We start from the raw sequence: 126,752 nt of genomic DNA, 5'->3' as shown, positions 1-126,752 counted from the left end.
TTTGCTTATCAAGTTGATTTTGATTTTTCGGTTGCTATTGTGTAGAGAGAGTAGAAATTATTTTCTAGAATGACGTTTATAAAGAATAAGTTGCGAGATAGAATTGGTGATCAACCTTTGAATGATTGTTTGGTGACATTCATTGAGAAATAAATGTTTCTACAAGTCTCTGATGATGATATAGCCCATCGCTTTGAAGAAATGAAAGACTCGTAGAAAAATAAATTAGATGTTATGTATAGTTATTGGTTTATTTTTGTATTAAAATACACGAGTTCAAAATTGAATAATATTTCAAATATTATTTTACCACTATGTTCTATTTTTTTAGTATTATGTAATTATTTATCATACGACTCGTACCCCCAGATGACAAATCCTGGATCCGCCACTACTGCACGACCTCACGCATTTCACCGCCACTGCCACCATCTTCCTTATCCTCGCATCCCTAGGCACCGGAACCCTAGATCGTACACGTTCATGAGTTTCCCCTTTCTTATCAGCGGAATTACCCAATCCGCCACCAACGGCGACGAATTCACCATATCCGGCTCTGACGGTCTGGAGAGATAATCGGAGGCGGCGAGGCCAGGTTGGGGGTGGGGATCGGGTGGAGGACGTTGTACATAGTGTCGTTGCTCATGAATTCGACGAAGAGGCAGCAGATGTGGGAGTTGGTGGAGAAGCCGAGGAGGTTGACGAGGGAGGGGCTGTAGAGGAATGAGAGGATGTCGATCTCTTTTTTTAGGATGCATACACAGTGTTTCGCTTATTTTAATTATGTAGTAAAAAGTTCATCTCCTGCAAATTTAATAAATTTATAGATTTATTTAATGAAGCGTTTTACTCAATATAATTTAATCAAAAGAAGATAATATTACTATTGTTTCATACTTATATCTTAAAAATCGTGTTTCTAATTTGTAGTATGAAATACTATGACTGATGAGAGAATGAGAAATTATTGGTTTCTGATTTTTAAAAAAGAGAGCATAATTTTATTGCAAGAATATGGTTTGAAATATTCCCAACATAAATAACAATCTCAAGTTCAGTAGTTTTCTAGGCCTAAGCAACACTTAAGTAACGGCCCATTTGGAGAATCAGAAAGTAAAATATAAGCCTGTTATTTTATTCCATTCACCAAGCCCAATATCAAAAGAAAAACAAACTACTACTGTTATGAGATACTGTATTATATAGTGTACTAAGCAAATGGAAATATTAGTTAAGTTTTTTAGTTGAAAAGGAAAGGTAATTAATGACGATTTACTTTTTTTTATATGAAACTGTGACATATTTTATGTGATAACAAAAAAGAAAAACTTTGGTTAATTGTATTATTAATAGAGATAAGATTTGGTTAAATGTATTAATGATGATTTACTTTTTTTCAAAAATAACATTTTAACATATTTTATGAGACAACAAAAAGTGAAAAATGTGACATTAGCTATCAATTATAATCAATTATAATACATGTATTATTTAGTCATTTTAGTGTACTAAGCAAATGGAAATATTAGTTAAGTTTTTTAGTTGAAAAGGAAAGGTAATTAATGACGATTTACTTTTTTTTATATGAAACTGTGACATATTTTATGTGATAACAAAAAAGAAAAACTGTGGTTAATTGTATTATTAATAGAGATAAGATTTGGTTAAATGTATTAATGATGATTTACTTTTTTTCAAAAATAACATTTTAACATATTTTATGAGACAACAAACAAAAAGGGAAAAATGTGACATTAGCTATCAATTATAATCAATTATAATACATAATGAGAATGATTCCACCTATATGGAGGAGTACTAAATAGCACAAATAAATACCAATAGAAATAGTATTTACATTCATCTTGTACAGATGAATACTTACATTAATCTCATACAGATGAATCTCACAAAATTTTAAGTTATAGTACTAATGTTTTATGTATTAAGATATTTATAAAAAAAAAATAATCAACTGTATTAAATAGGGAAAAAAAGAAAAGTATTATTTCAAATATAAACGGACAAATGAACCCTAAACCCTAAACCTCAAGCCCTTTTTTATATGATTATTTCTAAAAAATAAAATACTTCTTCTATCCCACTATAAGAGTCATATTTTTTCATTTTGGTCCATTCTATAAAAAGAGTCACATTTTGTTTTTATCAATAACAAATAGTATGACTATTATTGTAGGACGGAGAGAGTATTAAAAGTCTCATTCTTGACGTCATGTGTTTTAAGAAATGTTAAAAAAATGGATCGAAAAAAATTAGTGGAATATGAGTCTCATTTGTAAAGTTATACTCCTATTAGTTTTAAATGAAATGAGAATGAAATGAGCTAATTAAATGTGATATCTTATTGCCATTTATAATAAAAGTAAATCCGAATTTATATTCACGGACCGAGTAAAATGAAAAAATGATAGTACTTTTATTTGCGGAGGAGTATAATGAAAAAAGGGACTCATATTTACCGAATCAATTGCATCCTACGAACAAGACTAGAAGTCTAGAACAGTCCACGTACGCGCCTGAGACAACAGTACCGTACTCCCAACCCAAATCTACCGCCCTATTAATACTACGTGGCATAACATGATTGGTACACAGAGTTGAAACGGCGTGGAGCTAATACCCGAATTTTACAGTCCCACTCGCATTGTCTCTGCGAGTCGAATCCACTCACCTATTTATATCCAATTCCCAGCCGAAAAAATTCAATCACCATTGCTACGAAACGAATCACTTCTATCAGAAATCGTCCGAACTCGTCCTTTCATTTCCCAGCAGTTGAGGATCGATTATGAAGTTAGGGGAAGCGCGTTGGTTTTGGACGCTGCTCATGGTGGCGGCGGCTGCTGTTCCGGTGGCGCGTGGTGTGTGGTTGGACTTGCCGAACTCGGGATCGAAGTGCATCTCCGAGGAGCTGCACAACAACGCCGTCGTTTTGGCCGATTACTACGCCTTCATCGGAGAGGACTACGATGTCAATGGTACTACTGTGGCTCCGTCTATCACCGTTAAGGTAAATTTACTGTGCTTGCATTTATAATTTAAATAATTGATTTCGATCATCGGACTCGATTTTTGTTGTAATCTGCTGATGTTTAGAATCAAAAAAGTTAAAGGAACAAAAATTGAAGCAGAAGGAGATAGGAAAATGTTGTGAAGGTTTCAATTTAGTTTGGTTTTACAATCGGATTCGTTTATTGTTTGTTTCAGTGAGTGATGAATTCAATTGTTTGTTTGTTTGTTTTGAAGTTTGAGATCAGCACTTTGATTTGCAAATAGTGTCTTTTGCACCTTTACTCTTTTTATTCAGGTTTAAAAAGAGATATGGTTTGGTTATTCTTTACTTGAGGTTGCTGCTTTCTAGTTAGCTGCCAGTGTGATTAATGACTTATACATTGAAATGTGTTATAGTATAACCAATTGAATGAAATTTTTTTTTGGTCTGAAGAATTTGGTGTGGATGTGGATAGTGGATTTGAAATTGTTTAAAATTGTTTTACCTTGAATCGAGACTAAAAATTTGATTTCATTTTTTTTCTCATTTCAATCCGTCCATCCAAACACACACTGATATTTTCTGCCGCGTATGTTTGAGGGTATCCTAGATCGGTACATGGAATAGCTGCTGAATCCTCGTACTATTGTCACGTCTAGCTAGTGATGAATCATAGGGAAAGGGGGCTCTCAGGCGTTGTAATTCGATGAAATCACTAAACTCCGTCCATGCCTGTATTTGTGGAGTGCATTTTTGACCACTTAAAGAGAACACTGTTTCTGCAATAAGAAATTTAAGAGACTTATTATCTGATTAACTGAATTTGCGGGGCATCTAGGTTTCATGTTTAAGTTGCTTATATTAGAACTGAATACTATTGTGCAGAAGAAGCTCAGTTTTGAGAATGTTATCATTCCATTGGCTTTTATGTGGGTGGAAGAGACAATTTGATGATAAAAAATGAAAAAGATTGTTTATGTGTGATTATCTTTCAACCCGGCTTTGTGTAGGTTACATCACCGTATGGGAATGAGATCCATCATAAAGAAAAAGTCGCTCACGGTCAGTTTGCCTTCACGGCAACTGAGGCTGGAAGCTACATAGCATGCTTCTCACTTGATGGTGATCAAGGAGGTAAAAAGGTGACTGTTGGTATCGACTGGAAAACTGGAATTGCTGCCAAAGATTGGGACACTGTCGCGAGGAAGGAAAAGATTGAGGTAACAAGTGGTGATTCAACCATTTTTTTTTCATTCTATATGCTGATGATCTCATTGATGCATCTCTTCTCTCTCAGTGCATATGTTCTTACCTTATCTTAAACTCTAATTGTGGTTTACAAATTATAAAAAATACAGGGGCTTGAACTCGAGTTGAAAAAATTAGAAGCAGCAGTGGAAACTATCCATGATAATTTGATTCGTCTGGTAACCAGGTAAATCCCAATCTGATTACATCTATATGCACTTTTCTCCTGTAATGCCTCAACTTGCTATATCTATTCCCGTCTTTTCCATGCATTCCAATTGAAAGATCATCGTAGCCACATATATACAATTCTTAGTATCGATTACCAGAGATTACGACCCTCTCAAATAATTGAAAATGGAGAGGTCATGATAAGTTTTTGTGGTGCTTTATGATGTAACCCAAATCACTTGTTTTCTACTTTTTGCTCGTGGTGCTGTGGGATTTATCTACTTGATTTGCCATTTCTTATCCATTTCTTTGTGAAACAAACTTGTTGTCTACTTGGGAAGCAAAATATGTGTATCTCAGTCGAATCACACTTTATCTTGAGCTATGTATGACTGCACTATTCTGAATTCGTTATGTGATGGAATCGTTCTATCTCCGAACTAAATAGCATTTGTGGTGGATGCAGGGAGTCAGAGATGAGGGGGGTTAGCGAGATTACTAATGCTAGAGTTGCGTGGTATAGTTTGATGGCCCTCTCCATCTGCATCGTGGCTTCGATTCTCCAGGTGTTGTATCTAAGGCGATACTTCAGGAAGAAGAAGCTCATTTAGACCCTTTACAGCACTAGGTTTTTTCTTCTTACAGAAACCAAATCCCATAACAAGTTTTTCAAGAAATCAGGCAATTATATCATTGATATATACAGCAGAGTGATGTAGTATCCTAATTCGAGTCCCTTTTCATTGACATATTTGTAATTTGCTGGTGTTCGGATACGGGTCCGGATCATGACCTATCCGATGAGCTTAATCGGTCGATTAAATTAAATATGGGATGAAATAGACAAAAGATTGTATACAAAAACCATTCTGAAGGCAAAAATACTGGAGTTTGTGTATTGCTGAAATTATAATAGTTCATGATCGATTTAGTTTAATATTAAGACTTAGAAATATAATTATTGAAACTTAGCTACTGATTAACTCGAAATTTGAAAATTTAGGATTGATACACAAACACACCAGTCAATCCTGACTATCTCTTGAAATTGAAAATTTAGGATTGAGTCCAAAATAAAATTTTTGTCTGAAATCGAGATGTCTGAATATGCTGGGCCCATTGACTATACGAATATATTTTGACGATTTCCAACTAAAACAAGTTAAAAGTGTCTTAATTTACACGAAGCGTGTTAGGGTTTAGCACTTACACCATTAACGTTTTTTTCTTGCATTATCTACACTATAGTCAAGTGGAGTGATAATTGCTAACAAATTAGCCATCAACTAAATCTTAGCCATTAGATTAGAAGATCTAGTGGTTGAAATAATACCACATGAATTATATTTTTAATTAAGAAAATTAATGAATAAAATTAGAAGGTATTAATGTCAATTATGTCTCATTAAAATCATTTTAAAACTTTAAATTTACGTAACTCTCTCGATTTAAAATATTTTTTCGCAAAAAATATATCAAATTAAAGATAATTTTATAAGGATTCCAACGAGATTTCAATTGCATATGTTCTAACGACGTTCGGATGATGAAATTTGATATTTTTTATTTTAGTTTTCATAAATGTTGATAACCAAATTTTTATCAACAAATACATCAAAAAATCTCAATAAAACCATGTAAAAATCTCAATAAATATATGTTGATATTTTCTTGTACTAGTGTTGATATTCTTATGTCATATTGTTGATATTTGTAATACACTATGTTGATATAAAAAAACATTCACGAAAATTATCATATGATAACATAATGACGATATTACCATTTTGTTGATATTTTGTCTACTATTTATTGAGATTCGTAAGATTTAATCTCATCCATTCATTTTAAAATCTAAGAATAGAGATTTGGTCTTAATTTTGGATTAGGGTGCTATAAGCATTAGAATATGACCCCTATAGTCATATATTATTTCGTTATTTTATTTTTTTAATTGCATTCATTAGAACAACTAAAACTACATATAGAAAAATTACAATTTAAATTAGAAATTTATATAATTAGAAAAATAAAAATAATACACATCCTCCAGATGGATCGAAAGAAGTAAGATTATTTATTTTTAAAATTAAAATACATTTTGAAAAAAAATACTACCTTCTACCTCTGTTAAAAAAAAAAAGTTTTAAATATGAAAGACGGGGATTTTGAACACAAAATAGGTAAAGAAATATAAAGATAAAAAGAATTAAGAAAGAGGGTTGTTAGATAGAATAAAGTTCACCTCATTGAATAGAAAAATTTACTATAGATAGATAAAAAACTACTTTTTGTGGATGATCCGATTAAAAGATAATATTATTTTTAATAGACGAATGTAGTAATAAAATTGATTGTCAGTGTATCGGCCCCACTAGCTAGATAAAAATGAGTTGCACGTAAAACGGCCACAAGGGAATGTAGCGATGTACTAATTATTTAAACACACGCGTATAGGTGGACAAAATATTTGAAATCTGAATATCCTATCTGAATCAACTTGAAATTTAAGTTATGATGTTTGTTTGATTATAATCCGGTAGTGCAAGTAATTATAATCTAGAAAACAAGGAAAATAGTGCAATTTTCCATTATTTAAAACTTTTTTTTATATATTCTTTTCTTTTCAGTTTTATGATTCAAATACTAAATTTAATATTAATATCATAAATTACTAACTAATTAAAAAATCTTAAATAATTTTAGAATTATGAATTATATTTAGTAAGAATTATTATTATATTATTTTTAGTGTATTATTATTATTTTAGAATGATAACGTGTTAAATAAAATTTATAATAATTATTATTATGTTATTAATGTTGGATATTTTAGTGTAATTAGATTAACTTGATTGATCGGTTATTGTTATAATGATACATCATTTAAGTATGGAGGTGCGGAGTGCACGCTTATTTGAATTCATTATGATGTTAGGGGCGAAGCTCCTTAATAGATGAACTGGGGTCCGGGGGCAGCGCCCCCGGGTAGCGGGATCCAAGGGGCGGCAGCCCCTGGCGGGGTCCAAGGGGCAGAGCCTTACTCCCCAACACCTAAATTTGGTAGAACTCTGGAACTCTGGGGTCGGAAACCTTTTGAAAATCAGTTATTTTCGGTTGATATTGCCAACGGATGCACTGTTTCGTCCGCAGCTGCACCGGTTCGTCTTCTTCAAAATCTGATCAATTCTTCTGGTTCAAATATCTCGAATACACATATGAATTTTCTGATTTCTATGAATTTTATCCGATCAAATAAATTTGGTAGAACCACCAAAATTGGTTTGATCTGAAAGTAATTATCACGACATTCAGATATCCGTTTTTCTGTTCTATATATTGAATCTCCCTAACAAAGATCAAATCAATAATGTCGAACAAAGAAACGATGAAGGAAGGAGCGAAATGTTTCGCGAAGTTGGATAAGTTTGCTGGCCAGGACTTTAGACGCTGGCAAAAGAAGATGCATTTCATGCTGACAAATCTCAAGGTGGTGTACGTTCTGAGTACTCCCATGCCCGAGGCTGTTGAAAATGAAACTCTGGAACAGACAAAGAGGCGGATGAAGTGGGAGAACGATGACTACATATGTCGTGGTCACATCTTAAACGGTATGTCTGATTCTCTATTTGATGTGTATCAAAATGTTGAGTCTGCTAAGGAATTATGGGATTTCCTCGAAGCCAAATATATGGCAGAAGATGCCTCTAGCAAGAAATTTCTTGTTGGTAACTTTATTAACTATAAAATGGTTGATTCGAGGCCTGTCATGGAACAATACAACGAATTGTTGAGGATATTGGGACAGTTTTTCCAATATGATATGAAAATGGATGAATCCATTTCTGTCTCTAGTATTATTGATAAACTGCCACCTTCTTGGAAGGATTTTAAAAATAATCTGAAACACAAGAAGGAGGAATTGAACTTGGTCGAATTTGGAAGTGATTTCCAGATTGAACAGTCCATACGAGATATGGAAAAGAGTTCTGTTGGTAATACTAAAAACATGGTTGGTTCTTCTGTGAACATGGTGGAAGAGGGTGAATCCTCAAAGGCTGGTAAAGAGAAACGTAAGTTTCAAGGGTATAACAGTAAGGATGGAAATAAGAAGCCTAAACTGACTTGCTGGAAGTGTGGCAAATCTGGGCACTTCAAGAAGGATTGTAAGTCTGGAAAGGGTGGAGGAAAAGGGAAAAACGAGGCTGGTTCAAGTGGATCCAAGGATCCCGAGAAGCAATCGGGTTCGTTTTCTGTACTTAATAATCATTCTGTTGAGAATTATTATGCATCAATAATCTCTGAAGCATTTTATGTGCAGGATGATGATCTGTCATGGTGGATTGATTCGGGTGCAACATGTCATGTGTGCAAGGATCGTCAATGGTTCAAGGATTTTAAACCAATTGAAGATGGATCTTCGTTGAAGATGGGCAACGTTGCAACTGAACCAATTAAGGGAATAGGATCTGTTAGCCTAGTATTTACTTCTGGAAATTCCTTAGTATTAGAAAATGTTGTGTATGTACCTGGTATTCGTAAGAATCTAGTTTCTGGCATTGTATTAAATAATTATGGATATAAACAAGTGTTAGAAAGTGACAAATACATTCTGTCAAGGCATGGTAATTTTATTGGATTTGGTTATCTATGTGGCATGTTTAGGTTGAATCTAGATGTCTTTTTTGTTAATAATTTTGTTTGCATGACCTCTACAAGTATTAGTAATCATGTTAGTAAATCAGAATTGTGGCATGCTAGACTTGGACGTGTACATTATAAGAGATTGAAAGATATGTCGAAAATGAGTTTGATACCAGCATTCGAGTTGAACAATGAAAAGTGTAAAACTTGCATGTTAACTAAAATAACTAGACAACCTTTCAATAAGAATGTCAATAAAGTTACTAAGGTTTTAGAACTTATACATAGTGATTTGTGTGATTTTCATTCAACTCCATCACTTGGTACTAAAAACTATGTAGTTACTTTTATTGATGATGCTACTAGATTTTGTTATGTCTATCTTGTCATTCAAAAGATGAAGCTCTTGATAAATTTAAAATCTTTAAAGAAAGTGTAGAGCTTTATCATGGTGTGAAGATTAAAACTCTTCGCACTGATAGGGGAGGTGAGTATTATGATCCAACGTATTTTGAATCGACTGGTATAGTACATCAAACGACTGCTCCATATACACCACAACAAAATGGTGTAGCTGAAGGAAAGAATAGAACGTTGAAAGAAATGATTAATTCAATGTTGTGTTATTCTGGCCTAAGTGAAGGATTTTGGGGTGAGGCTATGTTAACAGCCTGTTATTTATTGAATAGAGTTCCTAATAAAAGGAACAAGATAACCCCTTATGAACTTTGGCATAAGAAACCACCAAAATTGAGTTATCTCAGAGTTTGGGGTTGTCGAGCAGTGGTAAGACTAACTGACCCTAAAATGAAAACCATAGGTCAAAGAGGTATAGATTGTGTGTTTCTGGGGTATTCAGAAAATTCTGTTTGTTATAGGTTCTATGTCTTAGAACCCAATGACTATGTATCTGTGCACTCTATTATTGAGTCAAGGGATGCTGAATTTGGCAATGAGGATAGATTCACGTCTATACCTAAACCTGGAGGCATGATTGCAAGGTCTAGTAACTCTGATGATGTAACTGGAAAAGTGATGGATACACCTCCTGAGGCTAGGAGAAGTAGTAGGGCAAGAAAAGCTAAGTCTTTTGGAAATGATTTCCAATTGTACTTACTTTAAGGATCAAGATATGAAATTAATTTTCAATATCAATATTGCTTTACTATTGGTAATGATCCAAGGACCTACAAAGAAGCTATGGCTTAAAGAGATTCTGCATTTTGGAAAGAGGCAATCCAAGAGGAGATGGATTCTATAATCCAAAATGGTACTTGGACACTGACTGATTTACCACCTGGTTGTGAAGCTTTAAATAGCAAATGGATATTCAAAACGAAGATGAAGGTGGATGGAAGCATAGACAAATATAAAGCCAGATTGGTTATCCAAGGCTTTAGACAAAAGGAAGGCATTGACTACTTTGATACCTATGCTCCTGTTGCTAGGATTTCCACAATTAGATTATTGTTAGCACTTGCTGCTATACATAATCTTGTAATTTACCAAATGGATGTTAAGACTGCCTTCTTGAATGGTGAATTAAATGAAGAGATTTATATCAAACAACTAGAAGGCTTTGTCATGCCTGGTAATGAACATAAGGTTTGTAAGTTGGTAAAATCTCTTTATGGACTAAAGCAAGCCCCCAAGCAATGGCATCAAAAGTTTGATGACGTGGTGTTGTCGAATGGTTTTGTATTAAACCAAGCAGACAAGTGTGTATATAGCAAATTTGATGCTACTGGTAAAGGGGTTATCATTTGCCTATACGTGGATGACATGTTGATCTTTGGTACTAACCAAGATCAAGTTGATAAAACAAAGGAATTTTTGTCATCTAAGTTTGAAATGAAAGACATGGGGAAGGCTGATGTGATTCTTGGAATTAAGATCACACATGGAGAACAAGGAATTTCCATTTCTCAATCACATTATATTGAGAAAGTGTTGGAAAAGTTCAACTTCAAAGATTGTTCTTCAGTTAAGACTCCTTTTGATCCTAGTGCAAAACTCGTGCCTAATAAAGGAGTTGTTGTGAATCAGCTTGAATATTCAAAGGCTATTGGATCACTAATGTATGCTATGATTAGTACTAGACCTGATATAGCCTTTGCAGTTGGAAAATTGAGTCGATATACTCATAATTCAAGTTTAATCCATTGGCAAGCAATGAATCGAGTATTTAAATACCTAAAAGGAACCATGGATTATAGGTTGACTTATTCTGGATTTCCTTCTATTCTTGAAGGATATTCAGATGCAAGTTGGATTACCAATATGGAAGACCATTCTTCCACAAGTGGTTGAGTATTCCGTCTTGGAGGTGGTGCTATATGTTGGGCATCAAAGAAACAAACTTGTATCACGAATTCAACAATGGAATCGGAGTTTGTGGCATTAGCAGCAGCTGGTAAAGAGGTTGAATGGCTAAGAAATCTAATATATGAAATTCCATTGTGGCCTAAACCGATATCACCTATATCTATCAGATATGATAGTGCAGCTACCTTGGCTAAGACATATAGTCAAGTGTATAATGGAAAGTCAAGACACTTAGGTGTTAGACATAGCATGATTCGTGAACTTATTATAGATGGTGTGATATCTGTGGAGTTTGTAAGAACTCATGATAACTTAGCCGATCATTTAACCAAAGGGTTAAGTAGAGGTCTTGTGCACAAATCGGCTATAGGGATGGGATTAAAGTCCACTACAAATCTCTGATATTAAGATACCCAATTCCCATTTAGTATGACACTAGATGCAGAATTCAATGTGGAAAACTTAATCTTTGGAGATTGGAACACATTTGAAAATCGTCCCAAGGTATGTGTTCGGACCTACAAGTTAAGGAGGTTGAATATATATATTCTTAATAGTTCTTTTGAAAAATTGCAAATGTAGGTGCAAGAATAAAGGAACTACCTATATAAGCATGAAGTTTAGCCGCTTCAAGAAGCTGGGACTTGGTTTCGACATGTTTATGAAGGATAAGGACATAAGCTAGTAAAATATAGTGTCAAGATAGAACATATTCGTATGTAAACTTTTGTGTACATTATCTTCGTGTATTCAATGTGAGTTCTCAGGGTTCAATCCTTAGAGACACCCGGGGTATTCGAATATTTGGAATGTGTAATGTACTAATATGGAATTCAATCGTTACGATATTTCTTTTATGCAAAAGTTTGATTGTTTGAGATGACTTGTTTTAGTTAATCAAGGATTGCACTAAAATAGGGGAAGATTGTTGGATATTTTAGTGTAATTGGATTAACTTGATTGATTGGTTATTGTTATAATGATACATCATTTAAGTATGGAGGTGCGGAGTGCACGCTTATTTAAATTCATTATGATGTTAGGGGCGAAGCTCCTTAATAGATGAACTGGGGTCCGGGGGCAGCGCCCCCGGGTAGCGGGGTCCAAGGGGCGGCAGCCCCTGGCGGGGTCCAAGGGGCAGAGCCTTACTCCCTAACACCTAAATTTGGTAGAACTCTGGAACTCTGGGGTCGGAAACCTTTTGAAAATCAGTTATTTTCGGTTAATATTCCCAACGGATGCACTGTTTCGTCAGCAGCTGCACAGGTTCGTCTTCTTCAAAATCTGATCAATTCTTCTGGTTCAAATATCTCGAATACACATATGAATTTTCTGATTTCTCTGAATTTTATCCGATCAAATAAATTTGGTAGAACCACCGAAATTGATTTGATCTGAAAATGATTATCACGACTTTCAGATATCCGTTTTTCTGTTCTATATATTGAATCTCCCTAACAATTAATTAATGGTAACGTATTAAGAAAATCAGTAATATAATATCAAAATTATAAACCACAAAAATAAAAATAAAAATAAAAACAAAAACATAATGATTATTATTATATTCTTGATAACTTATTAAGTAAATCTTATTATAATTTTAAAAATTATAATAATTATTATATCAATTAAACTTTTAAGTCAAAAATCTTACCAAATTATTGCGTCAATTAGTTAATTTTGTTATTGTGTCAATTGGTTATCCAAAACATGAATAAGAATTATCTTCTGTTCATTTGACTTGTCGCCTCCAATCTTGCAGGTTGCAAGCCGATGTTGCCTCCCTCTTTTGTCTTCACACTGTCTTGCATCATTTGTGTTTGATTTCACTAGCAAGGTAAGCTTGGAAATTGAGTGTCTAGCACTATATTGCACTATATGTGTTTAATTTGGAGGGTGGATAATAATTCCATCAGTGATTTATAAACATACGTAAATTGAGTGTCTTCATATTTTTTATTGGTCGTGTGGCAGTAATCCATATCTCAATTAAGAGTTCATTAAATGGATAATTATCATGCTCTACATTGCATTAAGAGGCGGACGCACGTTGGGGCATGGGTCCCTTGGAACCCCCATCCATTTTTAAATTATATAACTATATAAGTAGGAGTACTTATTTTCAAAAAACATTTAACAAGTTATTTTGTAGCGCAATTGGTTCACTAGTTGCAATATTAACCTTTGATATTGTAGGTTCGAAATTTGTCACTAGCATGTATGTGTTTTTGTGGATTTTGTTGTGTTGTTTGGATTTTCTCATAACTTGGCACCTAAATAAATATATTCATCCATTAATTTATTTGTGGTTATTTTTCTCATAGCTATATTAATTAATTTATATTTTTTTCACATTAGCAGATAATATTTTTTTTTATTTATGTAAATATTGTTATTGTAAGATCACAAAGTAGTGATCATTATATTATAAGAATAAAAATAACTCTTTCATTCCATAAATATGCATGTATATATATCATATAATATTAGTAAATTTAATTTAAAAGTTACAGTACTTTTTATTTAAAAAATCTATATTCTGCAATTATTTCAACGGTGACAGTGATGTCGTATATACTTTATTGTTATTGCTAATTTTAAAATTACTTATCTTTCAGTTCCACAATGTTATGTCGTTATTGTTTTTGGTGTCATTAACGCTAAAACACAACAATTGTTATCATTAATTTGGACCCCAGTATTAAAATCCAAAGTCTGCTATCGATTGTACTAAATGTGAAAAATCTGTAAATTGTGGAAATTGAGTGTTTCCATATTTCTTTTTGATTGTGTGGCAATAATCTGTAAATCTGTATTAATCCCAACATTTGTTGGGTCAAGCATCGTCTATTAAAATATTTGAGTGTTCATGCTTCCCAACAATTTATGGGGCTTTGTATTAATTAGCCTTATAATTATGGTAGATTTGATCTCTGTTGGATGTTTATTGACAATAATTACTCGTGCAAACTGAATTTTAGCCATTAATTAACTAGTACTACTATTGTTTACTATACCTGGGCTATTTAGTCATTTGCATTTTTCGACTATACCATGTAAATCTATAATTGAATTAATTATTGATCTATTATCCTTAAATTTAATTAATCCATGAGCAAATATTGACACTACTCCTCATTTGATGAATGTTTTATTGCTGATCTCCTCCAGATTATTTGATATATATTAGATTTTTCGATTTTAGTACTGATTTATGAATTTATAATATTATATTTTGGATTATCCGGATCAGATTAGACACAATAGTTTGGATTTCAGATTTGAATTTTGGGCAAATTTTCATTAATTTTTGAATCTTCAGATTAGATTGGGATGGACAAAAATTCAACCATATGCCAATGCTTTTATTCATGTTCTATTTTCCTTGATTTTATTCATTATATTATTCCTCTTGGCATAAATATGTACTACTATAATATACAGTATACTCCAACAAAGTACTAATGATTTTTTTGGAATTAAAATGAATTTTCTGATTCAAAGATTCCACAGCAAGTCAACTGATGCTTCTGAAATTCAAAAATATTTTTAATGAGGAAAAACAATAATGGAGGGAAAAATTCCCAGATGTCGCAGGATGCGAAATTACAATTGCACCCCCCACAAACCTATAAATTTAAATGGAAAGCTGCAATAAATGTAATTTGCTGTCTTTACAAATCCCCCAATACTCTTTTAAAAGAATACTGAACCCTCTCTCTCTTTTCTCTCTTTGCAGAAGCTACACAGCATATAGATACAATCAATCTGTACGTATCGACTCGGCTACATTTCTCTGCGTTCACTTCCGCTGCTCTACCGGTGAGATTTGTGATTTTCGGTGTTTTACTCGTACCGTTTTGTTCCAATTGAGAGATGATTGGAGTGTTTTTTTAATTTTAATTTTTTTGATGCAGGAAACAGTGGAAGGATGTCGATTGAGGTGGGGGAAGGGAGCGAAGAAGTTGAAGTTGAGTTGATTGATCTGAACAAAGAGCCGCCGGTGGAGAGGAAAAGGAAAAGGGGGGAAAAGAGTAATTCGAATCATAAGGGGAATGGGGGGGCTGACGGTATACCTAAAAGTAGTAGGGTTTTGAGGTCGCGAACGGTAGCCATGAGTGATGGTGAGAAACAAGTGATTGGTATGGAAATAGTGAAGCTGGATGACAAGGTCGAGGAGGAAGGCCAGGGTGTTGAGTTTTTGGGCATGAGTGAGGCGATTGATGGGAAGAAGAAGGGTAGGAGGGGGAGACCTCGTAAAACGGAAGGTAAGGGTGAGGTTTCGTCGCCGGGTCAGCAGAAGGAGAGGCTGGGGAGGCCTCTGAAGGAGAAAGGTGCAATAGTTGTTTTTCCTTCCGGTAGTCCTGAGGAGAGTGTTAGGCGGCGTGGGAGGCCTCGGAAAGTGGAAACGGAAGCTGTGGCAGCTCCCTCATTGGAAATGGTAACATCTCAACCGGAGAAGGTTGGCAGGAAAAGTAATGGGGGTGGTAGAGGTCGAGGAAGGCCGAGGAAAGCAGAAACTGAACCTGTGGCAGCTTCCTCATTGGATATGACAATAGTCCAATCGAAGAAGGTTGGTAATGGAAGTAATGGGGGTGGTAGAGGTCGAGGAAGGCCGAGGAAAGTAGAAAGTGAAAGTATTGCTTCGTCATTGGATGAGAAACATTTGCAGCCGAAGGTGGTTGATGGCGAGAGTAATGGGGGTGGTAGAGGTCGGAGAAGGCCACGGAAAGTAGAAAGTGAAAGTCAGGCTTCGCCATTGGAGAGGAAATATTTGCTTCGGAACAAGGTCGATGATAGTGGTAATGGGGGTCGTAGAGGTCGAGGAAGGCCATGTATTAAGGAAAAGGGGGAAATGTTACCAAATGTAGAGAATGGGGATGTAGGGTTGAAAATCAAGAAAAAAGGTGTCAAGAGAGGTATAGACCGTAAAGAATCAGGAGATAAGGTTCTGTCGAAGAGGTTAAAGGTTGGTAAGAGTGATTTGAGGAATGGTGTTTTGCAGCAGAAAAAGAAAAAAGAGATAAAAGAAGGTGCTGAAGATAAGGAAACGGGGTTAAGGTATCAGAAGCAATTAATTAGGGATGAAATAGTTGCTATGCTTAAGAAGGCTGGATGGTCTGTTGAATACAGGCAGAGACTTTCCAAAGACTACCAGGATGCAGTCTATGTTGATCGGGATGGGAGAGGTCACTGGTCGGTGACATTGGCTTACAAAAAGCTTAAGGAGAAGATTGATAATGGAACTGCCGATAATATTGATGTTTTGGCATTTACTCCTATCCCAGAGGAGACCTTTAGGATGCTATTCAGAATGACTCAGCCAGGCAAGAAGAAAGGTAAACATAAGAAGAATGCCACAGTAAGGACTATCAGAAGAGCCACTAAGAAGGAGTCATCATCTAAAAGTAAATCAGCAGGTGGGAAGATTAAATCAAGACGGACTTTGTTGGCCCGTAAGCCTAGGAATGGGTCTGATTCTGATGATTATGAGTTATATGATGGAAAACGTACTTTGCTTGCGTGGATGATTGATTTGGGAACCGTACCCCTTGGCGCGAAGGTGGAGTATAAGAGAGGAAGGAGTAAAAGAATGCTAATTGAGGGAAAGATTACGAAGGAGGGAATCTGTTGTAATTGCTGTAATGTAACTCATACAATACGGGGCTTTGAGTCTCATGCAGAAAAGACACCTGGAAAACCATTTCGGAATATATATCTGGATTCAGGGAATTCTCTCCTTCAGTGCTTACTAGATTCCTGGGGAAAACATGTGGAAACTGTTAAGATTGAATTTGTTTGTGTGGATGTGGAAGGGGATGATCCAAATGATGACACATGTGCTGTGTGTGGTGATGGTGGTGACTTGATATGTTGCGATGGTTGTCCATCGACTTTCCATAATAGCTGTTTGCGTATTGAAGTAAGAATGCATGGAACCCTCTTCTCACATTTAGCTTTCCGTCTTTTTTCTTGGCCCTTAACTATTAAATGCGATTCACAATATCTACATTGACAAGTGGCAGCCGAAATTTGATTTTGTACATGCTTTAACAATTTCTGTTCTCAAAATTCTAAAGTTTGTTACTATCCTTATAATCATTAACACCACAAATTTTAAGCAATGTAAAGTTCCTTTAATGATGCTAGGTAGGTATTGAATTGTTCATCTGTGTTGAACTGATGAAATTGGCTGTGATATTTATTGTAATTTTATTTACTCTGACATTAAATGAGTTTACTCTTTAATCTGACCCATTCTAGGAGTTGGATATTATGATTTTTCCTGAATTGAAGTGGTCTAGCACTCATAAGTTCAATTTATGCAGATTCCTTCCGGAGATTGGTACTGTGTCTACTGTTCATGCAAGTTTTGTGGCTCTGCATGTGAAAGTACCTCAACCAGTGATGATGAGCACAATTTATCTTCTGAATTGTTGGCATGCTGTTTGTGTGAGGAAAAATGTAAGCTTAATATGTGCCTCCATGTTACCTAATGGTCTCTGAACTTGTCTATCCTTGTTCACAGCTTATGTAATGGTTTTCCTAAAAGAAAAGCTTATGTAATAGTTACTTCTGAACTGATTATTAACGATTTCTAACTTTTTGCAGTTCACTTGCATTGCACCAAAGAGACGATAGCTGACGATTTGCATGATGAAAATAATTCCTTTTGTGGGAAACAATGCTTAATGGTATTTAATGCTTGCTTTCACAATTTAATTACTTTTGGCTTTCAGAAAATATTTACGTTACTTGTGATATTGGTTCGGAGAATATTTATTTTACTTATTGCTGACATACCTATATGTAATGCCAGGTGTCTGTGATAATTTTCTTAATTAGTATGTGTAACACGCCAAAAGATACTAAGTTTTTCAGTTATTTTTTTACTTTCTGTTTTGTGTCCCAATAGTGACATGATACGATAGAGTAACCACCATCCCTAAACCAAAACCAAGACCCACTGATTTAAATAACCTTTAGCTTTAAGGCATAAATATTTGTCCGGTAACATCTCTAGGCTGTTGAGCCATGGAGGGTGGGGGTTGAGGACTATTAACAGTACGAATTTTTGATGGGCTATGCTAGAATGTTCTTGGAATTGGCATACGGTTCTACCAAAATGGCAACCCAAACTAATTAGAGAAGTGTATTAAATCATCTTTTCAAATTTTTTTTTTTTTCCAAAGAAAAGATACACTACAGGTTTCTCCATTGGTGATGTCCTGATTGCGTTCTGTCCTATGCAAGATTGTCCGGTGATTATCTCTCCCAAGACAGCACTATTCTATCATTATAACATGCTGCTAACATTCCATTAATCTACTAATTATCTTCTAAAGTTGCTTTTAGCAGTTGTGCAGCCAAAATGATAACACTTCAACATCTTTGGCTTAAACTATCAAAGCCCACATGTACTATTAACTCATCATTTAATGCTTGCAACATATGCAATGTCCCTGGTAGCTGTCATTCGTGCCTTTCTTCCTAGAATAGCTAGCCTTTTCGAATTCTTCAGGAGAGGAATATAATGCTACGCATTAGGAATTCTCAACCATTTGTTTTCCATCCATTCGGTTAAGAAACAAATGATAACAAATTACCAGAAAGATGTGGCTAGAATAAAATGAGGCACAATATGAGATTTCATGTTAGGATGGAGAATCGATGCCAAAACCTCTAAAAATAGACAAATGAGAGATGAAATACTCCTTGGCCAAACCATTTAGGGCCCATTTGGTTTCTGGAAGATATGTCAAGATAGGTAAAGCAAGATAAGAAACTTGGGCTTTGTGTCAAGATACACACATAAGGTTTTTTCGTTGTTGTTCGGTAAAGAAAATAATATCTAAGATTGTGTATTATATAACACATGAAATGGCCTAATTACCCTTATTAAAATATATTTATATATTTCCTTTTATGTACATATAGGGATGAAACTATTAATTAAATAAACTAATTTAATAAATTATTGCTTATCAATCATCTAATCACGATTGTAATCGCCCTCTATCAAAGAAATTCTAGGAATTGATGGCAGTATTCTTGGCCATTTGGTATCCCTTCGTTCTTTTACATAAATAAAGTAATTTAGGATTTGAATAAATCAGGACCTGATATTTAATTATGGAGTGAAAGGCGGAGGACAAATGATACAGGGAAAGTGTTTACTAAATGCACAAACCAGAAATATTGCACATGAGATGTATTCTGAATTAACTGAAAGGGCTGACTTTGATAAATAGCCTAGACGTGCATGCCATTTTGTTCAAAAATAAGCCAAAAAGTGAAAAAGTACGTCAAATGTGACTATACAGCATAGAATAGATGCTTTAAATGTCAAGATTTTTGTAGAGACCGCATATGTGAAACCCCCACATAATAAATACCTTTTACGTAGTTCTATCTAAATAATACTAACAACTAAGATTACTAAAGAAATCTGCAGGGAATGATCTCTATCATGATAACATTTATTGTTTAAACATACATTGTTCTTTCTGTGTTAGTAACAACATTATGCTTTCCTTTCTGGCATGTGCACCTAGTGACTTATATTGGACTTTTTGAAAAATAAGATTTCTTTTCAACTAGTTGTCGCTCGTGACTTAGCCGGCCCTTTTATTGATCCTATCTCTAGGTTGATACCATTTATGCACTATCAAGCATTTATGTGCTTTACAGTGCATAAACTTTAAGTGGGTTTCATATGTAGAAGTCACTCATGACACTTACACCTCACATCAGGTATTCATTTTGCTGCTTGAATTGCTACAGCTCCAAATTTTCCAATTAAAATTGGCCCTCTAAAAGTCTGAAATAGTGAAATATTTTTAATTTATGACTCATTTATTAGTTTGCCACTGATATATCTCGCATTCTCATCTACAGATCTTGGACCGGTTACAGGATCTTCTTGGTGTTAGACATGAAATGGGAGAAGAATTTTCCTATACCATTCTTCAGCATCGTGTTATTAATGATGATGCATCACTTTTTGGTAATTCCTTGAAGATAGAAAGCAATTCCAAGTTGGCTGTTGCTTTCTCTGTTATGGATGAATGTTTTGAACCCATCATTGATGACCGAAGTGGAAGCAATATGATTCATAACGTTGTCTACAACTGTGGGTAAGCTTTTCCTACCTCACTTTTTCTCACTTAGGTCTTTACTTGTCAATATATGTTTCGGTATATGGTAATTTGATATACTTTTGATGGTAGTCCACTTCATGAACTTGTTTTAGTTTCACATATACATTACTCTCTTTCTATTCCTTATAAGTGTGCTCATTTTGCCATTATAGTCCGTCCTTAATAATGTGTAAAAACGGGCACTTTCCATTTTTGTAAACTACCGTACCATTAACCCCTTGTATTTTACCCTCACTCTATCAACTTTTTTACGCAAAGGCCAATCATGACCACACATTTACCTAACATTTACAATTAAATACAATATCCCTACAACAATCGTGCGGTCCTCATTCCTCTCATCTATACACTTACCTGTCATTTACTAAACCCGTGTCGAAAAAAGTATGAGCACACTTATAAGGGCGGAAGGAGTATAATCTTTACCTTAAAGTGTTTAAAACTAAGAGCTTACTATTGAATAAGTAGAAGAAAAAGGAAAAGGGCATACAAAGAGAGGGCTAATCAAATTTTCTGTGCTTTGTCATATATTGTTTGAATGAAGAGTTAGAGTGTAACTAAGTTATGCACGAATGTGTTACCTACAAGAGTACAGATTGAAGCCCATAGTTTTGGAGAACAATTGTTGCCTCTTTCCTACTTTAATATGTTTAACTTTCTTTGGTATATTATATGCTAAAATGCAGTCTTTTACTTGTTCTGGTTAACATTGAAAGCAGGCACTGTTCTATTTTAGTTTGATTTCAGATAAACTGCAGATTTCATTCTTCAATCTATGTTCTATTTTTTGTAGGTCCAATATTAGACGGTTGAATTTTGATGGATTTTGTACCATAGTTCTGGAGAAGGGTGATGAAATTATCGCGGCAGCGTCGATAAGGTCAGTGATTTTGATTTTCTATACTATGGTCTGTATGGACCTGTACGTGTTTTATTTACCTTATCTGTCTGATAGACAGTGCTTTAGATGTACCTCGTGAATTAGTAAGTCTAGTATTGGCTGACTAATTCATGAAGGAATTAGCCTTGTGAAAATATATGTTAATCCTGCAAAGCCCATTAGAATCTTACTTGAAGAAGTAGCATTTTTCAGTGACCATCCAATTTCATTCATCTGTTGTTTCTTGCAAAGATTTTTTGTATTGTTTAATGTCTTTCGCCAGTCATCACTCGTCATGGATTCCTGGAATCGGTCAATCTGATGTTATGTACACAGTCCACTTAGTTTTTCTTTTGGTGCCTGTTTAGATCCCTAACTAGTATCTATCTACTGAAAAATGTCTTTATGTGATTTCTGAAAAAACAGGATCCATGGCAAACAGTTAGCTGAGATGCCTTTTATTGGAACTCGATTCAATTACCGGCGTCAAGGGATGTGCAGCAGGCTTTTAACTGCAGTTGATACGGTATGCTTTCTTTCTTTAGAAGATCTCAGTATTTTTTTTCCGTGTAATGCATTATATGCTGTAGTGAAAAATGTCCAAAGTTCCCCCATTATTTCCTTTTTGTGGGTAAATATCCATAAATTTCAACAGCATTAGTTTATTGCACAAATTCTGGGATCTGATGTATTTTTTGGTCTTTCTTTTTGAATTCTACTGCTATCAATAAATCCATCAGCGTTCCCAAAAAATAAAGGCAATTTGCCACCATCGTTGCGCAAATTTGAATCTTCCTTTCTTGTTGGTCTGATATGATCTATTTTCCTGATTATGATTTTTGGTATCATTGTGTACAATCTCGTCAGATTCTGTCCACTCTCGGTGTAGAGAAACTGGTAATACCAGCCATATCTGAACTGAACGAGACATGGACGAAAGTATTTGGCTTTGTCCCCCTTGAAGAATCAGAGAGGCAACAAATGCAGCATATGAGCATGATCGTGTTCCCAGGGGTGGACATGCTGCAGAAACCTGTATCTGGCCAACAGTCCGTTAAACCGGAAAACGAGTCAGCAGGTATTGATCCTTTTTTCTGCTTATATATGTGCGTGCATGTGTGTGCAAATCTGGTTCATGTTTTAGCATAATTTCATGCTGAAGCCACAGCTACCTCTACTGCAGCTGAAGAGAAGCATTGTAACGCCACTGGAGCCGAAGCTGCTGCTTCAGATGAAGATAAGGCTCGGACTGTCGGGGAAGCCACAGCCACCACCTCCACTGCAGCTGAAGAGGAGCAGTGCAAGGACACTGGAGGCGAAACTGCTGCTTCAGATGAAGATGAAGCTCGGGCTGTCGGGGAAGCCACAGCTGCCTCTACTGCAGCTGAAGAGAAGCAGTGCAACGACACTGGAGGCGAAGCTGCTGCTTCAGATGAAGACAGAGCTCGGACTGTCGGGGAAGCTGCTGCCTTGCCCGATCCATCGTTGAGCAAGGAAGGTGACGCCTTTTATGAGTCTATTAACTGCGAATCTCATAATGGGGTCTGTCGCTGCAACCCTGATGAGCCCAAGGAGGAGAGTCTTCCCTCCAAAGCCAATACCGGTATTGACTGCAACGTCGAAGCACCGGAGCCGGCTGATGAGCCCAATGCCTGAGGAGGTGATGGGTTTTTGTTAAATAGGGAGACTGTTGTAAATTGTAGTGACTCTGGTGTTTTGAGGCAGGGGTAGTGAAGCCGGAGCTTACTTTTTTAGAAAATCCCTTAACTAATATAAACCCAATTAAATAGGGGTTTAATTTTCCCAACATTTTAGCCGAGATGTCTAGAGTTAAATTTTGTATAGAACATTAATCACCTGATTATTGAATGTACATCTTTTTGAGGAAGTAGCTTAATCTCGTGCTAACAAAATTGTATATTATACGGGTCGTGAAGGGCACGACACGACAAGTGCAAGATTGTGCATGCACCATTGTTGCACAATAATTGCACAACACGGTCGCGATGTTGCGCAATAATTGCACAACACAATGAGAATGTTGCGCGATAATGACACAACACGAGACAAATATGAAAAAAAAAACTTTTGTGTGTGTGTAATATATTGTTGACATATATAACATTGTCTTTCTTTAAAAATGATGACATAATCTAACTCATTGACGATGACGTTCACATATGATTTTTCGACTGTCATATCACATATATATAATCATACAAACATTCGATGATGTACAATTGCAGATAAATTTAAACTTTATGGTCTTTCCTAATGTTCTTCAAAGTAGTGCAAACCATATTTTGATAAATTTTCTGATTTTTTCGATAATTTATCAATTTAAAAAGGAATAATTGTTATTTAAATCATAAATTTCACGGTTAGTCCCATAAATTTTGAAACTTTAAAATAAAATTATAAATTTACAATTTTTTCCAATCGTTTTGTGATGGTCAAATTTAAAATTGTCTGTGACACCAAAATCACACAGTGCAAGACAAATTATTGTTGTTTCAATTAACTTCCAACATAAAATAACGTTTTTTTTGTTCAAAATAATACTTTAGTTACATCATATGGAGTATGATTGTGTCATATTCATTTCAATTTTAATAATTAGTAGTAATACAATAAATAGTACCATAATAAAATGTTGAATTCGAGTTATATACTATTGGGCTACAGCCCATCCGGCCCATTGCACGATAAGGCGCGGGAAATATAAAACCGGAGGGAAAAGGAAAAGCAAATCCGCGCGGGAACAATTATATCAGCAAATAATATTTGCTTTTACTTTTCCGCCTCGATAAAAACCGATATTTACCTTTTCTACCCAGTTCCACAATACAAATTCATTACAGCAGAACTCTTGGTCAATTCCAATTCTCCTAATTTCGAGCCCTAATTCAGCTATGGAGGGGAAGGGCGCGAAGCGACGATTGGTTCAAGCGACGCTGTTTCCTCACAAGGAGCCTGCAATTAATGCCAGTGAAAACTGCGTCTCCGACAGAGAAGATGCGGTGGTGGAAGAGGAGGAGGAGGATGAGGAGTGGTGTGGCAGTAGCAAAAAGCGGAGGGGAACTAAAAGGAAGGGCAATTCTAAGCTGAAAAAGACGCCCCGAGCTAATGCGAAGAAGGTACCTTTGTAGATTGTATCGATCACATCGTGCATTGTCCTATGTTTGATATTTACTGGTGAAAAAGGGGGATTTTTTGGAGTTTTATTGGTAGGGGATTTTCCTTTGAATTTAGTACTATTTTATAACAATATATGCGTGTGAATGTTTTGATAGGGGGTAGCATATCATATTGGGTGCTCAAATTACGATATATGTGTGGTAAGAAGAATATTTTGCGAATTTGATAGGGAAATTTCCCTTGGAGTTTTAGTTGATAGGGAAATTCCTTGGAAAAAGTCAGTTGATAGGGTTTAATACTTTATAAACATTCAGTTCAGCTATTATTTTTGTCTGAAGTAAGGTCCTATGAAAGAAAGTAGTTGTGGATGACTTTGCTATTCAGTCTAGATGTATTCATGTTTTGGTTTGGAATGTTTTCTCTTAATCTAGCTGGATCATTTATCGAATGAATCTGCTTATGATAGATATGGTTTCTAGTGCGCCCTTTCCCAATGTTTGTGATCCAACATTTTTCCAAGTTTATTTACTTGGAGGCTCTGCATCTGTGTATATGACAAACACAGAACTTCCAAAGGGACCAAAATAAAATGGAGTAGCTGAGTTTGAACAAAAGATAATCTAAACAAGGATATAAGTTGGAGCATGAATGCATGATTGTGGTTATGAATTCATTCACTGGAGGTACTAGGAAAATGCTAAACAGTAACTCTATGGTGACATTGTAGTTTTAACCTAAAAGTCACAAGCATGCATTCTAAGGATTCAGACATTTGATATTATCCCAAAATGTATAATATATAGTACTACCTCTGTCCCTTGCTACTCGCATTATGCTTTTTTGGCCCATCCCAAACTACTTACACTATTTCTATTTTAAGAATTAGGGTATTTAATTTATATTGATTATCTATCTTATGAATGCATTTTTTTTGTGTCTTCTTGACTTTTCAGGAGATAGAAAATGGTAAAGAAACTCCAACAAAACAAGTTAATGCTAGTGACTCCCCAGTTATTCCTAGTAAGTCCATAACCAGCCGCAATTCTCCTGATACTATGTCTTAAATAGGATGAGGATTAGAGAATGCTATTCCTTGCTTAGCCAGTGAGCTATGTCATAGAAAGCTACATTTGAGGATCAATGGAGTACTTATTCCATTGTCATGCTTACATTTTTTTGCAGAGTCGAGTTTTTTTGTGAAGGTCTCTGAGCAGCGTCAGCTGAAAAGGCAGCAAAACCAGCTTGTATCTGCAGACTCCCCTGAAGAAAATGGTGATATCTGTTCAGTCCCCAGCTTTGTTGCAAGTATGTTATTACCATGTGATTTCTGAAAGTTGAACGGGCTCTGATTCATACATAGCTGTTATGTTGTGTTACAGTTGTTCTCTTCCATTTTCCATCTCATCGAGATGCTGCTGGTGGCTTATCTCCAAGATATTTGACATCATGTAGAAGTCTACACTATTTACTAACTTACTATCATTGATATAATTATCCTTAGATGGTAGGACTACTCCTCAAAAGAAGAAGCAGCAATGTAAATCAACCCCGAGGAAGGAAAAGAGTTCAATTGCCAGCAAGAAGATGAAAAGGGGCAAAAGAGAATTACAATTTGATCACATCCAATTTGATCTTCCATCGGATGAACAGCCTCTGCAAAAACTCCCTGATCAAAGATTGGAGGCAAATTTGACAGCAGAGGTATAATAATCTGATAGCCCTCTCCCAGATGTCTGTGTTTTTTCTGTTTAATTTTGTATAGAAGAATGTTTATGTTTCACCAAATGTGTGTATTTGTGGACTTCTCTTGACTATTCAGGAGATGGAAAAAGGCAAAGAAACTCCAACAAAGCAAGTTAATGTTGGTGATCCCCCAGTTGTTCTCAGTAAGTCCACACTCAGCTGCAATTCTCATGATACTTTGTCTTAAATAGGATTAGGAGTAGAGAATGCTACTCCTTCCTTAGCTAGCGAGTCTTGTCATAGAAAGGTACGGTTAAGGATCAATTATGTACTCATGCCATAGTCTTCTTTCATTTGTTTGCAGAGTCGAGTTTCTTTCTGAAGGTCTCTGAGCAGCGTCAGCTGAAAAGGCAGCAAAACCAGCTGGTATCTGCAGACTCCCCTGAAGAAAAGGGCGATATCTGTTCAGTTCCGAGCTCTGTTGCAAGTATGCTATTTCCATGCCAAGTTCAGAAAGTTGAACGGGTTTTATTTCATTCATACACAGTTGTGCTCTTCCATTGTTCCCTCTGCTGGTGGTGGCTTATCTATGAGATATTTAACATAGTAAGAAGAAGATTATACTATTAACTGACTTGCTATCATCTATAAAATTATCCTTAGATTGTACGACTACTCCTCAAAAGCAGAAGCAGCGGGGTAAATCAACCCCAAGGAAGGAAAGGAGGAGTTCAACGCCCAGCAAGAAGATGAGAAGTGGCAAAAGAGAATTACAATTTGATCTTTCACCAGATAAACAGCCTTTGCAAACGCTTCCTGATCTGAGATTGGAGGCAAAATTGACAGCAGAGGTATATTAGCTTAATACTCCCTCCCAGATGTGTGTTTTTGTGTTTAATTTGGTATAGAATGTTTATATTTAACCACAGTTTGAAGGATTATTACATTTCATTATTATACTATTAGAGTTGGTTTCAGAAATTCTCATGTTTGTAGGAAAACACACGCATGTTTTCTGGACGACAAATTCATCCCTTTTTTATGTCAAGGAAAGGGGGGAAAACAAGTCAATCGTTGACTGATCCAGAAAGCAATTGGTCCTCTATTGGGAGAAAGGAAAAAGGTGTTGCTTTCAACCCTATCCATGTATATGAGAATGTTCAGGTATGTTCTCCATTTGTTTTTTTACAACTAGAACAGAGGATGTTCTTCAGCAGTTCTGCTACACATGCAAATGTTTTAAGAGGTGATTTCTTGTGTAAAATTTAAATCTGCACGCAGGACTATCATTCAACATTCAATTGGGGACATTGGATATTTTCTGAAAGAAATGCAACCAGTGAGCTGCAATGCGGAAGCGCACCACTTTATGAAGGATCCATGGCTTCCTTAAATTTTGATAACTCTATGAATGTCCCACTGTTAGCCCCAACATCATTACACCAAAACCATCATCAGTGTTCTGTACCACAAGAACAGGTTTCTATTGTAGATCAGGATTTAAACTTGATGCCAAAATGTTCAGAGGATGTGCCTGCTGGATGTATTGAATCCGTATTGCAGGTAATATTTAGTAGCTATGTTTGACTTGTGGTTTAGCAGTGTTGATCTACATGATGCACTTGATGTACTAGGAATATGTTCTATTCTCAAATCGTGGAACCCCATTCTCTTTTGCCAAATATTTTTGTATGCCGTGTCAAGAGAATGATTACAATATTTTCAGGATCATAAACAGGAAAGTAATGGTTTTGCCAGCAAGATTCACTTAGGTGGGAACTTGGATCGCCAGCTTGAGGAGAAACTTCTCCAGGAAAGGTAATATGTTTAATTTGTTGTTATGTCTTATGGAATGCATTATAGAAAGTATCTGAGGAGGAAAATTTGGTAGAAAACCTTATTTTTAATTTCATTTGAAAAAATAGTTTCAAAACTTGTAGCAAATGTTTGCATTGTGCCACCCGCTTTAGACACCTGAACACCCATAGGAGTTAAGAGTGCATTAACATGGCAGAAATGATTGTGAAATATGTTTTGTTTTGTTACAAACCAGGATCATGTCTCATTATCATGCGAGTCACAACCAGCCTGAGAATTGCCTATGGACGGACAAGTACCAGCCTCTGAATGCCAAGCAGGTTAGTATCCGACACATGATCTCACAAAAAATCCAGTCTGATTCCTAATCTGTTGTATTTTTAATTTTATATTTTCACAGTTAATTACATAATAAGATAAATTCATTATAAATAAAAGTGACTTTCTGAAATATCTCACGTCAACATTCTATGCAATTTGAAGCAAAAGCATACTGCTTAAGTTGTCTATCTCTTTATCTCTATGTCAGAATCCATCTTCTGAACTCATCTGTAAAGAAAAAAGTCGTAAACATGGTTTTCTTGCCAGATTTGTGGTAATCCCGAATCGGTGAACTTTTTACGGGAATGGCTTCATCTTTGGCACACAAGGGGTTCTCTGATCATTAGGGGTTGCACTGACGAAGTTAATTCTACTCCAAAAGATGATGATTTTGATTATCAGCAAACTGATGATGATGGTGAAGAAAGCTTGAAGAATGTTCTTTTAGTTACTGGACCTGTTGGGGTATACACTATTTAATTTTAGCTTTTCTGTTTACAAAATTTTAGTTCTTATAACTGCTTTGAGTTAGGGTTGTTATTGAACGTAGTTGATATGTTGCGTGTACATGTTTGAACTTGAATCTGAAACACTAAGCTTGAGATTGAGTACACTTTGATCAAGCTTAATGTTACGTGCTTGATCTTGATCTGCTTGAAATCGGGATGAACTCAACCTTGATTCAATCATTTATTATACGAGTAGTATAAACCTGCAGTAAATAATTTAAATTATACTTATTATTTGTTGTTTCTTGTAGTTAGGAGTTAGGACATACTATAAGTAAAAACCTAAAATATTTTGAGGACAAATTAGTGAGCTTTGGGATCCTTGTGAGCCAGGTACTGCTGGGCTCAATTTCTATCCCCAGTGATACTTGAAAAAGCTTCAATTCAAACAATAACTTTGAGCTAGTCTCCAAACCAGTCTTGAGTAGCGTGTACTTTGCCCACTCATTGTCGGTTGGCACCCTTACTTTGGAAGAATTCATGCTTCATTTCTATTTTCTTCCATTTTCCCTCTCTTAAGTTGGTATAGTGCTGCGACTAGGGTTATTGAACAAAAATTGATGACTAACTTAGTTAAAGATAGCCTTCCTTTCCGAACTGTGATTACCTTGATGGAGATGTCATACAAAGTCAGTTTAAATTCCATCCATCATACTGTCACATAAAATGTTATCCTTTCAGTCTTAGTTTCTTCATGTTATTGAATAACTAATGCATAAGTTCACCACAAGTCTTAAAGAAAAAACAAAAATGCCCTTGTTGATCTACATTGCTTGCTTTGTCTTGCAGAGTGGGAAATCTGCTGCCATCTATGCTTGTGCCAGAGATCAAGGATTTCAAATTATTGAGGTACTGCTTAATGGAGAGTAAAATTGCTAAGTTTTATTTCATGTGATAATAATACACCTTCCATCCCCCAAAAGTAAAGCATGTTGGTAGAAAATGTGTGGTTTTTTGGTTAACAATATGTGCTTATTTGTGTACTAACTTCTGAAGGGGCATGCTTATTAGTTGAACTTTGTTAATTCTGTTCCACCAGTTTTTACTTTGTTTTAGTGTGGGCACACTCAATGAATGAAAAAACACTTAACTGCAAGCTTATAACATCGTTTCAGAGATTGCCTCCCGTTGTTTCATTGTTTACATGCCTCTAGCCAATATTTATAAATTATGGTGTAGTGTTCATTGTTTTGTCCCATGATTGTTCATGAGTTTATTATGTACTTTAAACCCAAGCTAGCTGACACGTAAACTAATCACTAGATTTACTAGACAATCAAGTATTACTTGAATGTTATTAGGTACCTTAGGTTACCCACTGACCTCTAGAACAATAGGACTTTATGTCATGAAATTCTGTATATGTTTGTATGCTTTGACCATGTTTTATGTATGTGTTAGGCTTAAAAGTTTCAATTATAATTGGATGCTTGTTAAGACCTCGTCTGGTTCATGATATATCTGTTTTGTTTCCCTTTCTCCCTAGATCAATGCATCAGACTGGCGTAGTGGAGCACTAGTGAAGCAAAAGTTCGGGGAGGCTGTTGAATCTCATTGGCTCCAACGGTTTGTCTAAAAATCAATTTTAGATTTCTTATAGTGCCAAGCTTTGAGAAACCACATTTTTCTGCAACTGAGTGAATGAATACATTGTAAGCATAACATGATGTGACAAGAAAAAGTGAAAAACTAGAATCCAATTGATATGGAAAATAGTTACTCTGTTAGGACTCAGGAAGGGTGTCTATACAACATTGCCTTTCAGAAGCTAAGCACAAAGGCAGAAAAGGTAAAAAGGATCGAAGTTGAAGGTCTTAATTATTTTGCTTGGTAGGATATCGCTATAGTACTAAAGTTGGTAACTCGGTATCACATGAGTAGTTAATAGTCTCAGTTTTTATGTGCTTCCGGATGAGCTGACGATCCCTTCATCACGGGGTTAAAACAATGTTAGGAAAATGATTAATTATAGATTAAGTATAAATATGGTTCAAGGTTTCCTTAGTTGCACCCACCTATGTCATTTATGCAGTTCTTACAGGCTGTACTGACTTACATGAATGGATACACAAGTTAAGAAAATCTGAGCAGGTTTCTTCCGTGTCTTCTTTGTGCTTTGACTTCCATCACCATCCAAGTTGGCTAATCAAGGCCTTCCAAATGCATATTTAGAAGTTGCATGCCCAAAATAGAAGCTGTAGTTTGTACATCATTATTGCTTGAGCATAATCAAGGACATGAATTTATAAGTAGAATACTTGTTTTGTTTCAGCACAGTAGAAAATGGAACAAGTACCGAAAAAAAATCCTTATCAAACTTCTTCAGGGCCGTTGACACTGATATGCAATGCTCCAATGATGAAGTAATTGAACTGATACACTTGCCAGATGAGGAGTCGGGGGATGTATATTCATCACCTAAGAAATCAGTCAATAAGAGACCTACTAATTGTCAGAATGAAGTGAAAACCTTGATTCTTTTTGAAGATGTGGATGCTTCGATTTCTGAAGATCATGGCTTTATATCTACTATACAGCAACTTGCAGTGACTGCCAAAAGGCCTATGATATTGACAAGCAATAGTAAGACCTTGTATTAGTAAGTTTCCTTTTCTCGCCTCAAGCTGACTAACATCTGTTCATCAATTATTAGGTGGCAAACCTGCCCTCCCGAAAAGTTTGGACAAGTTGGAGTTAAATTTTTCTCTCCCATCAGTTGAGGAGCTACTTGGACTTGCCAATATGGTATGAATTGCCAGTGATTTTATTATAAAATCCTGTTTTGGTTATCTCTCATTTTTACAGCATTGTGCTGCCATTTTAGATTTGTGCTGCAGAGAAAGCTGAAATTCATCCGTATTTGCTTCAAAGATTTGTCAATCATTGTCGAGGAGACATCCGCAGAACTATACTGCTACTCCAGTTCTGGTGTCAGGGTCAAACTCTTCGGACAGGCAAGTTTCATCAACTTGTTTCTTCTTTGCAATATTAGTCTGAAAAAAACAAAGGAATCAAGTAACCACATGCAGAGTGAACTTGGATTGTCAAACGGCCTCATTTAAACTTGTTTTTTTATCCAGGGAATGATCAGCCAATGACATATTGGCCAGTTCCGTTTGACCTTGATGCTGGACATCACATTTTACCAAAAATAATACTTTGGGCTTGTCCTTCACGGCTCTCGGAGCTGGTGGAGGTAGAGATTGCCAAGTCTTTGGCATTGATAAGGGAAACCGAAAGTGTCATGGGTGAAATTAAGGTTGATGAGGTAAACTATTATAGCTCTGAAGATATACGTATGCGAGAAAATGAACAAGACCCTATTGAGGTGAAGAAGGAGAAGATGTTAAGCTTTCAGTCACTTGATGAAGCAGAATGTGCACCATTTGAGGTTGATCCAGAGCTTTTGGATATCTGTTGCTCTCCAGTCGCATCGACTCAGAAAAATAGCCGGAAAAGGGTTAATACAGTTCTTTCCTCAGATTCTGAAGATGAATTTGCATGTGGAAACATTCCTCTCACTTCAACTGGTGAATTACATGAGATGAAAAACACTTTTCATTGTTTATCCACTGAAATACATCACAACCCAGCTGAGCCAGCCTTTCAATTCAAAGTTGACAATTTGGAAGAAAGTTGTTCTCGGCTTCCACAAATTGTTGATAATTCCCTCGTGGAGGATGCAAGCAGATTACATGACATGTCAATTGTTCCAGAATCGACTTTTGTCCATGAGACTGAGATTATCCAGGAAACAGAGTTATTTTCCACAACTGTAACTTATTGTAATTTTTCCAAAGAAGCAGAATCAAATTGGGCATTCCAAAACCAAGATTCAATGCCCGACCTCAATACTGCTGCTGGTTCTCAGCTGGCTAAATCTTTGCATATATTCCCGAGTGACCTTGAAATGGTAGGAAGCGATTTTGTTGCTGTTACAGCTTCTGGATGTCAAGAAGAGGTTGGGGATTCTCTTTCAAAATCTGAGCCAGATGTTCCTAGAGAGTTTCAACTTTTGGATGAATGTAGTCGAGTGGATATCGTGAGGACAATGAAATCCCTAGGCTGTGCAGTAGCTGATCGGAAAATTGATATCATGAAAGAAACATGGAAAAGCCTTCATAATCAGTCTGGGAATTTCAAAAAGTACGTCACTGCAGAAGAGAGATCTACTTGTCAAGTTTTGAAATTTTCACATGGAATGAGTAATTTGATCTCAGAGGCTGATTTATTACTTAAAGACTGCCATACGTTATTATGTGTAAGTACATTGTCCATTTAGATGCACCTTTTTCTTTACCATTCAGATGTGCATATTGAAATATAGGTTTTTCTACCACAGGATTCTTTGTCGCCATTGATGATTCCTAGTGAAAAAACACATTCCTATAATTATGACGATAATCAATTGGAGATTTCATCAATTCTAGCTCAGCATGGAATGTGCTACTACGCTAAAGAAATTGCTTCGTTACAGTCAACAATGGGATGCCAAAACAATTTGGATTTGGCCTCAGAGATGTTGTCGTCCTCAGCAAACTCAGTTGCATTAGGCAAACTGGCTAGCCAGAACAGGAGAAAGGCCAATAGATCTAGTACAGAAACGACAGAATGCTCTTATATTCTAAAAAGGTATGAGATTAAACTCACTTGATGTCCAATCTCATTCACTTACACTGTTTGTTTTCCTCTTTAGAAGGCGGAATAAAAGTAATTAGCCACAGGCTATTTGTTAGCATAAGATATCTATTCTCGGTGATATAAACCTCGGTCCCTTTTTCCCTTTTTGCTAGTGTTACCTATATCCCACGATGCAACTAATTCCAAACTTATCTTGTTTTGAGAAGCAGTGAATCAGACTTAGCCCTTGACGATATACTTCATACTGCAGTCCCTTCAAGGTCATACCTAGCTGCTAAGGGTAGTGCATTTCATGAATACATCTCAACATTAGGCCAGATTTCAAGATATGAAACCTCTCGTTTGTCCAACTCTGTCGACAATAAGAGAAAGGGAAGAAGGTATGAGCTCTCTGTCAAGCTTCCTCCTGCAATGCTAGAAATTTATTGCTATGCTAGTAACATTATGTTGGTTTTGCACAGAGGTCGTGCCCCTCAGAACTATTTGTGCGGTTCGTTAGCAATGTCATCAGAGGAAATACAGTTGCTGGATCGGCATACCAGCTACGGAGAAGGTCATCGTCTTGCTGGTGATGGAAGTCTCAGATAATAAATCTCAGGCAACATTTATTTGCATAGTTAAAAGCATGCTGATTTCAAAGGGTTCTTGTTGAGGGAGGTTCATTAATTTTCATAACCACAGGAGATTTTGCTAATTGTAGGTGTTTTTTTTGTTTATTTTTTAGTTGGAATTTTAGGCCCAGTTGTAGCATTTTAAAAGGTATAGTGATCTAGCTCTTGTTCAATTAAATACGATGGAAAGTAGCAATAAAGGGTCATATTTATATGACATGCTTAGAAATTTTCTTGATCATTCTTATGCTTAATTGATGTTGGATATTAATTTTAAGTTGATCTATCACACTTTTTGAAGAATCGAGTTATGACCATAAAATTTGTACTACTCCAAATTTCAAAAGAAAGAAATAAAAATTCATATATTTGTTGACCAAAATTATAAAATTGGATAAAATATCCATATACGTTGAGATCCTATAATATAAAGTCACTGTTTAACCAAAAAACATAGAACGCTCTTGCAAGATCATCCTTTATTTTAGTAGTATAATTAAGATAAATTTCCGCTAAAACTCAAGAATTATGTACTGACATGGATTAATAATTTAATGTACTCAAATATGTATCAAAAGCATCAACTTCAACCTTCAATTTTCTTCCTTTTTTCTCTGTCCCCAACTCTTTACTTTTGTAATAGTATTTTCTATGTCCCAACTTAAGTGATGCATTTCATGATGACATAAGAATTTTAAAAGTTTACTCCCTTCGTTTCATAGTGAAGACATTTCTTTTTGCCACGGAGATTAAGAAAAATTATGTTAAATCAGTTAAGTAAATGAAAAATAAATTAGGAAATGAAAAAGATAGAAAAATGAAGAGAGAATAAAGTAAGAGAGAGTAAAGTAAGTGAGAAGAAATGTGTTCACTTTTACTAAAAAGAAAAATGACTCCAATACTATGGAATGTACCAAAATAGCAAAATGACTTAACTACTATGGAACGAGAGATTAGTATTTAGTGAGTTAGAAAGAGAGAATAAAAGTTCAATTTTGTCAAAATAGTAAATGTGCCACTTAGTTTGGAACGAAGAAATACTAATAACTGGTGCCTACTCCATGGTTTATGTTTGGCGAAAGCTTTGAGCTTCCGAAGTTTGGAGGTGGAAATTGATAGTTTCATTGGAGTGTCCATCAATTGTAGATCTATAGTGCAAGGCGTGCGTGACTTGCTTCTAGATTTTGATTTGGTGGTGGTCAACCTGCATAGGGAGGAGAATTTTGCTACGGCTTTTCTATCTCATGGCACTTATAATTTTCATAGAGGAGTTCATACTTTAGAATCCCCTCTCATAGGACTTGGTATTTCGATGTTGCACGATAGACTTAGTATTTTCTTATGCTCGCTAATTTATCTTTGTAATCAGGTGGTAACCTACCTTCTCTCACCGAAAAAAAGTAGAAACTCATCACTATTTGGGAAGAATAAAAAGACTCAAACCGGAAAGAGAGAAATGAGCATGTCAAAAGACATTAGCATTTGCAATAGCTAAGAAGTTAGAAGTGCTTACATACATAGATACATAGCTAGGAAGTAGAAGTTAGAAGTAAACATATCCAAAGTTAGAAGTGCTTAAATAGCTAAGAAGTAAAAGCATAGTTGTATAAAGAGATCAGCACAATTCAGTCTCAAACTTGAGTGAAATCCCCATACTGAAGAGCTCCTGGCAGAGCAGCTTAGCCCCATAAGGCACATTCACTCTCACCACATCTTCCACAGCCTCACAGAATCGACAATAGGGCCCACGAACCCTCCGACCACCAACCACCGTTCGCTGGATCACACCCGCCACATTCTTGCACTTCCTGCATATGTGCATCTGGGACGAACCACTGAGGGTGAACAGCCGCTTGTGCAGGTTGGCTGCTGCACCGTGGGCTATGAGGCAGTCTCTTTCCATCTCACCAAACTTGATACCACCGAAACGCTTCCTGTCAGCCACGGGCTGACGAGTAAGAGGGTGCAGCGGCCCGGTGTTCCTGAACTTCACCTTGTCCTCAGCCATATGGGTGAGACGCTGGTAGAATGTCGGACCCATGAAAATAAGAGTTTCAACTTTTTCACCTGTGCGTCCATCGTACATTCTTTCACCTCCCCATCGGGAATACCCAAGCCTGACAGAATGTCACAGTCATAAGTTGCAGAGTCTAGATACGCTACAGCACTGTAAATGGAACAAGAGGGGCCAAAACAGATCTCATGGGTATGGCAATTCGATATAGAAACCTTTTCTTCAAGTTGTTTGATATGATCCAAGGGAATATATCTTCATACTTCCACTGATTTAGTGAGAGTAGGCTGGGGTGAAAAATAATTAACTTTTTGAACAGTCCTAACTAATAAGCATAACTTTTTCTGCCCTAAGATGATGTATTCAATTATCAATGATGAAACGTAAAAATTAGGAGTCAAATAACATTATATTCACAAGTAAGATGGAAGCCGCTAGTAGTTACACTTTCATTTCCAACACTTGAATTAATCTATTATGAAGTCAAAAAATTAAAAATCTCTAGCATTGATAGATAAATACCTGTGAAGTTGGGACGTTATATCTTCAACAGAAGGAGTGCAAAATGGGGTTGCATATTTTAGTCCACCAGACCACCACCAAGTGCAATCCCTTTGCCTAGGGCAGCCTCCAAAAGTTGTCCAGGCGTTTGTCGAGAAGGAAATGCATGTGGGTTTATCACAATGTCTGGAACTATTCCTTGAACGGTAAAAGGAAAGTTCTCCTGAGACTCCAGAAACCCCAGAACACCTTTCTGCCCGTGCATGCTCGAAAACTTGTCCCCCAGGCATGGAGAGCGAACCTGGAATATCCACAAGTGTACCCAAGAACAAGACATGGGAAAAGGAAGAAAATTAGCATAAGTGCATTACAGATTTGGTCTTCTGTGGGTTCACCTACAAGAATGCATTCTATATATCCCAGTGTAAACAGCACTAGTAGTCCCTTAAAACAGTCACATGCCTCTGAGCATACTTTGATTTTTCGTCATTTCATTGAAGAGGCAAAAAGTGTGTATAGAAATGCGAAATAGGAATACACAGTGTATCATACTACTATCTAGCATTTGAGCATACTTACTCAGCCGTTAAAGTGTATCATACTCTTTAGTCTTAAGCATCTAATTCATGGAGTTACGGAGGCAAGGATAAATTATGTTCCCTAAAGGAGCCTGCTCCTAAAGACAAGCAGTGTCATACAATACGAATCTCAAAGAGTTATTCACTAAAGTAGACTACTCCAAAAACTGTACAAATACATAATCCATAGTATGAAAAGCCAGAGAATCAGCAAAGAGAAGCAAACAAAGAGTATCAAGAAAGAGAAAAAGTCGAGGGAAATCACAGTAACTCAGAGTATGAGACACCACAATCACAAAGAGTGTATTTCAAGTTGACAAGTGCGAACAAGCAGAAACTGTATGTACAGAAGAAATGATGGATTAAGCAAGGACATGGAAGGCAGTTACATTCCTCATATCATAAATAATGAACAGATCTAACGGCATTTTTTGCTTTTCGTGCTTCTTTTTAACATTACATTTTTTAGAGAGAATAGTGAGACTATATTCTGAAATATAAATTTACCTGTCTTAAAGATACAACTGCAAAGTTCTTTCCTTCATCACTGGCTGACAGCACAACCTTTTGAACCATGCCCCTTTCTGTATGCTTGAGCTTGATGCTATGATCGACCCCCGAAGCAGCATACTTGCCGATGATTATGTCACCAGTATGGAGATTTGCTCCAATAAAGGGAAAACCGTCATCATCAAGGCTGTCAACACGCCCAATCTTGCTCTGCATCTTGCCAAAACTAACAAATTCATCAATCTTGGCCCTTTTCCCCACTACTTCTGAATTTTCAACTTCTGCTTTATAACTCCTAACATGTTCAGTTCTGAACATGCCACGCTCTAAAGAAGCACGGTTCATCACAAGAGAGTCTTCTTGATTGTATCCAAGATGGACATTGACAGCCACAATAGCACTCTGTCCGTTGAAGAAATTAGGCCGTGGCATCATCCCCTTGTGGTGTTCAGAGTACCTTGACTTCCCTAGGCAATCTGATAGCATAGTTCGGAAAAGAGGCCTCTGGGGATAGTATAGCTGATGAGAGTTTGTATCAACTCTAATGTTGGGGTTTGTGGTTAAGTAACCTATGGCTTGCTGAGAATGCTTGGCAGATTGGTAAAGAACTCTCCTAGCATGATCATGATTGGCAAAGGGAACTATCCCACAGTTCAAACCTAGTAGGATTGAACTATCAAACTCGCAGTGGGTATACTTCACAGGTGGGTTATCTAACACAGCTGTGAACAGGTAGTCAATTCCCCATGCAGTCTGACAATCTTCCTCCTCCTCTGGTCCTATGAACTCAACTAGGCCATTATCCAGAAGGGACTGAAATAAAAAGTCTCCTTTCAAATCTTTAATCTTCTTTAAGTTCTGGACAACAAACAGAGGGCGCAGTATCCTTCCAGCATCAGCAAATATACGCACTTCATCCTGATGCTGATCTCTTTTGATCTCAATCTACAACAGAAAAAAAGAGAAAAAAAAAGAAATCAGTACACAAGAAATAACATATTACAGCCACATGTCTCAATTTGAAAGGGAATTGCAGCAAAGCTCACGCTAACAGCACTATAAAAGATGTTCCACGTTGAACATTCACCACCCTTAAAGCGATATTATCATTATGTTTTCAGCTTTTACAAAGAGAGAATGTGGATGCTAGATGCTTCAGATTACAAAGAGAGAATGTGGATGCTAGATGCTTCAGATTACAAAGAGAGAATAGTCTCAAGGTAGAACAAGAATGTTCTCATACATATCAAAAGTAGACGAATGTGTATAATAAGAGACGTGCAGATTAGACAACACTACTGATCAAATAGCACGGATGATAAACTTTAGGAATTGTGACTATTTGACGAATTATGTGATGCTAACATGAAAGAAAAAAATATTAACAAATTTAAAAACCATAAGCCAAAGAAAAGCAGCAGCAAGTCTAGACTTATTCTGGGATTCCAGCATGATTAACCTACGTAGTAATGGGACATTATACACTTCAAAATATTCATTCTAGTATCTACCAAGTAAAATGCTAGAAGAAAAGATCATATGAGTTGAAGACAACCTGCTGAGGTACTTCCATTTTGCGGCGCTTGTGTCTCAGCTTAGCAACAAATGACGACGAATCTTTGCACACTCCAACCCAATCTCCATCCAGAAAAACTTTGTGTCTCCCACCGAGCAAACAACAATCATCATCAACCAAATTTTCCATTCCACACTCGAGAAAGTTTTTTACAATGCTTTCTCGTCCCAGCATATTATTACTGACAAGACCCAGGCTGGCCAGATTCTTGACCAGATCACAGTTTTCTCCATCTGGTGTAGAGAGAAAGCAAACCTTACCCCAGTGAGATGGGTGCCTGCAACAGCCAGTTTGACAATCATTGGATACTTATTTTCTTACCCAAAATATACAATGCTGATACCAAGCTCCTTATAATGAAATAAAACAAATCATGAAAACTTACGGGTATCTAGCATCACTAACCCTGCCTGTGTATGAGACCAGCTGCCGAGTTCTTCTCATATCACACACTGCCTGCAAAGAATTTGTTCGCCTCAGATTAGCAACTACACCAGACAGCCTTTCCATTCTCTTGTAAGGGTGCACCCATGCTCCAGTTGAAAAGGCTCTGGAAAGACCATTAGTGATGATCGAGGCATCCAGGTAGTGGTCGATGGACTGCACCTCTCTATCTTTTTCGAGGTCTCTCTGTATGGATTTAACCACTTGCCTCTCTGCATGTTTGATATGTACAGCAAGTTCTCGTTCAAGAAGCTCACCTGCCAACTCCACTCTCTTGTTCCTAAAATCATCTCTGTTGTCAACTTTGCGCCGTCCTCTGTAAGCATCCAGCAGGCACTTGACCATATAAGCAAGAAAAGAAGCTTTCTGCTGCCGACTCCTAAGGTTGGGAAAGAGATAGGTGTCTATTAAAACCTCCAGTGATTCTGTAGGTGGAAACTTATGGCCCTGCATCAGTTTCATGATATGCCCTACTGCATTGCCAGCCTTACAGAAACCTTCAAATTTCTTATCAGCGTCATGTATTGATGGCATGAGTATATTTGCAATTGTAGAGTCCTCCTCAGTGTCAAGACCAATCAGCTTGACCACCTCTCTATCATTTGGAACACCCAAAGCAAAGAACAAGAGCCAAATAGGAACCTCCGTGAAATAAAAGTATACAGTAAGGATCTTGTCACCGGCTTTCAAATGTTCCACTTTTGGAACTAACTTTATATACACTCTTGTCCTTTTCAAGACTGGACGATATGCAATGGTCCAGATAGGATCTTTAGCCACCCACAACCTTTTAAGGCATATTTGCTCCTGGGCAATGAATGTCTACACCAATCGTTGATGACAATTAATCAACTGTTTGAAGCAACTTTAAGCCAACAGAAGACAATGAACTTGGTACAGCTTAAAATGTCAAAGGATTTTTCATAATAAAGTAGTGTAGCAAAATGCCAATATTGATAGCTTATGCCAACAACTTAGACTACTAAGCTTACTAAAATCATTCACATATTAAATTACTAAAAATTAATTTTCCAAGTTAATTAAAATTTTCCATTAGTTGGAACAAGAGACAGAAATAATAAGATTTAGCAACACAAAAATCAGATTGCAATAATTTCTCTCAGTATTCCAATTTTTTACTAGTTAGTAGTACTATGAATTAATGAAACAGTAAGTCTGACCTTCTCAGCCCTTGATAACAAAATAACCTCCATGATCAAATTCACAATCTTTTTTTTCTTTACCATCAGGTTCGGGTCTACTCATCCAGCACAAGTCTGATTTTACCATGACAGGAAGTCTCCCAAAGTTAACTTCAGTCTGATACTCATTCAATATTGTCTTCTCAACAACAATATTTACACCAGTTTTGAATTTGTCACTTCTGGATGGACTTTCTGTATACACCTGAAAGGATGAAATTATTAGAACAACAATATTCATTCAATATTGTCTTCTCAATAACTTCAGTCTGATACTCATTCAATATTGTCTTCTCAACAACAATATTTACACCAGTTTGGAATTTGTCACTTCTGGATGGACTTTCTGAATACACCTGAAAGGATGAAATTATTAGAACAGATTGGAATCTGAAAGAGCAGAAGAGAAACAAAATGAAGGTGGTGTCAGAAATCTACGTATCTGCATGAGTTTGTGGTGCTCCTCCAAGTGGGAAACCTGGGATTAGCTGACAAACTAGTCTAGAATTATTAAATTGGTAAAGCAACTAAGGTTTTTAGAAGAAAGTGTATGAGCATTAAACCAAGAATCTAATTGCTCTGTAAATTAGATAGTTTTAATAGCTTGTCAAATATGCAATCAGATGCTCTAGCAACTATAAAACGCAAAAATAACTATGCATACATTGAAAATATACACAAAAAAAACTATGCATACATTGGAAATATACACAATCTCAAATTATTATACTACAACGAAGAAGAACAGACCATCTATTTACCTGAAGATGAGTCCCAACTTTGATCCTGGATGAATAGGTCATATTTTGAAGATGAGCATGCCTCGGCAAAAGCTCCCAAAACTCTTTAGCACCATCAGTTGATGAAAACTTCTCACCATTCCAGAATGTCGGGTGATCAAGCGTGACTTTTCCAAACCTAAGCGTTGCACGCTTCCACTCACCATCTCCCCTTTTCGTAGGGTCATATCCGGGTTCGATCATAATCTCCCCAACAGAGTCAAAGACTCGTTGAATCCCATGCTTAACAAAATCATTATAAGAGTTTATCTGGTGGCTAATCAAACCAAACTGCTCAAAAAATGGTTATCAAAGCCTTCTTACAGAAACCTTTCAGGAAGCTTTTGTCAAGTTCTTGCAGGGCACAGTCCACCTCATCTTCAGAATCAGAATAGCCGAAGTCTACATCATCATCAAATTCCATCCGTGTCGAACCATTTGAAAACTTCTCGTTTATGGTGCTAGGTCCTGCTTCTTCTGTAAAATCCCACCCATCCATCTGTACCCAAAGTCCAAACTTAATAAATCACACTCAAGTTTTTATGTGCCCTAATTGGTATAAACAGGGAAAACTGTGTTCGTGCTCCATCACTATAGCAAGGTAGTCAAAACACTATGAGCCAAAACGAAACAGCTCCGGATAATGAGGAAAATGCAGTATATTGTGATGTTAATTAACAATTCCAGAACCACAAAAGAGTTGTATTTCAAACAAAATCACGTTAGATCGCACAAACAACCACTCCAGAAAATGTACATAAACCAAAATTCCCCAACAATTCTCACAAACATAAGGTCACATTGACATTTTCCATCATCCGCGTGAAATACAAGCAACGAATCCACATGCATTTCCTTTCTGTAAAACGCACATTCCTAGCACAAATGCGGGAAATATTTCGAGTGGAAACATACAAAATATAAAAAATACTGCGAAATCAAGTAGAATGGGAGAAACCTACCTTGATTCCAGCCTATTTGAACCGATTATTTTCACGATTTTTGGTTCATCCACTTTCATATAAACTCTGCAATTATGTACTCCTCCTCCAGCAGTGTCAGCTTAGAGTTTTAACAACATTTTCTCCTCAGCTAATTCCACTAACAAATTTTAGTCATTTTATTAATTAATATTAAAATATGACTCAATTTTATTTTTTTATTCACTTTTCTTTAATTTTTAAAAAATTTATATTGAGTCGAGGTAGGAAGTAATAGCTTCACATTAGTGAATTTTAAGAGGGTTTATTTGTACAAAAGTTTGAATATTACCTAGTTCAGGATTTATTTATATAAAATTTTGAATATTAACGAGTCACTCCCTATCACAAGTAGTCGTGGAATCCAATGACATCTCACATGATCACAAAAAGCAAAGTTTGATTAGATGACAAGTCACTTTTTATCACAAGTGGTACTGGAATCCAATGACATCTCATGTGATTACGAAAATCAAAATTTGATTAGATAACGAGTCACTATCTATCACAAGTGGTGATGGAAACCAATGACATCTCATATGAAAGTGGTGGAATCTTATGCTCAACAAATAACTTCTACATATTTACCTATATGTTTCAAGAAAAGTACACACAAATCCCCTCACAATTATTGAGCCAACTCTCCCTAAATATGTCATCAATCTTATTGAAGGCAATGAATGGAAAGAAAAAAACTATTGAACAAAATCAGCAACTCGATCAACTAATTAAGGAAATAGCTATTTGGCCAAGAACTTTGTCTTCACAACCTACAACCCAGATGGTTAGAGCTAAGAGGAGATACATTGAAAGGAAACGCGAGAAGGGTCATGATACTATTTTCGAGCAGCACTTTGCCGAAGATCCAATCTATCCTCCAAATTTAATTATGTAATAGTAATAAATATTTTATGTAATAATATTATTATGAAAAAATTATATAATTAAATATATAATAGTGTGGTTTAGGTGGTCATTGATGAAAATAGGTGTGGTTGGTGATTGGATGAATATTCATGATGTAGAAGATGATGTGAAGGAAATAAAAATGTATTAAATATTAAAAAAAAATGGATGATTGGGTTAGGTGGTTGCAGATAAACATGGTCTAAACTATCATTCATTACTCATCATATTTTTATCGTAAATTAGAATTTTTAGACTATTAGTAACAGCTCGGAATTATTTTTAGAAGAGAATGTAAGTTGCTAGACAATCATTCACAACTCGAAATATTCTTATTTGGAATAGTATTATTCACGATTAAAACTACTCTTGGTTGACAATTAAGGATTTGGGTTGTCAATTTACAACTTTTGCAGAAATCAAAGATGTAAAGGCAGGACAAATAGGCTCTTCTCATTACCAAAAAACATGTAGGCTATTAGATTTGTGGTTCTCTTACATTAGCCTTCTCATACAAGAATGAACTTCATCGATCAGCATTGGTTAAAATGAATAAGGCTGTAATATATTTATATATATATATGTATGTATCATATGATCGGTTAAGAGGGGGCTGTAGCCTGTAAGGAAGCATGAGCAAGAGTCACACTTTGCTGTCCAGTTTGTCGCTGACCAACGGGAGCAGCTCCGTTTTGCTCCGTGGAGTGTGAGGCAAGGCGGGCGCTCCCGGGGTTTGGTTCGACAGCATCTGCCTCACGTACCCGTAGAAGGTGCACCCCACGAGCGTCACCCCACATCCAATGGCGTTCATGACGGAGATCGGATTCCGGAAGATGAGCCAAGAACACGTGAACGCAACTGCAACCTGACGTGACAAAGGGGAGTCGGATTTCAAGAATTAACGCGAGGATTTCAAATTTCGATCGATACGCACCTTGAGATTTCCAGCGACGTTGAAGGTCACAGCAGTGGTGGAGTGAATGACGTAAAAAATCGAGAAATTGAGGCAGAAGGCCAGTACTCCAGACCCGAAAATGATGACGAGGGATGAAAAGAGAGAGGGGCACGTGAGGAGCCAGTCCGTGACCCCTGGCCCTTCCAGCACCATGGCCGGTCCAGCCAATATCATAGTTGCGAAAGGAGCCATGTAGTAAACTGTGTTTATGCTGCAGTCGGCTCAAAAACATCAACTTATAATCAGTAGATATCAAACGGAACGAAGCTGTCAAAGCAAGACGTCAAAAGAATTTTCCTAAGACGTCGTGATTATATAAACGAGGAGTCCTTTGAACCGAATATTTTCCTAGAACAAATTCTTTCATCACAAATACTTAGCTCTCTCTTCCCTCCACAAAGTTATCAACAGCAGCGACACAAACTAAATAACTGTTGAAATGAATCTCAATACAGCCGAGAACGATGAGAAAAATATGTTTCTTGGGAGGGAATATGATGCACTAATTAGAAAGGAATACCCTTCTATAAAACACCAGTGAGAAAGTAAGGGAACTTATTCGAGAAACTATTACTTCAAGTCAAAATCAAACTTAGGAAAATGGACGTCGAGGAAGAATAAATCACGAATGCTATTATCTCTAATCTCTTTGTTGTTATTCTTGGTCAGAAACAGTTTATGATGGACATGTAGAGGTGAAGAAGGACTATGATTGTTACCTGTCAAATTTGTACCCGTGCAACAAAGACTCTGCAAGAATGGTTTTTGTGGATGTAGCAATGCAACCAAATAAAGCAGCGCAAAATCCTAGCATGTTAAAACTCAGCTCTGTGACTGACGAGAGTAGAATCCCTCCAACAATCGGAATCAGAGCAGCCCAAATTCGCCAGTCGAAGTGCTTTTTCCAGATTAGCCACTGCAAGATGACTTTCAAAAGCCAAAAAAGTTATTCAGCAATGCCACGCTAATTTTTCAAAAACCACCAGAATTTCATTCAATATAATCTACTCCATCAACGTTCATTCATGTAGGTAAACGGAAATTGTTCGCAAATCATTTGTATGTGACATCCCAGTTTTTCAAGATTGGCTTCTAGCTAACAGTTCTAGACATATCGAGATTGTGATTTGAATTTCATTCAACACTCACCTGTTGTTGCAGGGGTGAACGACTTGATCGTTTGCATGAAGGAAACAGGAATATAGCGAAGGCTCACGTTTCCCAAAACAATGTTTATGCAAAATATAAACGACATGGGAAAAATTCTCCTCCAGCGATCTTCTGGATCAACATGAATAAGAGGCTTAAGTTTCAGCACTTTAATAACCAAGTATGCACCAATTGCCGAAGCAATGAAATGAATACACGATACTGTTAACGGAAACTTGAACTCCAGCTTCTGCAAAGATAAAGGCAGTTAATTTTGCAAGCAACAACATATGAACAAACAACATAGTAAAAAATTCAGCAAATTGACACACCAATCAATATCCAGAATACACACAATTACACTCTACAAACATACACATATAAAAATGAATACGGCATGTAACTAGACTGACGAAAAGTCATCCACATACGATGCATTTCAACAGGGATTTGAGCATAAATTCTCTATGCTGACACTCACACAATGCAATCTAGATACATGTTATTAACATTGAAACAAATAGGCAACCACTACATATTGCACATTCAAATTATGCAACCACATATATGTACAGATGCACATTTATACTAGGCTATTACTAGCAACACTGATATATAGATATATAAACACCCCTATATCCACCAGGCCAAAAAATTCCAACTTTGAAGCTAAAAGGTTCAAACTTCACAGAGCACAAATGCTTCAAAATAAGAGAAAAAAAGGAAGCATTGCAATCAGTATGCACTATTCAAGATACCAAACACACATAATTCTGAGTTTAATCAGCATCACAAGTCTAAAAATGTACCAATTCATTCCACCATTTAGAGTAACTTCCATTCAAAATATTGGAAGAGTGAACACAAAATATTAACATCACAGCAAAAAAACCTCAAGAAATCAAACAACACATCTAAACTCATCACAAACCTGAAAGATCCATTTGTTCATGATGATAACAGTGACATTGAAGCCCCACCATTGAACAATAGCCAGTATAGATCGAATTACACTCCACTGGCACAACCTGCTCTCCTCCATGATATGATCGAATAAAAATTCGATCTTTATCCCGAAAAGATATTCAAAATTCAAGACAAAGAGGCCCAAGAAGCTGAAAACGGAAACCCCAGAATGAAATTCAGTGAGAAAGAATTGAATTTGAGTAGCGGCGCAAGGCTCAATGCAGCCTGCCGGAATTATGCCATTATAAATTCCGAGGAAAAAGGGGAGCTTTTTATGTGTTTGTTTGATAATTTTGCTACCAAAATTTGATTTTGAGAAGGAATTTGAGACGTCTTTGAATGGAATCCATGGAAAATGGACCCCTCTCTCTGTACTTGTAATGGCTTCACACAAATTGTGTTTATGGGAATTCCAACTGTTACGTATTTTTCACAATACTATTAGTTTTATTTAGTTTGTTTGTTTTTTAAAGCAAAGTGCAGTAATTAATTACTACAAAAACTCGATTTAATTACTACTCCTACTATTATTAGGTGGCCAGAATTGAGCTGGCTATTTATTTTCCAAGGTCTTTTGGCTATTTTGAATTTTCCTTTTTAGGGGACGTCAGAATGGAAAATAGATAAAAGTATAATATTCTATTTATATTTGATATACAAATTTTAAGAAATACTACTATTAATAGTAAAAATTTGATAAATATGAATCATATTTTTACAGTAGTTTATTAATAAAATAGGAAAATATTAATTGAAAAAATTGACGAAATATGAATCATATTTTTAGTAGTTTAATATACTAATAAAAACGAATATAATAATTTTATGTAGGGTGAGATTCACTAGTAATTTTTAAATTTAATTAAATGTAGCTTAATCAGTTAATCATAGTAGATAAATAGATGGATGCATTAGCGTGTATGTTAGGGAAATGATAAAATTCACTTTATTGATGTGTTAATGATGAGATGGATACTATTCATTAATAGGAATTGGAATAGCAATTAATTTAGTTAATAAATGAATGATAACACAAAAGTAACGCAATAACAAAATGGATGCATTGAATACTTATTTCCAATTTTACCATTTTGGTGGAGGCCGAATTTGGTCTGACTTTTTTATAATTAAATTTGGTCATATTTTATGCGAATAGTATTTTTTAAACAAATCTTTTTTTGGTAATGACTATTCAAGTTTTTCTGTGAGTAGATCAGTTGCTCTATTTCAGGTCAGAAATCTCCCACTTATAATTGTACAAAATTGTTGCTATTTCTTCTCCCGGAAAATAAATGTATTAATTAATTGGATGGATTTCAGATAACATTAATTAGACACCGATAACCGAAAACATAATCAATTTTCATAATAATTTTACGTAAATAAATAAATTTGGTACCAAATCAGCCTAAGCCCCACATATGAAATAAAATGGCCTATATTATTATTATTATTATTATTATTATTATTATTATTATTATTATTATTATTATTATTATTAAATCAATTGGATAGAAAGAGTAATATATTAATAATTAATTACTATAGAGAAATATAGTTTTGATCGTAGCAAATTGGCAATACCTTTTGAGGTGAGTATTGAATATTTTTCGAATACAAAATAGGTGCATCAAAATAAATAATACAATACTACTGTAAGTCAAGACTTGGGCGAATTACAAATACTAGCAATATATTTATCGTACATCTTCGTGTGTTCCTATTTTCCTGAAAAACAGCATTGATATAAGGTGTCAAAAATGGCATCGCCATAGCTTGTCATGTGCATATAAAGATTGTTTAGGGGGAACTTTATTATACTACTCTTATAATTTATGTGTATTATATCGAGATGATCGATTACAATTTTTGTCCCTATACGTGAAAAGAGATTAACCATTCCATAAGGGGATTATCGATTTTCAAGATTGTATCCCAGATTAAATATGTAGTGTATTTGGTTCATAGGATTAAATTCAACAATTCAGTCTTAGATGGATAATCATAAGATAATTAATCATAACTAACCCATTATAACTAAAATAATCTCATAAACCAATCCTAAATTGTATATTGGTATTAATTTATCTAGGAAACCGAATACTACCAATATTATAGATATATATTTAGTTCCTATATAAGTTTTGTTTATGACAAACAATGCACATATTATTACCATAGGCATATACATAGTACCTCCATCTAAAAAAATCTTCATCAATCGCATGAGTTTTAATACAAATTTGTAAAATAAAAGAGATAGTAAAAGATAAAGAAATAGTTGAAACGTTGATGTGTCTCATCTTATTAAATAGAAAAATCTTACTATAAATTGATAGAAACTAATCTGTACAAAATAATAAAAATGACTACATGAACGAATGTATTACGGAGTACTATATGTTAATTCAACATTCATACAAAATATATATAATGAGTTAAGAGAAAATAAAGTATTAAAAAGGGTAAATATTTTTTATTATTAAAAATGAAATGACTAACATATAGTAGCACGACTGAAAAACTACTACCTCCGTCCCAAGGAAGATGACCCATTTCTTGGGCGACATGAGATTTTATGCAGTTATATTTTGTGTGTTAAGAGGAGAGAGTATAATAAGAGAGAGGGAATAAAGTAGAGATAAATGTGTTTCCATTTTCAGTAATGGGTCATTTTAGTTGGGATAAACAAAAAAAAATAGTGGGTCATCTTCAATGAGACGGAGGGAGTACTACTTATACTTATAATATATAATAGGAGACAAAATAAAGAATTCCAACCTTCCAATGCCCCACAAAAAGTACAATGAATATTCATGGAAGATGCTTGGATACTTCCAAATAACAAATTCACGTTACTAGGGCCAAATAGAATTAAACAAAATCAAAATTCTTGTGCTCCATTCTACACACTGGAAGACAAACACTACAAGAGAGCAATGCCAAAATTCTTGAAATCTCTTATTCCATTTAATAAAATTCAAGGGAAACAAAAAAAATTGTTTAGTTGATAAAATAATTTTCTCTTTTAACCAATAAATAAGAGATTCGAGCCAATGCAAAAACGAGTTAAATAAAAAATAATGACTACATCCATCCAAAAAAAAATCAGTCATTATCTTTTCCATTTTGATTTGTCCAAAATTAGTTCATTTATACCATTAGGCATTAAGACGCATCACTAAACACTACACACTACTAATGGCGTGAATTCCACTTTTAACTAATATTCCTTCAATCATTTTTCTCTTTTTCTCTCTTACTTAATATTTTCGCATTAAAACTCGTGTCATCCTTCCTCTATGAAACTATTTTTAGGACACAAAAAGTGTATTAATCATCTTTAAAAGAGCAACATGCTTCTCATGCTTGTAACTAACTTGTAGCCTTTTCTGAGGCCCAGTAACTAAGTAGTTCTTCCTTTGTCCGTCATTAATAATTCCATTTGGGCAAAACACGAGTTTTAAGAAATACTCCATCAAGGAGCGTGAATGAAAAAAGTTAATTGAATGTGATACTTAGTTACAAAAACTAAGTATCACGTGAGACATGTAATGACGAATATCCCGAAATTGCAAAATGAAACATTTAATGACGAATGAGAGTGTACATAACAACAAACACCTGTATAATTTCCCTTTGGAAAAGTGCCAAACATCATAGTTAGTAGCATGCGTGCATAGTATGCAAAGGTGGCCAATTTAAGAGATGATGTAAAAGTCACATAAGTAAAAGGGGTGGTTTTTGGTGAAGCAGCAAGCAAAGGTTCACACACTTAAGGAAATAAATAAATTATTTCACTACATTATAAAAAGGGTGGTGCACATGTAGCTAAGATATTAATGAGCCAAGCATGTAAGAGAATCAATTCTAACAAACTTGCTGTGACAATTCAATAAAGGCAAACAATGGAAACACTGCACATGGTCAGGATTCAAAGCTTCTTCCAAAATAAGATTTGCTATCAGTTTTTCATCAACAAAAGATTACTATTATTTCAGATCAAAATTCACCTCTAAACAGCAAGTACAGTAACTGAAATGACCACTGTTTCTCGCCTTACTGCCTAAACATAAAAATCAAATATCTATGAGTATGAAGCCAGCATGATACGCGAATTTTGTCATATAATTCCACTATGCACCTAGAAACAAACCTATCACATCAATAATAGATGTCAACAGAGTACGCCGATGCCCAGGAAGAAAGTAAACCAGGGAAGTGGACAAGTACCAGACCTTAGACGCAGTCAAATTCAAAGCATTGTTAATTGTGCTCCTAAGTTGGTGAGAAAGCAACTCAGAGTGGGCAAACTTCACAATCTAGTATTAAATTGATTCTATAAGCCCAGTCCACTAAAAAATGTTGGTAGATAGGCCCATCCAAGCATATACTGAGCAATCAAGCTTAATCTGTAGCAATTTCAATATTTCATACTTTTCTCTTTCCCATAATTTGAGGCCTCAGTAGATTGGTCACTCAACAAGACAGTTGATAAATGTGCAACATGCTTCTCAAGTGTTTTGTGAAATGACAATTATGACATAACCATATAACATCTAACAACTGTGGACATACAAGAAGTTGGTAATGTCACGAGGCAGATTATTGGAGTAGAACACAGGGCAGGATACTTGCAAACTTTTTCTAGTTTCATTCTGGTACCAGTTGATGCTACTTACCACAAAATGCTGGCATTTTTCTCACATCTGGATCCGATGACCTTCTACATAATGAGTCTTTCCTTGGAAGGGTTTCCTTCTTGCGCAGTGTCTCCAGCTGCAATCAAAGAACGAGGTGCATGACTATGAGAGTTTGCATACAAGACCAAGAATACTTCAAAACCATAGTGTAAGAGACATAATGCACTTTTTCCTATCACTCTTTAGTAATTTTAGGACATCATGGCCTCAAAATTAAATTTCAAAAAATAGAAAATTGCTATTGTTCTTTCAAGAATATAACTGAAAGAAAAAAAGCAAGGATATCTCTTGTAGCATAACTTTCTATAATTCCATAATCATACAAGAAGTTTCTTAGGCCAGATTGGGAGTAGAACATGGAGTTTGGTGCAATTAATATGACAAACCAGCCAAACCTTAATGGCCAGTTCGAAAAAGTGAACTAACATCTGAAACCATCTCAAGAGAAACCAGATATTGCATTTGCTATACATTAATGACTGGTGGGCAGAGACTGCCACATACTAATAAGTAATAATACTATACAGGATCACATTCTCTTCTTAACTATGATTAGTACTTTACTATGCATAAAAAAGATGTAAACACATAGAATCAACGGAAGCAAATTATGTTTTTCTTTTCTAATGGTCAGGAAGTAGTTACTTGAACAGCACACATTTTTTTAAAAATTTCCATTTAAACTGATTATATTCTGGAATTCTAGTTTGAGGGCCTTTTGTGTGCCAAAAAGACATAACTGATAACTACGCAACTACCTCGGACACGACTCCGATCACAATAGCCTCCATTTGTTTAAATCAAACTATGAACCTACAAGCACATAACTTTATTTTGTTTAACACATCAATGAGGTTTCAGCTACTCTCTGGACTAGTTTGATCACCGAAGCTAGAAATGCGCATGGAAAACAAATTTCTGCTTAATTCTTCCTCTCTTTTACTAAAGCTACCCAAAACTTAATTGCTGTCCAACTTCAGCTGTCAATTTTTTACAAGAATTTTCTACTGTACTTGGTGACCGGCCCCTTCTCATGCTTGGAAGTGTTTAATCCTACCAAATCAGTGTCTACTTCTACTAAACCATTACCATTGATCTTCGTTGCGGACTGACTAATTGACTATTCTCTTCCCCGACTGAAACACCACTTGTAATACTATTTCCCCCTCGCTGAGAGACAAATTATCGATTGTTTATTGCTTAACACAAAACTGAAAGATACATTTGGTTTACATTAAAACTTTCGTCACTCAACATGATTTTGAAATAGCAATCATAGTAACACAAACTTCCCCTAATTCAAAGAATCTGTTTCGCAATTACCATATGCTATCAAATATCAAATTACATACATATGAAACGAATCATCAACAATTGAGCTTGAATAAACAAAATCAAAATAATGCTCAAGGTACAATAAACCTCCAATTGCGCAACTCACAACACATCGATGCAGCACCAGGCGAAAAAAAAGCGGAGAGTGAAATTACCAGATACGGCGACAGGAGCAACAACATCGCCGTAGATAGCCTGCAGAGTGGAGAGTGGGACGAGAGCCTTCTCCGGATCAGCCTTTGCCTCGGCGTATAGCGTCTGCTTCCATTCCCAAATCGTATTCTTCATCTGACTGTTTGTTTTCACCAACGCCTCGTTCTCCGCCTCGAGCGCCCGGACCGTCTGCGTCTGCTCCCACGACCGCGCCGCCAGAGCGCAGAACACGGCTCCCATAAACGTGTTCACGACGGCGTCGCTGCTGGCCGCCCGATTCAGCGCTCCGATTACTCGATCCATTTCTCTCCGGCGAGGGTTTTGCCTCTTTGCTAAAACCTCTAGCTGATTTATTTCTCTCGGGCCGAGTCCATTAGGCTTTTCAACATTAATTACGGGCCGGGCCCGATTTCCATCGGGCTTCCATATATCGGCCCAACACCGAGGAGCCTATTATTATTGGCGCGAAGGTTTGCAACGAAAATGAAACATTGAAACGCTGTAAAAGCTAAATTAAATTAATATTTTGATATGATTAAAACGAAATTCCAATAACTACCTTTAAATTTTTCTCCTAATATTATTTTCAGTTTTCGGTAATTTTGTAAATTGTATTTTATTTAAATCACTATAATATCCTACCTTCATTTTAATCATATAGATTTAATTGGATTTGTTAAAAGAATTGAGAATGTAATTGCCTCATTGGTAAGGAAAAATATGAAACTTTCTATAATGCCTAAATTTTTTATGATGAATTAATGCTTGAGAGTTAAATAAAAATACATAAGATTTAAAAGTTAATTAGAAAAGTGAATTAAGCTACTATTATAATTGTGGGTGAGGAAAAATTATTATTAAAACATTCTGTATCACAACCCTTTACAGATCCAACCAAATATTGGGAGAGTTTATTCTCAAACAATCGTTTGATTCGCAAAACCTAAAATCGGTTAAATAAGTGAGAGAATCTGATTTGACGCAATCGAATTCACAGAAAATCCGAGGCGAACATTCTGCTGTGAGTTTTTCGTTTCGTTTCAAAATTTCCTTGTTGGTTTTATCTAAAATTATCAGTTTTCTGGAATTTTCAATGTATTTCTGAACTTCAATTGACTGTTATTCGTGATTTAATGCATGAATTTTTTCCCATCGCTATCGTAGTTCAATTATGCTGTGAATGTGGAAAGGTTTCTTTGGGTGGTTTCATTGAATTTCGTGGTTGGTTAATTCATGTAGTTGTATTATCATAAATTCATAACACGGATAATCTATCGCGTTTCTGTTCCTTTGCTGAATGCAATTGGTGGCTTGGCTAATGTTTTTGATACATCAATTGGCAAAGTTCACAAACAGGTTAATTACTAAGCACATGAAAGCCTAAATTTGCTGAAATTGTCTTAGGGATTCTGTCATGATGTTGCACCTTTTAAAGAAAAAGAAAATGTTGAGAAGGTTATACTTGTATTTGGGCGAATGCTGTTAGAAATCGTGAAAATATAGCCTATTGTATGATGAAGTGCGAGTTTGTAAAGTTAAGATAGCTAGCCTAGTGATCTAAAACAGGTTCATATAGTCGATGCAAATACTCATGATATTTGGGTGTTTTGTTGTAATTGCTAATCACCCTTTGCAAAAGTTGCAGTTTGGAGCAAGTTTAGTTCATGCTGAAAATTTTTAGGATGGGAATTTATTGGTTGGATATGTGGTTTGGCAGTTAGAGGGTAGGATGTACTGTGAAGTTTCTTGTATGGTTCATCTATGTTCTGTAGATAAGGGTTTAGCTTGCTGTTGATTAATCGTTTGTGTCGTTGCTTTAACGTACCAGGGGTTAGTGCGCTCTTGTTGCCTCACAGCTGATAAAATGGATGGTAATAGGTTTGGAAAAGGTATGAAAATTGCTTATAATGATGAGAGTTTGTTATTACTTTTTGGTATTGCACCATGGCTCATTTTGAGCTTGTTTTCCCTTCTCTAATTCATTTCACATGGACATAAACGAAATTTCTATTGACAAATAGAAAGCATATGCTGAAGATGCATAATAACCGCTTCCTAGAGCTAGCCTTTTAACTCTTTGTAATAGTTTGAACATTATTGTGGAGTTTCATTAGGTTCCATTTGACTTTAATGGGCCATGTCTTTTTAGACATAATGAAAAAGCCTAGAGAATATGTGGAGTTACCAAACAAGTTCAGGTTCCTCTTAATTTTATTATTCAAGGAACAGATGGCGATTAATTTAATCTAAGTTTCTGATAGTCTGAGATGTAATGACTTCCCATTTCAAGACTGGTATGCCGCATTTCAGAGCCACAAATCTGTAACATTTAAGTCTGGTCTTGTGAGCGAAAGGAATTCAATCTTTTTAGATGTTTCCCTTATCAATTATCTCAATTGCATTTCCAACATTATCAGCTTATGATTCAATTAACATTCTAAAGTAAATACTAACCAACTTGGCACTCTTGCGAAAGTAGGGCCAAGAGAACTTACAGGTGCTCGAGATCTTATAAGTCACTTCAAGTTGTTACCTCATCATGACTTTTTCTGCAAGAATCCACGTCCTGTGTCAGTACTGGACACACACTACCTCTCCAACGTTGTTGGTGACACAGAGATCAGGAAAGGGGAAGGGATGCAATTGGATCAGCTTGTTCAGACTACATTTTCAAGACATAGTTCTGCATGTATAAAGCCATTTAACTTAGATTTACTTGGAGAAGCCTTCCACCTTCAGGAATCAGCACCTGTCAACTTGTCTTCTGTAAGAAATTCATCAAGTAGTTCTTTGATATTTTGCACGTTTTTCTTGAAATTCCCATTACAGTCATTTGTTTGTTCTATTACGACTTTCCAAACTTAGGGCTCAGCTTGAGTTTCTCTATATCTAGAATCATAGCTTAACTTTGATAAATTTTTAGCTAAAATTAGTGATAACAACCATGCTGTTTTTTAGGCCGAGAAGGGAATCCCCACGATTGCTGTAAAATCCAAAACTGAGTCCAAAGTGAAGGACAAGCACAGAAAGCACAAGGACAAACACAAGGAGAAAGATAAAGACCGTAAGAAGCACAAAAGAAGTAAAGAGGAGAAGGAGAAAAAGCGAGAGAAACGCGAAAAGGTTTTTAACTAATGCCACTCCTGCTGCTTTTCTTTGGTAAAAAGTGTAACCCAATCTAACAGTTTATAGATTTACAAGCTAGTCGAATGACTTTCAACTCTTGCTTGCTTTGCACCACCATTCTGTTAAGTGAAGCACGATGTCCTTGAATTCTCCCCTTTTCTTTCATTTACTAATTGAGAAGTGTGAGAGGAAACAGAGATGTCTTATAAGTGGTTACAATCAGTCTTGTCCGAACTGTAATTTGTTTCACTTTTATACCAATCTCAAAGTTTTTCATAAATTGACTCTGATATGTAAATCATGATGGTGAGTTCAGAGAAAGAAGCGAGATGGAGATGATGATACCAGTGGAGTTAAGAAGCACAAGAAAAGTAAGGTAACATGGAGAAGAACAATATTGGTTATAGCTCCTTGATCTTTTTTTTCACCAATGCCTCTTTCTGTTCTCACTTGTTTGAATTATATGCAGCATAAGAGCTCAAAGATTGACGAGGTGGGGGCAAAATGGTTTCCAGCATAAAGGGCTGTCAATAACCTCTCCATGTCTGTACGTTCTGAGGTACAGCTACGAACTTTGCAAAACATTCTATGTTCTCCATTTTCACGGTATTCTATATCTGAGGCTTGAGCTAACTGAAAACCTAGATCTTACACAAATTCGCACAAGGTTTTGTCATTTTGGTGTTACCTGATTGTCTTCCTCGATGCAGAATATCAAGAAAGGTGAATCGTTGTATGAATTTCTTTCAAGAAGATGTCAATTGCTACGAATGATATATATGCACACGCTGGTGAGTGTTGACAACTCATGATGCCTTTCAGTCGAACGTATGAATATCTGCTCGATACAACTACAGTTCTTTGTCACCATTGCTTTTGGAATTAACTTCCAGATTAGTAGTCATTTTCAGTATTATACTAGTATATCTTACAGATGAATGACTTGAATTAGACTTGGCTAAATTTGATTTCCATCTAATTTATCCCATGCTTTAAAAAATTTCATTTCTTGCCCATCTTTAGCAGCTGCAGCGATGATTAATTTATAAAATACTCCTACTCTATTCATTCGGATTAAATGTCACATATTGATTCAACATAAGTTTTCAAAATACTAGTACTATAAAATAATGTGTGGTAAAAAGTTAGTGAAATAATATTTTATGAGTAATAAAATGCGAGTGAAATGAGATAATAGAAGATATGCTTCATTAATTAAAAATAATAAAAATGAAATAAGGCATTTAAAGATGGAAGTAAATTGACACTATATATTTTTTATATAACAAATATTACATTGGTCTTATATACTATATTAAATGAATAATAATTCAATTGTTAAAGTCTATTTTGGTAATCTTAATTTATTTTTCTATTTACAAAAATTGAAGTAACCTATCACGCTATCAATAATTTGACAATGTCTAATAGTACATCATAAGTTACATTACATGTCGTCTTAGTCATGAGATTGATATTAGTGTAGCCAAGTAAATCAAAAATTTAGGGCATCCACAATGGGCAGACTAAGTCTCGCCCTATGTACCGCCACGTTAGCATTTTATCCTCCGCCTCTTCCACCTGCAATGGGGCGGACTATAGCCCGCCCTAAGCCCCGCCCTAAGCATTTTACTTCTATTTTGTATTTATATAATTTATGCAAATATATCAAGCAAAATAAATAAATAAAAACAACACAATTAAGACAAATCCTACATTTACTTAATTAAAAAAAAAAAGTTACAAAATAAGAAATTAAAAAAAAAGTGCACTACATATAAAAAAACCCCGGCTAGTCTAGAGTAGTCCCAACATGCGGTTGTGGCCATCGATCATCCGCTGGATGCCTTCGATTTGAGCCGGGTTGGTCGCATGCATCAGGGCGTTGTGCGCGTCCAACAACGTCCTGTAGTCGGAGAAGGCCACCAAATCCGTGTAGGCATGTGACGCAGCCGAAGTCGACCTCGGGGTCAGGCTTGGGGCCTGGTCAGGCGGCGCCGCAGCGGAGGAGGTCGCCTTGGCCTTGGCCTTGGCAGCCTTGATGCCAAGGGGACGCCGGGACATCGGTGTGCCGGAACTCTTATCCTCAAACATCGGATTGTTGAGGTCCATTGGAGATGCGCCACTTTCGCTGCTTGTATAATCAGTGAAGGTGCGCTTTGACGCCCTCTTCTTCGCCGCCGTTGATTGGGGAATCACACCACCAACTAACTTCTGCTTCTCCTTCAAGAGCGCCCAGGATTGGTAGTGCTTGAACTCGCCGTACAATGACATGTAAGATTGGATTGCTTTGTCGCGCACATCCGTGAGACTCTCGTCGCTGCTCTGCTCCCTCTCGCACTTGTCGTACTCCCCCACGAACAGATTGACCTGCTTCTTTATTTGATTCCAGTGCTTGCGGAGCGACTCCCTTTGGCGCTTGTAGGCGGTCGACGGCTTAGCCTCGTTGTATTTTTCGGCGATGCGCTCCCGATACGCAGTAACCTTCTGGTTGTTGGCGAACACCGGATCCTCTGAAACATCAATCCAACATCTCGTCAAGACGATGGATTCTTCCGGGCTGTAGTTCGTTCTTCCCGGGGCGAACTCTTCACACACCGCCGTTTGCGGCAACTTCTGGGCTCATGCCTTGGTCTGCTTCTTCTTGGTAGCGGAGCCTGACGCGGCGGCAGAGGCGGAGGGATCGGCGGCGGCGGCGGTCGGCCGCGAGCTACTGCGGCGGCGGGTGTGCGGTTAGGAGAAGGCTCCATGTCTGACAGTCCGTACGAGTCCGTGCTGAAGTCGGGATCGTACTGGGCGTTGGTGTCGAATGGTCGGTATTCATTAGGTTCTGTACCCGACCATCGTGCACCACCGAACATCGGACTATTCGGACTTGGATAATCTCCGGGATTCATTTTGTTTAATGTAGAAAATGTAGTGTGAATTTGAGAGTGAAAGGAGTGAAAAATGAAGTGAAAAGTGAAAGGTATATATAGGTTTTGAAAATTAAATAAAATTAAATTAAAAACTGAAAACGCGTCGCCATCGTCCATCACATCGTCCGCGATGCCACAGTGGCGGGCCTTGCAACGGACGATGAGCATCGTCCGCGCTTCGTCCGCGGACGATCGATCGGGCGCGGACGATAGTTAAACCATCGTCCGCGATGCCAAAGTGGCGGATGATGCGACGAACGATGCATCGTCCATCGCATCGTCCGCCCTATTGTGAATGTTCTTAGGTGTGATTTGGTGAACAAATACCTAATTGAAAAAAATCAAGAGGTCATTTTCTATTTGCCATTCTTGCTAATTACACGACAAAAACACCATCGGACTCTAAATGTTACGTGAAAGTTATATTGGCATTATTTATTTTATTTCATACTACATGTTTAGATTATTTTTAATATACTAAAACATATTATTAATGTTATTATTTTTATAAATTGTGAAAATAAAAGCTTGATATCTCTATAATTTTAAATTAAATAAAATAAATAATAATTTAAAATTATTTGTTATATAATTAGTAAATTAATCATGTTAATCCTATGTATTAAAATTGAATTAAATTTCTAAAACGAATCAAATAATGCTAAACATAGACTATATGAGAACACCTTACACGTAAACGAATGATAGCCACATAAAATTAAACGATACAATGATAATTGCTAACTAATTAGCGATCTCAAACTAAGATTAAATCTTAGCCATTAGATTAGAAGATCTAGTGGTTGAAATAATATCACATGGATTATATTTTTAATTAAGAAAATTAATAAAAAAAATTAGAGGATATTAATGTCATTTTTTCTCATTAAAATAATCTTAAAACTTTAAATTTATGTAACTCTCTCGATTTAAATTATTTTTTCGCAAAAAAATTTATCAAATTAAAGATAATTTTATAAGGATTCTAACGAGATCTCAATTGCATATGTTCCGACGATGTTCGGATGATGAAATTTGATATTTTTTATTTTAGTTTTCGTAAATGTTGATAACCAGATTTTTATCAACAAATACATCAAAAATCTTAATAAAACCATGTAAAAATCTCAATAAATGTGTGTTGATATTCTTATGTCATATTGTTGATATTTGTAATACACTATGTTGATATAAAAAAAACATTCACGAAAATTATCATATGATAACATAATGACGATATTACCCTTTTGTTGATATTTTGTCTACTATTTATTAAGATTCGTAAAATTTAATCTCATCCACTCATTTTAAAATCTAAAGGTGGAGATTTGGACTTGATTTTAGATTAGAGTGCTATAAGCATTAGAATATGACACCTATATTAAATTATAAGGAGACGTTGAGCTATACTTTTCCTTTGCGGGATAAATGGAGTACTCTACTGGAGTATTTTTCAGGCGGTTGGGTTCTAAAAACTGTGAAGAAAGGTCAAAGGAGTATATAAAAAGTGAAATGATGTATGAATGAGTATTTTTTATATATTAATATTAATAAAAATATGAATAAAAAATTAATTATTTAGTTATAATGTGTATTTACTATAACAGTATAATTTATTAATTATACTGTAACAATAAAATGAAATAAATAATTATGAACAGATAAAATACTCCCTCCACTATGCTCAAAATGTCCACATTCTTGAATAGTTAGAGATTTGAGGTAAAGTGTTGAGTATGATAAAACAAAGTGAAAAAATCTGGATAAATATTTTAAAAAAGAGAGAGGAAAAAGGAATTTACGTCGAAATATGAAAAATGGGCATGATTAGTGGGACAAATTAAAATGGAAATGTGAACATTTTAAATGGAGGGATAACAAATACTCCTCCGTTTCTTCATAATTGAGTCATTTTTCTATTTTGGGAAGTTCCTTCATAGTTGAGTCATTTACATATATGGTAACTTATTTCTCTTTCTTACTTTATTCTCTCTTATTTTTTCTCTCTACTTTATTCACTTTATACTTTATTCTCTCTACCTTTTCATCTCTCTTACCTTTTTATCTATTTATTTAACACATCCAACATTTCATTCTGAAACTCCGTGCCGAAAAGTTCCGCCTCAACTATGAAGAAATGGAGGGAGTAAGATAAGTACAAGTAAGTACTTATTCTATCCCATTAATAATGAAACGTTTTCCTTTTTGAGTTGTCCCATTAAAAATAAAACGCTTCTTAAAAATAGAAATCATATTATTTATATTTTTCTTTCTCTTTTACTTTATCCCCTCTTCTTTAACTTACAAAACAATGCTACATAAAATCATACGCCGAAAAATAAATGTTTTATACTCCCTCCGTCCCACTTTAGGAGTCCCGGTTTACTACTTTGGGGTGTCCCACTTTAGGAGTCCCGGTTAGAATATTCCTTAATTGGTAATAGGCCCCACATTCCACTCACATTTTTCCACTCACATTTTATTATAAAATTAATATATAGAAATAGGACCCACATTCCACTATTTTTTTTCACCAACTTTTTTTTATATTTCTTAAAACTCATGTCGAACTCAACCGAGACTCTTAAAATGGGAGGAAGGAAGTATTTATTTGGACGGGGGCGTATGTATTAACGTTTGCAGGGACAGTGGGAATATTTTGTAACTCGAAATAATTTGAATATGAAAACTTGCTAGGCACTTTGGTTCGCAATTCGATTATAAACTACACACTTCTATGAGGTAGTAGAATAAATTAAAAAGGTTGTATCCCACAACTGCAATATATTTTATTAATTTAAATAATATTTATTGAATTAAAATAATTGAGTCTTTAATTTGTTATAGTTTGAAAAAGTTTTTTTTGTCGTCGTACGAATTTTAAGAAATTAGCGTCTGACTTTGTGAAAAAAATAAGGAAATGAGTTAGTAATCATATATTGATTTTTATAATAGACGTTGACTATAATGAATTAGATGAATAGTGGATCTCCTTACCTAATATAAAAAATAAATAAATGAGACTTTAAATAACGGACATCTCAAAATAGCAAAATATGATATTATTTTAAAGACGGAGGGAATATTAAATTAGGTGCATGTGATACACTTTGCAATATTATATTGGTCCCTAATATCATAAGACTTTCAAAAAATTGGGTTCCCACAAACTTTCAATTTGACAAATAATATCACGAACTTTAACCCGAGTTTGTTATTTTCACATGCGAAAAAATTCCAGCTATATTAACGAATTAAAAACACAATTTTTGAGGGTGTGCTTCAAGAAAAAATATCCTCAAAGATTGAAGAACTTGAAGTTCTCGAAGTTGTTGTCGAGAAATTACAAAAAAAAAACACCGTATCATGATATTATTTGTCGGAATTTTTTCGCCGGTGGAAAATAACAAACTTGGGTAAAAGTTTGTGATATTATTTGGCAAATTGAAAGTTCATGGAAAAAAACCAACATTTTGAAAGTTGATATTATTGGCTAAGAGTAGTGATAAAATGCAAACTCTATATATATTCAAACTTTTCAACATAGTTTCAACACAATGTCAACGTAGTATAAATTTCAAGATTTTGATGTCAACACAATGTCAACAGTTGACATTGTGTTGATATTATTTTGTCATCTATTGACATTTTTTAACGGTCCAAATCATAGTTTCAATTATAATCATTTATATGAAGCAGGCTATTTGAGCTAGCCCATCAGACTTCGGGCTAGTTCTACTTAGGTTACGAGTTTGATGAAATTGTGATTTTTCCAAACTAGATTGATTGGCAGATAGACCGCACATATTGGAAAAATGAAACTCTGGTTATGCATTATGGATCACCTTATACTTTTCTTACAACATCTCTTATTCCACCCCTCACAAACATAAAATATGATGGTGGACTCATTATTTATGTTCGTGAGAGGTAGAGTAGGAGATGTTATAGGAAAAGTATGAGGTGATCCTCACCGTTATGATCCTCACTGCTTATTATGAGACAGGAATGAATATTAATCAAGTTATACTACCATCACAATTCACATGCATCATGCATGTTGCACACCTAGCCACTAAGATTTCATTATAAACACAAACCTAGACACCTTTTGTTGATTCATTCCCATTATTCCAAAAATGTCATCTAAGTCCAGCAATGAGAGCAACTCCGACCTCCCAAAATCCCCCTTCTGGGAGGAGCCAGACGCCCTGGCCCTCCGCGAGGGCTTCTGGCTCCCCACCTGCCTCCTCGACTCCGCCGCCTCCTTCCGCCAAAACTTTCAGGCCCGCGAGGGCGACGTCGTCCTGGCCTCCCCAATCAAAACCGGCACCACCTGGCTCATGGCCATCGCCCACTCCCTCCTCCACAAACCCAAATCCAATGATGCCAACAATGCCGATGCCGATGCCCTAGCCAGCAACAACCCTCACTCCCTGGTCCCCACAGTCGAATTCGAGCTGTGGTCCCCCACCACAACCGTCAACATCTTCGACCCCACCTCCCCGCGCCTCCTCCACACCCACCTCCCTTTCTCCCTCCTCCCGGCCTCCCTCTCCGCCTCCGCCTCGAAAATCGTGTACATCGCCCGAGGCCCCGAGGACACCCTCGTCTCCATGTGGCACTACTTCAACGCCGTCGCCGCGCCGGTGCCGCTGGAGAAGGCGGTGGAGTGCTTCTGCTCCGGGGCCCACCCCTTCGGCCCCTTTGACCGCCACGTGGCGGAGTACTGGCTGGAGACCCGGAGGCGGCCGGAGAAGGTGCTGTTCGTGAAGTACGAGGACATGAAGAGGGAGCCCGGGAGGGAGGTGTCCAGGATTGCCGAGTTTCTCGGGAGGCCGGTCGCCGCGGAGGGGGAGGTGGAGGAGATTCTGTGGCGGTGTAGTTTGGAGAGGCTCAAGAATTTGGAGGTCAATGCGGCTGGACATGCTGCTTACTTTAGGAAAGGTGAAGTGAGAGATGGGAAGAATTATTTGACGCCGGAGATGGGAGATCGGATTCATCGGAGCGTGGGCGTTAAGCTCGAGGCGCTGGGCCTCTTTTTTTCTGACAGACGATGAAGCGCAGTTCAGTTCAGTAATGTTTAATAAGACGTTTTTCATCCAACTATGGACGTGAGTCAAGGATTGTGTGTGTTTGTAAGTGTATGACTCAGTTCGGTTTAATAAGACCTTTTTCATCTAACTAATTATTGCCTTCGTCCCATTTAAGTGGAACATTTCATAAACAAGATTTTATGCAGTTTTGTTCTATGAGTTGAGTACAGCTCAGAAAAAAATAATGCTAATGTTTTTTTTTACTATATATAATAAATACTAGTCTAAGCTGGTAGTGATAAAATACAAACCCATATATTGTACAAACTCCAACCTTTTTAACACAGTGTCAATACAACGTCAACACAGTACACGATTTTAAGATTTTGATGTCAATACAATATCAACACAACGTCAACTGTTGACACTGTATCAATATTTTCTATTGCTAAAATTTGTTGACATTTTTAATGGTTCAGATAAGAGCTTGGAGTTTCTATAATATTTAGAGTTTGCATTTATTTACCTTCCAACCTAAACTTACCGATGCAGTGAGCCATAGCTCAACAAAAATAAGGCCAGCCAAGAAAATTGCTTGACATATGCACACACACTAAAATCGATAAAGCAACAAAACTAACATATGTAAAGTGAGGCACCATTTGGTGATAGTATTGAAGCAGGATCTCTTTTTTTGTCTTTTATTAAGATGAAAAAAATATAATCTGGTACGGTTTAAGGTTTAAGATTTTTGAACAAATTGCATTATATTAATAGGGGTGTGTGGGTAGGATATGTTTGATGGCAACAAAACATAATTTTTTTTTTTTATTTTGGGGTGAATTTGGAAATGAAGTCCCTTAATAGGAAACTTCTTCCTCTTTTTTTTACATTATGCAAATAGGAAAATTGCTAATGTGATTGGCGTTTTTAAAGTTGAAAAACGCCAATTCGATTGCTGTGTTTACAAAAATCAACATGTTTAGTAAAAAAACATGAATACTTAGTTGCCCAAATAGTTTGATGGAAGGATTAGAATAATTGTAATTGTCATTAAGCTATCATATTTGATTTTCATTTGATCAACACAATGGGTAGAATAATTGTAAAACGCTAATACATTTGGCGCGTTAAAAAAATGTCAATCAATTGGCGTGTTCAAAAACACACGTAGGCATTTTCCCACAACTTCCGTTGTGATTGTAAAGAGTCGTTGGCGATAAGTTCTATGTGGGGAAATCGTCGGTTTAGAGATTGGGTTACGGATGACTGTTGATAAGAATAAAGAGAGAAATCGACGAAGGGGGGATGGGTCTTGAAAAAGAAAGAAAGGGCGGAAAGTTTAATGAGAAAATAAAGAAAGTGCGTGGAAATTAGGTTACCGATTTTGAAAACTTTGCGCTAGAGTTTAAAGGCGGATGAATCGGATTGACAGAAAATCTATTCACAACGACACTGCTACAATAGGAGTGCATTAATTATTTTTATTCAGCATATCGGCGATAGATGTGAATTTATTATTCGGTTGTTATAAAGCGATTTTGGTTCGCAAAAGAGGTAAATTAAATTTATGATTATTTTTCCAATTTTTTTTTTATATCTCAATACACAAACTTTCAATTTGTCACATTAATACCCTAAGAAAAATAGGTTAGAAATTGAAATGATGTGACAAATTAAATTTTATGTGGAAATAAAAAATATCAAAACTATTGATAATATTTATTTAAATTTAATTACGTTTCACATCTCTCTTGTTTTGCATAGTCGTTGGCTCATCTCTTCATCTAAATGGTTCGATCAAATTATCAAAATACTAAGGCGAACTAGTTGAAGGAGAGATTTTGCTGAAAATTTCAAAGATCTAAGATAAGGAAATGAAGTGGCATTTCCTATTTTTTAAATAAATTTTAAAAAAATTATTAATATTAAAATGGCATCATTTTAATGGTTTTTTGGTTTTTTAGTTTGCTTTACCACTTTCAATTTCTTCCCCGGTTTTTTTAGGGAAAAATAAGATAAGTCAAAATTCATGTAAATTGAAAAAATACATGGTGGTTTTTTGCCCAACCTTAAAATAATTATATTATTATTATTATTATTATTATTATTATTTTGAATTTAGATATCTAAAACTAATAAAAATGCATAGAATAAAATCATCGCTTGTATTAAAAACACCACAATAAAAATAACATGGATTAAATAACTTATAACTCAAAAATAACATATCACTCCCAAATTTATTCTTAGCACCTAGATCAACAAGTCATGATGCATTTGGCACTATCGGCGCATAGGTCATGGTGTTGACGTTGGGGTCCAATTCAACTTGAGCCGATTCGGTCGGACCACTCAACGGTTGGCGGCTTTGTGGCTCATAGGATAAGTGTAGGATGGCACATGTGTGCCAAAACTCTCCTCGGTAGGAAAGTTAAAGTAGTTGGTGTTGCCGCCCATGGTATAGTTGCTTGAGGCGGTGGTCTTCATTCTCTTGGGGTTGCCTCCAGACTCAGCGCCACCACCAAACTTAGGATGCTCTTTGACAATATCAAAGATCTTCTCAAACTTGAAGTCTTTTTTCTCTTCATCCGAAAACGTCTTCAAAGCCTTGAGCCGAATGTCGTCCCAACTATGGCCGCTCGCCCACACCTTCTGGAAGATGTTTGCATATTTGGCCACCTCAACGGCCACCCGATCCCAATGTTTGTGGAGATGGTCCCACTCGCGCTCACATGCCCATTTGGGCTTCATTTGGTTGTATTTTGCAGCGATTTTCGTCCAAAACTGGCACACTTTTGGTTGGTGGCTACCCATGGTCTCCTTAGACACATCAACGTAGCAGTGAGCCACCACAATTGTTTCTTCAAGAGTATACCATTTCCCCTTGGCACGAGAATCCAAAACAACCTCTGGCGGTGGCGGGGATGGTGCCACCACAGGAATAAACTCAAAATCGGAAATCCCATAGTCCTCTACGTTGATTTTAGAGCTGCGTGCATCTTGGTCTGGGAGTGCCGGTTGGTACCCTGCTTGGTCCCACGGTGCTACATTGTCGAAATCCAATTCCAACGAAGCGCAATACATAAAGAAATCGTCTTGAACTATTGATGGACCACCAACATTGTTATTCATTGCTACAAACTATGAGATATTTAGAGAGACAATATAGAAGAGGGATATGAAATGAAGTGAGGAATGCGGATATTTATAGGAAAAAATGTAGTACTATTAAAATGAAAAATAAATTATATTAAAAATTAAAAATAAAAGCAATTTTCTTTTTCAGCCAACGCTAGTACTGCTATATGGCCAAAAATAGGCCGCCATTATTATTTCCCTAATATTGTCTCCATATTCAGTATTCAATTCAATTTTCCATTCTACTTATATATTCATCTACATTTAAGAATTACTCCTCTGTCCTACTTTAACAGTATCTGTTTATAATTTTAGCGTGTTTCACTTTAGAAGCCTCGCTTAAAATATTTCATAAATGGTAATAATCCTCACATTCTACTATCATTTTTTCACTCACTTTTATTATAAAACTAATCTACGTATAAAAGTAGGATTCATATTCCAATATCTTATTTCACCACCTTTTCTCTAATTTTTTAAAACCTATGCTGAACTCAAATATGACTCCTAAAGTAGGATATTATTACATTATAAATTTGAAATATCAGACTGGGTGCTACATAAGAACAAACAATAAATTTATAATATATACCAGTTTTTTACTACTTAAATAAAAATATTTAGCTTGAATAAATTACCAAAATACATGACTTGGCAACTGTGTCGAGTCGACCCTCTGGGTTGCACTTAAATTTTTTTTTTTAAATAATTACAATTGAATAAATTTAAATATGCATATTTATATAATTAATAACAATATACTAGTATTTCATGTAATTCTAAAATCATCCAATAAACATATATATATGAATTACAATTCCAATTAAAAATATAAAATCTTATAAATAGTTTCGTACTTCAAATATAGCCACTTTTAGTTAATATTCCCTCTGTCTCAGTGTAAGTGATGCATTTACCTTTTTTGACAATAATGAATTCAATTCTATCTCCTACCTTATCTTCTTATCTCTTATTCTTTTTCTCACTTAATTCTGCTTTATTCTTTTCTTTTTTCTATTTTATTTTTTTCTACTTTATTACTCATTCCGTCCTAACTAAGTTGAGTCGTATTCGTGTTTGGGGTGTCTCAACTAAATTGAGTCGTTTCTTTTTTTGACAAAAACAAAACGTTCAATCACCCTTACTTTATGTCATCACCTAATTTACTACTATCTCTTTTATCTTTCTTACTTTATTCCACTCTCCTACTTTTCAACACAATTTCTTAATTTTTGTGTAAAAAAGTTTCGACTTAACTTAGTTGGACTTAGGGAGTAGTATTTATGATTTAATTCACTAAACACAACTATCTAAATTCATATGCCTAAATAGAAAGACTCGCTTAAATTGGGCCGAAGGAAGTAATATTTAATAAAAAATTTAAAAATACATATGAAATTACTAAAATATAATTTAAAATAAATTAGCCGGTTATAAAGTGGGTCTTCATATGTAGAAAAAAACACTTAATCTAGCCGAACCAGTTAGTCGTGGACTTAGGCCTAGCCGTGACGCTGGTCGGCCTTATCGTCCCAACCCATTCAACAACTCTATGTTATGCATAAAAGGCGCTGATTCTCTACAATGGGCCAAGATATTAGGATTTGGGCCTGAAAATAGTATATGGAGTAGTAAAAATTTAGGTGGATTAAAACATTACTATTATTCAATCAAATAAATACATGTAGATGTCTATATTATGAATTTATCAGTTTTATAATCAGATTTAGAAGTCATGATCAAAACTGAAACCAAAACCAAAACCAAAATTAGAGTCTTGGCCTGATTTGGGCCTAGGCCAGATCATTTCGCCCATTTAGTAACTTTACCAAAATGTGATATGCATAAAAGGCCTCACTGTCTATAATGGGCCATTATATTAGGGGTTAGGTCCAATGATAGTACTCCCTCCGTCCCATTTAAGATGACACGTTTTTCTTTTTAGTCTGTCTCAACTAAGATGACACATTTCCTTTTTTGGTAACTTTCTCTCTCCAATTAATACATTCAACCACTTTTTCTCGCTCCTATTAAAATATTCATCTTTCTTTATATCTCTACTTTAATGCTTCCACCCACCTTCTCTCTCTCCAATTAAACACTTTAACTAATAACTCCTAAAATCCCGTGCCGGCTAAGCAATGTGTCATCTTAGCCGGGACGGAGGGAGTATTTAATTTGTATGGTTATTAGTACTCCCTCCGTTCTTGTTAACAGAGACATTTCTTTTTGGCACGGAGTTTAAGAATGATATGTTAAATGGATGGTGAAAAAAGTAAGAGAGAATAAAGTAAAAGAGGAAAGTATTTTTTGGCAAAAATAGAAATGTCTCAATTAACTCGGAACTTTCTAAAATAGACTAATGACACTATTAAAATGGAACAGAGGGAGTATGTTTTATCCTCCGTCCAAAACTAAGATAAAACATTTTTCTTTTTAGCTTGTCCCAACTAAAATGACATATTTCTATTTTTGACAATTTTTTCTCTCAAACTAATACACTCAACCATTTTTTTCTCTTTCAAATTAAATATTAAACGTTCTTACTCTTTCTATTTAATACTTACTTGCATCAATTCTCTCTCCATTTAACTATATTAATCAACCATTCCTAAAATCTTGTGCCAACTAGAAATATGTCATTGTAGTCCCTCCCTAAAAAATACGAACGATTTCTTTTTTTTTTCCACCCCTTAAAATTATACACTCTTTTTCCCCTTTCTAATTTTATCAGTTTGATAACTATATCATTCATTTCAACACTATTGATATGGATGAAATTTCTTAATAATTAAATAGTAAGATGCTCTATCATGTGCATAGCTTTTCAATGACCTTATCTACTTTGATTCCTTGGTAAAGACCTCAATCTTCCAAATTCTACTAAATAGAAAATTAATGCAATCTGAAACCAACAGGCTAATCCAAATCGTCTGCAAAATTTAGAGAGTTTGGGGTTAAAGAATTTACTTCCATAAAATTCTAACTCAATTAATATGCATTAGATTAGCTCACAATATAAGTATGGTTGATCTAAAACTCATGAATTATCCCAATAAATTGTGCTAAAAAATTAGTACTAGAATCCCACTAACAAGTAACAACCCATCTCAAGTGAACTACATCTAAAAGATTTGTGGTTGGAATCGCTACAAACTTAACTAAATAATTAAATGAAGGGATACTATAAACGCACGTAGAGGGTGATGTCCTTGAAGATAATTAAATAAAGTAAAATCCACCAAAGGGCAGAATGCCAGAATCCTCTATTTATTAACACAATTAATCTAAGTATCCTGAGATTTTATAATTATAGGGAATGAGGTACCTGAATACAAAAATCGAGTCACTCTAAACCACATCTTCTTCTTTTTTTTTTTAATACAAAAATGTACCCATGAACACAAAATTTCTTTAAAAAAACTAAACAAAAACCACTAATTTAATCAAGATATAATAAGATAAAAAAATCGATGGTCAATTTTGGGAAAGGGATGAGTCCAACTAGTTTGAAAAGGATGAGCCTATTTATCACCAACTAATTAAAACAGTGTAACATCACACTATAAATTGCTAGGACCAATGATCCCTATCAACAAAAGCTACATAGAATATAACTAAGAGGTTAAATTAGTCGAGATGAATTTTGTCACATCAGTTATTTTAGGAGCAGCCTAAAATTAAAGAAATTTAAGGTTAATCCAACACCTTAATGCACAACTATTTGTAATTAATTACTACTTACTAGTATATAGTAGTCACCTGGTCCGGAAAGAAATGCACTATATCTAATCACTACCCAAGCATCAATTTAGAGCAAACAAAATGAAATTATATGGGCACTTTGTCAAACACAAAATATACAAGCCATATATTTTGGGATTTCCTGATTGACGGGGATATTTCTAAATTTTGAGCGATTAATTGTGTTGATATACTCATGTAACGGTGTTAATATGTACTTGTGTCGATGTGTTAATATGTTGAATATACTATGTTGACATTGTTTATTATCAATTATGGCGTTTATCTTGCATGTCTTTACTGAATATTGATATAGTGACAAGTCTTTATTTTCAAATGAGTAAATGAATATAAATTTAAAGGTAGTAACAAGTCTTTATTGATAGTATATTGGTATGTCCGTGTTGTTTAATTGAATTTTATAAAATAATATTTACATGTTGATATTATGATTGTATTAATATTGACATGATATGTTGATATTTGCGATGATATTCCAATAGGTATATGATGAATGTGGATGTAATTTCCAAATAATATAGACTAAAGAAATGTAGGAGAAATTTGCAAATCCAATGACTAAATCATGTAAATATATTGTGTAGTAGGACTACTATAATAGGAATAAATTGAAATATTTTGAGAATTAATTGAGTAGAACAAAAGAATGATTACATTTTTAGCTTATTCTAAAAAAAATAAAAAAATTTCCACATGATCTTAATTCAAGCCATTGGATCAAAAAATCTAAGGGCTAAGATTGGATAATTAATATCTAAATCTTAATTTTTTTTTTCCAATTACATCCATATATATACTTGCTCCCATCTCATTCTTCTCTCATCAGTTATCTTGTTCTGGATATCCCAAACCAAATTCTTGAATTTCTTGCCTCATCACACACAAAGAGAGAGAGAGAGAGAGAGAGAAAGAGAATGGATTGCAGTAGAGATGAGAGGCGATGGTGCTGTTATCATCCAACAGAAATGGTAGTTGGAGTTTGTGCTTTAGAGCACTCCCAATGGAGTTCCCTTATTTCTCCCTTATTTCTCCCTAACTCCTGCCACATCAGCGCCACATCAGCATCACATTTTATCCCCAGTTTTTAGCCAACCCCTACAATGGTTTCTCCCTTATTTCTCCCTTATTTCTCCCTAACTCAACATTTCATTTTTACATCATCACTAATTTAATTGTTTTATTTTTATATATAATAAAGCTAGCTTATTTAATTTATAAAGATAAATCAAATAAATAGTAATAAAGTTCGTTGTATTAAACACGGGTACACATTACAACGAAGAAAATTAAAAAAAAAAAAAGTACACGAATGGAAATAAAAAATCAAAAAAAAAATTCAAAGAAAAAAAAATTCAAGGGCGGTGGGCGCGGTTTCTATTTGCCCACAATTCTTCGATGATATCGTGTTGTAGTGCTTGATGGGCCTCCTTCTGGTGTATGTCCATGAACGCCTGGAACCGTTCATGTTCGTTGTGCGGTACACCCTGGCGGGCGGACTCGGTTGAGACACCGTGACTCGATGATGCAACACTTGGGTCGTTGGTGACGTCGAGGACGCCTTCGTGTTCATCTTCGATGATCATGTTATGCATGATGATGCACGCATACATGATATCGGCAATATCCCCCTGGTAGAAAAAGCGCGTCGGACCCTTTACCAGTGCAAATCGCGATTGGAGCACCCCAAATGCCCTCTCCACATCCTTGCGCGCAGACTCTTGCGCTCGGGCAAAATACCTTCTTCTATCTCCGAGTGGGCATCTGATCGTCTTCAGAAACACGGGCCATTGCGGATAGATGCCGTCAGCCAGGTAGTACCCCATGTTATGCACATTGCCATTGGCCGTGAATTCGATGGAGGGGCCTAATCCGTTGATCCGCTCGTTGAAAAGGGGCGAGGAATTGAGAACATTTAGGTCGTTGTTCGACCCGGCTATACCAAAATAAGCATGCCAAATCCAAAGCCGTTGGTCGGCAACGGCTTCAAGAATGATGGTGGGATGCGTACCTTTGTAGCCGGTAGTAAACTGGCCTCGCCACGCGGTTGGGCAGTTCTTCCACTGCCAGTGCATACAGTCGATGCTGCCGAGCATCCCCGGAAAGCCGTGGGTCCTCCAGTGCCAATCCAGTAGGAACTGGCAGTCAGCTGCGTCCGGCGAGCGAAGGTAGTGCTCCCCAAATATCTCTCGCACGCCCTGACAGAAATTCTTCAGGCACTCGTTGCCAGTCGTCTCGCCGCATTGCAGATACTCATCGAACATGTCGGCGGACCCTCCATATGCCAACTGCCGGATGGCAACAGTGCATTTCTGTAGGGGCGATAGTCCGGGCTTCCCTGCTGCGTCTCGCTGGAGCCGGAACTCGGGGTAACGCGCGGACAACGCATTAACAATGCGCAGGAAGAGGGAGCGGCGCATTCTGAACCGGCGACGAAATACATCTGCCGGATAACGTGGTTCCTCCGCGAAATAATCGGCGAACAGCCGATCGTGCGCACCAGTGTGGTTGCGAGGGATGTATCGGCGCCGCCGGCGGATTGGCCGTTGGGGGGGTGGCTGCTGCATTCGAGCGATCTCGCTTTGTATGCAGCGGGAGATATAGTTGTTGATTGGGTTGTTGGCGAAACCCGCTACATCCCATCCGGTGGGAGCGGGAGGTACCTCTTCTTCGGAAGAAGAATGTGATATTTCCTCGTCGGACTGAGCACGAGACGATGAATCAGAACTCATTTAATAAAGATGGAGAGAAAAAAGATTGAAAATTTGTGTGAATGAAGTTTGTGGGTGATGAATGGAGGAAGAGGATGAAATATTTATAGGGGTGGGATAAAATAGCCGTTCGGCCAAAAAAAAAAAAAAAAATTTTAAAAATCGCCGATTATCGCCGAGCGTCGCCCACAGTGGCCGGCGATCGCTCGGCGATAATCCGGCGATAAATCGCCACTCGGCGAAGCAACGGTAACATTATCGCCGAATTATCGCCGACTTCGCCACAATGGCCGGCGATAATTCGGCGATAATCGGCGATTTATCGCCGAGAATTCGCCACCTCCATTGGGAGTGCTCTTATGCTTGAATGAAAAGCTCTTAGTTGTTGCAAAGAAACGCCAACGAATTACTCACTACTCTTTCTTACCAAAAATATTTGCTCTTACAAATCCGCGCAGATCCCACACTCCTTCTTCTCCATCTCCAGAAGGTCACATCTCTCTCTCTCTCCATTTTACACAAAATACACACACCGATATGCCACGTGGAGTTATTGATATTTTATTATGATAATGGTATGAAAGAATTTCATCCACGTCGATCATATTTTTATTAAAATTTTTAGTACTTGATAATTACTGTTGATGAGTTGGCTTCTGGTCGAATTGCATACTGACACGAATGTTAAGAAACTTGAGGTGGTCAAATCGGCCGACTTCGCTTGTCGTTTTCGACTGAACTTGAATGTGATTAGTTAGAATCGAGCCGAATGTGAGGGCGAAATTCGGTTGGAGTTCGGTCTCGTTTGTAATTTCGGATAAAATTAAGAGTTCAATAATTGTTGAATAGTTGATTTTTATATTGGTATGGGAAATTATGATTTGATTATGTTATAAGTGTGGGTAGAGAAACGATTTGGTGGGCAGTTGCTACTTTTTGACTAAATTCATCACCAAAATAGTTATAATAAATGGTTGCATTGTTTTTAGTGAAAGATATTTTTGGATCGAGAGTTGTTTGATGTAATCAAAAAACAAACTTTGCAGTTTGCACCATCCCAACATTATGTACTATATCATTACAAAATAGTACTACTACTAATATATATCCATAGATCGATATTATTATACAATGTAATATGTAATTAATCCAATAATAAAGCAACAAGAATTTGATTTATATAACAATTTCATGAAGAATATTTTGTGGTTTGGTTTTTGAAAATTCTTGGATTTTTGTTTGTGTACTCCTTTCTTCTTCTTTTTTCTACCAAGCAACTAATGATATTTTCTTGAAACAATTGTGATCTTGAATTATTCTCATTGTATTTTTTAGTTGGGGAAGGGGAAACAATGAAGGTTGAACCTTAGACTTTTCTCTTTAAACATAGAAGATTCATAATGTTTGGATGTCTCTAAAGTGACATGAATTATCACCTTTTATTGATTATTGATATCTGTATAGTTTTCAACTTTATTCTAAGTCATGGGACCATATTTTGTTAGCAAAATATATCTAATTTGGTTGGCAATGAATATATGCATAACACTTTATCAAATGCAGACTCATTTATATCAATCAAGTTCGAAGAGAATGGTGTGGCCTCATGGGACAAAGGGAAAACGTCCAAAATTGCACATGATGAGAAATATTGTGATGAAAAGTTCAAGAGTGTGGTCGAGCACACGAAGCCACGCATGTCGCTGAGGTGGCGGAGGCGGATTGGTCACCTCTTCCACCTCATCAAGCGAAAGAGGCCGGCCAAGGCCAAGTCAGCACCAAGCACCTTGAAAGGGAGAATGTTAAATATAGGTGGATAAGGTGACAAAGAAGACTAGAAGAGGGCCAAAGAATAAAGGGTTTTGCAAGAAAAAAAGACACCCTAGCTTCCTTTCTTTTTTTCTTTCACTCCCACAATTTTTTTGTGTAGGAATTCATCACATCACACCATATATATATAATTGAGATGTGGGATCTAGTCAAAATTGCATCTTGCCAAAAAAAAGTCATTTAATTTTGGTGAATTTCAAGACCAAAATTCTATGTATCCATTACTAGCTAGAACATGCAAGTGACATGTAGATAAATGTATCATGTGAGATCTATGCTTTAATTTGTATATGAAAGTTGAAACATCAAGAAAGTAGCACAAATTTGAATTATTAGGTGCTCCAATGATCAAGGAAGCAAGAGGGCCACAAAAACATAATGCTAAATCATGGCCTCTTCCAATTAATCTTCAAGAATTCAGTTCATCAACACATGCATGATGATGAAACATGACTTTCTTTTTTGCTATCTTAACACTATTCATTTTGAAAGCTTAACCCCACAAATTGCAAAATGGGAAGGGATGGATGCATGTGCTAAATTGCTTGTATGCCACAATTCTTACAGGACCACAATTCTTGGACATTATTGATTTAGGTGTATTTCTCTTGACCAAAATTCAATAGACAGCTTGATTTAGTTGAGCCTTGTTGTTGGAATGTATTCTACTTTGTTTAAGCATCCTTCCACATGAAAGTTGTCCTTGCTTATATTTTTCATTCTCATCTTAAGTTTTTCTTATTATAGGTGAACATGGAAAGGGAAAGATGTTTCTTTTTTCTGGTTAATTAAGGAAATTGTTCATTAACTCAGATGATTGAATCAAGCACGAAATTAAAATGGTTTGATAGCTCAACTGATCTGCAACAATAGTTACTGGCTTTTGAAAAGATGAAACTATAAAATTAAGGTGTTTGGATTGATGGATTAAACAAGATACTATCTGGTACTTAATCGCGGAACAATGTCATGCTTGATTAGATTTGACTTATGGGTCATGTACTTTCGAATAATCTCAATTCTCAAGACAATTTGATTTTGTGGCATCGAATTTGATAAAATTAGTGATCATATGTGAATGTGGGTTGGCATACGGTGACATGTATAATACTGCATTATTGAATGATCTAGTATCAAAGCAACATTGTTTCATTGTCCAACAAAATGTAGAAGAAATAACATTTCGTGACTAGCCTTTCCATAATATTCCATTCCCCAAATATCAAAATTTGGGACATTTTTGTTAATTTTGATCATATATATGAGTGATTAGGAATATTTCTGTTATGAGACAAATAGTTCAGGTAATTAATTTTGATTTATATATAGTTCACGGTATTATCGTTGAGAGATGAAAATATCAGATTAATTGTAGGAGTACCGTTTTTAATCTAGATTTTTATCCAAGGTTTCTTCAATTCATATTTGGCCTAATCTAATATATATGCATACTTAACAAAAAGATACTCATAACCCCCTCCTAACCGCAAAATTAATTTTAAAATTCACTACCATTTCATAAATCATGTGAAAAGTACAAATCTAGATCTAACATTATATTATTCCCAAGTATTAAACCATAAACAAATACCACACCCTAGAAGCATGAAAATATTTATCACGGAAGCTCGGTGAGCGAATATCACCGTCCATTCACGAATACCGAAGAGATCAGCCTTTCGAATCGTCTTGATCAAATGTCTAGTAGCTCCGACTCTCCAAGTTCCGTTTTCTAGACATGTCACTGAATTATCATACCATAGCCAACACACACTCTTTTATACACACACAATATCACATGCATGTATATAGAACTATATATAGATTCTTTGTATTAAGTGCACATGAATTCCATAGAGAAAAAAGATAGTGAGATGAGGAAAGAGTTGGTGAAGAAGGGGCCCCTTCCTTATATATCATCTACCATACAATCTTGAAAAAATGTGGGCTTCATAATAAAGGACACAAGCCTTTATTTTGCTTTTCATCTTAATCTCCCATTTAAAGATAAACCCTTTTTCTACACCAAGTCAAACCAACTTTTATGAGCCCACACTGTTTTGTCACACTTTTATGTATGTTATCCCTACGTCCACACATAATTATAAAATATTTTGCATGTCGATTGTTTAAGTAACATGCTATATAGTCTGATATATCTATGTCAATAAAGTGTTATGTAAAGTAGTTATACTTGACATATACTACTACTACTACTACTTCTATCCACAGAATGTTGATAATATTTATGTTGCCAACATTTCTAGTGATCAACCAATGCCGATCATGAGAAGACTAGATGTAGCGATTCGGGTGAGATCCAATTTTTAATTCACTCTTGGGATCCAGGCCATCCAGGGGGACAACCATGGGTCTTCTCTTCTCGAGAATCTATACATCTCTTATCAATGTATGACCAACTATTTCGACCACTGGTTTAGGTTCTCGGCCTCAAAGGGAAAAGAAAATGGAGCACATAATACCGATTATCACTTACCAAAAACTACAAGATCACCCCCTCCATTCTGTGGCAACAGAAGATTGTTTGTACCACTGGTTTAGACAATCAATCATAGTATCAAATCTAACATACTAAATTTTTCTGAAAAAAATAAATACAAAAGCCAACAACTTATTGTTGCTTAAACAGTGATCTGAAATCTTTGAATTTAAGAAAGAACTGTAATTCTTGGTGCTTCTCATCAACAACTCTCTCTCTCTCTCTCTCTCACACACACACACACACACACACATATTTTGTACTAGGACACAGGAACAAAGAAGTGGGACCTTTGTAGAGCTTTTAACAATTTGATATCTCAAGTATGCAGCAATCACTCTGTCTTTACACCGAATATAAACCACCTTTCACAAACTGAGAGTGAAGTATCGCAGAAGCAATGGACAATGTCAGGGAGATTTCGCTATCTCATCAGCAAATCATTTGCACATACAATATAAGAAGCTTCATTAGTCGTAAGTTCGAATCGTTTAGCACCTTATACCTACAAGACTTAAGAACCTTAGAAAAACCCAATCTTGAGCACGCCAATAATAGATACACAATTGACAAGTCGGACGAAAGCAACAAATCGACGTTCTGGACAGGTAGGCCGACACTCGACAAAAACTGAATCACCAAACAATGAACAAATCACTGGACTCTAACTACCGACATAATCCCTACATTTGATGCAGGTTTCATAGTTTTGTACACATCCGCTATCATTCATTCAGCTCGACCATGTATGGATTTGCTAACAATGATTAAGTGGGCAAGCAGAGATAAAAATACGGAAAAATTCAAATTCTATACAAGCAGCTTACCTCATGCTTCTTACTTACGTATTGAAACATGGGTGCCAACATGACTTCTTCGGTGTTAAGCATTAGGTTCGATGCATACATGGTACTGATTCAATGATGATCATCATGAGACAAGAGGAGTACCAAAACCAGCTGAACTAGGTTGCAAGGAACGAATCCTGATGTCGTACTTTCTCTTACTGGTGAATTCACTGCTAGAGGGTGAATCTGACCCGTCTGTTATGAGGTGGATAGGAGAATCATTGTTCAGGTCAGAAGCAATTCCAACAAGGTTCCCACATTTCCGGCATAGGAGTTTTGTTTTCCGACTGAAAATACCACAAGAGTGCTTGAAGATGAAGTAGGGCACACAACTAAATTCTTCGGCCTGATTGAACCGACTCTCATCAATTGTGAAAAATGATATGATCCCTTTCTTGATAGATTTTCCATATTTGGAACCAATGGTAGATGTATTCCGACTAGATGAGTTCAGGTTTAAATCATAGCCACAGGAACCACAGCTGCAGAGAGAAAAAAAGTATTCACTTCAACCCAAGCATCACAAATGAAGCTCAATTTGAAACCAAATAGAGATAAAACTTTATGAATGCATCATTTAGACAATCTTTTCAAGCAGAGCATGCAAATTTTTAAGTTAACAATTAAAAAATAGATTGATAAATGATCACCACCCACTAAAAAACAAAAGAACACTAAAGCAAGAACACAACAATCACAGTAAAAAGTACTATGAGAATAGAAGAAATTCATCTTAAATAAATCAACATAACAATGGAATGTTAAAAAATAATTAAGTGTATATGTACATACACATATACATATAGTACATAATATTTGTGAGTAAGGGGCCGTTTGTCTTTGTGTGGGTATGCATAGTAGATATGGAAAAAAATTCCTTCCCGATCTTCATAGTTACTGGAAAATAATGTTATGACGAACTGATTGGATAGAATTACTACAAATTCTAAAATAACTCAGTAAATCTCATCATAAGATTGGGCCGTCCAGCTCTTGTCTTAGCAACTACAAACAGCATTTTGTGCAATCCAAAAAATGCTCCTAAAAGTTCAATTTCTGTCACCCTTATAGCTTATCATAGCTTACAATACATGGTGGACCTTTGACCACTGCAGAGCAGAGCCTCCCACATTTTTACAAATTGATATTGTACTAACACCAACAATATGGATTGTCTTGATAAAGCATTTTGATGCAAGTTCTCATCTTCTCTCAAATGAAAGAATCAGAAATTTCCCTCATGTCATGTACAATTCACTAGTGTAGTATTATCTAAGACGACTTGAAATAGTAAGGTGTTCCCAGAAAATTTTCCCTCTAAAGCTTCTACAAAGAAACTATTGTATATGTGTTTGTTCTGTAAAAGTATGGTTAAGGCTACAAAGCCCACATCATTCAAATAGTGAGGAACAACACTAGTATATACAGTAGACACATACACAAGAAATATCTGAATGCATGGACTCAATTTTTAAGACACACATTAAACAGCAATCCATATTTAAGACAGATTATAAGTTGCCGGCCCTCATTTACGCTTTTCTATTCAAATTCATTACATCAAAATTGATGGTTTTCAAGTATCTCAATTTACACCAACATTGGAACATGGACTGTGGCCCCAAGAAAATTAAAAACAAACGCTCTTCCCAGGTGACACATCAAAAACCTCGAATTTGCCACCTTATGTACTTAACTTGGTGGTCTCCACTTTCTACACCCCCTTCCTCAATACACACACAATCACACACTCAATAACACCTTATACTGCCTATGTTAATGTTGAAGCCAAAACCACTTATATAGCTTTTTGCATGGCATGGTCTCTACTTTTACTCAGTTGTAACCTTAGTGAGAAGCTCAATCTTAGGAATGGACCATTTTTTTAAGAAAGTGTGGCATTGAACACAAATAGGCTAGTTATTATAGAATCCTTGCAATATTATGCTACGAAAGAAAACGTTTTAGTCAAAATAAGAAACACCAGTTACATTTTGCTTAAGAACCCCACATCCAACCATCAAATAACTTCTTGCCCCCAAATTTATTAGATAGACTAGACCATTCAAAGAAAGCGTAGCTGGGTTCATAATTTAATGCATTGTCCGTGGTCCACCGTTTATATGCTGCAACCAAGAACATTAATATGATAGTACACTTAGGCTGTCAAAAATTGACCTAAAACCATTAAACCATATATCCTTTGAAAGAACAATAATAGTCATTTCCTATGTACTCTAAACATTCATTTGGTGTCACGATCTCTAAATAGTCATTTGGTGAAACAACTTCTGTGTTTTTGCTGTCGGTGTACATACAGCGTTTGCACTACACTACACACATTAAGGGGAACGGAAATCCCTCCCGCAAAAAAAAAAAAAAAAACACTAATCTAACCTCAATATGATCATTTCTGGATGTGATGCAGTAAAATTGGTCTCATTGCAACTTATAACTCAAACCTAGTAACAGCTTTAAGCCTATAACATATCATGCACCTGATCACCTCAAAAAAAATTTTAAAAAAAATCATCAATTCAGCATATTCATAATTCACACACTCTAATTCCTCAATCAATCACCAATCACTGCCCTATATTCTCAGTCAATCTAATTGAAAGGAAATGAAATTATCATCAACATAACGGCAGCCATCACGCACCTGTAAGTAACATCTCGCCGCGAACCGGCAAAGGAGGCTGAAAACTGCTGATTCGAAGAATAACTACCACCGGAAGTCTCCATGAGAAGTGATAGGCGGAGAAATCGATGCGGCGGTGGGGTTTAAAAGCGACAGTTAATTGAGACGGCGTCCACTGCAACAATCAAAGAGGATGCAATCAGTTACCTGAGTAAGACTCGAGTGGGTTCTCTACTGTGATTATTTTGTGATGTTGTTTTAGATAAGCGATTGTAGGAGCCACTGGTGTCACTGCAGGGGAGATAACCGGAGAGAAGTGGGAGATTATTTCGGGTGAGATTTGTATTTCGAATGAATTTTTACCTAATTCCACCTTCTCTAATATTTGAATTTTGAGATATTAGAATTATTGGAAGAATCACTATTTTATAAAATTTGAATTTAACTGAACCCGAAAAATTCAAGAGATCCGAAAAGTTAAAATATTCAATTATGATACAGAAATATTTAAATAAAATAATATTTGAAAATTATTATATTAAATAGTACTAGTACTATATTTTATTTAAATAATATTGAATATATTAAAAATAATTCGGATGTTTAGAAAAAATCATTTTAAAAACACCGATGAAATATTTGGTTTGGTGCGATTCGATTAGATTAGAGCATCCGCAATGGTCGGCTAGCGACCGGCTAGCCGATTCGTCGTGCTGGACGATCGGCTAGCCGAACCATTGCAGTCGGCGAGAGCGAAAACGGCGAGCGCTTCGGCGTGGGCTGGCCGATCGCTCGGCGCTGGCCGATCGGCTAGCCGCCATTGTGGCGGCCCGATCGGCCAGCGCCGATTTTTGTTTTTGTTTTTTTTTTTTTATTTAAAAAAACCTATATAAACGCGATTTTCGTTTCATTTTCATTTGCACCACTTGTTTTAACGAGTTTTCTCTCTCTCTAACTTTCTGTACAAGAGCATCATCGAGCGATGGATCACAACAACGAGTCCAGTCCAGCGACGAGTGGATCTCAGACTCCCACGGTACCTGTGGGATCCTGGATGGGGGCAGATGGGCCCGGGGTTTAACATCCCTTGGAATCAGATGATGGGGATGATGGCCGGTGCCCGGGGGGGGGGGGGGGGTATGCCATGGGGGATGCCGGGCGGCGGGCAGCCAGCGCCCGGGTGGGTGGGTATGCCCCAAATGCAGCAGCAGATGATGAGGATGATGTGGCAGGGCGGGATTGGGGGGGGGGGGGGTGCAGGGGTCACCGGGAGGGGACACAGTATATCGGTCCTCGCTTGATTTTTTGACGGTTTCGTCTCACACGTCGACCCCAGTGGAGACGCAGTTAACTGGCGATGACCTTCTGTCATTGCATGATATGGGGATCGATCTCGGGGAAGATGATACTCCCGTTCCAGCGAGGCGGGCCGCGCCGAAGAAGAAGACGAGGGGGAAGGGGAAGGCCAAGGCGGTCGGCGAGTCATCGCAGCCCGCTGTTGATGACACCCCTGGCCGGAGGAAGTGGACGGAGGATGAGTACGTCGGGGTGGCCAGGGGGTGGTTGGAGGTGTCGACGATCCGCTGGTTGCGAACAACCAACGGATCGTCAACATGTGGGCGAAGATCAGAGCTGCCTATAGGAGGCACTGCCCGCACGGGAAGGACTTCAGCCCGGAGGAGGTCCGAAAGGGGTGGGAGCGCACCAGGGCCGCGGTGGGCCGTTTTTCGAATTTGTACGCCAACGCCCTCCGTCAGCTCAGGAGTGGGCAGAATGAGGACGACGCCCGGAGGATCGCCGCGAGTCAGTTCCCCTTGCAGGGGAAGTATAAGGAGTTCACCTTCTGGGAGTGCTTCTTGTTGCTGAAGGACTCCGAGAAGTTACGGGCGGGGTGCGACGCTGGGTGGCCGAAGAAGCAGCGACTGCACTACAGCGGTAGCAGCGGCGGATCCCACGACCTCCCCCCGGATGCTGAGGAGTTTTCATCCCCTCCTTCATTTACTGGTCGCCCCCGCCCGGTTGGACAGAAGCGGTCGCAGCGGGCTGCGAGGGGCGGATCCCCCCTATCGCCCCGCGAGGTCCAGTCCTCCGCCCTCCCACCCGCCCCACTCGAGTACACTCTCCATTCGCGTAACCATACGCGGGATCAGATGTGCAAGGTCTTCCAAGAGTGGAAGACCGCCACTGACCCCACGGAGAAGATGTTTCTTCACGAGATGCTCAAGAGCATGCAGGTTGATTTGGAAATCGCGAGGGCACGGCTAGCGAGTTCCGACGTGGGCTCAGATACCGGGGGCGGTGGCGGCGGCGACGGCCACGGCGACGGCGACGGCGATGAGGAGTAGAGAGTGGCGGGGCTCGTGTGTTGAAGCCCCTTTTTTTTTAAAAAAAATCATGTACTTTTTTTTAAAAAAATCTTTGTACTTTTTTTAATGGAATGGATTAATTTTCCCGTATATGTGTCGTAAATTTAATTCCGTATTTTAATCGTAATTTTAATTCTGTAAATGTAGTATATTTAAAAATATTTTTATTGCGGCTGGCCTAAATCTGATGTGACAGGTGAATTTTTTATTGTTGCTGACGTGGCAGGGGAGAGAATGGCTGGCCTATTGCTGGCCTAAGCACCATTGCGGATGCTATTATGTCTGGATGTCCATGTATAATTTATTGCACTATAAACTAATGGAGATGACCTCTTTTACTTAGTATTGCTATTGCAATGTAATTATATAAATACTTTCTAGAAATAAATAAATTAATTGACATATATAGCTAACAAATATTTTGTTCCATTTTATATGTTTAAACGTTTCTTTTTCTATAACACTTCTTCTATTGAAAGCATATGCTCCAATTAGTGTTCTTGTTTTTTTTTACTGAACGAGGGTGTCACATTTAATTTGAAAATTGATGTACTGGTTTAAATAGATTGGATATTTAAGATCGAAAATTTACAAATTAAACAACAGTAACGCGATGGAAGATATGTATATGAAACCTTAATCTTTTACTCTTACGTGAATAATGGGTATTGTGAGGCTATGAATTTATATGAAATGAGATGCTTGTTAGTTAAAATTTCCTAATTCGATTCCATTTTACGTATAAAAATGTTAAAAGTACATAACTGCAAAATTTAGAATACAAACTAGTAGTATAAAATTATGTTTAATTATAAAAATAAATTTAACCATAAATTAGTCATCATAATAGAAGCTCTGTTCTGGGGCAGAACGGTAATTTTAGCAGAGATTCAGTTACCGACCCGGAAGTATCGGGTCGGGTCACCCGCAGGTCATTGGTTCCCGTTTCTGTGTATCTGCTCTCTCCTAACTCCAGAAACAAAAACGAAGAAGAAAAGGAAAATTCACGAGCTTGGTTCAATGACTTCTGGTAATCACTCTCCATCTCATTTCCTATCTAATTATGTTTTTGCAGCAATAAATTCAATGAAACTTGAATTTACTAATTGTTTTGGTTTCGTATATGATCACTGTAATTTGTTGTTTACGGAAAGTTTGATTGTAAATTGAGAGAGGTATATTCTATGTTAGGCTGTTAGCAAGTATTGAAATTGATTGATGCAACCTCAATGCTACGGTGTAATTATTTTGGAAGTTTTCATGGTATTTAAAAATTTGAGGCGAATTATGTCGACAATCGTTGATCCGTTGAATTTTTTTAGTTTATCTAGTTATGTTTCTGCTGAATTGTACACTACGGATGCATGTTCTGAGCTAGCTAGTTTCATTGTTGTCAGATTATGCGGTTAAACTTGCTGCGGAGCTCGAATCAGCTTCGCGTTTGAAAGCTGCTCAATTCTTAGTGACGCAGAGGCCGTGGCTTGGTACTAAGTTAATCTCAGTTTTTCTTTCTCTGTGATTGTATGCTAGTACGTATTAGTCCAATTCCTATGTCAATTGTGTTGTGCGTTGTTTTCTAAATTTTAAGTTTGGGATTTTGAAGAGACAATTTTCTTGCTATTTGACCTGATCACGGGTGTTATTGTACAATAACCACGAAAACACTCCGATGATTTAGCGATTTTGAATGAAAATTCACTAAATCCCCCTTCGTCTCCACTTGTATCCGCCAGTGGTGATTTGGCCATTCAACTGAAACAGCTTGTCTTGGCTTCTTGCTCTGCAGATCTTTATGGGGTTAATGTCAGACCTGTTACTCCTTTCCGTAGCTTGAGCAAACCGTTTGTTGATACAGCACTTCTGCACCGCAGCTTGCCAGATGAGTTGCTTTTTGAGGTATGGCTCTGCTATGAAGTCTTGATAATCTATGGTTTTTGTAGCTTGTCAGGACATTGTGACTGTAGTTTACTCCCTCTGCAGATATTTTCGAAGATGAGTCCTTATACCCTTGGGAGGGCAGCTTGTGTTTGTCGAAAATGGAGGTATACTATCCGTAACCCTGTGTTCTGGCGAAATTCATGTTTAAGGGCTTGGCAGGTAACTGTTTAGTTACTATCTTTTCATTATTGACACGTGCTTATGTTCTTATATTTTGTCCATGCGCTGCAGCTGAATGGAATTGTGGAAAATTATAAGATTTTCCAATCGATGTATCATGGCTTATGGCGGAAAATGTGGCTTTTAAGACCAAGACTTCGGACTGATGGTAAAGTATTCTATTTGTAACTTTAAGTTGTTGTGTTTTGCATCATTTTCCCAATTTTCTGTAAATCTGCAGACGGGAGAAATAAAGCTTTTCAATTTTCCACTTCCAAATCTAATGGTTGCTCTCAACTCTAAACCCCTGTAAGAAACTTTGGGTTTAGGGCATGTGAAGTAGTCTATCTTCTCAAAATGCAAAAGAGCAGTTTGTTGACACAGCATCACATCAAAAGAACAAATAAGATAATCCTAATAAAACCTTGAGCATAAGAACTAATCAAACCTTTCAATGTGTTAGCCTTAATGGTATCTGGATGGGTGCGGGTTTTGTTGACATTAATTAAAAGTGCTTCTAGCCAGCTGTAGAGTTTTCTTTACGCGTTATAAGAATGACAATGATATAAATCTTCTACAACGTGTTCATCTTAGATCGAGTCTTGTACACTGCTAAATCTGTGACTTGGATTTCCAGGGCTTTATGTCAGTCGGAACACCTACATTCGTGTTGGGCTTGCAGAGGGGAGAACCACCAATCCTGTGCATATTGTATGGTTTTTTTGGCATTCTCTTTTCTGTTCAATAGAAGCCCAATAACTTAAGAGTCTGATCAATTATTTCTAGTTTTATGAGAGAAGGATGAAGTCGGGAAAGGGCCGATATATATCTATGGCTAATATCAAATGTAAGATCATTGTGTTCTATATCAGTCCAGTGACAGTTGGGTAGACTGTATATCATTTGAATTCAGTAAACAGTGGGTAGAAGGAAGAAAATCAAATTATTGTACATCTATGACCTTCCTTTGTGTGCTGTTAAACCTTAATTTTTGTTCCTTTACTAACTAAATAGTGAAGTGACTTGGGCATCATCTATGATTTTCTATTTTTTTAAGATTTTTGTGGGAAAATGAAAATGAAAATTTGAATAGACAGAAGTGGATAGCAGTCCTATGCTACTCTTCACTAATGTAGCTTAACTAAACTAAATTTAGAGCATTGTTTTTTCCCTACTTCACATTTGTTGTACTTTTTGTAATTGTGTAAGGAATTTTTGATCTCATTCTGCAGGTTTGTTATTACCGGTATATGCGATTTTATCCTTCTGGAAGGTTCCTCTATAAGGTCATAAGGAATAGTTGTTTTCAAAGCTTAGCAATTTCGGAACTACTTTACTATTGGGGAGTCTACTTACCATTAATCTCTTTGGTTTCTGTCAATAGAACTCGTCCCAAAAAGTAAAAGATGTTGCAAAATACATGAATGTTCGTTCAGCAAGATCTGAATCATCTGATAGTGTTTTTAGCGGACAATACACACTTTCTGAAGATAAGGTCAGTTTTACTTTTGCCATCCACTTCTAATTTTTTCTAATGATGTAACCCATGGAGGAGAAATTTATATTTCCATCTTTTGCTAATTAAGGTGGTATATGGCTATCCACTGAACTTATTTGCACGTGCGTGTATTGGATTAAACTTTTTGTTACTGGCTATTACTAGAACGAATAGTGCAGTAGCAATAAATGCAAGAATATTTACTTCTATAATCTCATTGGTTTTTACTTCACAATAACTCGTGATTTAATCTATGATAAATCTTTCGTCTATCATCTGTAAATTCAATGAATGAATGATTTAGTATTTCCACTCACAGGTTGAAGCTGCTATTCTGTATCCTGGCTTACGCCCAACTGTTTTAAGAATCCGCTTGAGGTATTTCCGTAGTTACTCTGCAATTAGTTTTCTTTTTCCAAGAGACCTTCTAGCACACCCCTTATAAGATTTTCAAGATAGAGACACTTTTTTATCAATTTTTGAGGTCTCATCAGGCTATCTAATTGATATATTAACTTTAATTTATGAAGACCAGTTTATATTCTGGTCAATCCTTCTATTAGAAAACTATATCTCTTGCGAACCCTTCAATGTATTTGATAAGTTATGGAAGCCACTGGTTTACTATTAAGTTTGTAACGAATGGACACAGTTGAGCTGGAAAACTTTGCCTCTTGAAACAAAGAAGTAGAAGTTGGAGATGTCAGGGGGTGGGCTATGTCCAGATTTTAGCTGTTTCTTAGAGAAATGGAAGCCCAAAACACATTTCCAAACACCCTCAATTTGCTTAATTTGATCCATAGACAGTTTTTTAATAGTACTTGCAAATTTTACCTAACTATCTGTTGGTCCGAATAACTGCTGTGGGTCATATGGATCACTGTCACTAGGGCCACAGGCAGAGGGAGTCTAGCACCCTTCGTATTCGTGGGGGGCATGAATGACAGGTCTTGACTGAACAGTTAAGTTTCTGTCGTGTGAATTGTGACAATAGTTTGTTCATTCCTTCCTTTCCATCTATCTCCTGGGGTTAACTACATTTTGCCCAGGAAGATTAATATCTGCATGTTAGAGTTATTGGCAGTCCTCATCTTTTACTATCAACACGAAGTTGATATTTTTATCATTATATTCTATGAGCAACGATCTTAGTTTGTGTTTCAGAGAAGTGTGATAACTTATGTTAGTCAGTCATATTTCATTACTCTACTGAATGAATGTTGGCCAATTATTTAGTGTCTGCATATAAATCTCAAGCAATGTTACTTTCTATTTACCATCTTTGTAATCAGTACCTTTGAAAATAGGTTAAGGGGGACTGTACAAGGCGCTAACAACAGAATGGATCTGATATCACTTGTCACAAGCGGCGTGAATGATGTCGAGGCCAGTGGATCCGATGAGGACATCCTCGGAGTAGTCGAGGGGTGGGAGGAGGATGAAACCCACAACCCTGACGTCCCAGCAGTTTCGCACAAGAGGGGTCTCACACCTTTCGTCTTTGTCCCATTCGACGAAGTAAGTAATCGCTATTGATTCCTCAATCCACCATTTTGATTGTTTCATCACAGAAATTTACAAATCATTACAGGTTGAAAAATCTGTATTGAACCTGCCTGTGGAGAAGATGGATTATTTTGTACCTGGTTGATCGCAGCCATCATCGGAGAACCTTTTCGTTGTAAAAGAGAAAGGATTGTTTATGGCATCTGTTGAATCACTACTACATGGTATGTACAAAGAAGTTGTGTTTTATCTGCTAAAACGTGTGTTATAGTTATTGTATGTAAAGGTTGTGGAAAATAAGTGCTATTCAAGAATTAGGCTTTTGGTCATGTGATAATGTATAAATACATTAGAGATTTTATAAATAAAAAACTTTGGTCAAGATTTCACATGTAAAATCTGCTGAGATATTAACAGGTGAGTTGTCTCATGTCTATGAAGTAAAAAGAGATCAATATAAATACTTCGTGAGCATCTGAGGTTGGATACTTGGATGTCTCACTTTCATGATTCATGTATTAGGTATGTTTCAATTTTGAGGTCGTATCAGTCTCTGTAAAATCTAATACAAATCTATCACAGACATACATAATTGTGTATAATCACAACACAAAACAGGATGCTCATCGTGGACAACATTATTCAAGCGCAAAATATGGTTAAAGGCGATGGGGAGAGTTCGACTGATGAGTTCAGATTCAAATACAGCATCAGCGAGGCATGATCACATGCTAGACTTGGGATCGTCCTTGTGCACTATTGAGTTCCAGTTTGGGTTTCGAGGAAGAAATGTATCCTGTCCAACCCACAAATTAGTTGCAACTTTTGAGAATCGACACTGAATTTCAATCAAAAGCATGAAACAAGAAAAATATTTGGCTAAATAGCACTCCAATATAGTCAAATACAAAGATAGTTGTATTAACTTTTGTATTTTGGGTATAATTGTATATCTGATGCAATCTCGGATTTATTGCAATTAAGATCCAGTTTCAATTTGCAGCAAATTAAACCAGCTCTTCTAAATTTTAATGCCAATGCTTAAATTGATATGCCAAGACTAATCACACGTGAAATAATTTTTCCGGTGGTTATAACAAATGGAACTCATTGAATTCAAACACAATGAAGAAGGTCGTTGCTAGTGCTTGAAGACAAAGACGGTGCAACATAAATAAAAGACGGTCGCCAACCGGAAGTAAACTCAGGACACATGAGGAACTAATAATCTCGAAGTTTAGAGGTATGTACTATGCTACAAATTGAAAAATTGGGTCTTCATTACAATAGTTTAAAATTAGATTAAAACTACATATATAAAAACTACAGCAAGACCCTAAGATTGGTATTTAACTAACAATCATGTTTGGTATAATATACATCGAATCATCATAATTATTTTAGCTTGATCATATATTATACACTTTGACCAATTAAAACACAAAAACTACAAGAACCTACATAAATTCTCCATTAATCAATCTAAAGTCATAATTCAGCATAGAATAAAAACTTACCCTCAATTTAAAAAGCTCCTAATTTGATAAAAACTTGGAATTTCGGCACTTTAAATTTCTTAATGACTAAATCATTGTAGTACTACAAAATTTGCCCTCAATTTTGACCTCTCCACTCAATTTCAACAAAACCTAGAATTTGGGGATGAAGAAAGAGTTTAAAACTCAATTTCGATTTCTCAAATTCAAATTCGCGCGAAGTTGATGAATGTTTGAAGATGAGGAGCTTACAGAGACATAAGAGCAGGTTGGAATGACGGAGAGGGAGTGATTTTGGGCGTGAGTGAAGGCGGCGGCGCAGAGATCGGCGGCGAGGCCTAGCCCCCTCTTGCTCGGCGGCACATACGTATGAGTTATGTCAATTACTTTGCTGCCCCTCACCTCGTATTCGATGTATGCTTTTTTATCTACGGTCTCGAATTTCCTCTGTGCTTCATTCCAGACTATCGTATTCTTCTCCTCCGCCATTCTTTCTCGCTCCGATTTGCTTTTCGTCTTCACAGGAAATTGTGAAATTGGAAATGTAATTGATGATTTTAAATTGGTGATAATTCACAATACTTGGGACATATTGGTCCTAAATAATTGACTAATTTTATATTTTAATAAAAATTAATAATTTTAATATTTTTATTGTATCTTGTATTTAATTCGTTTCCCGTTTATATATTACTCTCTCTGTCCCATTAGAAATGAAACGTTTATCCCAATTAAAATTAAACGTTTCCCAAAATAGAAATAACACTCTCTCTACTTTTTTATATCTCTTACTTTACTCTCTATTCGTTACCTTACAAAGCACCACTGCATAAAATCTTGTGTCGGAAACCAAATATTGCACTTGCATATTTATTGGAACGGAGAGAGTATTTATTTTCTTATCTACTCTATCATTTATATAATTGATTTATATTATTTTCTCTTTTGTATAAAAAAATATATTCTCTTTTACCCATACAATAGCTCATCTTGAAACGGTATGGGTTTTAATTCGCATGTAGTGAAAATAGTGTTCTATCTTATTAGTAGTGTTTATATTTAAAAATTTTCTTGATTAAAACTAGTCTATTTTATGGGATAATAATAAAAAATGATAAAAACTAGTCAATTTTTTTATGGGACAAATGTCAAAAATGATAAAAACTAGTGGTAGTAGAGTATATTTAAACTAGAGAGATGAAACTGGAGAATGGATGGAATATGTTGTAAACATCACTCAAAATATGTAAAGTTAAGGGTGGCGAAACGGGTTATCCGTGGGTACTCGCACCCGACAAGTCGGGTACTCGTACCCGATTTTAGCAAAAGTTGTTGTCCCAATACTCGGCCGGCGACATACTGGGATTATCCGATACCCGTGTCGGGTATCCCGTACCCGACATTGCGGGTACCCGTACCCGACCCGAAATCCTAATAAAAAATTTGAAAACCATAATAACCGTCAATGGTCCCTGATTTACTTTATTAATATCGATGGTAAACGTTGAATAAATTGAGAATAAAAGTGAAGGGACACTCTATAGCTAGTTCCTGTGAGTTTTCAATTGTATGTTCGTTGGAATATGATAATGTTTTAAAAGAACTCTCAGATTATACTATAAAGTATAAAGTACTTCCACTACTCCGCCTTAATAAAGACATTTCATTTTCTTCACTCATTTTGGAAATATAATAATATAAATATTCCTCTCTACATTATTATTTCTCTTACTTTATTTTTTCTCCGTTCTAAATATTTATTTTTAATTTTTCAAAATGAGTGCGTATATGGCTATTATTATTTAACTATTTACTTTTTTTCATCCACTTTAACTATTTGAAACACCTCTATTAATATGAAAAGGATGGAGTATTAAAAGTGGAATATGGCTAATACTAATAATAACGGGTATTATCGGGACTAACAGGTATACCCACGCGGGTAGCGGATATACCCGCTACCCGCAAAATTCTAAAACACACTACCCGATCCCGCCCCGTTTCCCGTTATCGTCGGGTAACGGGTACCCAATACCCGGCAGGTAGCGGGTCGAGATGAGAATTACTCATTACCCGCTACTCATTTTGCCACCCCTATGTAAAGTACTGTTACCTAACTTGGTAAGTACGTGAACAGACTTGTTACTATAATTTCTAGCAGGACCACTATAGAAAAGTGGAACGAGGTTATATTTACTCATCATATTAGCCCCCGTATGCAATATATTAGGTGATCTCTTCTGGTTTTCATCTATTTTTATCACATCATTATTGCCTCTCTCTTTAAAATTTTTCTAAAACTTTAACAGTTTTCAATTACATTTGAACCGTAACTAATCATAAATTTGCGAACTGATTTGGCTTATCAGAACACATTTACTTTGACATACCCTTTTTAAAAAAAGATAGCGATTCCATGTTATGAATTGAAAAAAAATGTGTGGTCTCTTTAATTTTTTCTCATTACTTTCATATGCTATAATGCTCAACCTTTTGAATTGGTCCAAAAGTTGAAAGCTTTACTTTAATAATGACTGAATTAATAATGCCTTCTAATGCTTTGACACTATCAAACATAAGTATGAAAATACATGGTTGTTTAACTTATCTTCAGATTGTTCGAAAATAATTTATCAAAAATGATCGAAATTAATTTTGCCACATATTCATAAGTTAAGAATAATCATAGATCCAGTTATTAAAAACTCAAAAAAGCATAGCCTCGAATCTACCAAATTAAATTATAGTACTACTACTATTCATAAAAACATAATACTCTCTTCGTTCCGTAATAATGAAGTCATTTTGGCATTTTGGTACGTTCCATAGTAGTAAAATTATTTTCCATTTTAATAAAAGTCAACTTATTTCTTGTCGTCTACTTTTTCCTCTCTTTTCCTTTATTCTGTTTACTTTTTTCTCTATCTCTTACTACTTTATTATCATTTTATTTAATACATTACACATCATTTTTTTAATCTTCGTGTAAAAAAGAAACAATCTTACTACTATGAAACGAAGGGAGAAGTACTTATCTAATTTATTAAACTCATAAAATTTGATACATTACATGAATTAATTTTGTCCGAAGTTCTATTTCATTAACCTACCAAAAATATCAAGGCATTCTAATTTGTAACTCTGTCAAAAATTGAATTTTGTATTTTTCTTATCATTATACTCCTAATATCCTTTGTTTGAGTCAAATTATTATTTCTCTCTCTAGTAGGTAGAAATTAATAATTATTCAAAGAGATTTAACATTAAATAAAAGTTGTTACTTCTCTTAATATTTTTATAAAATTATCTTTTTATTGTTAAATTGCATAACTTTATTCATCAATCCCAACAAAGCAAAAAAATAAGTCAACTTTTACCCAATTAGATTTGACTTCTCACTTATCTTCAATCCAAAAAGCCAATAATTAAGCTTCATTAAATAAAGAAATCAATTTTCCTCTCTCTCTCACACAGTCACACACACACAACAATGGCGGACACGAAGGTGGAGACGATAGCAAGACTGGCGCAGTGGAAAATCGAGAGCTTCGGTCCAACCAATCTGTACAAGAGATCCGAGCCGTTCAAAATCGGCATTTGGAACTGGTATCTGTAAGCTACCGCTTTTGTGCCTATATCTACGCTTACACACCGTTTTACACATGACGGCGATCGTGAATTTCCGATCGGTTGTTTCAGGCATTTATCGGTCGAGAAGAATCGCTCCGTTTACATCAGGCTTTTCCCCGAGCCGTCTCGTGTTTCGAAGGAGCAGCCGCCGATTGCTCGCTTCATCATTCGTGTTTCCACCTCCGCCTCCAATCGCAGGCCCTACGTCTCGCCCAGTGCGTATCTCTTTGACTTCGTTGACCTTTTTTCTGATCGATTCAGCATTTTTTGTGTGGTTTTTGTTGATTTTGCTGGATTTTGTTTATTTATTTCTATTTTGCTCTGTTTTTGTGAAGATTGAATAGCTTTTAATTGGGAAAATGTACTCAATTTCACCTCATGAATGCATATTCAACGCTTAACCAGTAAACGCCTATTTACTTTCTGCTAAATCGAGTCTATAAGTTTATTTGAGTCAATTTATTGATCAACACCTAAAATTTGACCTCGGTTTAGATTTGAGAACCTTTTCAATTTATCTGGCATTTTTTGGTAAATAGGTTTTTACTAGGTTAGATTTGGAAATGCAAGCATTTATCAGGTTAAATTATTAGTAAAAAATGATACTCTACTGAAGAAATTAAATGCTGTAGAATTAGCTTCTGAGTTCTGAAGATAAGGAAATCAGTTTTTTAGATAAATTTTGGGGGAAAGAGAATCAAGAGATTATGCAACAAGAGTGTGATTCGATCATTCATGGTATCAAACAGGCAATTTCCTCTCTTTTGTGCATTTCTCTTCCGACTTTGATGTCAGTCTAATTCAAAGGATTCTTTGTTTTGGTGGCTTGCATAGGGGGTTGGTGATTGTAAATTCAAGACACTCTCAGACTTCGTGTTGAACACTTCATTAAGGTAGTGTTCGGTTTCTAAGATAAAATAATACCAAGATACAATCTAGGATTGAGTCGTGAGATTATTTAAGTCATAGGGGGTTAGCTATGACTAATTATCCCATGATTATCCATCTAGGATTGAGTTGTGGGGTTGAACCTCATGAACCAAACACACTACAAATTTAATCTCGGATACAATCTTGAAAACCGAACACTAATAGTGTGCTTCTTTGTTCTTTCCTGAGTTCTAACAGGACGATCAAGTTCTGGTGTAGAAAAAAAAGACATAAGCTCATTATGTAGATGTTTTAATTTTTCATGAAAAGACTTGATAAGTGTGCATATCATCATTGGATATATAGAGAAATGCACCCCTCACCTTTGTTCGAAAATTTACACTCACTATTTTGCATGTATATTTCTATGTATATGTAGATGTGTTACTAGATAGTAGTCTTTTTGTTATAATTAATGTTCGTTATCTTATATGCCTGCAGTTCACGAGAGACTACTTCGTTCTAGTGATGACTTTGCTTGCCCTATCGATATTAACTTTCAAGGACGTTTTGTCATTGATGTTGAGTTTCTGGACCTTAAGATCTGCCCTATAAATGTGAGTGTTGCAACATTTTTATTAGAAAGTAGAAATAGACTTGAGATTCATGCTGAGAAATATGTAAGTGAAACGCATCATTTGCTGTCGCTGCTGAACTTCAGGGTGGAGAAGGCAGTTCTATATGGCCCAGCGACGGCCTGATGCAAAGTCAAGCGAGCCAAAGCACTCTCAGATGTCTCTGTCGCATGCTTGACGAGGAGATTCACGCAGACGTCACCATCAACTCCTCCGATGGATCTCTACGAGCTCACAGAGCTATTCTCTCCGCTAGTTCTCCTGTCTTTATGAGCATGTTCGAGCATGATCTCAAGGAGAAAGAGTCTTCAACAATCGACATTGAAGATATGACATCCGAGTCCTGCATGGCCCTCCTCACTTACCTGTACGGGGCGATAAGCCAGGAGGACTTCTGGAAGCACCGGCTGGCATTGCTGAGCGCGGCAAACAAGTACGACATCATGGACTTGAAGGATGCTTGCGAGGAGAGCCTGTTGGAAGACATTAACTCAGGGAACGTGCTCGAGAGACTACAGGAAGCTTGGCTCTACCAGCTTGATAAATTAAAGAAGGGGTGCTTGGCGTACTTGCTTGATTTTGGCAAGATTTATGATGTGAGAGAAGAAATGAATGATTTCTTCAGAAATGCAGACAGAGAGCTAGTTGTAGAGATGTTCCAAGAGTTACTTGCAGTTTGGAAACCAACATAAATAATTATTGATTGTATTTGTATGTAATATATTACCACTACTCTTAATAATTATTATGAGTGGAGAAAGTGTATTGAGTGTAATAGTATGATGTTAAATTGTTATGGTGAAACATGGAATTGTATTATAGTCATTTCTTCATATTGGATTTATGGTTAAGAGCATCCATAATGGTAATAGACTCTCTTTTCCTGCCACGTCAGCAGTACTAAAAATCCACCTGCCACATCAGATTTAGGTCAGCCATAGACCAGCCGCAATAAAAATAATTCAAAAACAACTACTACATTTTACGGAATAAAATTTACGATTAAATTACGGAATAAAATATACGGAAAATTCATTCATTTCATTAAAAAAAAAGGTACATAGATTAAAAAAAAATACATGATTTTTTTTTAAAAAAAAGGGCTTCCACACACGAGCCCCGCCACTCTCTACTCCTCGTCGTCGCCGTCGCCATCCTCGCCGCCGCCGTCCTCGCCGCCGCCACCCGGTGTATCTGAGCCCGCGTCTGAACCCCCTACCAGTGCCTTCGAGGCATACAAATCCAACCGCATGTTCTCGAGCATCGAGTAGAGGAACCTCTTCTCCGTGGGGTCGGTTGCGGTCTTCCACTCTTGGAAGACCGCGAACATACGTTCCTCCGTCTTTGCACGCGATAATAAAGTGTACGCGCATGGAGGTGGGGGGGCTGAGATGACCTCATGGGGCGATAGGGGGGATCCTCCCCTCGCTGCCCGTTGCGCCCGCTTTTGGCCAACCGGGCGAGGGCGACGAGCAACGGATGGAGGGGAGGGAAACTCCTCAGCATCCGGGGGGAGGTCGTGGGATCCGCCGCTGCTGTCGCTGTAGTTGCCGGAATAGTTCAGCCTCTGCTTCTTCGGCCACCCAGTGTCGCATCCCGCCCGGAACTTCTCGGAGTCCTTCAGCAACTCATAGCACTCCCAGAAGTGGAACTCCTTGTACTTCCCCGCCAAGGGGAACTGACTCTCGGCTATCCTCCGGGCGTCGTCCTCATTCTGCCCACTAGTGAGCTGACGGAGGGCGTTGGCGTACAACGCCGAAAAACGGCCGACCGCGGCCCTAATGCGCTCCCACCCCTTCCGGACCTCCTCCCCGCTGAAGTCCTTCCCGTGCGGGCAGTGCCTCCTATAGGCAGCTCTGATCTTCGCCCACATGTTGACGACCCGCTGGTTGTTCGCAACCAGCGGATCGTCGCACACCTCCAACCACCCCCTGGCCATCCCGGCGTACTCATCCTCCGTCCACTTCCTCCGGGTGAGGGTGTCGTCAACAGCGGGCTGCGACGACTTGCCGACCGCCTTGGCCTTCCCCCTCGTCTTCTTCTTCGTCGCGGCCCGCCCCGCTGGAACGGGAGTGCCCGGATCGCCGAGATCGATCCCCATGTCATGCAATGACAAAAGGTCATCGCCAGTAAACTGCGTCTCCATTGGGGTCGACGTGTGAGACGAAGCCGTCAAAAAATACAGAGAGGGACGATAGACCGCGTCCCCTCCCGGTGACCCCTGCATCCCGGGATGCATACCGTGCTGCATCCCTCCCTGCCACATCATCCCTATCATCTGCTGCAGCATCTGCTGCTGCATCTGGGGCATACCTCCCCACCCCGGCGCTGACTGCCCGCTGCTCCCCTGGCTCCCCTGCCCCCCGCCTGGCATCCCCTACGGCATACCCCCCTGCATTCCCCCTGGCGCACCGGCCATCATCCCCATCAACTGCCCCCAAGGGACGTTAAACCCTGGGCCCATCTGGCCCCATCCAGATCCCACGGGTACCGTGGGAGTATGAGAGCCGCTCGTCGCCGGACTGGACTCGTTGTTGTTGTCCATCGCTCTATGATGCTCTTGTGCAGAAAGTTAGAGAGAGAGAAAACTCGTTAAAACAAGTGGTGCAAATGAAAATGAAACTAAAATCGCGTATATATAGGTTTTCAAAAAAAAAAAAAAAAAAAAAAAGGCGCTGGCCGATCGGCACGCCACAATTGCGGCCAGCGCCCCTCGATCGGCTAGCCCACGCCGATTTTCTAGCCGATTCGCCGCTGGCCGATTGCAATGGTTCGGCTAGCCGATCGGCCAGCGCCGCGAATCGGCTAGCCGGTCGGCTAGCGGCACTGTGGATGCTCTAATAGTTTGTGGGTTACTGAACTTTGGCAAGCGCTTGTCGTTTGATCCATGAGAGCACCAAAAATTCGAGATGATTTAAAAGTTTATAGAATGTATTGTTTGTATAGCAGTAGCTTATAAACTATTTAAGTTGGTTAAATAACAAGGATCATACATTTTATGAGATGTTTTAAGAGGTTAATAGCTGTATAAATGGTCAACGTGGTTAAATATATGTATACCCATCCTCAATTAAAACAATGTTAATTGGTCTTTCAAACAGGTGAGAAAATTTCATGTGTTTTCCGATTGAAGCTCTTTGGGGTAATTGGCAAGGTAGAAAATAGTACTACTCCATTCGTCTCAGCTCAAGTGATTGATTTCTTTTTTACCTTTGTTTTGCGAAGATGATAATAAATAGTTAAAGTGAAGAGAATAATATAGAAGAGAGTCGTATATACCTTATTCACGTTACTTTGTTTTTCACTTTAACTATTTATTATCATTTCCCCAAACACATGCCGAAAAACAGTCAATCACTTGAGGTGGGACGGAGAGAGTAGTTCGCTTTCATATATATAAAGTTGACTATTCGAATATGTAATTTGCTAGAGAAAATGAGGTGAGTCGGGCTTGAGTAAAAGCCCGTTTGAAGCCCAAATATTAGGTATGATGAAATTGAATCTAGGTATTGGGTAAAACCCCAAATATACACCACATACAAATTTAAACAGATATAATCCGACTTTGAGCATTATCCAACCGTTTACATCTTACAATCTTACATATGGACTTCAAAAGGAAAACAATGTGCATTCACAAAAGAGGAACAATACAATTATACAAAGTCCATCTCAAACACATACTACAATTCAAATTTAAATATATGAAGCACAATATTTTCAACTCAACTTAAAACAATGTTAATTGGGAGTATTTGAAATACAATAAGTAAAAGACCATTTTTGACACAAATAAACTCTCATCTTTTACTAGGAATTATCATGAATTATCCATCGAAGTCGAAGTTACCTTAGGTAGGACTCACACTCCTCTGATGCTCACAAGCACTTCTTGTTTAGCCGACTCCATCGATTTACTGTAGGCTTCATCATTCTTTAGTAATTCATCAGTCGCTTCCGACAAAGATTTGATTTCGAGATGCAACCTGACAGCCACATGGTGAATGTCGAAGAGATATTTCATGCCGAGTCTGGCCCCTGCACACATACGCTCTGCTATCTCCTTGTGTTTCTTGACGGCAGTCTCACGCTTCTTCAGAACAGATTGGCGCCATTTCCCGAGCGCAGCAAACAGAACGGAGCCCGCAGCTGCCAACGCTCCGATCACTGCCCTCGCCCCCGCACTCACTGGAACGACATTCGCCGCAACGGCCGCGGCCACTGCCACGCAGATCATGGCCGCTGCATTGGATAAGACAGAATGCCATTTCTTCAAGGCACCAATGGCATCGAGCTGCTCGCTGAGGCTCCCGTTCATGGATTTCAGCCGCGTCTCCATCATTAGATGCTCCGTATATAGAGAGCATGATTTATATATGAAATTGTCGACGATAGAAGAATCATGTGGAGATTGTTGGAGTGATGAGCAGAAGCGGGGCGTGTTGAGGCCGTTCACGTAGTGGCTGTGGGCAAAAATCATCATTTTTTCACAATTGGGAATGCCCTTCTGCAGATCACCAAACGCTGAATCAAAGTCATGAGACATCAAGCACAACGATGACTGTGAGAATGAGAAGAATGGCTGCTGGGTTGATACCTAATATAGTAGTAGTATGTTGTCTAAGTTACAAGATCAACATCCTAATTTTTAATACTTGCTTTCATAATCTGCCTAATCCTAAATACTCACTTTATTAAAGTAATCAAAATGATTAATATTGTCTAATTTACAAGATCAGCATCTAATTTTTTTTTATTTGTACTCTTTTACGTAGGTTTGAAATCATGTGCGCTTTCATCATCTTGCTAATTAACAACATTTTTATGTCCCTCGCTGTATTAAAATATTGCTCCATTTAGTTAATTATTTTATTGTATGATTGGTCATACAGGAGTAAACTATTTTAATGTATAATAAACAGATTGTTACATCTGTGGAAGTGGGAGAACTAATCGGAATAAAAATGGTCAACTAAAAATGAGAACAATATCTATATGCTATGGTACTATACTAAATATTTTACAGAATGCTGTAAAATGACGTACTCCGCTAATATTGATTAGTTACGCTGCTTCACAGGAAAGATGACAGAAGCTTCCATGCACCATTATCTTAGTTTACATTTATCATTTTCATTATTTAATGTTTTCATAAGTATTTATATATTAATGCTCGTGTTGGCGTTACTACCTAATATACCTTTGCTTACAAAATTACAGTGTATAGTTATCTAATCATCTTAGTTAAAAAAAAGTTATCTTAATCATCATTTAAAAATCGTTCAAAATATGTTGTGCCTTCACCCATATTCCTTCTTATTTTATTCAATTTTTTACAGCAATAAAAAAAAAACTACTACGTAATGGATATAGTTATTCTAACTTAATTTATGTAGAAAATAAGCATGAGTAATAAAAGATTTTCGATTAATATGAGAATAAAGTAATTGCAATTAAATAATGATCATATTCACATCTCTTGAATTAATTCAAAATTATAGTATTATAAAAATAGTAGTTCCATGCTTCAATAAGTTCTTCGTGGAATAAATAATCCAACTACCAAATCATCATATAAATTTTCTATACCAATTTGCAAGCCTTAGGCAGTGACGAATCATTCCAGCCCCATTAAAATATTCTTGAGGGATGGTTTGACAATTGATAAGTTGAATCATGCTTTGTGCACATAACATCGGAGAGGGGTAATCCTTCGTCACACCTCTTTCTTTTCATTTTTATTGTCAACTAATTAACTTTGTCAAAATCTTTGAAAATCATCCTTAACCCTGCTAAGCTGGTCATGTCGATAAAATCAAATTCTTGGATGTTGACATTGTAGAAAAGAAAGAAAATGTCCCAAAGAAGAAGAAATATTTAAATAAGGTGGACGAGTAAAGTAAAAGAAACTGTCAAACAAATGTCTTATATGAAAATGTTTCAGTTATTATGGAAAATTGATAATGTGGACTAGTTCTAATGGATCACATCAAATATTTATGTATTTTTATATATTGTTATTTTTCTTACAAATTTTTTTGTGTAATAGTGTCAAACCACCCGTTAAAGAATTAACTATGACCAAATTCAAATCATTGGATTGATTTTGGTTCAACGAGCTAGATTCAACCTGGATTGATTGTTCTGGAGACAAGAGAGTTCTGAAAACATACAATCAACGTATAATCTCTCTCAACTCCTTAAATTTTGTCACATTTTTCTATTTCGATTGTTCCACAAAATTTGTTACATTTCACTTTTATCATTTTTGGTAGTGGATCTTATTTTCCAAAAACTCATTTCAACTCACATTTTATTATAAAACTAGTATATTAAAGTAGGGTTCACTCTCCATTAATTTTTTCAATCCACTTTCTATTGCATTTCTTAAAACTCGTAACCGATTAAAGTGTGACAAATTTGAAGGGGCGGAGGGACACTATCATTGTGCCAGTTGCATATCTCAATAGAAATAAGGGGTACAACTATACCCACAAAATTTTATTGATTAATAGGAGTACTAACGTTATACTTGTATGAATATAGTAATTTATTGATAGCCTAGTGGTCAAGATGCACTATTCTTGCGTGAAGGGCTTGGTACTTGGTTCATCTTCTCCATGCGCTTCGCCTTTTAACTTCTTCTTTTTTCCAAACTCAATTTGTTTCACTCCTCTTTAGTTTCCTTAAATACGTCCTTTTTAATAAATATTCTCTCAATGCATTTGTATCAATTCAATACAAACTGTGAAACTGACATGCTCTTTTCAAATTTAATTTGATTTTCATTTATATTTAATTTTCAATAATTACATTATTTTTAATAGATATTTATATGCCTGGTTATGTATCATTAGTAATACTTTGAAATAAAATAAGTATCATTAGTAATAATTTATAAATTAACCTCTATATAACAAACAGAGCATCGATTTTGATGAAGAAAATAAAGAGACTATATTTGAAAAAACTGAAAATTTGTGAAAACAAAGCAAAGAGAAGAAAATGAATTAGCCGAATTTCGAAATTTTAGAATGTTGAAAATATTTTTCGCACCCATGTATCAATAATCTTAGATCTAAGATTCGTGTATTTTGGCGCAATAACCATACCTATACGTATGTTCGAAGTTGGAATACATATGATAGTTTCAAGTGACACAGTGCTTGGATTCAAACCCTCAACTATATTAAACACAATTTCAGCATATGCTACAACTGACATTTCCTATCAAAAAGGAAAATTTAAAGAAAAATCAGTGACACCACTGGGTTTTCTGGTCACTATTTGAACCAAAAAAATTAGGAGGGGACCATGTTTACTTCAAACCTGTACAAGGAAAAAAAATCTATACAAATGCAAAGGCTGTGATTTCTCTTATTATTACTAAGGCTGTGTGTTTTAGCCCATCATCTGATTTTGAACTCTTAATTTGTTGTTGAAATTAAGCAAGCCAAGTAACTCTATTGGTCAAGAAAGTTGTATGGCGACTGCAGCTCTTTCGATCCTCGTTCCACTGAATCCCTCCATTGCCTATACCTTACTCCCAGCTTGTCATAGGAAACTGGCAAGTTCCAAACATTTGCGCCGTTGAGCATGCGCTCCTGTTGGCCAAGTACGAGCCGCAGATCCTCATTCAGCACCTGCACACAGAATTCGAGGATTTCATGGAGCAAAGAGCAAGAGGTGAGGTGTTTTTCTTGTTATAGGGACTATTCTTGTACCTTCTCAGCAAAATATCTCCACAGGTGTTGCATGAACGGGACGTGTTTCAGAATTGGAGCAAAGTCGAGTGACATTCTGTACAGCAACCTCGTCTTCTGTTTAGATGAAGGTAAGCAGACGTGAAGTTGGTGGAGATGAGTAGCGCACTCTCTTGTGCTCTGCCCTTGTAGTTTCCCGGGCTTGGAGATCCCTATCGTTGATAGCACCATGCAAGGTGGATGGAATTCCATATCTATGGGATATGGATCCCAGTAGCCTTGCAGACTAGATGCAGAAGGTGTCAAAAACTTCACCAAGCTGAGAACAGAAACAACTAGAATATTATTCAGTTATATATGTCACACCCTTGAACTGAAAATGAGGTGATTCAACAACTAGTGAGCATACAATGAATGTGTAAATAAGTGAAACACGAACCTTGGAACGCTCCATCCCTTAGCAAATGTCGAAGTGTGAGTAAAAGGAGCATGTGCAAGATCCAAAAGGTTGTCTAGTAGGAGCCCATGTTCCACTGGAAGTTCCATGACAATCTGGTTTATGACAAGTTACATCAGAATCAAGATTGAGAATGTTTTTTTTAATCGACTTAACTTGATTAGTATTTGCAGGTAAAAAATACCTCAGCATGTATTTGAAATCCTGAAGGTGGTAATAAAGAAGGAAGTTTTGGCGTTGGAGGATCATTCCCTGGCCAGATCCAGATCATTCCCTCTTGCTCAAAGCATGGCAGTGCCTTGATCTTCACATTGAGGAACTTTGTAGAGGGCATTTTCTCACATTTTCCATCAGTAGAGTATTCCCATCCTGATTTATGGAAGATGATCAGTCATCTTGTAATTGATACTAATAGAGTATATAAATGTTTACTTATGTCCTCATGAGCTCACCATGATAGGGACACTTTATACGGCCCTCATTAATCGAACCTAAATCGAGTGGACAGGCTCTGTGAGCACAAGTATTCTGAACACACCCTGGTTTGCCATCCTTTCCACGGAAAAGAACCCAAGGTTCCTCGAAGCAATCAATTGGCATCTGAATCATAAACCAACAATCAAGAAGAGAGAGAGAGATAGTAAAAGCGGAATACAAACTTCTACAGTGTAAAGGCTGGTCCGGGCAGAAACTTCAGAGAAAGAGGTATAAATGACGACTAGCAATGAGACAAATAAGATCGCTCGATACTTACAAGGAAGACAGGGTTTGTGGAAATAGACTCACCATGGTATCATCCTTGAGGCCTGCAGAAAAAGCAACGGGATACCAGAAGTTTTTTAGGTGATCATTGTAAGGTTGGACAGGACCAGATACATTGATGCTTCTCTTTGGCGGCCTGCTCTTTGCAGGTGGAAGAGACAGAGTGGAAGAAGGGAGTAACAAGTCGGACCCTGTCGTGCTCATATCTTGCAAGATTTTATCAGTAACCAGTGTCTCCATGTAGGCTAGCTTGTCTAAAGCTGTGGACACCCTTGCTTCTGATATATGTACCTGTAGATTTTCAAGATTATGGCACATATCAGCAGCAGCAGAGGCCTCGATGTTTAATCAGATTTGTCATTGTGAAAAACTGTGATTTCCATTCACACCACTTGCACTCAGATAAAGGATAACCAATACAGTAAATTCATTTTTGCACAAGTATTACTTTACCTGGTTGTGGGCTTGTGCCAGTTCCACCTGCAAATCTGCTAGTTCTTTTCGAAGTGTTCCAATAGATTTGAATTCCCGCGCAAGAGGGTTTATGACTTCCACAACCTATATACAGCTTATGATTTCAGAATTGCAAAGAACAGAAAATGCATAACAATGTTCATACACAGACCACAAACACAATAAGCAACGAAATCCTTAAACCACATAGAGAAATGGTAACGAGGAGTTGGTAGTTAACCTTTTCGTGGAGAAGCATGATTGTGAGAACATCTTGCCTAGCTTTCCAGTCACAGTATTGAATGTCATATCTAGCCACCTCTAGAGCTTGATTCACGTCGAGAAACTTACCTTTATACTGAGGGACCTTCGCCCGCGGATCCTCTACATCAAAGAGTGAAGTCCAAGGGCTTTTCCTCTCAACCAGCCCACCTTCCTCTCCAATAATAGCAAATACTCCAAACCCTCCCCTCAGACACTGACATCCACGAAGCACCCAAAAGTCAGAAAAGATACAATCTCATTTGAAGCTCATCTTCAAAGAGTTACAAGCTAAACAAGAGTGATTTACCTGAAACTATTACTCTATAAGCAAAACTCATCAAAGAAACTCCTCTCATAATCCTTTTCACATACATACATATATGCATCAATCATTACACAAATTTCCACTTACATATATAAAAATACACACATTAAAGTAGAACTCGAAAACTAGAAAACGACCGGAATAAGCTTCTACTCAACATTTAAGTGAAAATCGGCATAACATTACCAAATCATCATTTGAAAAGAAGAACTATTATCAATCCTCCAACATTTACACATCAATTCCGATACCAAATCCCTAAAACCACCAAAATCCATATATCAGAGAGCAGAAAAACAAAATTTGCTAAGAATTACTCATCCGCTGAAAAATGAAATGCTCCATCACCATGCAGTATGCACGTACAAATAGACCTAATCAAATCCAAAAGATCATCAGGAAATCAAGCAATTCAGCTCCGTACAAGTGTCACGCTTCCATTTCCGATTACGGAAACTTCCTTGCAACTCAATCAAAGCAAAAACGAGGCAAAGCTAAATAAATTGAAGTAGTCATACCTTTCTAGCGTGAAACTTGTTTGATCGAGAAAGAGCGATAGGAAGAGAGAGCGCGGCAGCGGCAGCAACGACGGACATGGCAGAAACGGGTCGGGTGGGAAAAATGGAAGAAAACCGGGCCAGTAGAGAGAGAAAGGAAAACTGAAAAGAGAGAGTTAGTGAGAGAGAATAACTGATGGATAAGAGGTCGGTATTTCGCGCGATCTCGTCTGCCCTTCTCCAGCTGCCACGTGGACTATCTCAACATTCTACAACTTATTTTCATCGTTTTCACTCTCCCTTTATTTATAGCAACTTAGAGCTACACATCCCTTTTTAATTAAATAAATCCACCCCTATGATTTTCTAATTATTGTAGTGGTATTTAGATTACTGTAATTTCAAGCTCAATAAAATAGTACTCCCTTCGTCTCATAATAGATGGCATACTTAGAAATTGAAACGAGATTTTATGAGATGTTGTTTTATGTGTTAAATGAAAGAGAAAATAATAGTATATTTATGTTAATATGAGGCAGAACTTTTTCCAAAAAAGGGAATGTGACATCTTTTATGAGATAAACTAAAAAGAAAATTGTGACATTTATTATAGGACGGAGAGAGTATAAAAAGAGGGTGCAATTACTTTTCAATGCGTGCAACGATATTTTACTGTATCCGAATCTACGAGTTTCATTTCGTGAGTATGGCATTGGGAAACATTTTTTTATAACATACCCATCATTATATTTTTATTAAAAGAATTATATACTACTATGTATTTCGATCTTTTGTAGATGTCATTTTGGGAATATTGCCTTAATTACTTCGAAATAATTACTAAATAATCTAGATTACATAAGAATATAGTACAATATAAATATACAATTAAAAAAAGAATGATACTACTTCATTTTGCAACAAGATTTTAATATCAAAATGACATGTGATGAAAATAGAGTTGGATATTAGAGAATAAATTAGAACATTGGATGTTTCAAACATTGGAGGAATCTAAGTGTTGGCATATCATCTCAAAGTGCCATGGCATGTAGAACGTCTCTTTCTTATTCAGAAACGATTTGTAATCTAATGGCAGATTTAGATAAAGGTCTATTTGTAGGCCCATGCTGAAAAAATTCCATTAAATTCAGCCTTTAGAGCTATCTCTGATTTTCCAGTGCGGGAGCTCCACCTCAATTATTCGCAATTGAAGTTCACTTCCATTCTTCATCCACCACCCATATCAATGAAGACTGTCCATCGCTTCTGTCATCTTCAACGTTACCGATGACCTTCTTTGATGTGTCCGATCCACAAATTTCAATTTTTTAGTCCACCGTAATGGCAATAATCAACTAGTATAATGTTGCTCTCAAAAATTAAAAATGCAGTCTTCTCATCAATTAAGTAAGCAATGAACAAATTTAAAAATATAATTATTGAGATTGTGTTTCTCGAGGAAATTTCCACAAATATGCATCAGTGATCAGTCTCATTAGAGCATCTCCAAGGATGAAGTAAATGAAGGGGTAAAGTCATATAACTATCATATTTATCTTTTTTACATGAAACTTTGAGAATGTATTATACATTTTCCTATTTTGAAGAGATATCTTTACCTCTCCAATCATCATATTTGCCTTCTTTTCGTGAAAAATCATTCTCCAAAGGAGAATGTATTTGAGAAGGTATTACACTTTATGTTTTTTAATGCATTTTGTAATACTATTTTACCTTTTTAAAATGATATACCTTTCTTTATACATTTTTTCTTTGGAATGTATTACTTTTTGGAATGGTATAATTCACTTTTTGAGTAGGTAAATAGACGGCGTATCTCTTTTTGAAATGTATTTACCCATGGTGATCTATTTAGTACTTCTATCAATTTAATGCATGATGAAATTATAGATTTCTGAAAATATATTATGATGTTGACATTTAGAAATTTTAGCTAGTAGGCATTCAAAATTGAATTAAAACATTAAATAAAAGTTACTGGCTACAATTCGAATAAAGGAAGAAAGCCAAAACAAGAAAGACAGTGAGAAATGTGGTAGAAAGTAATTTCATTTCCAATATTTAATTAGTACAAAACAAAATATACAATGGGTAAGATTGTCACATGCTATGTTAAAAAATTATTCGATCGATCAACTAAAATTTAAAACTTTAGTTATGCATTTTCTCAAAAAATGGTGTTTCTCCCATTCCCATAAAAAATGTAGAAAAAATCATCAATTTAAGTAAATTAGTTATAATAGTTCCTAGGATAATACTCATAATAAGAAATAAATTCAAAATCGTAAACCTCAGTATAATACTAATTTAGCAACATTTAATTATGTTATATAGGTCGAACTGACTGCCTAACTTTCCATTAAATTTGACAGCCAATTTGCCTATAATCGAAATAGTACTAAACTTTTGTAAAAATTGGTATTTTTTTCTCTTATAGAAAGTAATAGTTGTCATAGAATTCAATTATTGGTCTTTAAATTTTTTCTTTTTCTTTTAATTAATATATTTTCCTCTGCAAGACAAAAATATCATCTCAATTAATAGCCATCAATTTCGGTGACATGAATCCGTAAATTGGAAAATGCCAAAAATGCCAAGTAGGCATACACAGTTGTTTCATTAATAGCCAACTATAAATTTGAAATACAAAAACTTGGGATTAGGGTTTAAATAAAATTTGAAGTAAGATTTAGTAATTCATGATTATAATTCAAAATTAATTTAATTAATTTTAATTAAATACTTATTATAATAAAGAAAATTGACAATGTTGCACTATGCGGACGTTCGCACGAGAACCATCTTGCGTATGGAACATAGACTAAATCAGACAAACAAATTATTTGAACTTATCTTTATTTTATTAGAACACTGGGTGGGTGGAGTCGTCTGACTCCACCACCGACCAATGAGTATCCAGAACTCTACTAAAATATGACAAAACCTTCAAGGTCCGAGTTCACTTTCATTCTTCATCCACCATCCACCTGCTGCTGCACAGCTTTATATTTCCGACGCTAATGACGACCTTCTTCATTATATCTAGCCTCATAGAATCCATTTTTTGGATCCGTAATTGCATAAGAGAATCATGTACCATGAGACTTTGCTCAAAGTGAAAAAAAAAAGTAATACGGCTAAGCTAGATATTCATCTTCAGCAATACCATCAAACATCAATGAAACTAGGAGAAACACTAAGTTTTGATCATGAAAATTTCAAAAAAAAATATAAAATAAAATAATGTAACATAGCAAACTATTGGAACAAACTACAAGAAACCATTGGAACTCAAAGCTTTTGACAATCCATACATTTCCACAAAAGCAATTCCAATCAAACAGTATTTGATCAGCAACCTCAACACCTAAAACCTTAAACAACAGAGAAGTTGCCCTAATCTTGTCGAATTCCAATCTCGGCGCCGCTCTTGCTCCGGGAGAAAAACTTCCCGAAACCATTCCTGCTCTTGGCAGCAGTCACATGGCCGGTCATCTCGTCACTAGAAGGCGCCTTTGGCATTCCCGAGAGTAATGCCCCGTCGGGTATGCTGGTCGTGTCTATCAAGAAATCTTCCAACGTCGCGAGAGACTTGAGCTGCATTCCTAGAGACGCTATCGTTCTCTGACACTCCGCGAGTTTGTCAGCAGCCACGGCCAGATCCTCCTGCAGCGAAAGAGTACAACAAACAATGCATAAATAACATAAAAACGAAGCATTCAACACTCGAAAGGCAGCATCAACAACAGCCCTAACCTGCTTTATCTTAAGTTCACCATTTGAATTCGGTGTGTTCTTCTGCAAAACACACTCAGTCTCCAATTCTTGACACTTGATCGAGAGTTCAGCTGATAACGTTCGTTCATCTTGAATTTCTGCATTCAGCAAATCGACATTTGCAGACATAGTCCTTGCTTCTACTTCCATTGCAATGAGTTGAGACTCTAGCAGCTCCTTCGCCTCGTTCACGGCCTTCAGCTCCTTCTGCAGCACCTCCGACTTCGTTTCAGCTGCTCTGGCCGATCCGTGACTTTCATCTAAAGCAGCCTCGAGTGCAGCCCTCTCAGCTTCCATGTCCTCCAACTTTTTTTCCAATTCAGCCACTCGTTGAGTCATTGACTCAAGCTCGGCTCTAAGCAGATGATTGTCCATGGAAACAGATTCCCCTGAAGCTGATTCAGATGCTGTAAGAGGGGTGTTGCTCTTAGTATCAGGCAACGCGACTAGGCGCTCCATCTCGAGAAAATCATCCATCATGTCAAATTCAACAGAGCAGGCCGTTAGACTGCTTGGCAAGAGTTTCTCGTTTTTGAACTGATCGAGCTCTGCAATCAAGGCTGATGCCCATGAGTCCGAGCAACTTGGTTCGGACCCGTTCCTGTCCACGTTACTCGTCCTACAAGCATCCATCTCTACTGCATTCAGTCTCTCCCCGCTATCCGAGTGACTATCTGTCAAAGATTCAGCGTAAAAATGGGAAGTCGGGTTGGGCTTCAAACTGATCACGGGAGATGATTTTCGAGCAAGAGATTGAAGCCTTCTGCATTCAGCTTCAAGCTTAGCAACCTTTTTAATATTCTCCAACTGCATCTTGCTGGCAGTTTCTGCAGCTTGTATGCTTAGATCCCTCTCGATTATCACGCTTTCTAACTCCTTGCAGCGAGCCTTCATCTCTTGCTTTAAGAACAAGTTCTCCTTCTCCATACTCTCAAGAATTTGAAGAGTCTTTGGGTTTATAGCAGCAGAATTTCCATTTTCGGTTGCTTTGGCTCGTGCCTGAAGTTGAACAATGTGCTTCTCGAGTTCAGCCTTTTCAGACTCCCATGCCCTATTTCCCTCTGCTATGGCATCAGAGATTCTCTTTTCCTGTTCGTCTCGTCCTTGTCTCAGCTGTCTGACGCATTCCTTGAGAGCGCCATCGAGATGGCTGACTCGAACTTCCAAGCTCACATTCTGCTGCAAAGCAACCTCGAGTTGCTGTTTCAATGCTGCCACTTCGTTTTCTGCCTTCTCCCACCCTTGTTATGCAGAATCAGTTATTAAAACAAATGCAGAACTATTTGTAAGAGCAATTAAAGAGATAAAATCGAGCAACAAATGCCACCAAACTAGCATAAAATGCTCACCAGCGACAGCTTCTTCAGCAACTTTAGCATGCTGCTTAACAAGCTCTTCTTTGGCACCGACATTCACAAGGGCGGCCGATAGCTTCTCTGTCAGTCTCTTCACGTTCTCTTTTGCTTCATCATCAGTAAATGAGAGCTTAGACGTGATTTCCGGTGACTGTACGCTACCATTGGGAGACTCCCTCGACACATCCTGCTTCCAATAAATAAATAAAAAATCACCAAAATGTACTAAGAGAACTCAACACATACAGATTCCTTCCCTTCACAACTTGTCAATGCGCTTTTTCTAAACACTTCCATTTCTCTTTCTCAAAACAGATAATCACCACGCTCATCTAATACCAAAGCAATTACACGCAGAAAGTAGACACATTCGAGTTTCAACAGCAAGTCAACAACACAACAATGCAATACCAACACAGTGGCGTTCTAATAAGCGAAAAGAAATCAGTTTTGCTTCACTTCTAATAGAATATTCCAACACTGTCAGTTTATTAATACACACACACACACACAGAGTAAGCATAACAAGTAGACTAAACTAGTTATAACCATGGTGACTACAACATCTGAACACGAAACAGAGAGCTTAGCATGAACCATTCATCTTAGTTTAAGCAATGCTGCCCGGGGAACTTGTAGAAAAGGTAAAGATTCAAGTTTTAATAGCAACACAACGATTCAATAGTCAATCCAAAATTCTGGCTTTCCAAGTTTACTTACTAATTAAATACCCCAAACACTAAACTAGTTGATTAAACACATAAAACAAACACAAACAGATAGAAAAAACACCGTGTCAGCTAAGAACGAACGCATATCCACCTGCTCGTCCGAGTATCTCTCGGAAGGGGAAGAAAATGATCCCGAGCTTTCACTCTCACCAGGGCTCCTCTCTGAAGCTCTTCTCTTCCACAGCCATTTCTTCTTTTCCATCTTTATCTCCAAACAAAATCAACTTCAAATCCTAAAAATCATCAGAAATTACACAAGTTATAGGCAAAATGCAAAATGGTTTTGGCAAAACAATGAAGTAGAATTAACTCAGATTGAATTGCTGCAGTCTTAGCTTCCAATCCAACTCACTCACACCTCAACCCTAAACGAATTCAATACTTCACTCCTTCCCAACATTCACAAAAATGAAATCAAACCAACATTTCCTGTGTAAATCTCCCTTCAATCGAAGTCTTCATTTATGAACAATAAAAATTCAAATCAATAAAGAAATACCCACAAAGAAAGTCGAATTAAACTCAGAAAACTAAAATCAAATTCAAAACAAGATGATTGCTAATTTGCTATTGACCTAATCTAGAGAGAGAGAGGAGCAGACTTTAGTAGCAGAAGCATTACCTGGAGCAAGAATTCAAGAAAAAACACCTCAATTCCTCTATCAAAAAACCCAAATTCCACACATCAAAAATCAGTATCTTTTTTCTGGGATTCCATTCATCTCAGCGAAAAAATTGAATCTTGAAATAATAATCAGTGATTATTTCAGATTGCAAGCCACGCACCCATTTTTCTTGTGAGGTATTAACAGATAAGGAGTCCCTTTTTAAATTCAAAATTACAGTTAATCTTTTCTCAAATCATCGAGGGCCAGAGCATGTGAAGTTAAGACGACTAATTTGCAGCTTGCCCAAATTTGTGTATATAAATAAAATTAATTTCGAATTTGTTGTTTTATTTGTTTGAAATTGAAATTACTGTTTGTCTTATTCCCGCCCAAGATAGAAGGGGAGCGTCAAGCGCACTTTATTTACTTCTTTACAATAGATTCAAAAGTTTGAGAAAAGATAAATTAAAATTCAAAAGTTTGGGAAAAAAGTAAAATAAAAAGGCCATATGCCACATGCAAAATAGGAGTAAAATCTTTCTACATGGTAATAGACTCTTTATTGTATTTGTAATTTAAAAAATGAAACAAACAGTTTTGTTCACATAATCTATTATGCAGTGAACCTCATAGTATTTTATGAATCTTTGAAATGATAGATATACTATTAGGGCTCGGGTGATAGTCTTGAAATCCCCTGAAACAGCACTGTAGCATAATGTTTTCCACCGTTTGGTACGCCTGAAACCATTCTTCCGACCCGGTAAATTGCAGCCGATTTTCACACCCCCATATACTATTTTCACTCAATTCATGTCAACTCTATCAGGGTTGAAGTGAGGTATTAGTTTCAAGGTGTGCTGAAAGCGCTGTATTAGGCCGTTTATACCCTCGGGGATATTTGCTGGACTAACGCCACAACTCCCGTCGGCCACGGTGTAGGCGTGTGCAGCTTCTCCCATTGACGGCGTCCACCTCGTTTTCTCCTCAAATTCGGACCGGCGGCCATATTGGAGTTCAATTCCGCCACAGGTTTGTTCGAATTCTTCGATTCAAGCTTACACGGTGACCGTCGGCCACAGGTTTGCTTAGCAACTATGACAAATAGATCGGTGATAAGAATTGTACGGCAAGGGATGGTTTAGTCATTTAATCTACCTTTTCAAGGTTTGGTGGACTCAACCAAACACCACATAATGGGTTGCATAATTTTTATTGGATGTACCAAACAACCTGTAGAGTTGTCCATGAAAGTGGGAAAAGCCCATATCTACAAAGCCATGAAAATAATTTTACAGCCTACCACCCGAGCTTAGGCGGTTAGGTTTGTAAGATTATATGTCATGATTGAATTTATATTATATTTGGTTCATATAATTGAATTCCACAACTTAATTCTACATGGATAATCATATGATAATGAGTTATGACAACCAAACGGCACCTTTATATTTTTTATTCCCATCTCGGATTATATCAAATTGGTTGCTTCCTTGTTGGGAAGATGTAATGGCCCCTCAATTTCTTAATTTCCATAAGAAACTAGACTTTGGTTCTTCAATGTCGCTACATACTAGGTAGAGAATCGCACCACTCTCTTGTCTTGTTTCTCAACCAAAAAAAGAGAAAATAGCTCTTTTGATTTGATCATGTAACACATTGAGAAGTCTATAGTTGATCGTAACTTATAGAAAGCGTTTAGATGGTTGACTGGGTCTTCATTGTCTTATGTTTGGTATTTATACCAACAATGGTGTAAAACCCTTATTCGATCACTAAATTTTTATTCGACCTCAAGGCCTAATATTGGATCACGTTATTTCATTCCATAACTAAATGGTGGAGTATAACATTTCATTGATGCTGAGTGATAACTCAAAATACAAGCCATCCGTTTGGGAATTATTGTACCACCTTGTTCGAGTAATGTTTAGGTCAAATTTGACATAGTTAGTAATCTAGACTATAGTGTTGTTGATTTTTCCCCATGGAACGATAATAGGTTTGTTAATTTTTTGGGTTTGTTTGCTGCTGATTGAGAAAAGTAGGCCTAATTTTGATGATTTTTATGTAACTAGCCATTCCAAAATCCATTTGAATTTAAGAATATTGATGATGTGTTTGACATATAGAAAGGGTCCATAAAAACCTTACAAGTACTTTATAAATTTATCCAATGTTAAGAAAAATATAAATAAAAAAATAGCATTTTCTAAATTTTACTTCACAATCTTACTTGTGTCTCATCTGTCAATAGTAAAAGAAAGTAAATTTTGTTAAAGGGAAAATTAGAAAAATGAGGAAAAAGTATGAAAAAAATCAAGAGAAAAAAGGTTCATACTTTGTCTTCAATCTCCTAATCTTCTCACAGCAAAATCTTTTGAATATTACTCCTCAAAATTCATTGTAACTATCGGAAGTGGAAAAAAATAAGAGAAGAAGAGGAGGCTTTTAGTTAATGTATTTTAATTTATGTTAAAATGTTTATGGTATTTTAATGTATTTTAATTTGTATGAAATCATTGATTATAAAGTGGATAGAGTTAATTGTGATTTAGATAAAAATATATGTATAAAAGATATACTCCATGAAAAAAAATATCTCTATACAACAAAGGTTGCACATTTCTACTTCTTCATGAAAAAAATATAACACAACAACACAATCTCATTTTAAAGTACTTTTACATTCTTTTCGAAATATTTTGCCCTTTCACCAAAAAAAACTAAATAGCATAATTGAGATTCAAATCCTATTGACATTATTAAACTCAAATTGAGGATTGATACACCTTAATTCGCCCTAGTAGGTAGTAGAAGTTAGGATATGAAATCATGTGAGCAAATAAATACCTAAAATACACTCAATTTTCACAACATTCCACACATGGGAGAGTTGGGTTACATCTCTCACCTCTTCTCCCCACACATGCATCTAGCAGCTTGCAAAGCAAAATATGTCAGGATGATGTCGGCGCCGGCTCGTCGAAGACACATCAGCGACTCCATCATCACTCTCTCCTCGTCGATCATTTTCAGGGCCCCGCCAGCCTTGATCATCGAGTATTCGCCTGACACCTAGTAAGTTGCAGCAAGAACGACACGTGAGTGATATGATAGATTGTGTTCGACTTTGAATGATACTCCATCCGTTTCATAAAAATAGGAACTTTGGAAACCGCACAGATTTTAAAATGCAAAATGAGAGATTAAGAGTTGGATTGTGGGGTCCATTTCCTAAAACGAAAAGTTTCTATGTTTAAGAAACAGACCAAAAAGGAAATCTTTTATATTTTTAGGAAACGCAGAGAGAATGATGGATTGAGTTCGATTTTGAACGAGCTACCTGATATGCAGCAATGGGCAAAGAAGAGTTATCCCGTAGAAGGCGTATGATGTCGAGGTAAGGTAGACCTGGTTTAACCTATCAACAAGGGAAATCGCACCAGTCAGCAAGGATTCGAATCAAAGCCATCGTCAAAGCTAGGATGGTCATACTAACCAGAAGGATATCAGCCCCTTCGGCCTTGTCCTCATGGGTTTCGATAAGGGCCTCTCTATAATTTGCGGGATTCATTTGATACCTGTTTTTTACAAGTTCGTGTTAGTACAAAGAGTGCCATAGAAAAGAATGGATTAGGAAACTCGAGATTAGGATGGTAGTAAGTAACGCACGTTTTCTTGTCACCAAAACGTGGATTTGAGTCCAATGCTTCTCGGAAGGGGCCATAGAACGAGCTAGCGTATCTGAAATATAAAAATCCAGTTTTAAAGATGTCCACGTGCTGTGAGAGGTATTTTACATCTAAATTGCTACCAGAGAAGTGTTTGAATTAAATGATTACTTGGCTGTGTAGGACATGATGGAGACGTGCTCAAAGCCTTCAGCATCAAGAGCATCTCGAATAGCTCCTACACGACCATCCATCATATCACTGGGGCTCACGACATCCGCTCCTGCTCTGGCCTAGAACAGACGTTTACAAGTTAATAAATCACGATTCATGAACTAGCCTGGCCAACAGGCCAAGTATTCGGTAAATTTAATTTATATGAAATGCAGTTTAAGTTCGGACTTATGAGGCAGGATCGCCACAATTCAAGTCATTTTAGAGTGTAAGTTTGCGAGAGCAGAAACGATAGGCTCGTTTTGTCTATATGCTATGTTGGATCCGTAATTACCTGAGATACTGCCTGTTTACAAAGCTGATGTACAGTTTCGTCATTCAAGATGACTCCTGCACGTTTCAGAAATCACAAGTTATCTTCGAGTACTAATCTTAAAGTCCGTACGTTCTTATTATTGCCAAATTTAAAGGTTAAAAACACCGTAGAGACGCCACAAAATTCTCATAAATAACAGGACAATCATATCTAAGATAAACTGCCACGAGGCGAAACATAACATGAGCATTTGTTAAATTAACTGAGTCCAAAAATTAGAGCATGATAAAGTGACATTGAGCAAATTTTATAGAATCTAGATAATAGCTTCTCAGCACACAAATCGAATCAGATCTTACCATCTTCCCTTACGATGCCATCATGTCCATCAGAGGAATATGGATCTAGGGCAACATCGGTGTATATAATCTACGAGGATACAGATTGAAGACAATCAAATCCGTGAATACGAGATAGATCAAGATTCAAAAAGAAGAAATATACGAGAAGAATAACATACGAGATCCGGATACTTGTCTTTCAAAAGTCTTATGGTTCTTGGCACCAGCCCATTGTCATTATATGCTTCATCTCCCGTTGAAGTCTAGAACATAATCCAATTAAAATTAATGCCTCCACTGACTCAACGGAACAAGATAAGGACTTTCGTCCATGCTTGGGTAGTAATAGTAAAAATGGCAACACAATTTTGAATAAGAAAGAACCTTTAAAGCATCGGGAACTTTTGGAAAGAGCACAATGCTGTTAACACCAACATCTCGAGCCTTAGCAACCTGCGCAAGATGCGTAAACAAACTAGAAAATAACTTTTGAGGACAGCATGTACTACATGGACAAGTATTGAGTTCCAAACAATCACTGGTTAAGACAATTAATGCAGTATCGTTGCAGACACTATACCCACATGTCATTAAAAAAATCGCAAAATAAGATAATTGCTTCAAATAATTGTAACCGTATAATACTTAGTTTTCTCTCATCTATTTAGAGCAAAGAATCAACTAAACTTATAGCGCTAATATAATAACAGACCTACGGGCTGCAGTGGATATTAAGAGGTAAGATATGATCAAGCTTGTGAAACAGCACTAACAAGGACCTTTTCCGAATAATTGTTAAATGTAATATATAGTCAAGTAAACTTTAATCAAGAATGCAAGGATTCTTATCAGCGAAAAAAGGACCAGAAAGAACAACCTCTTCCACAAGTCCGTGTCTCCACCCAAGCCTATAACATCCAGGCATTGCTCCAATTGGAGTGTCTTCTTCCCCTGCACATTATTATTAATGAGATCGTTGCCAAGCACAACATCAAAAGTGTATAAGAAAAGTTCCAGCGCATCAAGCCAACTTTCAATTCACCTTCATGGATGAAGAGTGGATAAACCAGGTTTGCAGGGCTTATACTAGTTTCTTGGAAGGCTGCCCTCAGTACCGGTGATCTACGATTCCGCCTTGGTCTCCTACTAAGAGGCTGTTGCAAACAATACAAAGATCACACATAGCATTATCAGTACATGAGTGTAGTTGTAAAAGCACAACCAGAGTCATCAAAATTTGTTGCATCGATCTCCCACCAAACAACGCATGCCTTACAAAACCGAGACAAGATTATTCTAAAGTTAAGCATAATAGCTAAGTGCAGTCCAATTCCTAAATTCATGACCAAGAAATGCACACGCGCGCGCACACGCCTAGAGAAGTCATCAGTATCAATCACAGAACACACGCTCATTCAGGACTCATATAACAAACAAGCTTACAAGGGGGGCGGCGAGAGGGGTGCCAGCCGGTGCAGCAGGTTTTGGGGGGATGGGGGGCGCTTCTGGGACAATCCCTGCAACCACCGCGGCCTCACACTCCTCATCACTCTTTCCCAACTTCTTAACCGGCCCGCCCCCCTGAGCCTCTCCTGCGTTCACTGTAAGCGCCCTTGGCACGAATTTGACCGAGTGAGGCCTTGCACTAGTGATATTCTGGTGCGCTTTCAGCCCCACATACTCAAATTTCACGGCTTTCGCAGCCCCAAAGTTCACCGAGTTGAGCGTCATTGCAGCCATACCTCTGCAGGGAAGCACAATTTCACTCTCAAACTTGTGACATATTTTCACGCCAATGCAATATATACCTTTTCATCTTTTTTTCTATAACTACACCATTGCTGCACATAATTGAGCTCATAGAATTCGAGAGAAGCAGAAAAGATAGAAAAAGGAAAAACATCAAACACATCATACTCAAAGAATTTAGACGAAAAAATAAAAATGGAATCTTGGACTTGATTGGCAGTAAATTATAATAGCTCAGCAAATTAAAAACTAATTGAGATCAAGGTTTAACAAGGAAAGGATTTAAGGAAATCACAAACACTACGCATTTGGGAATTGGGATTATCTTAGCTCCGAATTCTGAAACACAATAAATTCCATAGCATAAACAGAAATAAAAATATGACCTTGTGAGATTCTCTCTCTCTCTCTCTCTCTGGGTGAGGCCTTATCTGGAAAAGGAAGTGAATCGGAGAGGTTTTAGATTACAAACATACAGATTTTGACCTCTTTGTCGCGATATCTATAGTTGAAGATGGCGATATGCGATGCGATTATAGATAGGATTGATGATATAAAGCAACTTTATATATAATTGGATAAAAATGTAGGAAAGTAAACGCAGGCATAGAGGTAGTTGATATTCTTGACAATGAAACTGTAATTCGCCAATTTGGAATTCTGTAGCAAATTGCAATTAATATTCATTCAAGTGCAAAAGTGGCAACAATTTAAATTTTGATTTTATGCATTCGTCACCTTTTAGTTTTAAAAATATCAAAATTTTGTAAATTTTAATATAAATAAGTTTTGACCCAGCTTGTTAATTTCTTTAGAAGTCGATTTCTTATGTTATACATATGTTAATGTTATGATTTTAGTACTATAAATATTGTATTTGATATTTTTATGTCCTAAATATCATGAATTAGTCCATTTTTTCTTTTGAAAATGACAATACTGTTAAATTTAGTGGTACTAGTTAAAACGATTTTACCCCAATTAATAATAGTTAAATAGTTAAACGATGGGCTAAACTTTTTTTTTCCTAAACATACGACTATTTCACGAAAGTGTTTTACGTGTTTAATTATGTTTTAGACCAAAATATTGATATACTAGTACATTTAGGATTAGAAATGTACTTTAGTCGAGTTTGTAAGTGTTTTATTAGGAGTGTTAAGTTATTAGAGATACATAAAAAATTTATTTGAACTCCCATTTACACGCATATAGTTTATTGACACGTGATATTTCTTAAAGATGGTAATCGAGAGAGGCGAGGTTAGGGTAACTCATATTGAGAAAGCGTTTGGGAGTAGAAGATCGGTTTTTGTATATTTCTGTGTTGTATTACAATAGACTTCATCACCTTATTATATAGGTGTGAGAATTTTCTATCTATGGTAAATACAATCAATCTATTCTAGGAAAATATGTAATGGTATCAATCCTAGTCAATCAAATATTCTTCACCATTAATTCTGTAATCTTCTCTCATTTTATTATGTCTTGACACTCCCCCTCAAGTTGAGCAATGGTATCTCCGATGCTTAACTTGCCCAATATTTCGTTGAAGACCTTTGGATGGACAGCTTTGGTGAGTATGTCCGCAAGCTGTTCCTCTGAGCGAACAAAGGGAAATTCAATGATGCCTCCTTCCAATTTTTCTTTGATAAAGTGGCGATCAACTTCCACATGCTTCGTTCTGTCATGTTGTACTGGATTTTCTGAGATACTAATGGCCGCCTTATTATCGCAGAATAACTGACTTTTCCGTGTAAGCGGAAAACCAATTTCGGTCAATAATCTCCTCAACCACAGAATCTCCATTAGTGCACTCTTCATTCCTCGGAACTCAGCTTCAGCACTTGACAGAGCTACAACTTTTTGTTTTTTGCTTCTCCAAGTGACTAGATTCCCCCCGATGAAGGTGAAATAACCTCCTGTAGATTTTCTGTCCACCGGATTGCTTGCCCAATCAGCATCGGTGTATCCATCAATCTCCAAGTCTTCTCTCTTTGCTAGGAATACTCCATAACCTACAGTACCTTTTAAGTACCGTACTATCCTCAATGCGGCCTCCATATGATTGGCTTGTGGTTGGTGCATGAACTGACTTACTATACCCACAGCGTATGTGATGTCCGGTCTAGTATGTGAGAGATAGATCAGCTTTCCGACCAGTCGTTGATACCTTTCCTTGTCTGCCAGCTCTGCTCCTTCCTCTATTTTCAAGCCATGGTTGGGAACCATTGGAGTGTCAGCGGGCTTGCACTCGAGGAGACCTGTTTCTGTCAATAGGTCTAGGACGTACTTCTTTTGCCTTAGGAATATTCCGTGTCTGGATCGTAACACTTCAATCCCCAAGAAGTATTTGAGTGCTCCTAGGTCTTTCATCTCGAATTCTCTGAACAGATTTTCCTTCAACCTCTGGATTTCTTCTACATCGTCTCCAGTAATAATCATGTCATCAACATAAATAATCAGACATGTTACCTTGTTATCTCTCCTTTTTGTGAAGAGCGTGTGGTCTGAGTGACTTTGCTGGAATCCATGTTTGAACATTGCTTGGCAGAATCTCCCGAACCAGATCCGTGGAGACTGTTTCAACCCATACAAGGTTTTTCGTAGTCGGCAGACTTCTCCTCGTCCAAATTCTTCAGAAAATCCTGGTGGGACTTCCATGTAAACTTCCTTGTTCTTTTCTAGTTCTCCATGGAGGAAGGCATTCGTCACATCGAACTGGTGTAGTGACCAGTCTTTGCACACTGCTACAGATAATAGTGCTCGCACAGTATCCATCTTTGCGACTGGGGAGAATGTCTCCTCATAATCTACTCCATACACTTGGGTGTACCCTTTTGCTACAAGTCTCGCCTTATATCTCTCGATTGAACCATCTGCTCTTCTTTTTATGGTGAATATCCACCGACATCCAACTGGCTTCTTTCCCTCAGGCAATGTGCATTTCTCCTATATGTCATTCTTTACTAGGGCATCTATCTCCCTCTTCATGGCTTCTCTCCAATGCTTATGTTTGTTTGCCTCTTCAAATGACTGTGGAATGTTTTCTTCCTCATATAAGGCAGCTTCGAAGGCCCGAGCCATTTCTGATAGGTGACTTTGAGCAATATTGGATACTGCGTATTTTGCCTTTCTCCCCTTCCAGTCTGGTGAGTACCTTCGAGGAGGGATTCCTCTTGTAATTCTCCGAGGTAGTTCATATGGATCTCCTGTATCTCCATTTCTTCCACTAGCTCCACATTCCCCAGTACTGCCCCTATCAATATTAGTGTGTTCCGAAGGTATATTATTCAAATCTGAACTGTTTACCTCAGGAATCGAAGGCGGGGTTGACGGCTGGACAATGTCACTTTGTTCGTCGTTCTGTATTATAGGACTTGACGGCCCGGCGGTGCTGCTCACTTCCTCAGGTGGACCAACGTCTGTGACAGGGCTTGGCTGTGACTCTCCCCCTGTCTGGTGTTCCCCTGGATGTGGCTCTCCCCCTAAGTGGTGGTTTTCAATATCTGGTAGCCAATCTAGGAGGTCATTGTTTGGAATATTGTCCGAAGGTTGTGTCTCCCCCTGACTACTGGATTGGCTGTAGAAGTATTCCCCCTCTACAAAGTCACAGTTCATGGTGGTGTGCATCCGACGGGTGTGTGGGTCATAACATCGGTAGCCTTTTTGGTTTTTTCCATATCCAAGGAAAACACATTTGAGGGCGCAGGGATCAAATTTTGAACGTTCGTGCTTAGGGATATGGACAAAGACGGAGCAACCAAAAACTCTGGGTTCAAGGGACAAGGAGGATGGGATTTCAAAGTGTTGTGAAAAAATGTCTAAGGGTGTTTTGAAGTGAAGAATCCCGGTAGGTAGACGATTTATGAGGTAGACGGCGGTAGCGATAGCTTCGGGCCAAAAGGAATTTGGAATTTTGGATTCAATTAAGAGGGCTCGGGTAATTTCCAGGATGTAACGGTTTTTTCTTTCAGCCACTCCATTCTGTTCCGGGGTGTACGCACACGAGGTTTGGTGGACCAATCCCTTTAGTTTAAAAAATTCCTGCATTTTATTGTTGACAAATTCCCCCCCATTGTCTGATCTAAGGATCTGGATAGTGTGGTTGTACTGGGTTTGAATAAGATTATAGAACTCTACGAACTTATCAAACACCTCATGTTTATTTTTCAAAAAATAGATCCAGGTCATACGGGAGTAATCATCAATAAACAACACAAAATACCGAAAGCCGTGCCCCCCAGTGACGGGAGCAGGACCCCAAACATCAGAATGTACTAAAGCAAAAGGAGATTGTACTCTCGTATTGTTCAACTTAAAGGAATGTCTATGGTTTTTAGCTAGTACACAAGTATCACAATGAAAGGATTTCAAAGAAGTAGCTAATTCAGGAAATATAAGTCGAAAATATCCTAAAGACGGGTGTCCTAACCGACGATGCCAAAGCCAAGCCTGTCTTTCTGTCGGTCCGGGAGTCAGTATCATTGCAGTACTCTGTTGGGCTATCTCGTCCACATAGTACAGTCCGCCTCGCTCAGTGCCACGCCCAACTATCGTCCCCGTCTTGATATCCTGCAACATGCAAAATTGAGGTTGCATTAGTAATTTACAGTTCAGTTCTTTTGTCACATGACTAATAGACAACAATTTATGTGATAACGACGGGACATAGAGGCAATTAGAGAGGCATAGAGTGGGCGAAATATTAATTGTGCCAGCCCCCATAACTCGTGCTAGGTCCCCACTAGCGGTCTGGACAAAGGTTTTATTTGCCGTGGAGATAGATATAAAATCTGAGGCCTCAAAGGAGATTGTATCCGTCGCCCCACAGTCAAAGATCCAGTGAGGATCCTTCGGGCCCGACACGGATGTAGAGGAACAGGCTAAGGCATCAAATGAGTTCCGACATGGTATGGAGGGCTGATATTCAACTGGGACTGATTTTTGGGGTGTAATTTGCAAGGTTTTTGCAATTTGGGGTTTAATCTGAGATGTAGAGTTTTTGTGGGGGTCAATATGAGAGGATTTTTTAGGGTGGGGTATCAAGTGGTATTTCGGGTTTCTGGGGGCCGGGATTGCAATTTCCGAAAGTTGGGGTTGTTTAATTTTTGTAAACCTAGCCGCCTCCCCCACTTTCTCCTCCGTGGTCCTGACTTCTCCGCCGCTATTGCTGCCGCTGCCGCCGCTGCCGCCCACCGGATTCTCGGTGTAGGTGGCACGGTCGAGAGCGACGGCTGCTGATGCTCTTCCACCTCCGTTGCCTCCGCCGTTTCGGCTTGCATTTCGGGCCTGCCTCGCCTTCTTCATCTCTTCCCACCACTCCGGGAATCCGTGGATGTGGAAACATGTATCCCTGGTGTGTTTCTTCCCTCCACAGTGGTTGCATACCAATTTGCTCCTATCCTCTTCCTTCCGGTAGTTAGCGTTTCTCGGTGGTTGGTGGTGTTGCGATGTGGGCGCCCGATTTCTGTCGAATACGGCGAGGCCCGCTCCGATTTCGGACTCCTTTGATTCTGGGTTGAGTAGTTTCTCGTTGATGGACTCCCGTCTGACTAATCCGTAGGCCTTCCTTGCTGTTGGAATCGGCTCCATATTGAGGATCTCCCTCTTGATTTTGCCGTATCTGTGGTCGTCTAATGCCCACAAGAACTGGTACAATCGGTGTCGCTGAGTGTTCTGGTTGTACTTTTCAATACTGGACGGAGTGTCCATCGGGTTTGGATCTCTGGTATCGATTGAGATCCAGAGATCTTGGAGTTTCTGCCATAAACCCTCCAGTGATAAGTTGCCTTGTTTGATGCTATATGCTTGTCGGTGCAGGTCTGAAATCTGGAATTGGTCGGCGCCGCTTCCATACGTCGTGGCTAGACTATCCCACAAGTCGTATGCCGTTTCGTATTGGGAAACCTCAATGACTAGGCTGGCGTCAATATTGTTTATAATCCAGTTGAAACAACAATCATCCCGCTGCTGCCATCGATTGTAGTTTGGGTCTGTCGGTGGGAGAGGATCTGTAACTCCAGTTATGTGAGATGTCAGACCTTTCCCCCGGATCCCCCTCCTCATCAGTTTCGCCCATAGGGGGTAGTTATCCCCGTTGAGCTTTTCTGCTAGGCGCACCTCGCCTAGTGATTCAATAGATGAAGGCGGTTGGTTTGGGTTTTTCTGAGACATACTTAGTCTCATGAACTCAGCGAATTGTTCAGCTGAAAGGGTTATTGGCTGGTTGTTTTTCGGAGGTGTTTCAGGTTCGGAATCTGACATTTTGTTTGGCTGTGTTTTGCAGGTTCGAAAAAAAGGCTGGGAAAGGTACTCGAGACTATGATGATAATTTTCTGAGTCTCAAGCCCGAATTAACCTGCTCTGATACCATCTTAAAGATGGTAATCGAGAGAGGCGAGGTTAGGGTAACTCATATTGAGAAAGCGTTTGGGAGTAGAAGATCGGTTTTTGTATATTTCTGTGTTGTATTACAATAGACTTCATCACCTTATTATATATGTGTGAGAATTTTCTATCTATGGTAAATACAATCAATCTATTCTAGGAAAATATGTAATGGTATCAATCCTAGTCAATCAAATATTCTTCACCATTAATTCTGTAATCTTCTCTCCTTTTATTATGTCTTGACAATATTTACTATAGTACTTTGTTGGTATCAATAGTATCATACGAAGAGGGGACGTCACGAGAAACTAATTTTAATAAGTATTTTCGCCGTCCCATAATAAGAGTCATACTTTGTCATTTTGATCCGTCCTATAATAAAAGTCACATTTCATTTTATTTTCACTACAAATGATAAGTAGGTCATAATTCTACTAACTCACTTCACTCCTATTTTATTATAAAATCAATATAAAAGAATGGTCTTATATTCCACTAACTTTCTAACTCACTATTCTTTACAATTTTTTAAAACTTGTGCGTATAATAAAGAGTGTTTCCAATTATGAGTGCAACACGTAAAATTGTTTTTCAACTATTCGATGAGTAGTACAATAAATGCATCTCTCTGCTCAATGATTACAACATCGGCATCTGAATCTCATGAAGAACAAAAATTTCATGTACTATGATCTAAGATTGCTCGACTGTGATTAATTTCTTAATGCAACAACTTCAAGTGTCTTAGGACATCCACAATGGGACGCCCAAAGCGACGTCCTATGCACCGCCACGTCAGCATTTTATCTTCCTCCTATTCCATTTGCAGTGGGGCGGACTATAGCCCGCCCTAAGCGACGCTCTAAGCATTTTACTTCTATTTTGTATTTATATTTTTATGTTTGCAAATGTAAAAATAAAAATAAACAAATAAAAACAACACAGTTAAAGGGAAATTCTAAATTTACTTAATTAAAAAAAAGTTACGCCCTCACCCCAAGGTATTAGACCAACTTTCCCTTTTAGGATCTCCCAACATATTAGACTAATTTCCTTTTTTAACAAAAAACATCTATCTTATTTTATTCTCTACCTACTTTTTTCTCTCTTCTCTCCCCTACTTTTTCCCTCTCTCATACTTTACTCTCTTCACTTTAACTATTTAAATACCAATTCCTTAAATCATGTGCCCAAAAGAAGTGAGTCTAATACTCCGGGACGGAGGAGTACAAAATAAGAAATTAAAAAAAACACTAAATACAAAAAAAGGAGGCTAGTCTAGAGAAGTCCCAACTTGCAGCTGAGGCCATCGATCATCCGCTGGATGCCCTCGATTTGAGCCGGGTTGGTCGCCTGCATGAGGGCGGTGTGCGCGTCCAACAACGTCCTGTAGTCGGAGGAGGCCGCCAAATCCGCGTACGCATGGGTCGCAGTCGAAGTCGCGGATGGCGTCGAACTCGGGGTCGGCGACGGGGCCTGGTCAGGCGGCGCGGCGGAGGAGGATGTGGCCTTGCCCTTGCCCTTGGCAACCTTGACGTCAGGGGGACGCCGGGAGGACATCGGTGTGCCGGAACTCTCATCCTCGAACACCGGACTGTTGAGGTCCATATCGCTACTT

At 37.0% G+C, this 126,752-nt stretch overlaps 15 protein-coding genes and 2 pseudogenes across 31 annotated transcripts; 8 read left to right on the top strand and 9 right to left on the bottom strand.

Annotated features, from left to right (window-relative positions):
- Positions 1-2,708: 2,708 nt before the first annotated feature.
- On the top strand, positions 2,709-5,369 carry LOC125203755 (transmembrane emp24 domain-containing protein p24delta4-like). Its single transcript, XM_048102186.2, has 4 exons — positions 2,709-3,031; positions 4,024-4,233; positions 4,372-4,448; positions 4,899-5,369. The coding sequence occupies exons 1-4, from the start codon at positions 2,810-2,812 to the stop codon at positions 5,041-5,043; spliced, it is 654 nt and encodes a 217-aa protein (XP_047958143.1). The 5' UTR covers positions 2,709-2,809; the 3' UTR covers positions 5,044-5,369.
- A 9,724-nt stretch (positions 5,370-15,093) lies between these two features.
- LOC125207388 (uncharacterized) lies at positions 15,094-23,333 on the top strand. 2 transcript variants are annotated; one of them, XM_089061310.1, is made up of 9 exons: positions 15,094-15,226; positions 15,329-17,327; positions 17,734-17,869; positions 18,017-18,099; positions 20,303-20,541; positions 21,359-21,445; positions 21,872-21,971; positions 22,313-22,523; positions 22,629-23,333. In XM_089061310.1, exons 2-9 carry the CDS (start codon positions 15,336-15,338, stop codon positions 23,099-23,101), a joined length of 3,321 nt encoding a protein of 1,106 aa, XP_088917436.1. In that variant the 5' UTR covers positions 15,094-15,226; positions 15,329-15,335; the 3' UTR covers positions 23,102-23,333. The 2 variants fall into 2 exon arrangements, with proteins under 2 accessions (XP_088917436.1, XP_047962657.1); XM_048106700.1 differs by having other exon boundaries at positions 15,322-17,327.
- A 969-nt stretch (positions 23,334-24,302) lies between these two features.
- On the top strand, positions 24,303-34,395 carry LOC125207783 (P-loop containing nucleoside triphosphate hydrolases superfamily protein). Of its 5 annotated transcripts, none has more exons than XR_007174021.2 (21): positions 24,303-24,582; positions 25,537-25,603; positions 25,766-25,888; positions 26,085-26,284; positions 26,403-26,469; positions 26,631-26,753; positions 26,930-27,117; positions 27,263-27,430; positions 27,548-27,829; positions 27,993-28,084; positions 28,320-28,404; positions 28,673-28,870; positions 29,704-29,763; positions 30,401-30,480; positions 31,187-31,497; positions 31,568-31,659; positions 31,739-31,868; positions 31,995-33,175; positions 33,257-33,546; positions 33,806-33,935; positions 34,017-34,153. XR_007174021.2 is itself a non-coding variant. In XM_048107261.2 (21 exons), the coding sequence occupies exons 1-21, from the start codon at positions 24,358-24,360 to the stop codon at positions 34,141-34,143; spliced, it is 4,251 nt and encodes a 1,416-aa protein (XP_047963218.1). In that variant the 5' UTR covers positions 24,303-24,357; the 3' UTR covers positions 34,144-34,395. The 5 variants fall into 5 exon arrangements, 4 of the variants coding, with proteins under 4 accessions (XP_047963218.1, XP_047963219.1, XP_047963216.1 ...); XM_048107261.2 differs by having other exon boundaries at positions 28,005-28,084; positions 33,762-33,935; positions 34,017-34,395; XM_048107262.2 differs by having other exon boundaries at positions 31,241-31,497; positions 33,762-33,935; positions 34,017-34,395.
- A 1,219-nt stretch (positions 34,396-35,614) lies between these two features.
- Positions 35,615-42,878, bottom strand: LOC125206592 (DNA-directed RNA polymerases IV and V subunit 2-like; annotated as a pseudogene). The gene is made up of 8 exons (XR_016132886.1): positions 42,733-42,878; positions 41,753-42,269; positions 40,978-41,196; positions 39,731-40,611; positions 39,325-39,622; positions 37,767-38,714; positions 36,703-36,982; positions 35,615-36,283 (listed from the first exon to the last, which is right to left on the bottom strand). The product of XR_016132886.1 is annotated as a DNA-directed RNA polymerases IV and V subunit 2-like (transcript).
- A 1,206-nt stretch (positions 42,879-44,084) lies between these two features.
- Positions 44,085-47,138, bottom strand: LOC125206591 (UDP-galactose transporter 1-like). The gene is made up of 5 exons (XM_089060314.1): positions 46,692-47,138; positions 45,761-46,010; positions 45,331-45,538; positions 44,591-44,822; positions 44,085-44,521 (listed from the first exon to the last, which is right to left on the bottom strand). Exons 1-5 carry the CDS (start codon positions 46,800-46,802, stop codon positions 44,300-44,302), a joined length of 1,023 nt encoding a protein of 340 aa, XP_088916440.1. The 5' UTR covers positions 46,803-47,138; the 3' UTR covers positions 44,085-44,299.
- A 4,001-nt stretch (positions 47,139-51,139) lies between these two features.
- LOC125205089 (uncharacterized) lies at positions 51,140-53,274 on the bottom strand. Its single transcript, XM_048103905.1, has 2 exons — positions 52,920-53,274; positions 51,140-51,505 (listed from the first exon to the last, which is right to left on the bottom strand). The coding sequence occupies exons 1-2, from the start codon at positions 53,218-53,220 to the stop codon at positions 51,453-51,455; spliced, it is 354 nt and encodes a 117-aa protein (XP_047959862.1). The 5' UTR covers positions 53,221-53,274; the 3' UTR covers positions 51,140-51,452.
- A 504-nt stretch (positions 53,275-53,778) lies between these two features.
- LOC125204559 (putative mediator of RNA polymerase II transcription subunit 19b) lies at positions 53,779-56,947 on the top strand. The gene is made up of 7 exons (XM_048103248.2): positions 53,779-53,938; positions 54,746-54,806; positions 55,397-55,683; positions 55,876-56,040; positions 56,360-56,419; positions 56,513-56,602; positions 56,754-56,947. The coding sequence occupies exons 2-6, from the start codon at positions 54,782-54,784 to the stop codon at positions 56,561-56,563; spliced, it is 588 nt and encodes a 195-aa protein (XP_047959205.1). The 5' UTR covers positions 53,779-53,938; positions 54,746-54,781; the 3' UTR covers positions 56,564-56,602; positions 56,754-56,947.
- A 6,146-nt stretch (positions 56,948-63,093) lies between these two features.
- LOC125208154 (cytosolic sulfotransferase 5 pseudogene) lies at positions 63,094-64,145 on the top strand (annotated as a pseudogene).
- A 7,594-nt stretch (positions 64,146-71,739) lies between these two features.
- On the top strand, positions 71,740-75,773 carry LOC125204855 (uncharacterized). Its single transcript, XM_089060410.1, has 3 exons — positions 71,740-71,884; positions 73,964-74,101; positions 75,175-75,773. The coding sequence occupies exons 1-3, from the start codon at positions 71,818-71,820 to the stop codon at positions 75,429-75,431; spliced, it is 462 nt and encodes a 153-aa protein (XP_088916536.1). The 5' UTR covers positions 71,740-71,817; the 3' UTR covers positions 75,432-75,773.
- Positions 75,774-78,213: 2,440 nt separating this feature from the next.
- Positions 78,214-81,669, bottom strand: LOC125186800 (uncharacterized protein At4g08330, chloroplastic-like). 5 transcript variants are annotated; one of them, XR_016132397.1, is made up of 3 exons: positions 81,452-81,669; positions 78,769-79,271; positions 78,214-78,446 (listed from the first exon to the last, which is right to left on the bottom strand). XR_016132397.1 is itself a non-coding variant. In XM_089060126.1 (2 exons), the coding sequence occupies exons 1-2, from the start codon at positions 81,532-81,534 to the stop codon at positions 78,872-78,874; spliced, it is 483 nt and encodes a 160-aa protein (XP_088916252.1). In that variant the 5' UTR covers positions 81,535-81,669; the 3' UTR covers positions 78,588-78,871. The 5 variants fall into 5 exon arrangements, 1 of the variants encoding a protein (XP_088916252.1); XR_007170506.2 differs by having other exon boundaries at positions 78,214-78,365; XR_016132398.1 differs by having other exon boundaries at positions 78,787-79,271.
- A 3,035-nt stretch (positions 81,670-84,704) lies between these two features.
- Positions 84,705-89,279, top strand: LOC125190131 (F-box protein 7). The gene is made up of 11 exons (XM_048087333.2): positions 84,705-84,826; positions 85,194-85,280; positions 85,583-85,692; positions 85,777-85,893; positions 85,966-86,062; positions 86,531-86,604; positions 87,126-87,179; positions 87,278-87,388; positions 87,711-87,769; positions 88,699-88,909; positions 88,983-89,279. The coding sequence occupies exons 1-11, from the start codon at positions 84,817-84,819 to the stop codon at positions 89,040-89,042; spliced, it is 990 nt and encodes a 329-aa protein (XP_047943290.1). The 5' UTR covers positions 84,705-84,816; the 3' UTR covers positions 89,043-89,279.
- Positions 89,280-89,333: 54 nt separating this feature from the next.
- On the bottom strand, positions 89,334-90,948 carry LOC125190132 (Acyl-CoA N-acyltransferases (NAT) superfamily protein). Its single transcript, XM_048087334.2, has 2 exons — positions 90,646-90,948; positions 89,334-89,693 (listed from the first exon to the last, which is right to left on the bottom strand). Exons 1-2 carry the CDS (start codon positions 90,880-90,882, stop codon positions 89,622-89,624), a joined length of 309 nt encoding a protein of 102 aa, XP_047943291.1. The 5' UTR covers positions 90,883-90,948; the 3' UTR covers positions 89,334-89,621.
- A 2,887-nt stretch (positions 90,949-93,835) lies between these two features.
- LOC125198799 (BTB/POZ domain-containing protein At1g21780-like) lies at positions 93,836-96,384 on the top strand. 2 transcript variants are annotated; one of them, XM_048097066.2, is made up of 4 exons: positions 93,836-94,005; positions 94,093-94,238; positions 95,395-95,510; positions 95,615-96,384. In XM_048097066.2, exons 1-4 carry the CDS (start codon positions 93,884-93,886, stop codon positions 96,218-96,220), a joined length of 990 nt encoding a protein of 329 aa, XP_047953023.1. In that variant the 5' UTR covers positions 93,836-93,883; the 3' UTR covers positions 96,221-96,384. The 2 variants fall into 2 exon arrangements, with proteins under 2 accessions (XP_047953023.1, XP_047953024.1); XM_048097067.2 differs by having other exon boundaries at positions 93,837-93,999.
- Positions 96,385-102,694: 6,310 nt separating this feature from the next.
- Positions 102,695-106,171, bottom strand: LOC125203498 (chlorophyllide a oxygenase, chloroplastic-like). Of its 5 annotated transcripts, none has more exons than XM_089061899.1 (11): positions 106,011-106,153; positions 105,841-105,866; positions 105,475-105,750; positions 105,145-105,381; positions 104,904-105,008; positions 104,475-104,741; positions 104,141-104,288; positions 103,873-104,057; positions 103,671-103,783; positions 103,253-103,550; positions 102,695-103,171 (listed from the first exon to the last, which is right to left on the bottom strand). In XM_089061899.1, exons 4-11 carry the CDS (start codon positions 105,160-105,162, stop codon positions 102,992-102,994), a joined length of 1,314 nt encoding a protein of 437 aa, XP_088918025.1. In that variant the 5' UTR covers positions 105,163-105,381; positions 105,475-105,750; positions 105,841-105,866; positions 106,011-106,153; the 3' UTR covers positions 102,695-102,991. The 5 variants fall into 5 exon arrangements, with proteins under 5 accessions (XP_088918025.1, XP_088918026.1, XP_088918024.1 ...); XM_089061900.1 differs by having other exon boundaries at positions 105,679-105,750; XM_089061898.1 differs by lacking the exon at positions 105,475-105,750 and having other exon boundaries at positions 105,810-105,866.
- Positions 106,172-109,168: 2,997 nt separating this feature from the next.
- LOC125203097 (filament-like plant protein) lies at positions 109,169-112,781 on the bottom strand. The gene is made up of 5 exons (XM_048101380.2): positions 112,499-112,781; positions 111,968-112,109; positions 111,140-111,332; positions 109,770-111,031; positions 109,169-109,679 (listed from the first exon to the last, which is right to left on the bottom strand). Exons 2-5 carry the CDS (start codon positions 112,076-112,078, stop codon positions 109,410-109,412), a joined length of 1,836 nt encoding a protein of 611 aa, XP_047957337.1. The 5' UTR covers positions 112,079-112,109; positions 112,499-112,781; the 3' UTR covers positions 109,169-109,409.
- Positions 112,782-115,134: 2,353 nt separating this feature from the next.
- LOC125207556 (delta-aminolevulinic acid dehydratase, chloroplastic-like) lies at positions 115,135-119,283 on the bottom strand. 2 transcript variants are annotated; one of them, XM_048106946.2, is made up of 13 exons: positions 119,125-119,283; positions 118,433-118,733; positions 118,032-118,143; positions 117,867-117,940; positions 117,374-117,442; positions 117,169-117,252; positions 117,008-117,077; positions 116,667-116,722; positions 116,330-116,451; positions 116,160-116,231; positions 115,987-116,068; positions 115,831-115,908; positions 115,135-115,562 (listed from the first exon to the last, which is right to left on the bottom strand). In XM_048106946.2, exons 2-13 carry the CDS (start codon positions 118,727-118,729, stop codon positions 115,395-115,397), a joined length of 1,284 nt encoding a protein of 427 aa, XP_047962903.1. In that variant the 5' UTR covers positions 118,730-118,733; positions 119,125-119,283; the 3' UTR covers positions 115,135-115,394. The 2 variants fall into 2 exon arrangements, with proteins under 2 accessions (XP_047962903.1, XP_047962904.1); XM_048106947.2 differs by having other exon boundaries at positions 119,034-119,128.
- A 2,410-nt stretch (positions 119,284-121,693) lies between these two features.
- Positions 121,694-125,008, bottom strand: LOC148923587 (uncharacterized). The gene has a single exon (XM_089061549.1). It carries the CDS (start codon positions 125,006-125,008, stop codon positions 121,694-121,696), a length of 3,315 nt encoding a protein of 1,104 aa, XP_088917675.1.
- Between the last annotated feature and the right edge of the window lie 1,744 nt (positions 125,009-126,752).

The sequence above is a fragment of the Salvia hispanica genome, chromosome 6, assembly GCF_029641045.1.
Source record: "Salvia hispanica isolate PSC_SH4W2 chromosome 6, Shi_PSC_v1, whole genome shotgun sequence".
Lineage (NCBI taxonomy): Eukaryota > Viridiplantae > Streptophyta > Magnoliopsida > Lamiales > Lamiaceae > Salvia > Salvia hispanica.
Note: the sequence above shows the minus strand (reverse complement) of the source record. Positions and strands in the feature narration are given on the sequence as shown.

Excerpts from the sequence above, each read along its gene's own strand:
- LOC125205089 (XM_048103905.1), bottom strand. The coding sequence starts at position 53,220 with ATGGATCGAGTAATCGGAGCGCTGAATCGGGCGGCCAGCAGCGACGCC. Across the intron at positions 51,506-52,919 it reads TGCTCCTGTCGCCGTATCTG|CTGGAGACACTGCGCAAGAA; the intron begins GTAATTTCACTC and ends CTTTGATTGCAG.
- LOC125207388 (XM_089061310.1), top strand. The coding sequence starts at position 15,336 with ATGTCGATTGAGGTGGGGGAAGGGAGCGAAGAAGTTGAAGTTGAGTTG. Across the intron at positions 17,870-18,016 it reads CTGTTTGTGTGAGGAAAAAT|TTCACTTGCATTGCACCAAA; the intron begins GTAAGCTTAATA and ends AACTTTTTGCAG. Across the intron at positions 22,524-22,628 it reads ACCGGAAAACGAGTCAGCAG|CTGAAGAGAAGCATTGTAAC; the intron begins GTATTGATCCTT and ends CCTCTACTGCAG.
- LOC125203498 (XM_048101850.2), bottom strand. The coding sequence starts at position 106,088 with ATGTCCGTCGTTGCTGCCGCTGCCGCGCTCTCTCTTCCTATCGCTCTT. Across the intron at positions 104,289-104,474 it reads GCCTCAAGGATGATACCATG|ATGCCAATTGATTGCTTCGA; the intron begins GTGAGTCTATTT and ends TTTATGATTCAG. Across the intron at positions 103,172-103,252 it reads GGAGATATTTTGCTGAGAAG|GTGCTGAATGAGGATCTGCG; the intron begins GTACAAGAATAG and ends TTCTGTGTGCAG.
- LOC125203097 (XM_048101380.2), bottom strand. The coding sequence starts at position 112,078 with ATGGAAAAGAAGAAATGGCTGTGGAAGAGAAGAGCTTCAGAGAGGAGC. Across the intron at positions 111,333-111,967 it reads AGAGATACTCGGACGAGCAG|GATGTGTCGAGGGAGTCTCC; the intron begins GTGGATATGCGT and ends TATTGGAAGCAG. Across the intron at positions 109,680-109,769 it reads GTGAACTTAAGATAAAGCAG|GAGGATCTGGCCGTGGCTGC; the intron begins GTTAGGGCTGTT and ends CTTTCGCTGCAG.
- LOC148923587 (XM_089061549.1), bottom strand. The coding sequence starts at position 125,008 with ATGTCAGATTCCGAACCTGAAACACCTCCGAAAAACAACCAGCCAATA.
- LOC125207556 (XM_048106946.2), bottom strand. The coding sequence starts at position 118,729 with ATGGCTGCAATGACGCTCAACTCGGTGAACTTTGGGGCTGCGAAAGCC. Across the intron at positions 116,723-117,007 it reads TGGCATCGTAAGGGAAGATG|GAGTCATCTTGAATGACGAA; the intron begins GTAAGATCTGAT and ends TGAAACGTGCAG. Across the intron at positions 116,232-116,329 it reads ATCATGTCCTACACAGCCAA|ATACGCTAGCTCGTTCTATG; the intron begins GTAATCATTTAA and ends TTTATATTTCAG.
- LOC125206591 (XM_089060314.1), bottom strand. The coding sequence starts at position 46,802 with ATGGAGGAGAGCAGGTTGTGCCAGTGGAGTGTAATTCGATCTATACTG. Across the intron at positions 46,011-46,691 it reads TGAACAAATGGATCTTTCAG|AAGCTGGAGTTCAAGTTTCC; the intron begins GTTTGTGATGAG and ends TTATCTTTGCAG. Across the intron at positions 44,522-44,590 it reads ACGTCGCTGGAAATCTCAAG|GTTGCAGTTGCGTTCACGTG; the intron begins GTGCGTATCGAT and ends TTGTCACGTCAG.
- LOC125204559 (XM_048103248.2), top strand. The coding sequence starts at position 54,782 with ATGGATGGTAATAGGTTTGGAAAAG. Across the intron at positions 55,684-55,875 it reads CACCTGTCAACTTGTCTTCT|GCCGAGAAGGGAATCCCCAC; the intron begins GTAAGAAATTCA and ends GCTGTTTTTTAG. Across the intron at positions 56,420-56,512 it reads AGAAGCACAAGAAAAGTAAG|CATAAGAGCTCAAAGATTGA; the intron begins GTAACATGGAGA and ends AATTATATGCAG.
- LOC125203755 (XM_048102186.2), top strand. The coding sequence starts at position 2,810 with ATGAAGTTAGGGGAAGCGCGTTGGTTTTGGACGCTGCTCATGGTGGCG. Across the intron at positions 4,234-4,371 it reads CGAGGAAGGAAAAGATTGAG|GGGCTTGAACTCGAGTTGAA; the intron begins GTAACAAGTGGT and ends TAAAAAATACAG. Across the intron at positions 4,449-4,898 it reads TTGATTCGTCTGGTAACCAG|GGAGTCAGAGATGAGGGGGG; the intron begins GTAAATCCCAAT and ends TGGTGGATGCAG.
- LOC125198799 (XM_048097066.2), top strand. The coding sequence starts at position 93,884 with ATGGCGGACACGAAGGTGGAGACGATAGCAAGACTGGCGCAGTGGAAA. Across the intron at positions 94,239-95,394 it reads CAGGCCCTACGTCTCGCCCA|TTCACGAGAGACTACTTCGT; the intron begins GTGCGTATCTCT and ends ATATGCCTGCAG. Across the intron at positions 95,511-95,614 it reads TTAAGATCTGCCCTATAAAT|GGTGGAGAAGGCAGTTCTAT; the intron begins GTGAGTGTTGCA and ends GCTGAACTTCAG.
- LOC125190131 (XM_048087333.2), top strand. Across the intron at positions 86,063-86,530 it reads ACCAAGACTTCGGACTGATG|GGCTTTATGTCAGTCGGAAC; the intron begins GTAAAGTATTCT and ends TTGGATTTCCAG. Across the intron at positions 87,389-87,710 it reads ACACACTTTCTGAAGATAAG|GTTGAAGCTGCTATTCTGTA; the intron begins GTCAGTTTTACT and ends TTCCACTCACAG.
- LOC125190132 (XM_048087334.2), bottom strand. The coding sequence starts at position 90,882 with ATGGCGGAGGAGAAGAATACGATAGTCTGGAATGAAGCACAGAGGAAA. Across the intron at positions 89,694-90,645 it reads CAACCTGCTCTTATGTCTCT|GATACATTTCTTCCTCGAAA; the intron begins GTAAGCTCCTCA and ends TGGGTTGGACAG.
- LOC125207783 (XM_048107259.2), top strand. The coding sequence starts at position 24,358 with ATGGAGGGGAAGGGCGCGAAGCGACGATTGGTTCAAGCGACGCTGTTT. Across the intron at positions 24,583-25,536 it reads CCCGAGCTAATGCGAAGAAG|GAGATAGAAAATGGTAAAGA; the intron begins GTACCTTTGTAG and ends TTGACTTTTCAG. Across the intron at positions 30,481-31,186 it reads GAATCTCATTGGCTCCAACG|CACAGTAGAAAATGGAACAA; the intron begins GTTTGTCTAAAA and ends GTTTTGTTTCAG.
- LOC125204855 (XM_089060410.1), top strand. The coding sequence starts at position 71,818 with ATGGATTGCAGTAGAGATGAGAGGCGATGGTGCTGTTATCATCCAACA. Across the intron at positions 71,885-73,963 it reads AGAAATGGTAGTTGGAGTTT|TGCTCTTATGCTTGAATGAA; the intron begins GTGCTTTAGAGC and ends CTCCATTGGGAG. Across the intron at positions 74,102-75,174 it reads TTCTTCTCCATCTCCAGAAG|ACTCATTTATATCAATCAAG; the intron begins GTCACATCTCTC and ends TATCAAATGCAG.
- LOC125186800 (XM_089060126.1), bottom strand. The coding sequence starts at position 81,534 with ATGGAGACTTCCGGTGGTAGTTATTCTTCGAATCAGCAGTTTTCAGCC. Across the intron at positions 79,272-81,451 it reads CGGCGAGATGTTACTTACAG|CTGTGGTTCCTGTGGCTATG; the intron begins GTGCGTGATGGC and ends TTCTCTCTGCAG.